Here is a 144,179-nt window from a genome sequence, read left to right on the forward strand (position 1 = left end):
ACCTAAAAAACTCATAGTTCGTTAGAGCTGAGGCCTAAAAAATGTTGCGTGTCTCACCCATACACTATGATGAGAATAGGTTGTAGATTTTGTTCTCAATGCCACTCATACCATAAGATGTTCTTACCGAAAAAACTCATTGTTGATGAAGTGTTGTTGATCTACTCATTGCCGATACTTGGCTTTGAAAAAATGACCATAATTTTTTACTGTTTGGAAACCACAAAAAACCTAGTTTTTGTGAATCCCTAGCTTTGCTTTTATACTATTCGTATAGAATTTCACAAGAAAATAGAATTGCGCAATACAAGTGTGATTGGAATAATAAATTTCACAATATCGAACTTTCATAACTTTTCGTAATTTTGCAATTATCATACTTTTTACAAATTTTGTGATTTTCGCTGGTGATCGCACGAAACTCGTCACAAGTTTTGCAAATTGTTTGAAATTTTACAATATTTTTTCAAATTTTGTAACTCACATGCGATTTTGTTAACAAGTTTCATGGGTGTATTATTTTAGCGTCATGACGTGCAAAAATAAAAAATTTGCACATGCAAAAAGTACATTTGGTAAATTGTAGAGCATTTTTAAAAAACACATCATTTTTGCCATACACTATACAATAGTTATACACAAAACAGTAGTACAAAACAGAACCAAAATGGTTGAGTACCCCTACCCACCACCCAATCAAAATTTCTGCTCCCCACTGCCTAGTGGGATCAATAACAAAATTCCCACATCATTGGCAGGACAAAAATCTAAAACAGTCAAGTCTATTACATGTGTCATCAGATTGTGCTAAATCCCGCTTTCCTGCCTTCAGTAACTGCCCCCAACCAAGAACGCAATGCCAAGTTGTTGGAAACCACTAAGCAATTGTACTCAGCCACCAACCGGGGGGTGGCTCCGCTTGTTTGGTAGGAGTTCTTAGTGCACGTCACCTTTAAAACCCAATGGTATGATAATGTTGTGTAACTGGTGGGGGTCTGCCTAACCCTAGCTTGCCTTTGAAAAAAAAATTACACTTAGGCAATAGCAATGTACCAAAAACGCGATCCAAGAAAGCAGTCTCTATAAATGTCGTATATGACATTGAATTAAATCACTCTAGCAACAATGTAGCCCCTCTTACAGATCACATACTGCATATGATGATTGAAGATGAAACCCTATAGAAATAGTGCCTACCAGACAAGATGTGTATCATCTTGCACCCTGAGGGAGGCCATGGGCCTAGAATAAACGAAAGTCTCGTAGAAGAGCCCCTAGTTTTGACCATTTAGATGACAATGTGGGTCAGACCCAAGTTGAGGACAAACATCAAGGTTGGGTCTATCTTGTACTAGGACCAGGTCCCACTTTCCCAATTCAATAAACCTAGACCCACTTGAGAGACCAGGTCCCACTTACCCAATTCAATAAACCTAGGACCACTTGAGAGACCGGATCCCACTTACCCAATTCAATAAATCTAGACTTACTTGTGTAAAGTCCAAAAAAAAAATGATGATGACGTTGACACGTGCCAGACACACGCTAGGCGCATGTCGAACATGTGCCTCGGCTAGCCATCTGGCTCGGATACATGCCCCAATTGCCTTGTATCCGAGCCCCTGGCTTCCCCAGATCCACGCCCTCAGCTGGCTCAGATCCGAGCTCAAGTCAGACTTGAATTCGAGCATGAGCAAGACTCAGATCCGAGCCCTCGTCCGGATCGGGCTTCTCGAAGAATCGAGAAGCCCGTGCCTTATAAAAAGGCACAGGTGCCTTGGGCGAGGGGCTAATGCCCTCGCCCATTCTCTCTCTCCTCTCTGTGTTCCCCACCACCCTCCTCTCGCTTTTCGTGGCCGTGGTTGTCTGTGAGCGACATCGCCGACCACCTCTCACTTCTCGTGTCTACAGTTGCCAGTGAGCAACGCCGCTGTCCTCCTCTTGCTGCCTGTGGCCGTGCCTGCCAGCGAGCGACGCCAACGACCACCTATTTTTCCCTTGCTCCATGGGTGCCAGTGACCCACCATCATCCTTTTTTATTTCAATCGACACCTCCGGCGTCTCCACGCCTTTGTCTCTCTACATCCGCCGGCGACATCGAGATCTTCGCAGATGGCCTCCCTGGTAAGACCCTCCTCCTTTCTCTGTCGTCTGCCGTGTCGACAGGGGAGCTTCGCCCCCCTATTTCCCTGTGTTTTCGGTAAGGGGCAGAGCCCCCTGCCATTGTTGTTCTGACAGGAAGGCTTTGTCTCTATGAACACCCCAAAATTTTCAAAATGTTGTAAATATTCTCCTTTTGCCCCTAACCCCGCTTTCTGAGTAAATCGAGTCATTCTCACTCAAAATTCCAGTTTATTTCTCGAATTTACTGGAATCAAATCAATTTTCTATATTTAACTCAATTTCGGATCCGGATCCAGTTAAAATAAAAAATCTAAGCCTCGCTATCCAAATTTTGATCAAAAATTATAAAAATCCAAAAATAAATTTCTGAAAGTCTCAGACGATCCATCCAACATTTGTTTGGATCCATTGCCCCATATTCCTTGATTTGAGACCCAAAACTCGAATACTTTCTCAAATATCTTGGATCCAAACCCATTTTTTGAAGAAATTTCCCGAAAATAACCCTGATTTCTCAGAAAACCCTTCTTTTGTAAATATTTTTAAAATTTTGCAAAATTAGTTTAAAATTCTTAGTTTTTTAGAGTTTTATTTCAAAAACACAAAAAAATCAGAAAACACAAAGAAAATACAAAAAAAATAAGTTCTTAGAACCACCTTTTGAAAAATCGTCTTTTTAAATCTATCCTTTTTTTGAAAAAAATCTTATAAAAGAGCCTTGTTTTGGAAATTTTTATAAAAGTTGAAGGTCTTGTTTTGGAAAAAGAAGAGAAAACCCTAAACTCGATTTTTCATAAAATGGAGTGGCTCTCTCTCTCCTAGCCTTCACGAACCCTCTGGAAACCCCCTTCTCTCCATCGCCCTTCGATCCTCTTCCTCTTCATCAGTCGTTGATCCATAACCTCCTCCATTCCCGATTCTTCCACCCTCTTTCTTTAAAAACGGGCAAAGGGGAAACCCTCAGACCACCTCCTCTTCACCCCAGCACCCCTATTCTTCATCTCCACGATCGCCTTCTCCCCCTTTGCTTCTCCTTCAGTGATTCTTCTTCTTCTTACCTGACAAAGGGGAGTCGACCATTGAAGCTTCTGCAACTATGAAGAAAGATCAGTTACCTCTGTAATCACAGGTAAGTAATCCTTCCCTTTCAATTTTTGGTAAAACCCTCTTCTCCATCTACTGCATTTCCTTGTATGGATCGCTTATGCTTTATTCTATTTACTTTTTGAATGCCTCTTTCCCTTTGCTGACACGATGGGGAACTGCTGGTGCTTTGTCATAGCATCATCGATTCATTTGGGTTTCGAAAATCTAAATTTATTTTGATTCCTATCTTCAATACCGATTTCCCTTAATTTTGTTTTTCCTGTTTTAGCACCATTGATGCATCCCCGAGTTGTGTTGGGTTGCTTATAGCAACACCAATTCTTCTCTTGTGCTACAACGAACGAAATCCCCATTCCGACATATTTTGTTTTGTTGCTCTCCCCTCTGCAACATACTTCAATGTACAATTTATTTTTATTTCATTTCTAATATTATTTTTTTTCTCCTTGTGATTCTGATTAACGGTTTCCTGCTTGCACCTATCTATTTGCCCTATTAACAGATGTTTGAATTTGCAGACTCACTTGTTGGTTCATGTGTTGGGTTATTAACAATCGTTTACATTTGTTGATTTGCCTGTTGGTTCATGTACATGGCTTGCTGGTTACAGGATCATTTGTTGAGACACATCCCCTGCGCCTTCCATTTTCACGAACACAGATGTTGATGCCATCTTTCCATGGTTTGGTTCAGGCATTAAACTCTTGTTCAGTTAGAATTCCCCTAAATTTTGGATTTATTCCTGTTAATCCATTTCACTCTCACACAACACCACACTGGTTATACTAGCATAAATTTCTTATGAATCTCTGGTCCTGATCTTATATTTTCTGTGGATGCATCGCATAGTCTGCTCAGATTTCACCAATAGTGTTGGATCCATCCCTTTTATCAGAACTTGAATCAGGAAACACAACCATCCACCTTGCCCTGATGTGATACCTCAGTCAATCATTGAAAGCTCTCATAAGAGCAGATGGGCTCATTACCTCAGTGAATTTGTGAGACGTGCCAATAAGCTTTGCCCAAAATTCTGTGTAGGAAGTAGTGTTGGTTACCCTTGGGTGACCCTTCTTCTTTGCCTCGGTGATCTTCAAACTTTTGATAATAATTTTGATCTTTATCTGGGGTGATTATATAAGCTTCTCAAAGACAGAATCCACCGTTCAATGGCTTTGGACTCTCTTCATCGAGTTAAAGGAATGCTCAGTCTGGATGTTCAACATGATAAATTTGTGGAGTTTTTTTTTGGGACAATAGTAGAAAGTAATCTTGGCTTTTCCATGAGTCATATGATCCTTGAGTTGTTGAAGCCAGATAGTTTAAATGAAGCAAAAGTCAGTTGGTTTATGTGCATTACTTGCCATTGTAATGTCTCCATCTAATCGACGTGTTGAATTAGATGTATTTTGAGAACAGGATATTAGCCAATACGTTCCCAAGATCAAGTATGCCACTGAGACCACCCTGAGGTTTTGTTATAAGCCTTATGGCCAAGCTCTGCTCACTTCACCCAAAGTCGCAACAAGTGCCATCACAAGAGATAGATTTCAAAGTTGGCTTATTTCCCGACCAATCTTGAAATGCATTCATTACTTGATAGAGGAAGTTAGTTGCGGCGATACAGTCATTGAGATAATTCCAGAAGATGAGATTAGCATTGAAACAAATGTTCGTAATGAGAAAGTACAGATGTTGTTTCGAACTGTACGGAGTGTTGCTGCCAAGCCTTAAGGATACTCCCAAAAGATCTCAGACTCATTGCTGAATGATGAATATGGTGGTGGTTGTTTCAACTAGTAGCTGTTGCACTGTTACCACGAATTCCTCTGCTACCTGATAACCCTTCCATTGAAAGGTATTTCAAATTTTGCAATTTTCTGAAATTGTAGGTCTGAATAACCATCCTCTGTTCTGTGCATTTTTTTTTTGAGGATTAAAAAGTCTGGTTCCTCCCAGATTAGTTTCTTTACAGCCATATGTAATCCCCAGCTGCCCACTTTTCTGTGCTATCACTGTATCCATACCCTTGTTGCATCCCTTTGTCTTATGTAATTTTTTTTTTATGTTTAGTCTCTCTAATTTAGTTGCTTAATCTTGTGTCATGGTATTTTGCTCATGTTACTCGTTTTCTTTCTCAAATGTGCGTTATTTTTTTTTTTAGCTTTGGACTTATTTTCCTTTGTTGCAGTTTGCTTGTATCATTGAATTACAGTGTTTTGTGTGTTAACTTGTAACTATTCTTCCATCATTTTGGCTTCTTTAATTGGTCGCTCTGATGTGATCCTTTTGCAAGACCTGTAAATTGTTATAGGAAGCTACATATTAGGAGCAATTGTCTAACTCATACTTATTAAATTGGACATGATAATGCTTCTTTGTACCAGACAACCCTCTTGTTTGCTAATACTATCTGTTGGTTCCCTTGGCCTTTGGCCAACTATTCACCATATAAAAGTGACCATGTGACCTTGAAAAGTTGGTTCTGATATGTGCCACATGTACTTACAATACACTGGAGCTATTGATTTGAGTGTACATTGTTAGGGACTGACGTTCAAATTTCAAAAGGATCCCTAGTGCATTCGGGTTACTTAGGAATTGGTGCTGGAATATTTGAAGTTTGTACATTACCTTTTGATGCTCAGGTTTGAAACTTCGTATTTATATGAATCTAACTTTTTTTATTTATTTAAAAAGGTGAGTAGCTGTCATAAGATGACTCTTTAGATTTAACTTTCAAAAACCATTTCTTCACTCCAATATCAAATTCATCTCAGAAACACTTGGAAATTTTCAAATCATTTTCTCAAAAGAGCATACATCTTTGCATTCACACAAGCATGATTCTTTGTGCATTTTAAACTTAAGATAAATTCTTAGATAATATTTAGGCAAAGCAAAATGACATAAATTAGATCCTTGGTTCGATTACCCCTGGTAAAGGCGCCAGGAATGGTCGAACCTCGTACCGACGAGCATATCCCGTTTCTCCATTTTTTCCGCAATATTTCAAAACAGAGGCGAGTAATTTTCTAAATATTTTCAAAATTAAGGTCAGGTGAGACCTTCGCAAAAGAGTTTCTCTCTCTCTTCTTTCTTTCTCTTCTCTCTTCTTTTCTGTCTTTTATTTTCCTCTTAAAAAAGGGAAAATAGAGGTTAGAAAAGGAAAAAAGAAGAAAGAGAAAAGGAATACAAAAGAAGAAAAATTTTGCGATGATCATAGCCCCCCTGTCCCTCGTTGTCCGCCAGGGGGCGGAGCCCCCTGCCATTGCTGTTTTGACAGGGGGCACCGTCCCTTTGTCCCTCTTTTTCTGGCAGGGGGCGGAGCCCCGTGCCATCGTTGTTTTGACAGGGGGCTCCGTCCCCCCTGTCCCTCGCTTTCCGGCAGGGGGGCGGAGCCCCCTGCCATTGTTGTTGTTGTTTTGACAGGGGGCTCCGTCCCCCCTGTCCCTCACTTTCCGGCAGGAGGCAGAGCCCCCTGCCATTGTTGTTGTTGTTTTGACAAGGGGCTCCGTCCCCCCCGTCCCTCGCTTTCCGACGGGGGGTGGAGCTCCCTGCCATCGTTGTTGCTATTTTGACAGGGGGCTCCGTCCCCCTGTCTCTCATTTTTTTTCGGCAGGGGGCGGAGCCCCTGCCATTGCTGTTGTTTCGACAGGGGTCTCTGTCCCTCTGTCCCTCATTTTCCGGCAGCGGGTGGAGCCCCCTGCCACTGTTGTTTCGACAGGGGGCTCTACCTTCCGTCCCTTGTTTTCCAACAGGGGGCGGAGCCCCTTGCCACTATTGTTTCCACAGGGGGCTCCGCCCCCTGTCCCTTGTTTTCCGGCAGGGGGCGGAGCCCCTTGCCACTGATGTTTCGACAGGGGGCTCCGTCCCCCTATCCCTAATTTTTCTGCAAGGGGCGGAGCCCCTGCCACCTGCTTTGTTGTTCGATAGGGACTGTTTTCCTGTCCCTCTTTTGTAGATAGGCATTTGCCTCATCTTTGTTCTTGCACACTAACTCTTAACGCTTGCAGGTTGCACGATGAAGCACATACGTGTCTCGTGGCTTGAGACCGTTCATAAATACGCCCACAGGTGTTTGGGAGACCGCAACCCCCCAAGGTAGGGGAAAGTTGCGTGGAAGGACTTTTGAATGAACAAAACTAAAACTAAAGAAAAGATAATCAAACAAGAGGACAATTATATACGTATATACATAAGTTATATATTGTGTTCTTTTTAACTCAAGGACGCGGTTTCGCGATCCTTGTCCTCTTTATCTTTTTAGCACTTTACTTTCTGTTGTCGTCGCGCTTTATGTGCCTAGGCTTTACTTTCTGTCTTTTAATTCAAGGACGCAGTTTCACGATCCTTGTCCTGACACTTTATTTTCTATCTTTTAATTTAAGGACGCAGTTTTGCGATCCTTGTCCTGACACTTTACTTTATCCTTTAATTCTTGGACGCAGTTTTGCCATCCTTGTTCTGTTTACGTTTCTGTACTTTAATTTTGTTGCCCTGCGCTCTATGCGCCTTGGCCTTGTGTTTGACCTGCTTGTTGTTTATACTCTTACTGCTTTACTTCTTGCATGCATTATATAAATTGCGATCATTCTATTGTTCTATTTCGCAAGTATCTTTAGGGATTGCTGGTAGTTTTTGAGATTGTTTTGAGTGCTTCCTTGTGGTCCGTGGCTATCAGCCTGGTCGTATCTCTTGGCAATAATATGTGATGCTACGATGAGTAGCACAAAGTGGATAGGCCTCATGGTGTGCGAGAAAACATAATTGTGGACATTACATCAAATGATAACCATGCGTCTTCACAAGCAGGATGCTCGAGTGGGTTGAATCGATCAGAGTGTGTAGAGCAAGGCGATGATGAAGAAAAACTCCTTATCGTGCTTGTTCAGGATGGTTCATCAAGAGAGAGGATGGATGGTACAAAACCTATGATGGACAACCATTAACGGCTATTACGGGAAAAGGTCTGACCTCTCCAATCATCAGAGTTAGGGGAAATGGCGTTACCATTAGTATACTAGGTGGTAGTCGCCCGACACTTCTGCAGAAGTTGGATGCATCCTTGGGCCATGTTTTGCCTTTGGGAACTTACTCTCTTGGCCACTGGTCCTTCCCTTAGGAGCGGACTCAGTCAGTCCTTCGGGGTATGATAAAAGACAGCATAATGAACCCCTGAATGAATTTTGAATGTTTCTACGTTTTATACATTGTGCGTACCCACAATGATCAGATAATAATCAGAACACAATATGACATGCTCACAATTGTTTTTCGTTCTTGCTTTTGACTGCCTGTTTTACCTTGCCACTAGTTTGCTACTTGCGATAGCTAGAAGGTATGCATGATAAGTCTTGTTGTGATTGCTTACAGTTGAATTGTTATGACTGTAATACTAGCTTGCTTGAGCTCATAAGGATATGCTGGTTGGTTTTGCTATTCACCTGTTTACTGCTTGTTGTATCAGTTTCTATCTACTTAGATTTGAGCATGCTTTAGCTTAGTTGTTGTTCATTTTATTCTTTTTGCGCACCTACCAGTTTTCAGGACTGACCTCATTTTTTATGGGTGTAGGTGATAGGTAGGCTCTCCTGACAGGCGGCGGTGCAATGCTACATGATCCAAGCTTCACCTCTCTTGACGTTTTGGCTGCTTTTCTTTTGGGGGTTTTTGTACTTATGTTGATAAGGGTGGATGACTCCCCCTGTTTTGTACAAACTACACCTTTTTGTAGATAAAATCTTTTCTATCTTTTGTTAATTGCTTGGCTCAGTTAGGGAATGGGTTTTATTGGGTTCTTTGCTAACGTGCTCAAAAGAATTGACTTCTGCATGTAACTAAAAACAATTGGTATCCTTAAAAATATTTGCTGCAAACTCTGACTTTCAAAGGAAAATATTATGTAAATCTTCATTTTCCAAGTCAAACTTTTAAGGCGTTACAACTTTGGTATGAGAGTCAGAACGAGAAAGGTTGAACTTCGATCATCAAGCGCTTCATCGCACTGTAAATAGACCTTTGTTATCTTTTAATTTTTGAAGTTGATAAAGTAATGTATTGCTTTTTCTTAATCAGTGTTGTTGTGTGATGGACCCGTCAGCTGGTCCTAGTGGCTGCCATAGCAGAGGTGCACGTAGAATGTGTGCTCATTCGGTTAGAGGTAGTGGCCTCTTTATAGGAAAAGGACGACGCAGGGGGTCCTGGGAAGATTGTTGGGCTAACCTCCCACCCCACCGACCTTCACAGACGAGGCTCGTTGTCCGTTGTCGCTAGACTTTCAGATACCATTAACAACAACATGGTCTTCGGTTTATGTTCGGATGGGTGGGTGTATACCTACGCAAGTTCGAGTGAATTGTCAGGCTACGCCAGAAGCATCCGAGAGCGATAGTCCTATTGAGGTCTCGATAGAGTGTGTCTTCTATGGGGATTTGGGGCACACTTTAGACTCCTGTCTCCTTAAGGTGGAGCACGATGTGGTTTTTGCGGCTCAGGTTTCTTCTAAGGCTGCTATTCCAGACTTGAATGCGCCAGATCTACCCTTGGCGGTCCCTGAGCAACATTTGCCTCTGATAATCTCAGAGGGTCCGTTTCTCCCCATTCAGGCTGCTGATTCTCCAATCATCATTTCAGATTCATCTACCAGTGGCTCAGGCTCGTTAGACTATACGCCGTCGACACCAATGTACGAAGTAGAGGTTCCCTCCGATGAGTCACTCCCTTTCACACCTCGACGCAGGTTTAGGCGCACAGTCAATAAGGGGGAATACCTTCGACAATTCGATCGTCCCAAGAGGGCGGTGATGTTTGCATAATTTTGTTAAATCTTGTAAGGGAGTCTGCGAACTCCCAGTGCGGATAGGTTCTTTTTGTCTTGTACACCAGCATCGCTGGGATTTTGTATATGTAATGACGTGCAAATTTATAAAGTATTCTGTTTTTCTTAATAGTCTTGGTGCATTCTGACTCGTACTTTTTGTTTATTGTTAAGGATGGCGCGACAACCGAGCGAGGATCCGATTGGAGATGGGCTTGAGCGCAGGGGATTCATTATAGATTCCCTCAATGCGTTAGCAGATGCAATCCGAAGTCAGGGTACTGCGCAGCGGGAGCAGGCTCCTCCTTCGGAGCAGAGGGTTACCTTTGAGAAATTCTTGAAGTTGGATCCTCCGACTTTCTCCAGTGGTGTAGACCCCGACGCAGCGGAGTACCGGGTCAGCGAGATAGAGCGAGTTTTTGAGGTCCTTTCAGTCCCCAATGAGAAGAAGACTTTGTTCGGGTCTTTTCGACTGAAGGATGAAGCGCGTATTTGGTGGGACACCACTAGAAAGATGTGATTCCTAAGTTTAGGTGTAGTGCCTTGGGAGACTTTCAAGAAGGCATTTCTCGATAACTATTTTCCCCCACATGTGAGGGAGAAAAAAAAGATTGAGTTCTTAGAGCTTTGTCAAGGCAACCTAACCTTGAGCGAGTACGTGGTGAAATTTCAGCAGTTGGAGCGTCACTGCCCCAACCTGTTTGAAGATAAGCGTGAGCGTGCACAGAAGATCATTAGAGGTCTGAAGGAAGGGCTCAGACCTAAGGTTCTCATCAATATGCCTGCAACCTTCTCTGTGGCTATAGAAATAGCCGCCTTTCTCAATAAGGACTGGGAGCGTACAAGGAACACTCAACCCAAGAAGCCACCTGCGGCAGGTGTCGATCGGAGGAAGGTTCAACCCCGTACTCAATTTAAGCAACCGTTCTTACCTGTCAAGATCGAAGAAAGTAAGCAACTGGTTTTGCCCGTTAAGATTGAGGAGGCAAAGCAGTCGGGCCCTCCAACCAAGAGGCAGCGAAACCAGTATCATCCACTGCCACACAGCTCCCAAAGGTACCTGCATAAGGTGTGGCAGATCGCATGTTGGTCAGCCATGTCCCCGCGAGACAGGTGGCTGTTTATATTGTGGCATGATAGGGCACTATATCCGAGATTGTCGCAAGAAAGCGACAGACGACTTTAGGTAGGCCAGTAGTGCACCCTAACTTCCCCAATTGCAGCAACAGACACCGCAATTGATGCAATCAGAGCAACCATAAACTAGTGGTGCAAAGAAAGCACCAGAACGAGTCTATGCTGCCATCGTGGAGCAATTGATGAAGGGAGATCTCGTGCAAGGTATGATTATAGTTGTTGATCGCGTAACTTTTGTTCTTTTTTATTGTGGTGCCAATCATACGTTTATATCTACAAGTTTTGCTGCATAATTGCGATTATCCGTGTCTTGGTTAAACTCTACCTTAGACGTATACAATCTCATTGGGAAAAGTACGGTTTGTGCCACCTACTTGCCAGAATTAGACATGATTGTTGCAGAGCAACACTTACCTGCTTGTGTTATTTTACTCGAGATATCTGAGTTCGACGTTGTCTTGGGCATGAATTGGTTGCACAAGTACCATGCCAAGGTTTTGTGTTGCAAAGGCAGAATTGTTTTGTCTCCTCCAGGAATTCCAAAGGTGGAATTTCGGATTCCGCGGTGGATACGCGAGACCAAAATGATTTCAACGCTTAAGGCACAAAGTTTCCTACGAAAGAGATGTTCTGCTTTTCTAGTAAGTCTTATGCAATCTGTTAAGGCACCAACTTCCCTTGGCGAGTTGGATGTGGTATGTGACTACCCAGACATTTTTCCCCAGGAGTTGCCTGGTCTTCCTCCGCCTCGAGAGGTGGAGTTTTGTATTGATCTATTGCCTGGTACTGCACCTATCTCGAAGGCTCCATATCGTATGGCACCAGCGGAACTCGAGGAGCTCAAGAAGCAACTTCAGAAGCTTACGATTCAGGGGTTCATTCGCCCTAGTGTGTCACCTTGGAGAGCTCTTGTCTTATTTGTCAAGAAGAAGGATGGGTCCTTGCGGTTGTCCATCGATTATCAGTTGCTCAACCAGGTTACTATCAAGAATAAATATCCGCTACCACGTATTGAAGATCTATTTGACCAACTGCAGAAAGCTAGGGTCTTCTCAAAGATCGATCTTAGATCCGGATATCATCAGCTCCGAATCAAGGAGGGCGATGTTTCAAAAATGACTTTTCGTACTCGGTACGAGCATTATGAGTTCACTGTTATGCCTTTTGGACTCACTTATGCCCCCAACGACTTTTATGGACCTTATGAATAGGGTGTTCAGACCTTTCTTGGACACTTTTGTGATTGTGTTCATTGACGACATCCTGGTGTACTCGGAGAGTTGGGAGCAACATCGGGAGCATATGAGCATTGTCTTAGAAACCTTGTGAAGGGAGCACTTGTTTGCCAAGTACTCCAAATGTGAGTTTTGGCTCAAGGAAGTGATGTTTCTGGGGCACGTCATTTCGAAGAAAGGGGTGTTCGTAGATCCTGCGAAGGTTGATGCTGTGTTGAACTGACAACAACCGAAAAATATGCGCGCCATTCGAAGTTTTCTTGGGTTAGTTGAGTATTACCGGAGGTTTATCCAAGATTTCTCCAAGATTGCTCAACCTATGACCAAGTTGTTCAAGAAGGAGACCAAGTTCGTTTGGGACGATAGTTGCGAGACAAGTTTTCGGTCCTTGAAGGAGCAACTTACTACTGCTCCTATCTTGGCCTTGCCTTCTGGTCAAGAAGGATTGGTGATTTATACTAATGCCTTAGGTACGGGCCTCAGTGGTGTCCTTATGCAAAATGGTCGGGTGATTGCGTATGCCTCTCGTCAGCTAAAACCGCACGAGAAAAATTATCCGACTCATGATTTAGAATTAGCTGTCGTAGCCTTTGCATTGAAAATATGGCGACATTACCTATATGGTGTGCAGTTCAAGGCTTTCACTAACCATCAGAGCCTCAAATACCTTTTCTCTCAAAAGGAGCTAAATATGCGTCAACGACGATGACTCGAATTTCTTAAGGACTACGATTTCTCTCTCTCCTACCATCCGGAAAAGGCGAATATTGTGGCAGATGCTCTCAGCCACAAGTCTTCAGGGGCCTTGGTCAACACGTTAGCTGTTTTTTGGAGGATGATCGAGGCCTTTGTCTCGTGGAAACCTTTCGTTTCCTTTGCAGGTTCGTTATGTCTGTCTAATCTCGTGGTTCAATCGATTTTGTCCGCCAGGATTATTGCCAGACAGAGGGATGATCGACTCTACGAAAGGCTGAAAGCAAAAGCAACTAAGAATGATACTCCTTTTCGTCTGAGGGAAGATGGTAGTATTTGGTTCAAAAACCATCTTTGGGTCCCTAGTGACCCTGTTTTGAAGAAAGAGATCTTGACCGAAGCACATGGGTCTAGGTATACCATCCATCCAGGTGGTACAAAAATGTTCAAGGATTTGAAGCGGAATTACTGGTGGAGTGACATGAAGTGGGAGGTAGCGGAGTTTGTTTCCAGATGTTTGACTAGCCAGTAGGTCAAGATCGAGCACCAACGGCCAGGTGGGGTCATGCAGCAGATCAAGATCCCGCTATGGAAGTGGAAAGATATTACTATGGATTTCATTGTCGGTCTACCGAGGATCAGGAGAAATCACGACGCGATTTGGGTGATTGTGGACCGACTCACCAAATCAGTGCATTTTTTGCCTTATCATTTAGATCAGTCGGTGGACAACCTAGCGGATTTGTATATCTGCGAGATCATACGATTGCATGGTGTGTCCGTCTCTATTATATCCGATCGTGATCCAAGGTTCACCTCGAGATTTTGGGGACAACTTCAGCAAGCTTTGGGCACCAAGCTAAAGTTTAGCATTGCCTTTCATCCTCAGACTGATGGACAATCTGAGCACACGATCGAGACTCTAGAAGACATGCTGCGAGCCTGTATGATAGACTGGAAAGGGGAATGGGATTCCCACGGCAGTTTAGCAGAATTTGCGTATAACAATAGCTTCCACACCAGTATCGGCATGGCTCCTTACAAAGCCTTGTATGGAAGGCCTTGTCGAGCACCAGTGTACTGGGATGAGGTGGGTGAGCGAAGGCTTGATTCACCCATCGTGCTTCAGCACAATACGCAGCAGATACATCGAATTCAGGAACAATTTCACACAGCGTAGAGTTGACAGAAGAGTTATGGTGATTGTCGTCGTCGCAAACTTTCTTTCGTTGTTGAAGATATGGTGTTTGTTAAAGTATCTTCGACAAAGAGTGTTTTTCGATTCGGGAAGAAGGGAAAGTTAAGTCCAAGATATGTTGGGCCTTTTAAGATTTTGGGACGGGTTGGTGAGGCAACCTATTGTGTGGTGTTACCTCTTCAATATGCACAGATTCACAACGTTTTTCATGTGTCCATGCTGAGGAAGTATGTCCATGATCCATCTCACATCATTTGTTTTGACGACGTTGATATTCACAATGACCTGACCTTCGAGGAAAAGCCGATAGAGATTGTTGATCGTCGTGAGCGAGTGACGAGATCAAGGATGATAACTTTTGTTAATGTTCGATGGCAACACCATGGCATTGAGGAATGTACTTGAGAACCTGAGGCTGATATCAGGGAGCGATACCGTGAATTGTATTTCTAGTTTGATCGCAATAAAATTTCAAGGATGAACTTCTTTTAAGGTGGGAAGGATGTAAAGTTCAAAAAAAAATGATGATGACGTTGACACGTGTCAGACATACGCTAGGCGCGTGTCAGACACGTGCCTCGGCTAGCCAACTGGTCCGGATCCAAGCCCCAGTTGCCTCAGATCTGGCTGCCCCAGATCCGCGCCCTCAGCTGACCCAGATCCGAGCTCGAGTCGGACCCGGATCCGAGCCTGAGCAGCACTCGGATCCAAGCCCTCGCCCGGATCGGGCTTCTCGAAGAATGGAGAAGCCCGTGCCTTATAAAAAGGCACAGGTGCCTTGGGCGAGGGGCTAATGCCCTCGCCCATTCTCTCTCATCACTATGTTCCCCACCACCCTCCTCTCGCTTTTCGTGGCCGTGGTTGCCGGCGAGGGACGTCGTCGACCACCTCTCACCTCTCATGTCTGCGGTTGCCGGTGAGCGATGCCGCCGACCTCCTCTTGTTGCTTGTGGTCGTGGCTGCCAGCGAGCGACGCTAACTATCACCTATTTTTCCCTTGTTGCGTGGGTGCCAGCAACCCACCACCGTCCTTTTTTATTTCGGTCGACACCTCCAGCGTCTCCACGCCTTTGTCTATCTGCATCCGCCGGCGACACCGGGATCATCGCCGATGGACTCCCTGGTAAGACCCTCCTCCTTTCTCTCTCGTCTGTCATGTCGACAGGGGAGCTTCGCCCCCCTGTTTCCCTGTGTTTTCGGCAGGGGGCGGAGCCCCCTGCCATTGCTGTTCTGACAGGGAGCTTCGTCCCCCTGTCCCTCGTTGTCCAGCAGGGGGCGGAGCCCCTTGCCATTGCTGTTTTGACAAGGGGCTCCGACCCCCTGTCCCTTGTTTTCCGGTAGAGAGCGGAGCCCCCTGCCATCGATGTTTTAACAGGGGGCTCCGTCCCCCCTATCCCTCGCTTTTCGGTAGGAGGCGGAGCCCCTTGCCATCGCTGTTGCTGTTTTGACAGGGGACTCTGTCCCCTTGTCTTTCATTTTTTGGCAAGGGGCAGAGCCCCCTGCCATTGTTGTTTTGACAGGGGCTTCATCCCCCTGTCTCTCATTTTTTTTCGACAAGAGGCAGAGCCCCTGCCATTGTTGTTGTTTCAACAGGGGGCTTCACCCCCCTGTCCCTCATTTTCCGGCAAGGGGTCCGACAGGGGGCAGAGCCCCTTGCCACAGTTGTTTCGACAGGGGGTTCTGCCCCTTGTCCCTTGTTTTCCGGTAATGGGCGGAGCCCGTTGCCCCTGTTATTTCGATAGGGGGCGGAGCCCCTTGCCACTATTGTTTAGACATAGAGCTTCGTCCCCCTGTCCCTCATTTTTCGGCAAGGGGCAGAGCCCCTGCCATCTGCCTGGCCGACAGGGAGCGGAGCCCCTGCCACCTGCTTTGTTGTTCGAGAGGGACTATTTTCCTGTCCCTCTTTTGTAGCTAGACATTTTCCTCATCTTTGTTCTTGCACGCTAACTCTTAACGCTTGCAGGTTGCACGACGGAGCGCACACGTGTCTCATGGCCTAAGACCGTTCATAAATACTCTCGCAGACGTTAGGGAGACCGCAACCTCCCAGGGTAGGGGAAAGTTGCGTGGAAGGACTTTTGAATGAACAAAACTAAAACTAAAGAAAAGATAATCAAACAAGAGGACAATTATATACATATACACATAAGTTATATATGTATGTTCTTTTTAACTCAAGGACGCGGTTTCACGATCCTTGTCTTCTTTATCTTTTCAGTACTTTACTTTCTATTGCCGGCACGCTTTATTTGCCTAGGCTTTACTTTCTGTCTTTTAATTTAAGGACACGGTTTCGTGATCCTTGTCCTGACACTCTATTTTTTGTCTTTTAATTCAAGGACGCAGTTTCGCTATCCTTGTCCTGACACTTTACTTTATCCTTTAATTCAAGGATGCGGTTTTGCGATCCTTATCCTGTTTACGTTTCTGCACTTTATTTTTGTTGCTCCGCGCTCTATGCGCCTTGGCCTTGTGTTTGACCTGCTTGTTGTTTATACTTTTATTGCTTTACTTCTTGCCTGCATTATATAAATTGCGATCATGCTATTGTTCTATTTCGCAGGTATCTTTAGAGATTGCTGGCAGTTTTTGAGCTTGTTTTGAGTGCTTCCTTGTGGTTCGTGGCTATCAGCCTGGCCGCATCTCTTGGCAATAATATGTGATGCTACGATGAGTAGCACAAGGTGGATAGGCCTCATGGTGTGCAAGAAAGCATAATTGTGGACATTGCATTGAATGATAATCATGCGCCTTCACAGACAAGATGCTCGAGTGGGTCGAATCGATCAGAGCATGTAGAGCAAGGCAATAATGAAGAAAAACTCCTCATCGTGTTTTTTTGGGATGGTGCATCAAGAAAGAAGATGGATGGTACAAAACCTCCGATGGACATGCCATTAATGGCTATTACGGGCAAAGGTCTGATCTCCTCAGTCATCGGAGTTAGGGGAAATGGCATTACCATAAGTATCCTAGGTGGTAGTCGCCCGATACTTCTGCAGAAGTTGGATGCATCATTGGGCCCTGTTTTGCCTTTGGGAACTTACTCTCTTGGCCACTGGTCGTTCCCTTAGGAGCGGATCCAGTTAGTCCTTCGAGGTATGATAAAAGACATAGCATAATGAACCCCCGAATGAATTTTGACTATTTCTACGTTTTATACATTATGTGTATCCACAATTATCAGATAATAATCAGAACATAATATGGCATGCTCACAATTGTTCTTCGTTCTTGCTTTTGACTGTCTGTTTTACCTTGCCACTAGTTTGCTACTTGCGATAGCTAGAAGGTATGCATGATAAGTCTTGCTGCGATTGCTTACAGTTGAAATGTTATCACTGTAATACTAGCTTGCTTGAGCTCATGATGATATGCTGGTTGGTTTTGCTATTCACCTGTTTATTGCATGTTGTATCAGTTTCTATCTGCTTAGATTTGAGCATGCATTAGCTTAGATGCTGTTCATTTTATTCTTTCTGCGCACCTACCAATTTTCAGGACTGACCCCATTTTTTATGGGTGTAGGTGACAGGTAGGCTCTCCTGACAGACGACGGTGCAATGCTATATGATCCAAGCTTCACCTCTCTCGGTGTTCTGGTTGCTTCTCTTTTGGAGGTTTTTGTACTTATGTTGATAAGGATGGATGACTCCTGTTTTGTACAAACTAAACCCGTTTGTAGATAAAATCTTTTCTATCTTTTGTTAATTGCTTAGCTCAGTTAGAGAATAGGTTTTATTGGGTTCTTTGCTAACCTGCTCAAAAGAATTGACTTACAATTGGTATCCTTAAAAATATTTGCTGCAAACTCTGACTTTCAAAGGAAAATATTATGTAAATCTTCGTTTTCCAAGTCGAATTGGGGCGTTACAACTTGAGTGACCAGGTCCCACTTACCCAATTCAATAAGCCTGGACCCACTTTAGTGAGACCAGTTTTTGCATGAAAATTGTGGGCTTTTTCAACTTTGAGAAATGGATTTTATTAACCTTTTTTTTTGAAGTTTTTTATTTTTTGAGGGACATTAATCTTTTCCAAAAGCCCTAATAAAAGGTTGTGAAGGGCAAAACTTGGACTCAGATTTGGATTTAAATTTGAAATCTGCACCTTATATTTTTTATTTCCAAAGATTATTCATCATGGAAGAAGCCACAGAGAAAAGCTCAGTGTTCACTTCAAACATTTAGGTCCCACAACAAACGTCAAGATCATCCATGTATGCTTCAGTCATGTGTAAAGGGGTGTGTGTGTTTATGATGGACAGAAAAGGACAACCTGAAACACTGAAAGTCAATGCTGGGTTTTTTTCAGGATTTAGATCCTAAAGATATAAATCATATATTCCTAGTTATAATCTGAACCCAGGGGCCGCACAAGTGACCAACGCATGACGCATCATTTTGTTTTCCCTTGTACATATTCTCTTTTATTGTTCAAGAATTCCATAAACAAAGTACTATCTCACTTTACAAATCATATTCATAGATTCCACAAGTGATACAAAATACGTGTAGAATTCAAAACTTTGCCTACGTTAGTCCAATCAAGAAGTCTGCTCTAATGCCAACGGCAGCTCTAACCTCTCATCACCTCTTTGTATCTTTAATACCACCCTATCCCCAACACTGTAGTCATCGTCCAAAACTTTGGACAACTCCGCTTTACTTTTGACCTGTCAAAATACCAGCAAATTCTTAAAGATGGTTTTCTATTTCAGAAGTGTGTATAAACATGAGAGAGAGAGAGAGAGATGACATACACGATGGTTGTCAACACCGATGACAATGTCTCCAAGGATCAAGTTACCAGCAAATCCTCTCCTGGTTGGTAGCAATCCTGCCTTTGCAGCAAGACTATTTTCAGGGACCTACAACATTTGCAGAACAATAGGCCCATGTGACAGGGAGTCTTAATTGTGAATGGACCTATAATCGGCTTATTCTTGATGGTTAAGCATGGATACCTAGCAATCCATAATGCTAGGAAAAGTATTGTCTTCTTGAATTTAGTACTAAATTATCACAATCAAATTGGAAATTCCCTCAACTCAGGAAATGTTGGTAACCATTTTTGCTAGCCTGGAAAGATGGCACCAGATTGCTTTGGATTAAATACAGGCTGAGGGCCATAAGGCGGTTATTGCCAATTCGCAGTTCAACAAAAGGCCTTTAACAAATCCCCACGCTCTTCATGGTGATGAACAAACTCATTTCTAAGGAAAGAGAATTCCTAGGTTTCAGTCACAAAATACAATTATTCTTAAACCTCATGGTAACTCATTGGTAGCCTCATAAGACATGACCCAAGCTGTTCAAGTCTTCGGCAATAGACTTGAACTGGACCACCAAAATCCTTCAAATTTCCTACATTCAGCAATTCCCTACTCAGACTTGAATGGAGATGGCCTGAAACCCGAGACAAGTTGTCATGACTTGACACTTTCCCAGCACCCACAAACGACAGCCCTAAGTATGTCACACAGTGACATGAACTTCAAGTGCTTACCTGCAGAACAAGGGCGCCATTTCGAACGTTCAACTGATTTGCAACTAGATCTGGAGCTATCTCCACATTCAAACCTGCCCGAATAACCTGCATATGAGGAGATAGTAACACATAACACAGATTTGTGGTGTATCTTCCAAAAACCAAAGTTCCGAGCAACTTATGCCACATATCACTAATATCTTGAAAATATCATGGTTTTAAAATATTACTAATTTTGAAACTATTGCATTTTATTGTGATACTAACACAAAAAAAGTTTCTCTGGTGTTTCTTATATCATTATTGTATTTCTTTTATGAAAAGGTACCTCCCTAGGGATGCGAGTCACTTAATAGGCCCACCTCCCTATAAAGTAAACCCCGGGTACTCCACCAACCCCCATGCCTTAGGGGGGACTGGCCAGAGAAAGCAGTGGGATACAATATAGAAGCGATGGGGTTTGATTCAGCATCCTCTTCATCTTGAGTGTCTTCACACACACCCTGCTAGCCAGGTGTGTGCAACCCACGTCTTTTATATTAAAACATATGCTAATGTTATTCCAATATTTTCTGGAGAAAACCAAAATTTCCAAAATACCACAAACTTTTTTCTTCGCTATGATTTCCCTTTCAGATAGTTCTTTGGGGCATATGGGAATTAAGGAACAAGATCATTTTTAAGATTCAAATAAGCTGCGGAATATGATGGCTGTGAATTTACTGAACATGGCCAGAGAGCATATTCGGACCATCCCCATAGGAATCGCCACCATGTTTCACTTATCTGGACTTATGCTGGACGCTGCATCCCCCACCCCATGACTAGATCAAGGTATCTGTTTACAGATTGGTGCCTCACAAAGTGGAAGGCTGATTCTGCTATTTGTGATTACAAAGGATGCTTCACCTCAGTTGGTTGCTTCTCTTGACAAAAGCAGGACCCAAATCATGAATGGACATGGCGGTTTGATGTTATCAAAGACATTAATCCCAACAACCAGCTCGCCATAGAGTCATCCAGGTCGGATATGATAAAAGGTATGCATGATGCCTTGGAAGGGAGGGGACATGTGGCACAGACTGAAGCCAGTTTGGTTAGGAAACTGACAGTTTTCGTAGTGATATGCAACTGGTTGCCCAAATTGAATAATTATGTTGCTAGGAATTTAGCTAAGTTAGGCTCTTGGGGTTAGATCAGGTCTGGAAAGATAAACCACCATACTGATCTCCTTATTTCGATGTGTTGATGATGTAATTTGCTTGTGTTTACTTTTCTGATAGGGATCTGCCTAACCCCAGCTTGATTGTCCAAAAGAAAAAAAGAACTGAAGGAAAACTGAAAAAGTGAGACCCAAACCCAGCTCCTGTATATGATATTATAAAGAGAAAACAAGTTGCCAAGTATCAAGAACCACAAGAAGTTGAAGTTACTTGTCAAATAACTCACTTTGCCAAATTGAATCAGCTGTGGAACAATCTTAAGTACTGTTGAAGATGGAATTGCAAAGCCTACACCAGCTGAAGTACCTGTAGTATATGATGGTCCTTAGTCAAAGCAAAGACTTGGAACTAGAATGTCAATGTTGCAAAACCACACAAACATACACATGGATGTATTGATCATGCTTGGGAAAAAGTGCATTTCAAGAATTAGATCTACAGTTTTTTCTTTTCCCCAATACCCCCCAGCTATAAGGAAGTTCTTATCAGCAATTACTTGATGATAGTTGTTGCTTGCAGGTTCCTGTGCCCAATATACTTTCATCCTTTTTCGCCCGTAGAATGGGGAAATACCCAACTTGGCAGTTATTGTCACAACATTTTAACGGCAATAACTTAGGTGATGCTGAAAGAATAACTGATCTACAATTGCATTATAAAGCATAGTCACAGATATCGGCTATATTTTCAAAATATCCTGATATTACCGCTCTATTTTCAACAAACGATATTATAGGTAAAATATCGTGATATTTTGAAAATATCACCAATTTGATAATATCGCCTTAAATATGTTTTTCTTCTTTATTTTGCATTTTTTACTTATGTCATTTATTATATATGTATTTTATTATCTAAACGTGATATTTTATTTCTTAATTTTGTTGTTTTTATATATTTTTCATTTTTTAAGCCTCGAGATTTTCTAGAGACTTTTCCGAGATTTAACACCAAACCTACAATATTGCAAGAAATAGCTTCACCGAGATATAGCCGATACCGATATTTGTGACCATGTTATAAAGTTACATAAACAAAAAACATGCCATGACATGATCCTAGCAACATCAAGCAAGATTTTGTGTGACAGATAACAAGCTCGCTATGAGACACTTATCATTAGGTTTAAGATGGTAAAGAAAGGCATTCATTATCTCTTCATCCATGGAGGCCACCAGCTTCAGAAAGCCTATATTGATGCATTAATCTGGTTAACCTGACCTTAATTTGTTGTCTACCATGAGATCATGAAAGGTCTAGATACTCATTTGATATTTTGACCTTTAGAGTCAATGATCCATTTGTGATAGATGATGTAACGACCCCAATCCATACCCTTTGAAAATGCGGAATATTTTTTTTCTATGCGGAAACCTTCCCAGAGATCTGGGGTCCTCACAGTTCCACTTTCCATTGGATAGCCCAACCACCACGAACGAAGTTGCAATCTTCATCCATAACAATCAACTAAAACTCTTTTATTAATGAGTAAGAAAAAATTTCAAAGACAAGGTTTTATTCAACTGAAAATAAAGCGACAACTGGCAAGAAGTAAGAAGAATTTAAGAAAGAGCTACTATGTCCTCTGCTGAAGCTGACAAGCCCAAGTATGACTCTCATCCATCCCCAGTAGCCAGTCCAGCTTCACTGTTCACCATGTCCTGTGAAAAACCAACAAAGTAGGGTGTCAGAACCGAAATTCTGAGCACAACTACTTTTAAAGAAACCAGGTGAGATGAAGAACATGGATAAGATTTCATGCAGTGATTTGAGTGAGTGCAGATGTAAAATTTACAACATTCAAATATCCATACCTACCAACAATTACATATGCTCACCAATCAAGAACAGTAAATCAGTACCATATATCAAGAACTAAATTTCCAAACCTTGCAGCATGATTTCAATAAGTAAATCATAGGCTACCACCACATCATGTCATGATATCAAGAATGATTCAAACATGCATGATCTAATGCATAAAAGAAAAATGCATGATTATGTGCAATGCATGATTTCTTCTGTTATCTTTTATTTAAGTTTCATCTTTCCATATGCATGCTCTATTAAATGCACCAATCTTTAAGTTCCTCTTTTTAATTACCGTGGCCCGCGGATACACCAAACGGGTACAATCCCCGAGGTCAAGTAGGTTCCCAGGGTAGCTTAACACACAATTTGTATTTTATTACTGGGTTCCAACTTAGCCCTCGACCGAATTACCTTCAGAACATTAGACCTCCACATCTAATGTCGGGGACACAAGACCCCACGCCCACAAGTGTCACTTCCTTGGTACCATAAACAACAGTTGTATCAAATACACCACTCCCGGGTAAAGTGGCGGACTCTCCCTAAAACCGTGGCCAGGAGAAAGAACCTCAATATCGGGTTCAGGGGACCAAAATACAGCACACAGAGTTTTTGTATCCTCACAGTCTCCCCAAGACCGGATATCCAAGATTCTCATACTTCATATGAGATATCCCAGAATGTATATTACACTGTTCTTATTCATTATATTTTATTAAAGTTTATTCTTTAAGTTCGCAACACCATATGCAAAAGTAAAGTGAAAACCCGCATCCTCCCTTGCGGGGACCCATTCGGGACTCCAGCCCGTATAAACCACTAGAACAGTGTAGTAATGTGCCAAACCATCTTATGTGGTTCAAGTGATGCAATTAAAAACATATGTGAAAGAAAACCAAACCCACGGCTCTCCAGGCCGATAATGGTCCATTTAGGCCATCGGTGCATCACATAACAAAACCAAAATAGTGTTTCATTTATAACACCAAGCCAAGTACCAAAAAGCATATATATTCATGCAAATATAAACCCAAACATATGCATGTCATAATTCATTCATATGCATTTTCAATATATGTGTGTTACCTACATCACATATGGGTATTAACCAAATCCATGTCTTCTTTTGAGTGTGTGAGTGTACATGTACCATTTCACATAATAATCAAGCGTACATGTTCAAGAAGAATTACTAATGATTGAATCATGCTCACACTCATGCGTACCATAATCATAACAGTCAAATGAAAGCATAAACCTCCACGGCAAGTGTTTCCATACAATCCAATACACAAGCTTTTAAATAACGCATGGACTCTAGACAAAAATATAATGTTCAGCTAGAGACATCCAAGCAAGATACATTACATATACAAATTTCATTTTCATGTATTCATCCTCCCTAAACAGTGTAACATGAGCACCATTATACACAACTGAAAATTTTCAAGTTATGTTTCAATGATCCCACGCTGCATCTTACAAATTTTGAGTTTAACCACACTCAAGAACCAGCATGAGATACTTTAAAGCAATTTCGTGATTCAAATAATAATATGTTTAACCAAACCAGCTATATTCATGTGCTGCAAGAACAGAACAAAGAGGAAATCTCCAGCATAAGCAATAATTCCAGCTATTACCCATGAATAGATTTAGTGTCATGACCACCATATTTAGCTTAATGCGCAGCACACATTCAAGTTGTTTACCTTCACAAATTCCACGTCAAAATAGCCCACATACACAAGAGTTTTATTTTATGGTTAGCACTGGAATAGCCCACAGAAGGTAGGTACCTAACAAGTATTTGTTTTCTTTCAGTCAGCCATAGACTAACCACTATACAGATTCCTCCAAACCAAACTATTCAGGAAATACCTAAATCAAGAGTCTACTAAACACCCTAAAGCTTCAATTTACCATAACATGTAGATTTTAAACTATCTGTCTTCAATCTTTATATAAAAATGACAGTGAACATTTCTACTGAACTTCAGCAACATCACATAAGAAAATAAATCTTTCCATAAGGGAAACAACCTAACGTATCAATGTACTGGGCTAGTACAAATATTTCCAGAAACCTGTAATTTCATCTATTATTCTTCATCTCACAGAAAATAGATTACAAAAGTTATATTTCACAGCACAAGACTTTAACTTAAATACACCAATCTCACTAATATCATGCATAAAATGACAGAAATCAACAATACAGATCGATTATCATAAGGTCTGTCAAACAAAACAAAAAGAGAAACCTTCATTCCAATCCAATCGCTCAGGGTGACCAAAACAGGGAAAACCCCTGTTTCACGATTTCAGGGTATTTGTCCCCATCAGAAATCCGTAAGCCCTCTTAGTAAAAATCCAAAAACAAATACATTAACCGAGGTCTTAAGCCCTTTAACATACATCAAACCCCCCCTTCTATCAGGAAAACTGAAAATCCCCAAATCGAAAACCCTTAACCGAAAAATATTAAACCCCCAACAAATCAACTAGGGTTCCGAAATCCCCAAACTCTGAGGGTTAGAGATTTCCGACAGCATGAACCCCTCCTCTCAAATCACTACCCGAAATCGAACTCAGGTTCGATCCCTCACCCAAAATCCAAGAAGCACCGTACCTTTTGAAGAATTTTCCGGCGATCTCTTCGGCGATCGAAGGCTGCAGTCGCGTGGGTTGGGCCGGCTGATGTTGCTCCACCCACTGCCGTGACCGATGAAGCCCCGTTTGGTTGCGGATGGCCGGAGCCTTGCCGGTGACAAACCCTTACTCTGGCGTGCCCTTCTTCTCCGATGTACTCACAGACAGAGAGAGACGAGGGAGAGAGAGATCGAGTGAAAAAAAGAGAGAGATGAGGGAGGGAAAACCCCTAACTCCACTCCTCCTTTTATCGGCCCCCCTCCATGCCGAGATGGGGGGAGGTCGGTTACGCCCTACGTAACCCCCCCTTCCCCCCTTTCTTGTTATGTTACCACATTAACGGGCAACCCTTATCGGGTTGCCCTTTCTTTCTTTAAAGAGCATGTTACACAGGGTGGGGCTCGGGTCCGGACCCGAGACCCGTAACCCGACTCCAAACTATATGGATCCACAAGTTGGATCCGAATGGATCCAACTGTGGATCCTCAGATAAGTTTTTTTAAAAAAATTAAAATATTATTTATTTATAATTATACATATATATAGATATATTAATATATATATATATATGTATATGGATCCGGTATATGGATCCCATACCCATCTACGCACCCCTATTAAATAATTATTCTCCGAATTATTTAATTAATTAAAAATTATTGTACTTATACGTACATATCAAATTTACGAGGTAAATTTATTCGGAAAACCCCTTTATGGGTCCTGGATCTGCAATTTGGATCTAGGCCCAATTTGCATATTTTAAAATACTTTGTAACAAAATTTTTCGGGTTTTACAGATGAAGCTCTACAACTAGCAAAATATGTCAAACGAGCATTCTACAACTAGAAAAATGTCAAACGAGCATCCATCTCAAAGGAAAATTTACAAGTATACTACAAGCACTTTATCTTGCCACCAGAATACACTACGATGGATCAAAGAAGAAAATTAAATGGTTGCAACCAAGGTTGCCAGACTACGAAGCGGAAATGAGAAACGTTACGGGAGCAGAAGCGAGAAGCAATGCATTTTAAAATGTATAGGAAGCGAAAAACGAGAAATAAAAAAAGAAATACAAAAATTGAATGGGAATCGAAATGAAACACAAATAAAAACTAAAATAAATGTGACTAGTATTAAATTTCATGATTTTTTTAGTTTAAGAATTAATTTTTTAACAAAAATCTAAAAATGATCACTACCAATTTAGAGAAAGCACATGGAAGTGAGTGAAAAGAGTGAGAGAAAACACAACATGAAAAGTTGAGTGAGAGAACATATAAGAAGAATAGATGAAGTGTATGACGAGCATAGGAGAAGTGTGGGGGAATCGAGGTTCTCATCAAGTTTCAGAAGCGAGGAGCATCGCGCTTTTGAAGCGAGTTTCCGGGAAGCAAGCTTCCCACCTATCTAAGAAGCTTCCGGTAACTTTGGTTGCAACCAACCATGCCCATCTAGCATGACAAGCTGCGGAAAGTCAACCTGCATATCGAGAAATCCATCAGCCAAGGTCAAAACAAGATGCAAAGCAAGAAGACCCAAACTATCTTGAACAATTGGAGACCGTGGACGTGGATTATAAGGAAACTACTCAAACTCCATGTACAATGAAAAAGTCACGGTTAACCTGGTTGCAATTTACCCCATTGAAGAAGTTAAAAATTATTGGCTATAACCAATACATGATTATTTGCATATTATCCAGCTTCCTCCAAAGCAAGAAGCATGTATTGAACCAAGGCTAGCGTTTCAATTCTTATTGCTCAACAGTACCAGACATTCAAGATCTTTTAATGGGGTACCCTTGATGGGTTAACACTTGTCCGCCACGATCTTAGCAGCAAATAAAATGCATGAAGATCTCATAATTAACACCTAGATTACTTGGATACCATGACTTTGCAGACATTTGTATCTTGGAGTCTAATTATGATAGGCCTTATTGCTTCATCTATAAATCATCAATACATTCGCTGCCACTGAATTAGGAACATAAACACCCAAAAGTTTAGGTAAGAAGAAAGGAGAAAAGAAGAGAAAGTCTATATGCAGCTGATTGAGTTAATCTCATTCAAATATATCAAAAGAGTACATAAGAATACCCTTTATTAGGGTTACAATAAGAAGAGTAAGACAAAAGACCAATACACACACTTTTGATAAATTACAACTATGTACATAACAAATAGAAAAAAGACAACTATTCATACTCTTAAAACTCAAGACGGTGATATAGGAACTTACACGAGTTTGGAAACAAGAATGTGAAATTACGTTGGGCCTTAATAGACAAGACATCACACTGATGAACATATTGAACATAAGGTCACGCGACAATCCCTTCAAGGTACTCTTGGCCAGAGTTACCGGAAGCGCCTAGCCTAGTGGGGATGCGCGCTTCCCCAAAATGCGTTTCGGAAGTGCAAAACGTCGCGCTTCTGAAATGTGCTGGGAAGCGATGATTTTTTTATGGGAAGCGTGCTTCCCTTTTATGGAAAACACACTTCCAATTTATGGCAAGTGCACTTCCCCCTCGCTTCCCCCACGCTTTCCCCTTTTTTCATTTTATTTTTGCTTCCCCCTCGCTTCCTAGGTCGCTTCCGAGATGATTCTAGATTCGCTTTTAAATCGTCCCACGCTTCTCGCTTCCTAAAATTTTGAAAGTGCCACGCTTCCTCGACTGGTAACCATGCTTTTGGTTGACATAATGACAATCATTGTGCTTTTTTGTGCTTTAAAAAATAAGGATTTTCAGCAATATGAATGGCACTCTTATTGTCACAATATGGTGCTAGCGGAGATGAAAAAACTGCTCTTATGTCTCTGAGAGTCAATGTAGCCAAAAAAATCTCTGCTATGGTCTAAAACACTATTTTGTATTGTGCTTTTATAGTCAACAAAGCAATCATCAGTTACTTCTGCTATGTCATGATTAATGTTGTAAGCTAAATCACACTCAAGGTTATAAGTGTCTAGAAATGGACTCGGTCAACTATGACTGAGTCCATTTCGCTAAAAAAAATTTAAAACGTGTTTTAGGGGGGGGGGGGAGGGGGTTAGGGAACATTTGGGTAACGTCCCCACCCCCCTTCTAGACCCTTCCTTCGTGCCTCCCGTCCCCACTCCTACCTACGGCAACGCAACAGCCACCTCCTCTTCCTATGGCAGAGGTGGTCCTCCTACGCCAATGGCGGCAACAAGTAAGCTTCCTCCATCTTCTTCTTTCTTCTTTTCCTCCCTCCATCGCCTCCTCCTCTCTCTCTCTTCTTCTTCCTTCTCCTCATCCACTTCCTCTCTCTCTCCTTCGTCCTTCTCCTCCTTCCCTCATTGCCGCAAGGGCCGAACCCAAGGTTGGGTCCGGCTCCTAGGTTAAGTTTTGTTGGGTTCAGAAGAACCTAAACCCAGGTTTGGGTTTAGCATCATAACTGAACCCAAGGTTGCTAGGTTTGGCTCTGTTGAACCCATGGTTGCTGGGTTCAGCTCTAGGTTCAATAGAGTTGAACCGATGGTTGCTTTGTTGGGTTCAGCAGAACTGAACCTAGGGTTGTTGGGTTCAGCTATGCTAAACCCATGGTTGGGTACGGCAGAACCTGAACCCATACCTGGGTTCAAAAGAACCGAACCCATGGTTGTTGGGTTTAGCTTTGTTGAACCCAAGCTTGAGTCCAGCTCTATCGCGGTTCGGCAGAACTTAAACTGAAACCTGGGTTTAGCAGAACCGAACTCAAGCTTTGTTGAATCCAAGAGTTTTGCTCTGCCGAACCCAACCCTTTTGGGTTTGGCTCTGCTATAAACATAGACTTATCTGAGCCTACTTTTCCTTCTTATGATGAATTTGATGATAAAGCAGAAAATTATTAGGATCATTACCTCATCATCATATGCATTACGTAGGATATACTTTTGGTATGCAATTATACATTGTTTGTTTCTTTTATTAGTATAATTTATTTCTTTTTTGCTTGACTTGTTTGATTGTTTTTTATTTTCGTAATAATATATTTAGGCTGATTTAATTGTGGTGTTATTTTTTATTTGTGAGGAATAACAATTGTCGATTATTAATTTGATTTATTGCATGAATTTATGAATGATGAATTGATGATATGATAATTGTTTTTATTTCATTAGTGTTATTGTTAACAATTAAAAATTATATATATATATATATATATATATATATATATATATATATATATATATATATATATATATATATATATATATATATATATACACCCATCCACACCCCTGCACCCAAGTTTTTTTAAAGTGCCGCATCGCTGCACCCACACCTATGTAACATAGGTTGTATCATAGTGCATCATACAATACACATCATAATGATAGCAAGGTATGACACGATATACACTTGTATCACAATACGACTGTGTATCATAGATATATCAGGTTGTATCGTACAATACACCCTAATACAGGATGCATCGTGCAATATGCAACCGATGCAATTTAAGTTGTGCCAACTTTTTTCCTTTAGAACATAAAAACACCTCTTAGGTCAATTTCCTACATTTTATGAGAACTTTTAAGAGAGGAATCCGTACACCCTATGGGGCCCTCGGACGATTTTGAGGTCATTTCTTGTGCAAGAAAGAGGGTGTTTGTATATTTCAACCAAGAGAGAATCTTTTCACCATTTTTTACTAAAGAAGCATATTTCTACATAATTTCTACATATTTCTTACATTCTTAATGGCTTAGAGATAAAATAATTTTCTTACATTGGGTTTTTCCCAGGGTTACTCGAAGCGCGAAACGTAGCACTTCCAGAACGTGTTGGGAAGCGTCAAAATTAATTGGGAAGCATGCTTCCCCTTCTTTTTTCCTTTTATTTGTTTTTTCCTTTTTCTCCTTTTTTCATTTTTTTTGCTTTCACCTCGCTTCCTAGGTCACTTATGATTCGCTTAATTTTCGCTTTCGAGAATATTCTTAGTTCGCTTCCAAGTCATCTTGTGTTTCCCGCTTCCTAAAATTTTAGAAGTGGCTCGCTTCCCGCTTCCTCTTCTCGAATCGCTTCTCACTCCCGCTTCCCTCACTAGCAACTCTGGTTTTTCCTTTATTACTTAGGAAAATAGTAGATACCATAGTCACAAATATCAGTCACGACTATATCTCGGCAAGGCAATTTCTCATGATAATATAGGTTTAGTAGATAAATCTCGAGAAAACTTGGCACTTCAAAAATTAAAAATATAAAAATAGCAAAAAAATTAAGAAATAACATGTTTAGATAATGAAATATACATATAATAAAAGAAATCAGTAAAAAAATATAAAAGGAAGAAGAAAAAACATATTTAAGATATGGAAAAGAAGTATTAAAAAAGAAAAAGTAATTGGTAAGATCATGATATTATCGCGATAATAATGCAAAATATATAAATTTTTCATATTTTTGAAATATTGTGAGATTTCGCCTTTAACATCGTTTTTCAAATTTCTAATGATATTCAAAATATTGCCTACATTTATGACTATCGTAGAGATCCAGAAAGAAATGGTAGAGTAATTGATGGAAAAAACAAAATGTACAATGTATCTATTCTAGGCTCAAAACCAGCAGTGACATCAACAATTTCAAACACCAATTCACATGATCACGTCCCTCTTCACATACCCCAAGGAGTGTTAAGGATGAAATAGGGAAGAATATACCAGTACATAGATGAAAATAAAATAATCATCCCCGATTCTGAGGATGAAAATATTGAAAATAACACAATAAACTCATATTTTGAGGATGAAATGACATAATCATCCCAAATTCTGAGGATGAAAATGAAATAATCATTTGGAATTCCAAATCCAAGGATTAAAAAAATATCAATGAAAATAAATCAACATCATCACGCCCGTTGCAAGAGGACAATTTGAATGCCACAAATGAACTATTGGAGATCTACCTTCTTCAACTGAAATATTTGAAATAGTTTAGTCATTAGTAACTAGTCTTAGGTTTATGTGTAGAAGAAAGAACAGCTTTGTAAAACTTTAAATATTGAAATTTGAAAAGTATTGTGATTTTGTTTTTGTTTGTGTACGAATCTTGTGATATGCTAACTTAATTTCATTGTTTAATATGCATATTATTTCATCATTTGCATTTTCATGTGAGATATGAATGCATTCATAGCATATTATTTTTAATATTGGATGTTCAATGTCTTATGCAGTTTATAATTGTCCCATATGTGATAGTATGGACTTCTCTTATGCAATTCATTATTGTTTCTTATGTTATGAATTTCTTTTATAATTTTCCCTATATTTTTTAGATTTTTCTGAATTTTGGATTTTTAACATTTTTAATTAAAACTATGATTTTTTACAATATGTATCCTATTTTGGGCCCGATAGATATGGACACCAATAAGTTTTTCACAACATTGGGCATGACATCAAAGAGCTCCTCAATAAAATACAAAACTATGCGGTAGAGCATCGACAACTAGTGCATCCCCTAAAGTCTGAACCACACTAGTTGTGAGCTCAAGAGAAGAAATCGATAAAAAAAAATAGAGCATAATATGTGGTATCTAGTTCATATCAAATAATCCTCAATACTAATGCCATACATACTGAAAGTGCACTCATATAACTTACAAGAAGCCATTCTTAAATGGTGTCCTAAATGTGGTTAAATATTACATCACTGCCACTACCTAATATAAATCAAGAATTACAGTTTTGCCACTTAAAAGTGGCATGATATATGGCTGTGAAATTACAATACCACCATTAAGTATAACATAAAAGGCTTTTATGACCTTTAGCCTAAAGATCATTCTCTTCACCTAAATGACCGGCTGCTGAGATGCTCGTGAAAAGGAAGCAAGATGACATTTAAGTGGACAATGGACATGGATTAAACACATCAAGGTGCACACAATTTCCTAGCCATATGTGTGTAAGCAAGCAGGTTCTACACAATATTCAGGCATGTTTGACAGTTTAACCATCACAGTGAAAAAGCAAAAGATGCACCAGCTCTTAAGAGTGCATACAAAATTAAATGCCAAGTTCAGGGAAAAAGGAATATAAAGGGGAAGTAGTTCATTCTAGGAGCAGCCTACTGGTGACAATACATTTTTTTCAGTTTTTAAATGCAAGTGCTAAGCAGTGTTCATCTCATGCTAAGACGTCATGAATGACTAGGACTTCTCGAAGCTTTCAATTATGAGTGATTCTTGACAAACCGGAAAGTTGACCTCATTTAGCTTAGCCATAGACTAGCCATCACGGCTCATGGCCCACTACAAGTGATTGGTGTATCCTCGCAAGATTCAAAGCAACTATGTCAAATGGATATGATTACTGCCACAGGTATGATATGGATTTGACGCAAATATATGATTTTGATGAAAAGTAGGAATCAAGGATATCTTTTTCCAAATATTTAATATGTAAGAAAATATTTTTAATAGTTTTAATATATAAAAATCTATTTATTAATAGGGCAGGGCCACAAATAATGTGTCCCTGTGACATGGGTGGGCACCGACAGAGATCAAGTGCCCGAGTAAACCATGTTTGTGTTGTCAAGCATCAACTAGTACCTACATTATAAGTAGTGATTCATATCCATACAATAAGGGATCAGATATGTTCATCATATGTATATGGTCCAAACAAAAATTCTCATCATGTCTGATTAGAACCTTATTAAAAAGAAAAAAAAAGATTGGCTCTGTATTATAAAGAAAACAGGATTTGAACCATGGTAGCCAGTTGAGGAAGCGGGAAGCGAGGCACTTTCAAAATTTTAGGAAGCGGGAAGCGTGAGACCACTTAGGAGCGAATCAGGAATCGTCTCGGAAGCGAACCAGAAGCGAGGGGGAAGCAAAAAAAAATAAAAATAAAAATAAAAATAAAAAATACAAAAATACAAAAAAATTGAAAAAAATGGGGGAAGCGAGGGGAAAGCATGATGGGAAGAGCGCTTCACATAAAAGGGAAGTGTGTTTCCCATTAAAGGGAAGCGCGCTTCCCATTAAAAAATAGTGCTTCACAGCGCGTTTCGAAACCGCGACGTTTCGCGCTTCCGAAGCGCACTTCCCCACTTACCTAGGCGCTTTTGGTAACTTTGATCTGAACCATTGAAATACTGGAGCTAGGATATCATAAGAAAGTTTGATAGGATAAACTAGATCCAAATGTTAGCTAATTGTCATAAACCAGAGATGAACTGCTCGAACTTCCTATCTAAAGGCCAGGCTTGGGAGGACACCAGGCAATGTAACCGCGACACACCATTTGGGTGGCTGTACCCATGTTGACACAGGTCGACATGGGTATGGGTACCGGATGCAGTGCGGGTACGCCGCAGGTCGGGTCCCGCACTGCACCGAGTAGGGTCAGGTCGGGTCTAATTCAGACCCAAAACTCAAAAAAAAATGCCCCCACTGAAACCCTTGACTCTCTCTCCATGGTCACTCCCCAAACCCTCATCTTCCCCCTTCTCTCTCTTGTACTCTCTCTTGTCTTCCCTATCTCTATGTCGTCTTGTCCCCTCTTGATTTCCCTTTCTCTCGGTTCCCCTCTTCCCCCTTTCTCTGGTTCGGAAAATAAGAGGGAAACCCAAGGGAAATAGGGATAGGGAGGAGAAACGAAACCAGAGAGGGAAGAAGAAGGACGAGAGAGAGAGACAGAAGGAAGAAGAAGAGAAGAAACAAAGGAAGAAGAAAGTCATGGAGAGAGAGAGGAGGATGCGTATCTGGCTTCCACCCTTCCTCTTCTTTTTTCTTTTGTCGATGTTGGAGGGCTCTTCCTCCTTTACCGGCAACGGGGTACCCAGCGGGTCAGGACATCTCTCTCTCTCTCTCATGCCTTTCATAACACTTGGCGCAAACCAGGTGTTATGATAAGGTTTGAATCAGAGTTGTCAGTCGGGGAAGCGGGAGCGGGAAGCGATGTACTTCCAAATTTTAGGAAGCAGGAAGCGCAAGACGACTTAGAAGTGAACCAGGAATAGTCTCGAAAGCAAACTGAAAGCGAGGAAGCGAAAAAAGAGAAAAAAGTAAGAAAAAAAAAACACAAAAAAATAAAAAAAAATAAAGGGAAGCGAGCGTGCTTCCCTTTTTTTTTTGGCGCTTCCCTGCACGTTTTGAAAGTGTCACGTTTAGCGCTTCCTCATATTGTATGGCGCTTCCGGTAACTTTGGTCTGAATAGATCCAAGTCTTATTTGGGTCCATTCATATCTGGGCCAAATTTGGAACCTGATCTGTTTCTCTCTTTCTCTCTCATGGTTTTTCTTTTTTTCTAATGTCTTTCATAACACCCAGCACAAGCTAGGTGTTATGATAAGACTTGGGTAAAGTCAGGTCTGAATTATTCAAACCTGGGTCAAATCAAATCCGGATCAGTTTCAACCTAGGTCTGAATCAGACCTATATCAAAGCTGACCCAGATCAGAACTAGACTTGTGTCAAAGTCCAAACCCAAGTCTTATTCAGACCAGATCTGGATCTGTTTCAACCTAGGTCTGAATCAAACCTGTGTTAAAGCTGACCTAGATCGGAACTAGACTTGTGTCAGTCCAAACAATATATATAGTTGTGTCCCTGTACCCACATTTTTTGGAATTGTCGTGCCATACCCCCCTGTACCCGTACCTGTACCCACACTCATACCCATACTCAGGTGACATAGATACCAGGGGAAGAACATAGAGGATTAGAAGTGCAAGGAGGACCCTCTGTTTCCAAGATTGGTGAGTACTGCCACCAACTTCCACTAATCTTCACCCAGACACAAAACTCTATAGGTTGCTACTGGATGAGACCGCTATTAGTTCAGAAGCAGGACCAAAAAAGAGAAGTGCATACCTGTGGAGTCAAGTGTAGACCACTTAATAGTCCCCACCAAATTCCCATCAGAAAACGCCAACATGAACACAAAAAAAAAATGGAATTGCGTATAGAAACAAATTGAATCACTTCAATTCTCGAAGCCGATGTTTGTTATATGAAGAATAGGTTTTTGGTCTCTTTCGTCCAGTGGTTAGGACATTGTCTTTTCATGTCGAAGACACGGGTTCAATTCCCATAGGGGATAGGTACTCAGTCCCGACCCGGTCGGCACATTCATTGCAGAGTGATGACTCGTTGTTATCATCGCAAAATTTTACTTTTGCAAGTCAAACTGACCTTTGAAAAAGATTTTGAAAATAACTCACCTCTGTTTTAAAATGCGGGATAATTCCGAGGAATGGGACTCGCCTGTCGGTACGAGGTTCAACCGTTCCTGGCGCCTTTACCAGGGGTAATTGAACCAAGGATAAAAAATGTGCTTAACTTTGCTCAACTTGTCTAAATCGTGTTCTATTTCCTAAATGCACGAAGAATCAGACATGTGCTATGAATTTCTGAAAATGCATATTTGAAAACAAGATGTTTGCTTCAAAGATTGAGAAATACTTGGAAAAGATAACACTTGGAAAATCGTGAATCATGGTGAGAGAATATTTTTGAGGAAAATGAAAATCGATTTATGAAGAAATACAAGTGCTTTTTGAAAATCGATTTCTGAGGAATTTCAAGTAACTTTGGAAAAACTTGATTTCTCTGAATTCAAACTTGGAATTTGAATATATAACTTGGAAAATCGAATTTTGAACTTTAAATATAATATACTTGAAATATCCTTTGAAATCTCAGAGTTTTGAGAAAATCATTTTCTGAGAAAACTTAGAACATTTTGAGAAAATCGATTTCTCTGGGTTGGAATTGAAATTTGCAAATGAATGAATATGGATTTGGAAGACTTGATTTTCAGGAATTGAGAAAATTCTTTTGTATTTTTGAGAAATGCAATGCATTTTAAAGTTAGCCTAAGAGTGTAGGCTGAATGTGGCTAATACGAAGATCACAAATCTGGGTCTCATTCGTATTCTGACTATGGCCATAAATACGAATTCCACCGAGTTTGTCAACTCCCTAAGAGCTTATGCACGTGCCATTCGTGTAGACCATAGTGAATTTGCACAAATATATGCATGAATGATACATTCATCAGATATTAAAAATTGCATAATCAAACTATATGCAATGCTCCCTATTCTAAGCAGAAATTGAAATTCTCATTCCAAAGTTTACATTTAATTTATATCACTAATTGAATTTAAATACAAGAAATAAAGTCTTCAATGTCCCTGCAAAACTAGAAAACTTGTTAGTGAAGATATGTTGGCTTTTCTAGATTTATCCAGTAATATCTAGAAATTACTGAATTTTGCTAGATATAAGCATTTTTCTATGATTCCCTTAAATCAAAATGATAAAATATGAAATAAAGTTGAATAAATAATAAAGATGGAATTTAGAAATTCGAAATTAGGGTCAAAATGACCAAAATACCCCTGATAGCAAGACTATGGCATTGAAATAAGGGTTTTCAGAAAGATATTTTGTAAAATGCAAGTTTTGGAATTCAAATGAAAATAAATTAAACTAAATATGACATGACATGCTTAAAAATCTGAATATTAGGATTTAGAATTTCGAAATTTAGGTCAAATGACCAAAATGCCCCTGATAGCAAGACTATGGCCTTGAAACCAGGGTTTTCTGAAATAGATTTTGGTAAAAACTTGGGATTTATGATTGAAATAAATATAAAATCAAACACGAAACATTCTAATATGATTCTAAACATGAAAAAACCCTAAAAATATGAACTTATACATGAAAATCAAGAAATATCACAAATATCACGATTTTGGCAGTGCTTTGGGATCATGCGGGTACCCTGTTTTGCAATTTGATTAATTCAAGCATCAAACGGATTCAAAAATCCATAAAAATTAGTACATGCACTTGTTGTAACCCTAAAATCAGATTGGAATCATAAAAACTTGTTTTTGATATTATTTTAATTCAAAAATTGCATCAAAACCCTAAAATAAGCTATTTTTAACCTAGGTCACACACCAGTTTCGGTGTTAGACCCGAATCAGAGGTCAATCCACCATGAAAATTTTTGAAATTTCTCAGAGACAAACTAGACAGATAAACAAAAATTTTTCCTTTTACAGATCAGAAAAATCATCTCCGGTTAGGGAGAAACCCTTCCGGCAATCCGGGCTTAGTTATGACAAATCAAACATTGGTTAAAACAGACACTTCTAATTGAAAATACATGAATAAATAGCAATATTCATCAAAAATATCTGAAATTTTAGCAGTGAACAGTAGACAAAAAAATAATGAAACTCTTTTTTTACAGATCATGAATCGGATCTGTGGTTTGAGATCTATGAGCAACACAAGTCTGACTAAGGTTTTGGTAAACCCTAACGAGTTTTAAACTTTAAATCTGATTCTCTAACAGAGGAAAAATACCAAACAGATACCAAAAATTATCAAAATTTTACAGTAAATAGATCACCTCAACATGAATCTACAACACTTTACGGATCTCAAATCGGATATCGGATGAGAAAAATAACACAACTGCAAGTTACCTCTTGAATTTAAATATCGATTTTAAAGATTGAAAATCACGGTTTGATGTCTGATTTTTCTTACAAGGTTCCCGAATCCCAAAACCTCTGATTTTTTTACAGTAGTTCACTGACACATCCGTGAACAACATATAAAAAATTCAAAAATTTACAGTGAATATTTCAATACGAAATAGCATGCTCTTTACTGTTCTAAGCTTAAAACACACAGAAATTTAGGAAAAACTAATAAATCATGCTTTAACTAATGAAAATAATAGAAAAAAATACTAAACAGCAAAAAGAAATTAATTTATATGCTAAAACACATGTAATAAACATAAATAAGTAAAAAAAATAAATAAACACAGGGAATCCATGACTGAAATTCATTTTCACCATTGAAATCATGGATTTAATCCATTTAACGGATAAATCTCATGTTTTCTTCGTTAAGAACATAAAAAATAATGTAATAAACGATTCTAATGGATTATAATCCCTGGAAAAACAATAAAATAAGGTTAGATCATATTCTTGGACGGAGCTTGAGGTTCTTGAAGTTGAATCCATGGTTTAATCCATGAAAGGGATGATACCAATGGTTAAATCCATATTAAAAACATGGAAAATATTAAATAAAGTAAAAAAATTATAAAAAACCTTACCTTGAGGTTGCAGCTGCAATGGAGGAAGGGCTGGAGAGGAGAGAGAGACCACAGAAATTTGAGAGAAAAATAGCCTCCTTTAACCCCTCTAAAGACCCCTTTTTATAGTTTTTTCAAAACCCATGTAATTAGGACTAATTAATATCTAACTTTGACTTTTTCAAACTCTATCTAAAACCACCAAGGGAGGACGATTTTTTGTGGTTTCCTAACCCTAAATGGACCCTAACTAACCCCAATTAAACTTCTAAATGTTTTAGGGAACTTCCCAAATGTGGCGCCACTTGGCATTTTTCAAAAACCCTAATTTAAAACTTTAAAATCAAGGTTAAAATCTAAAGTAAAAAAATATGATTTTTAAAATCAAGTTTGGACTCTTATAGATTCATAACCTCTAAACTAACTAGAACTATGACTAACCCTAGTCTAACCCTGGCTTTTGCAAATGTGGCGCCACCTAGAGTGGGCCCCACTTGAATTTTCAAAAACGATTTTAAAACTTGAAATTGAGAGAATTTTCAAAAGATATTCAAAAGTAAACTTGGAATTAAAAGTTTTGAAATGGCACAAAGTTTCAACTGGGTCAGAACTCCTTCGGATATGACGCCAATTGAGTGGACCCCATATCGAGGTTTTGAAAATTTGAAATAAAGACTGAAAATAGAGTCCTAGTCGAACTGGAACTCTGGGCTAGAGTCCTAAATTTCTAGGACTATGAGATTTTAGATTTTAAAAGCCAAATGAAGAAGTTTTTGAAAGATTTTATCAAACAAAATTGTAAAATAAGTCAGAAATTAAAGTCAGGGTTAGACTCCTAACTCAATCAGAACTCTGAAATAGAGTTCTGAATCAACTGGGACTCTACAAAATGACTTAATTTTTGGAAAAACAAATGAAAAGAAATAAAAATGGAAGTAAAAATAGACTCCTGACTGGATTAGGACTCTGGGACAGAGTCCTGATCGGACTGAAACTCTAGATTTTTTTTTTGTATTTTCTGAAAAACAGATGAAAGAACTTGTGAAAACAGTGAAAACAACAACAAATACTGAAATAAAACAGAGTTCTGATTCAACTGAGACTCTGGGGACAGAGTCCTAATTGTACTAGGACTCTCAGATTTTGGATTTTTTGAGAATACAAATGAATGAATTTTAAAAACAGGGTAAAATTGGAGTTTTGGTTCGGAGTCCTAATCTGATGAGGACTCAGAGAAAGAGTCTTGATTCGATCAGAACTCTAGAAATTTTTGGTTTTCTGATAAGTAAATGATGAAATTTAGGCAAAGTTTTTGAAAACCAATGAAAATAAAGTGAGAACACTAATTTTGGATAGAGTCCTGATTCGATCAGGACTCTGGGGTAGAGTCCTGATTCTATCAGGACTCTAGGATAAAATCCCAAAATTTTGAAATTCTTTGATAAAAGTGTAACAGTTTTGATAGATGGAAAGATTTTTGAAAGATTCTCTCAAAATTGAAATCAGGATCAGAGTTTTGATCCAACTAGGACTCTTTAAACAGAGTCCTGTTTTGACTGAAACTCTGAGTTTTTGACTCATTTTGAAAGATTTGGTTAAAAACAAGTAAAAATAGTGACAAAAGACACAGTCCTAGTCCGACTGGAACTCTAAAAAAGAGTCCTAATCCGACTGGGATTCTTGAAGAAGAGTCCTAATCCAACTAGGACTCTAGGATTTTGGCCAAAACAGAAGATTTTGAAAGGTTTCCTCCAAAAACAGGTAGAAAAGGTAGTAAAAGTAGAGTTCTGACCCGACTAGAACTCTGAAAAAAGAGTCCTGATCCAACTAAAATTCTGGAAAAAGAGTCCTGATTGGACTGAGATTCTGTAATTTTGGCCAAAAATGACGAGAATGGGCAAGGATATGACCACAGCTGGTTTAAAATCAGAATGGAGTTTTGAAAAGGTTCAAAAAGATGAAAATACGGAGTCCTGATCCAACTAAGACTCTAAATTTTTTGAGATTTTTTGATAAATAAAGGAATCTAGAAACGACACCACCTAAATGGGCCTCATCTGAGAATTAAAATCAATTGAAATTAAGTTTAAAATGAATCCATATTGTTTTCTGAGGAAAATATTTCAAAATATAAGATCCTGGGGGTTCGCAAATGACAGAATGTTGATTAAAGACCCGTGTTTTAAAATTAATTTTAAAAGAAAAGTTTTTTAAAAAACTCAAATCTGGATTAATATTTTGAAAACAAGAGTGCTGGATCTCGAAAATGAGATGTAATGACATGCAATGATATGTAATGACATATGAAATATATAAACACTGGATGAGGGTGAAAATTTGGGGTGTTTACACTCGCTCCGTCAGATCGAGCTTGCTCCATCTCTTCGATCACTCAGCTGGATAGAAAAGGGAGTCCGTTCATCTCTCCATGCAAGCAAGACGAGATGAGATCACCACTTATCCGTAATGGACTTTCATTCATTCTTCCTTAGATGTGACTGTCTTTTCATTCAATCTCAAACCTCCTGTAAGAAGTCAAAAAAAATATTTTGTTTGGATCCGGGCAGGATCCGACCCGGGTAAATCATTCGGCTGCGTGCTTTTAAAAGCACGCAGCGATTGAGGGAGGAGGTTCTCGAAACCTACTTCCCCCTATCGTCTCTCGGTCTCCCCCCCCCCCCGACTCGTCTCTACGCCCTCTCTCTCGCTAGAGACCCCGGTCGACCTGCCGCCACCTGCGACCTCCTTCCGCCGCCGCCGCTGCCGTCGTCGATGACTTCCAGGTACGCCCCTTCTCTCTCTTTCTCCTGTTTTCTCTCCTCTCCCCCTTTCTTCTCCTTTTCAGTCGGCAGGCCGGCAAGGGGCGACACCCCCTACCGTCTGTGTTTCGACTGGTTGGCAGGGGCTTTTGCCCCTGCCTCTCACCTTTCAAAGAGTCGACAAGGGGGGGGGGGGGGGGGCGACGCCCCCCCTGTCACATGTTTTTGCCGGGTCGGCAGGGGTTTCCAACCCCTGCCCCTCTCTTCTCGCCTTCTTTTCCTCTCAGAAACGACAGGGGCCTTTGGCCCCTGTCTTGTTTCGTTGTTAGGCAAGCCGACAGGGGCCTTTGGCCCCTGCCTCCTCTTCCAAAAGCCGCAGGGGGGGGGGGGGGGGCTCCTGCGTCTCTCTCCCTCTCTGCTAATTTTCCTAGCAAGGGCCATCGGCCCCTGCCCCTTTTATTGTTCCAGCAGGGGCTGAAGGCCCCTGCCCTTTTTTCGGTTCCCCTATTTAGGTGCGTAGGGGAGGGTTCGACCCTCCCTGCCTTCGATCTTTGCAGGGGAGGGCTCGACCCTCCCTGCCTTCGTACCATGCAGGAGGGGCCTGCTACCTGTTGCGGCAAGGGAGGGGGCGAGCCCCTCCCTGCTCCCTCTTCTCGGGCGTCAGGTAGGGGCTTTGCCCCCTGCTTGTTTGCGTGTTCGACCGGCAGGGGCCAAACCCCTGCCTCTTTGTATATTCGGCAGGCAGGGGCAAAGCCTCCTGCCTCCTCCTTTGTGCTAATGGGTGGGGGCTTGACCCCCTGTCTGTTTGCTCTTCTGGCAAGCAGGGCGACGCTTCGGCCTCCCTCGTTGCCTTCGTAAGGCAGGGGCGCAACCCTGCCTACCCTTGCTTTCGGAAGGCAGAGGAGCACCCCCCCTGCCTCCCCGTTGTTTGCTGACAGCATGTCGGCAGGGGCTCGTGGCCTTGCCCCTGCTCCTTGCGCTTATAGCAAGTGCGCATGTGCACGATGCCTCTGCTTTCCTTACGTCAGGACGGCGATAGTGCCCCCGACTTTCCATTTTGGTATTAGCTTGCTAAGATTGTTACTTTTGCAGCTCGTACGACGGATTCCGCTCGCGCTCCGCGACACGAGCCGCCAATCGCGTATATCCGCGGACGACAACAAGCTTGCAACTCTCAAAGGTAGGGGAAGATGGCATAGAAGACTTGGACAATTGAATTGAGTTCAATTAACTAAAAAGGACACTTAAATAAATATATATGCATATATATATCATATATATTTATATGAGTATGCATTTAACTTAAGGACAGTTTCGCGATCCTTATCCTTTACTTTGCCGTCGTGCATCACGCAAAGGTTCTGCATTGCACTTCTGCTTACCGTCTTTACTTTGCCGTCGCGCTTTGCGCCAGGCTCTTGCTTTTGCATATGTGTTGTTACTGCCTTGCTATTGCAGATGACGCTCAGGTTCTCGCTCATTGCATACGCGTTTGAGGCATCCTCGTGGAGGATGCAAGAGACATCTATCACGCCCTTTTGCGACAAGAGTTCAGTCGGGAGCTAGCGATACACCTTCGTCTAAGGAGAGGGATACCTCGCAAGGATTCTGACTCTTCGTGTGCGCAGTCCTGCAGAGTCGACTTGAGATTTTAGGGAGCTGCGCAAAAGCATCAAAGACTACTCCAAATCGAAGCATTTGGAAGGATGTGACTGGCTGTCTTTGCTCGCCTTCTTGGCTTATCTCGGGTGATCCCGAATTGGGGGTTCGAGCGAACTTCTTAGCGGGTGTTCTGTTGAGAAACTCGTATCCCGTCTATCGAGGCCGGTATCGAGTCATGCGAGACATGTAGATACCCCGATAGCGGATGTGATTCAAGATAATCACATGCATAATGTTGGCACAAGGTACTGTTGTTTCAAAAGATAAAGTAAAGTAGATAAATTTTACATCTTTGTGAAACACTCCTGTTGAGGCTTCTATTGAGGAGCTATACCCCCTTCATCCTAGAGTACTTGTAGTCGTGCACGACACGTCTAGTACTGCGATGATCGGATGAGACGGTCGTGCGACCTCGAACAACGCTAAATACAAAATGCTGTAATCACATAAATGGCCTCACATTCGCCTTCACAGGCAAGATGCTCGAGTGGTTTAAAGACCACAGCATAGAATGAGTCGTTAGTTAAGCAACCCCTAACGCACCCGTTCGCTTCTGGTTGTCTGTCAAGGGAGAGGACAGATCGGTACAAAAACTCCAATGGACAGGTTGTTAACAACCACCCTAGGGGCAAAGATTCGGCCTCCCCAGTCATTGGAGTTAGGGGATAGGGGCTACACAAGTTAGCTCAACACTTCTGCAGAAGTTGGATGCATCTGTGGCACTGCTTTTCAGCCTCTGGGGAATCCTCTCTCGGCTAATGCCGTCCCCTTTGGAGCGGACTCAACTAGCTGTTCCGGTTATTGAAAATACATAGAATAACATACGCCCGAACTAGTCTCAGTTGTTTCTATGTTTTGCCTGCGCGTACCCGCAGGCCAGTAATTATCGAAACATAAGGTCTGTTCACACTGGTCGTGGGTCGTGAGATTCGCTTGCACTACTGCTTCACTTACACTACTGCTTCGCTTGCACTACTAATTCGCTTGCTTGCTCGATAGTTCTGTTTGCTACTCGTTGAACTGTGCACGCCTATCAAGGCGTTACTCTAGTTGGTTAAACTGCTTACGCAGTTCTTTGCGGAGTAATAAGGAGTTTTTCATACTAGTTAAATGCTTATAATAATAGCATTATACCAGTTGCTACATATTAGCATGTGACTCGCTTTATCCTTTGGTCGAACTGTTTGGTGCTTAATGTAGCGTAGCACTTGTTGGCTTGCATCTCTTATGATTGATGTGATTGCATACAGCTCGTAATCTACGAACTGGTGGCAACTAGGATTGATGTGGCCGCTTGTCTTATAAGCTGCTTACATATTGTGATATAACTGTCGCCGTATGATTGCTGTTAAAATGTATCTCCCAAAATCGTTGATGTAAATATATATACTTATATAAATAGATATACATATACATATAATATATATATGTATATGTATCTCTATATATATATTTATATATATTTTATTTTTACCCGATAAGGGTATTATTGTAATTTCCCCTCTTGTGCATATTCCATTTGGAATATGTTGTATTTTTTTTCTTTTTATTTTTGTATTTTTTTATTCTTTTTATTTTTTGCTTTTTCATAAAAGGCGCATTGGGGGTCCCCCAATAGAGTCGTTGGGGGCCCCCAACGGTCACAAATGTGACCGTTGGGGGCCCCCAACAGTCACAAATGTGACCGTTGGGGGCTCCCCAACGACTCCTTGGGAGCCCCCTTACACCTCCTCTTTCTTGTATAAATAGGGGTGTTCCCCCCTTGTTTTCCCTAAGCTTGAGAGTCTCAAGCATTTGGTTCTTTCTATAAAATACATGCCATTGTGCATGTTTATTATTTTTACGCTTTTGCGTACTTTGTTCAAGTGTTGTGAGAGTGCCTTCGTGCACATCTTTTCTATATTATTTGTGCTCGTTTGCGTATCGTCTTTTCATAGACAATTTTACATGGTATCAGAACAAGGTTGATTATTGAAGATCGTGGGATTCTCCATTTTCGAGTGCCTCGAAAAACGTGCCTTTCGATCTTTGAAGTTTAATGTGGTGGATCTTTCTTCTCAAATATTTTAGAAGAATCTTGTGCAAAGTTGGTGTTGGAAATATTGTGTTGGTACGCTTTTTTCTCTACCTCTTTAATCTCTAATGGGCGAAAAAGAGTCCCATTTTGCTCTTGGTTTCAAATTAAATGGGTCCAACTATCATGTTTGGGCCGGAAATATGGAGGCTCATATAAAAGGGAAAGGCCTATGGGGATATGTACTTGGCACCATTCCGGAACCAGAACCCAAGATTACCGTAGTAAATGGAGGCGAAATCAAGATTCTTGAGGGAGAAGAAAGAACCAAAGCCCTTGAAGAATATTCCAAGAAACACGATGAATGGGAAATGAAGAATTTCAAGATTCTTTCATGGTTTTTCTCATCCGTGGAAACCAAGATTAATGCCAATATTATTAAATTCAAAAAGGCATCGGAAGCTTGGCATTATCTTGAAAAAATGTACACCTCAAGGGATCTCTCTCATAAGTATTACCTTCAAAAGAAGGCTATCTCCCTTACTCAAGGTGAAATGACGATTAGGGAATACTTTGCCGATCTTTCCTCTATTTGGGATGAGCTTGCAATGCTTGAACCAAAATGGAGCGGAGAGGCAATTGAGCTCCGTCACAAGCAACTTGAAGAAGATCGGTTCTTCAACTTTTTGAATGGGCTAAGGCCCGAATTTGAGCAAATAAGGTCATCTCTTCTCTCCTCTTTTTCTCCCTCTTCTCTTGAAGATGTTCTCACCAAATTAAGTGGTGAAGAGACTCGTATGAATTTATGTAAACAAGGACCAAATGTTCTTGCGGTCCCTTGTAATATTGAAGAAAATAGTGAGGTCAATGCCGTATCCAGACCTAGAAACAATGTAAGGACCTATCGTCCCCCTCACTTTAAATTTCAAAATCAAGGTGAAAATGGTGGTCAAAGAGGAAGAAGGGACTATAGTAAAACTATTTGTCATTTTTGTAAAGAACCGGGGCATATCAAACCCGTATGTCCCAAATGGAAGAAACTTCTGGCCATGGCTACCACTGGTGTACCACAGAAGGATGAGGCATCTTCGGGTGGGACCCTTTCTATAAATCAAATAGTGGAAGCTCTTCAACCTCTCCTCAAGGGATCTACCTCCGGTGCGGCCGTATCCACTTCTTCCTCTCCAGGTAAAATCTCTTGGCTTTTGGACTCCGGTGCATTCTTTCATATGTCCCCAAACATTTTTTCACTTTCTGATTACTCGAAAAATGGTTCTCCATCTTATGTCTCCACTGCTGATGGAACCTCTCTTGAAATTAAAGGAATAGGTAATTTTGAAACTCAAGAATTTTCTATTAAAAAAATCAGATTTATACCTAAACTTAACTTAAATCTCCTCTCTGTTTCTCAACTCACGGACCATGGCTGCGATATTAAATTCTCTTGTGATAAATGCTTAATACAGGATCGCCAGTCCGGGAAATTGATTGGGGAAGGCTTTAGAAGAGGAGATTTATACTATATGGAATCTCTTCAAGTTCCAAAAGTTTTGTGTAATGTTGCCCGACATAAAGATATAAATGTGTGGCACAAAAGACTTGGTCATCCTAATATCACCAAGTTATCATATTTACATTTTGCAAAAGACCTATGTAAAAGCTTTTTTCTTGTAATGACTGCATTCTCGGAAAAATGCGAAGTTTACCTTTTGAGCAAAGAACTATGTTCTCTTCTAAAACTTTCGAAATTGTTCATTCGGATGTTTGGGGACCTGCACCTGTTGTTTCAAAAGAAGGTTTTTCTTATTACGTAATATTTGTGGAGGATTTTTCCAGATATTCGTGGATATATTTTCTTAAGTTTAAACATGAAGTGTTTTCATGTTTTAAAAATTTTCATTCAATGATTAAAAATCAATTCAACAGCAACATAAAGATTTTTAGAAGTGACTCTGGAGGAGAATATCTCTCCAATCAATTTAAGGTTTATCTTGAGGATCACAGAATTATTCACCAAAGGTCTTGCCCAAAAACACCTCAACAGAATGGGTTGGCTGAAAGAAAACATAGACACATTATTGAGACCACTAGGACCCTTTTTATATCTCAAAATATTCCTAAAAACTTTTGGGCCGAAGCAGCTTTTGCTTCTGTTTATTTGATAAATCGCTTACCATCTAGGATATTAGGAAAAATATCTCCCTTTGAGGTATTACATAAGCTTGAACCTGATTATAATAGGTTAAGAGTCTTTGGATGTAAGTGTTTTATACTTACAGATAAGAATGACAAGCTCTCTCCCAAGGCTATCCCTTGTGCCTTTCTTGGTTATTCCGAAACTCAAAAAGTTTTTCGTTGTTATGACCTTAGAGATGATAAGCTATATGTCTCTAAAAATGTAACTTTTTTAGAAAATGAGAGTGGTTTTGAAAAAAATGTTTCTCAACAAGAAAATTTTGATTACTCCTTATTTGATTTATTATCTAGTAATGATGATATATCTAGTGATGATGAGGTATCATTAAACCATGATGAGGAAAATGATGCAGATATTAGTGAACATAACTCACCCAATGAACAAGAAAGTAGAGTTCCAAGTGAGCCAATAACCTACTCTCGTAGAAACCAAGACACCTTTAGAAGTGCTATTGATCAATATAGTGAGCTTTCTCATATTCTTGACCATAGAAGATCTGAAAGGAATAGAAGACCCCCAACTCGTTTTGTATCTTTTGACTCTTTTTCACCCCGATATAGGGCTTGTCTTAGTGCCATTCACTCCTATTTTGAACCAAGAAATTTTGAAGAAGCTAAAAAATGTATAGAATGGCAAGAAGCCATGCAAAGTGAACTTAATGCTCTTAAAAGGGCAGAAACTTGGGATTTCCAAACTCTACCTATAGGAAAGAAAACTATAGGCTGTCGATGGGTATTTAAAGTTAAAACCAAGAGCGATGGTTCTCTAGAAAGGTATAAAGCTCGCTTAGTTGCAAAAGGGTATGGGCAAGAATATGGAATTGATTACGAAGAAACCTTTGCCCCTGTAGCTCGAATGGTTACCGTTAGGTGTCTTATTACTATTGCATCTATTAAAAATTGGAACATTTTTCAAATGGATTTAAAAATGCCTTCCTAAATGGTGATCTTAACGAAGAAGTGTATATGGATGCCCCACCAGGCATGATAATTCCTAAAGATAAAGTTCTTTGTCTTCGTAAATCTCTCTATGGTTTAAAGCAGGCCCCCAAAGCCTGGTATGATAGATTTACCAGTGTGATGTTGGAAAATGGTTTTTCCTCATGTTATACTGACACTGCTTTGTTTACTAGAAAATCTAATGCAGGGATTGTAATTTTGTTACTCTACGTTGATGACATGTTAATTACAGGTGATGATGTTCAAGGAGTCAAGGGTATTAAGTCCGTCTTGACTTCAAAATTTGAGATGTCAGACTTAGGTTTTCTGACATATTTTCTTGGAATTGAGGTTGCATATTCGCAACGTGGTTATTTTCTGTCTCAGTCCAAACTTGCCTGCGAGATTATTGACAGGTCAAGTATTTCTGATGTCAAAATATGCGAAACTCCTGAAGTTGTTGGAGCAAAAATGAAGATTGACGACGGTGTTCCTCTAACCGATCTTACTCCTTACAGGCAGTTGGTAGGTTCTTTAATGTATCTTAGCATTACTCGACCCGATTTGTCACATGCTATACACATCGCCAGTCAGTTTCAGCATGCTCCTACAACCGTTCATATGAGTGTTGTGCTTCGCATCATCAGATATTTGAAGGGAACGATAAATAAGGGAGTATTCCTATCCTCTTCCTCTGAATTGAAATTGCTTGCTTATACTGACTCAGATTGGGGAGGTGACCCTAGTAACCGTCACTCCACCACTGGTTTCTGTGTTTTCTTAGGTGAGTCCTTGATCTCATAGCGATGTAAAAAGCAACAGAAGGTCTCCCTGTCATCCACTGAAGCCGAATATAGAGCCATGGCGTCTACCACCATGGAAATTGTATGGATTCGAAGTCTTTTGGAAGACATGGGAGTGTTTATCAGAGAACCAACAAAGTTGTGCTGTGACAATAAAAATGCAATTTATATTGCCAAGAATCACACCTTTCACGAGCGAACAAAGCATATAGAGATGGATTGCCATTATGTCACAGAAGAATACTTGAAGAAGGTTATTGACCTACCATATGTAACGTCTGAGTATCAGCTTGCTGACTTCTTCACCAAAGCTCTATGTTCGCCCAGATTTCATTTCCTCCTTGGCAAACTTGTGGTTATCACACCGTAAGTTTGAGGGAGGGTGTTAAAATGTATCTCCCAAAATCGTTGATGTAAATATAAATATATATACTTATATATAATAGAGATACTACTGCTTCACTTACACTACCGCTTCGCTTGCACTACTAATTCGCTTGCTTGCTCGATAGTTCTGTTTGCTACTCGTTGAACTGTGCACGCCTGTCAAGGCGTTACTCTAGTTGGTTAAACTGCTTACGCAGTTCTTTGCGGAGTAATAAGGAGTTTTTCATACTAGTTAAATGCTTATAATAATAGCATTATACCAGTTGCTACATATTAGCATGTGACTCGCTTTATCCTTTGGTCGAACTGTTTGGTGCTTAATGTAGCGTAGCACTTGTTGGCTTGCATCTCTTATGATTGATGTGATTGCATACAGCTCGTAATCTACGAACTGGTGGCAACTAGGATTGATGTGGCCGCTTGTCTTATAAGCTGCTTACATATTGTGATATAACTGTCGCCGTATGATTGCTGTTAAAATGTATCTCCCAAAATCGTTGATGTAAATATATATACTTATATAAATAGATATACATATACATATAATATATATATGTATATGTATCTCTATATATATATTTATATATATTTTATTTTTACCCGATAAGGGTATTATTGTAATTTCCCCTCTTGTGCATATTCCATTTGGAATATGCTGTATTTTTCTTTCTTTTTATTTTTGTATTTTTTTATTCTTTTTATTTTTTGCTTTTTCATAAAGGCGCATTGGGGGTCCCCCAATAGAGTCGTTGGGGGCCCCCAACGGTCACAAATGTGACCGTTGGGGGCTCCCCAACGACTCCTTTGGGAGCCCCCTTGCACCTCCTCTTTCTTGTATAAATAGGGGTGTTCCCCCCTTGTTTTCCCTAAGCTTGAGAGTCTCAAGCATTTGGTTCTTTCTATAAAATACATGCCATTGTGCATGTTTATTATTTTTACGCTTTTGCGTACTTTGTTCAAGTGTTGTGAGAGTGCCTTCGTGCACATCTCTTCTATATTATTTGTGCTCGTTTGCGTATTGTCTTTTCATAGACAATTTTAGAATTGCTTATGAATGACTTGTGATGTAATGGTTTATGCCTTACAATTAATTTAATTATTTGTCGATGGACTGAGCCATTTTATGGTAATTATATGTTTTACGAGCATTGTTATGAGTGCTTGTCTTATTCAGTTGTTTTGTTTGGCTGACGGGTAGAGTTAGTTACCCTTTGCCCATAGAATGAACTGAATTGCCATATCTGCGCGTTCTTATATGTCGTTTACACATGCTTTGAGGGCCTATTTGAGGATTGCAATATTCCTTGTGGCAATCATACGATGTGTAGGATTATATGCTTCTGCGTGGAGTGATACCATGCATATTGCTGATATACATGCTTGTGCCCATATTGTGGTTACTGGCATCGAGAGCAGTCAACTGTTCGGAGCAGTCGATTGTATAGATGCGTGTATCACCGAGTAGGGTGTTTGTCGACCACCTGATCTCCAAAGGATTATCTGCGAGGGCGTGTATGATCAAGACCAGGTACCCGGCTAGAGTGGTAGATTCTCTGTGAGGATGTACACTGTCCACGAACGAGTAGCCGCGAAGACGGTGAACTCCTGTGAGGAAGTGTATGGTCCAAGACCAGGTATACCATCTAGGGCGGAATTCCTTGTGAGGTTATACATTTCCCAGACCAAGTGATCCGGCGTTGATCTTGTTGTTTGTATTAGTGGCTATTGACCCTGAGAGCGGTCATTTATGTTGATGCGTGTATCGCAATGAATTTCATTGGATATGGCATTTGTTGGGGACTCGCTTCCCAAAGGGTTCGCTGTGGGGGTATGTATGATCAAGATCAGGTGACCCGGCTAGAGCGGTAAAATCTTCGTGAGGATGTACACTGTCCACGAACGGGTAGCCGTAAAGTCGGTGAACTCCTGTGAGGAAGTGTATGGTCCAAGACCGAGTATACCCTCTAGGGCGGTAATTCCTTGTCAGGTCGTGTATCTCCCGGACCGAGCGATCTGATGTGGATCTTGTGTTTTTGCTTACCACAGAAAGTTATGGTGAGCTGTGACGATCTCCTGAGATTGTTTGTGATAGCCAACTATGAATTCATAGTTTCGGCTTTCTGTTTTAGCATGATTACATGCAGGACTCATATGTGAGAATCAGATCGTTAGCGATTTGAGTTGGTGATTATGTTTTGGACCTTCTACGGAAGGGTGGGCTTTTCTGAGGAAGTATGACGTCTTAGTGCGTCATAACTGGTGACGATTAACCGCGTAAGACTTTGAGAGATGAGGATAGATTAAGATCGTTCAGGACAAAGCGTTGGTTAGAAGTAGTGAGTGACAAACGATGTCCTGATGGTGATTAGAGGAGAAGCTTGTTGCGTAGTAGTTCACTGCTTACGATCAAATGGATCGTATGCTGCGTTGGTCAGTTGCACAACTTACTTGCTTTGAACTGCTTACTTGCGTTGAACTGCTTACTGTTTGCACTACTTACGCATTTGCACTGCTTACGCGCTTGCACTGCTGACTCGCCCGCATTGATGATTCGCTTGTACTACTTACGTTTTTGCACTATTCACCTGCTTGCATTGCTTACCTGTTTAACTGCATATCTGCTTTAAATTGCGTAGCCTACTGAATTAATTATACTTAATTCAGTTTCCTGTTAGTCTCTCTTGTGCACCTACTAGTTTTTCGCGAAACTAACTCATTCTATGGGTACAGGTGATGATTAGGTACACTACGGGCGATGGCGCGATTGCAAGATGGCTTCAAGACTTCTTCTTCCTGCTCTTAGCTCGCGTCCTGGACGCTTGGGTTTGTATCGGATTTCCTTTAGGATATCCGAATCTTGTGAATTTTGGTTCTTTTAGCTAACGTGCCCAAAGTTATGAGCTTGCCTTCTGATTTATCAAAGAAAAGTCTTCCGCTGATTTCATAAACAAACTCTAAAGGAAAGAGATATTTCTAGTCTCTTGCCTGTTTTTCTGAAAAGATTCGCAAGTTTGAAATTTTGGGTGTTACAACTTGGTATCAGAGCTAAGGGAAGTAAGGATTCTTGACCATTGAGCATCCGCATCACGCTGTAAGTATCCAATTTTTCTTATTTTATAGATGTTTTTAGCGTTGTTAAGCTAAATGGCTTGACATGCTATGCTTATGTATCAGCATTGCTGGGTTTTGGTGAACTACTCATGTTACGCATGAATAGTACGGATGTTTTTGGCTTCTTTTCGAGCTTCCTGAGATTTTTGATCCTTGGTATCCCTTGTTTACTTCAAGGATGGTAAGGAACTCGAACGAAGATTCGGCTAACGAATGGTCAAATATTAGGAAAAAATGCCCTGACTTGTATTTTGACCAATGAATGCAATAGAAATTTCGCGGACGAAATTATTTTTAAGGAGGGTAGGATGTAAGAACTTAAAAAAAAAATTGTTTGGATCCGGGCCGGATCCGGATCTGACCCGGGTAAATCAGTCGGCTGCGTGCTTTTAAAAGCACGCAGCGACTGAGGGAGGAGATTCTCGAAACCTCCTTCCCCCTCTCGTCTCTCGGTCTCCCCCCCCCCCCCCCCCCCCGACTCGTCTCTACGCCCTCTCTCTCGCTGAAGACCCCGGTCGACCTGCCGCCACCTGCAACCTCCTTCCGACGTCGCTGTTGCTGCCGTCAATGACTTCCAGGTACGCCCCTTCTCTCTCTTTCTCCTGTTTTCTCTCATCTCCCCCTTTCTTCTCCTTTTCAGTCGGCAGGCCGGCAAGGGGCGACACCCCCTACCGCCTGTGTTTCGACTGGTTGGCAGGGACTTTTGCCCCTGCCTGTCACCTTTCAAAGAGTCGGCAGGGGGGGGGGGGGGGGGCGACGCCCCCCCTGTCACATGTTTTTGCCGGGTCGGCAGGGGTTTCCAACCCCTGCCCCTCTCTCCTCGTCTTCTTTTCCTCTCAGAAACGACAGGGGCCTTTGGCCCCTGTCTTGTTTCGTTGTTAGGCAAGCCGACAGGGGCCTTTGGCCCCTGCCTCCTCTTCCAAAAGTCGTAGGGGGGGGGGGGGGGGGCTCCTACGTCTCTCTCCCTCTCTGCTAATTTTCCTAGAAGGGGCCATCGGCCCCGGCCCCTTTTATTGTTCCAACAGGGGCTGAAGGCCCCTGCCCTTATTTCGGTTCCCCTATTTAGGTGCGCAGGGGAGGGTTCGACCCTCCCGGCCTTTGTCTATCGTAGGGAGGGGCTCGAACCCTCCCTGCCTTCGATCTTCGCAAGGGAGGGCTTGACCCTCCCTGCCTTCGTACCATGCAGGAGGGGTCGAGCCCCTCCCTGCTTACTGTTACGATAGGGGAGGGGGTCGACCCTCTCCCTGCTACCTATTGCGGTAGGGGAGGGGGCCGACCCTCTCCCTGCTACCTGTTGCGGCAGGGGAGGGGGCGAGCTCCTCCCTGCTCCCTCTTCTCGGGCGTCAGGCAGGGGCTTTGCCCCCAGCTTGTTTGCGTGTTCGACCGGCAGGGGCCAAACCCTTGCCTCTTTGTATATTCGGCAGGCAGGGGCAAAGCCTCCTGCCTCCTCCTTTGTGCTAACGGGTGGGGGCTTGTGTAACGACCCCAACTCATACCTTTGAAAAATCAAATTTTTTTTTCTATGGGAAACCTTTCCAGAGATCTGGGGTCCTCACAGTTCCACTTTCCATTGGATAGCCCAACCAGCACAAACGAAGTTGCAATCATCATCCATATCAACCAACTAAAACTCTTTTATTAATGAGTAAGAGAAAATTTCAAAGACAAGGTTTTATTCAACTGAAAATAAAGCGACAACTGGAAACAAGCAAGAAAAATTTAAGAAAAAGCCCCTCTGTCCTCTGTTGAAGCCGTCAGGCTCAAGTATGACTCTCATCCATCCCAAGATGCATGTCCAACTTCACTGTTCACCATTTCTTGTGAAAAACCAACAAAATAGGGTGTCATAACCGAAATTCTGAGCACAGCTACTTCTAAAGAAACAAGGTGAGACAAAAAACATGAATAAGATTTCATGCAGTGATTTGAGTGAGTGCAGATATAAAGTTTGCAACATTCAAATATTCATGACTACCAACAATTGCATATGCTCACCAGTCAAGAATAGTAAAACAGTACCATATATTAGGAACTAAATAGCCAAATCTTGCAGCATAATTTCAAGAAGTAAATCATATGCTACCACCAAATCATGTCATGATATCAAGAATAATTCAAACATGCATGATCTAATGCATAATAGAAAAATGCATGATTATGTGCAATGCATGATTTCTTCTGTTATCTTTCATTTAAGAGTCATCTTTCTATATGCATGCCCTATTAGATGCACACAACCTTAAGTTCCTCTTTTTAATTACAGTTGCCCGCGGATACACCAAACGGGTACAAACCCCGAGGTCGAGTAGGTTCCCAGGGTAGCTTAACATACAATTTATATTTTATTATTGGGTTCCAACTTAGCCCTTGACCGATATCAGGAAACAACATCATCCATCGGAACATTAGACCTCCACATCTAATGTCGGGGACACAAGGGACACCCCACGCCCACAAGTGTCACTTCCTTGGTACCATAAACAACAACTGTGTCAAAACACACCACGCCCGGGTAAAGCGGCGGACTCTCCCTAAAACCGTGGGCAAGAGAAAGAACCTCAATATCGGGTTCAGGGGACCAAATTACAGCACACGGAGTTTTTGTATCCTCACAGTCTCCCCAAGACCGGATATCTAAGATTCTCATACTCCAGATGAGATATCCCAGAATGTACATTACACTGTTCTTATTATATCTTTATTAAAGTTGATTCTTTAAGTTCGCAACACCATATGCAAAAGTAAAGTGAAAAACCCGCATCCTCCCTTGCAGGGACCCATTCGGGACTCCAGCCCGTATAAACCACTAGAACAGTGTAATAATGTGCCAAACCATCTTATTTGGTTCAAGTGATGCAGTTAAAAACATATGTGAAAACAAACCAAACCCACGGCTCTCTAGGCTGATGATGGTCCATTTAGGCCATAGAATGCATCGTATGCAAAAATCATAACTTGCAATGTATGCAATCATACCAACATAATTCCACATGCACATTCATTCATACCATTTTAACAATGTGCATGAGCTTTCGCAGTCATATGCATGTGTAACCATTCATGTGTAAGTGCTTTCATGAAATCACTTAACACACATGCATTCATCCATAGTTTCATAAGTATATGAGAATATTTATGCATGATTTATACATGCCAATAGACTTCGATCCCATATATGCACATGCACATAGATATTCAAGCTTCCTATGAGTGGTCCGCACACACAATCACTATACAATTTAATAAGATATTGCAAAATTTCAGTGAACATAAGGCACACATAGATATTCAAGTTTTGTGTTCACCATGTCACATTTCATAGCAAATAAAGGAATGCACATTGAACTAAGCATATCAATTTTACAATGACAACTGAAAACACAACTTTTATAATCATTCAAATTCAACATCTACTATCCTTAGATTTAGTTGACTGTCCAAGAAAGATCGGTTTTACCACTCTCTAAACAAAGTTAGAGGCAACAAAAATTCAGATTCCAATTGGGTTTCCAAACAGATTTTTTTTTTACATACCAGAAATTTAATTTCCTTTTAGAATCAGATTGAATTAAATATCTACAACAAAACAAATTGCAACAATCATTCAGTTTAGTGTTGGTTGATTATTCAAGACTGGTAAATTTTGTGGTTCCAAAAGAAGTCATCATTTGGGACATCATAAATAAATTTCAATATGTTCAAACCTCCTTCGAAATCTGATCCAGTGTTTATACTCATATGTTTATATACTGATATATATATATATATATTGGCTGATTCAAGAATCTATCTCGAATCTGTCAGCCCCAACATTGGTCAGTATTACTGTTAAAACTTATCAAACTCTAGGTCAAGGAATCAAAACCATATTTTTTTAACTAATCACATGCATCTGAACTTGTGCATCTACATATTTCTCAAAACAACACGCGCTAAACCTAATTTTCTTTTGACAATCTCGCGCACAGAAAAATACAGATTTATGTGTGGTTCCTGTTCACACAGAAAAAGATGACAGGTTTGAGTGTGGTATATGTCGACACACACACACAGGAAAACATATGCGTGTTCCAGCTCTCAACAACACATTTAATCAATACTTAAGCAAATCAGCAATTTAAAATCAAGTTTATGCTAACAAAAATATTTCGCCTTTGTTACATATCAGATTCTCATTAACTATTTGATTCACATGAACATTAGATTCATGTAAATCTTGAATAAGTGGAGACCCAACATATCAGATTTAAGTAGAAACCCAAAAATTACCCAGGCTTGATACATAACAGAACTCGTGTGAATATTATTTACTTTTTTTTTCTTCAATAGCCTAACCGAGAAACCTTTGGATACAGAATTTTTCCAAGAGATAGAGATTTTAGCATAACAACATGCTGAAAATAAAAGTTACATAGAAATCCCAACAGATCCTACATTATAATTGAAAATCCCCAAAAAGGAATTTCGAACAACAACACAAGGCATACTTGAAATCGATATTTATGTAAAAGCACAAACACCTTACTACCAAAGGTTCACGGTTTGGGGCTCCCCAAGCACCTAAACCCCAGATCCTCCCCTCACGGTGGATTTCCAGCAACCATGCAGCCGAAATAACAAAATCAAACCCCCAAAACAAAATTTTTGTTTTGCTACTCACGGTAACCCCCCCCCCCCACACACACACACACGTGTTCGAACCACTCATCAGGAAAAATCCGAAACCCCCAAATCATAGATTTGGGGTTTTAGTTTTAGGGTTGACATAAACCCCAAATCCTACCCTCAAACCCCCACATGGAATCGAACCCATGTTCGATCCCTCACCCCGAATTCGTTAGAAGCACCGTACCTGTTTCTCGACGACTTTTCCGGTGATCAGAGACAATCGTGGTGGGAGCACCGAGCTGGCTGGAGTCGCCCCTCACTGCTGTCGTGACAGGGATGCTCGAGGAGGGCTTCGATGGCAGCAGGTAGCCGGAGCTTTGCCGACGACTGAGCTCCCTCCGGTGAGCACGAAAACGAGAGGGAGAGAGATAAGGGAATCGAGAAAAGAGACCCCCTTGGGACCCCCTTTTTTGAAGAGGAAGGCCCGGCGAAATCGGAACCCCCTTCCCTCCAGCGGTTGCCCTTCAAGCCTCCCTCTCTTTCCTTCCGACGATTTCGGTTAGGGTTTTCTCTCAGAACCCTAACCCCCCCCCCCCTCCCTTTCTTCTTTTGTTTCAAACTTATCGGGCAACCCTTATCGGGTTGCCCCTTTTCTATTAAGCCTTGTTACGCAGGGCGCGGCTCGGGTCTGAACCCGAGACCCGTAACCCGACCCTAAATGATATGGATCCACAGGTTGGATCCGAATGGATCCAACTGTGGATCCTCGGATAAGCTTTAAAAAAATTAAAATATTATTTATTTATGATTATACATATATATATAGATATATTAAAATATATATATGTATATGGATCCGGTATATGGATCCCATACCCATCTACGCACCCCTATTAAATAATTATTCTCTTAATTATTTAATTAATTAAAATTTATTGTACTTATACGTACATATCAAATTTACGAGGTAAATTTATTTGGAAAACCCCTTTATGGGTCCTGGATCTGCAATTTGGATCTAGGCCCAATTTGCATATTTTAAAATATTTTGTAACAAAATTTTTCGGGTTTTACATCCCTACCCCCTTAAAAGAATTTCGTCCGCGAAATTAGAATGTACTAAATGTGAGTAGTACCAAAATCAATTATCACACAAGTCCTAACGATTGACAACTAAGAAGATACCTTAGACCAGATCAGTCTGATCGTCCTGAGTAGAAGTCGTAACGGCATAAACCCTCCCGTTAGTCCTCCACTGACCTTGTTTCAGCTGAGGTATCTGTTGCGGCTGCTGCAGTGGTTGTTGTCCTTCCTGAGCCGCTGGCTTGTTCGGACAAAAAGGAACAATGTGCCCTGGTTGTTGGCACTGATAGCAATTTCCCTTGAACAACGAGCGAAAACCGAGTGGATGGTTCTTGCCGCACCTACGACATGTTGGCGGGGCCTTTCCTTGTTGTTTCCCATTATAGGTCCGCTGCTTCTTGCCACCCTGAGTCTTTCCGCCTGTAGGTGTATCCTTTCTCTTTCCGCCCGAAGCATCCCCTCCATTTGTGCTTCCCTTTTGCGATACATTCCTAGACCTTTCCCAGTCCTTAATCAGAACAGTGGCTGACTCGATAGCATCGGCCAAGGTAGGAGGCCGACCTGTCAGGACACGAGTTCGCAACCCATCCTTTAATCCGTGCACATACTTCGCCGCCCTAGCCTTCTCATTCTTGAAGAGGTTCGGGCAATACCTCTCGAGACTCCAAAACTTGGTAGTGTAATCTACCAGACTCATGGTTCCCTGAGTTAGATCAAGGAACTCCCGTTGCATCTGTTCTTCGGCGTATGCGGGGAAATATGTGTCCAGAAACTCTTCCCTGAATGTCTTCCAAGGGATCTCGTCCCAATCGGCGAACCTCACCCTTCGTAGGGTGTCCCACCACTTCTTGGCATCGCCCTTCAGACGGTATGTGCCAAAAGATGTCTTTCTGTCCTCAGGAACAGACAGGACGTCGAACACCCGTTCCAACTCCTCAACCCAGTTCTCCGCTGCCTCTGGGTTTGCCTCTCCTGAAAAAGTTGGCGGATCCAACTTCAGGAACTTTTCGAAGGAAACGCCGTTCGCGTTTGAACAACATTGACAGGAGGATCACGCGTTGTTGCCTGCGCCGCCTGCGCTGCTTGTGCTGCTTGAGCAACCTGTGCCGCCTGCAAAGCTTGCGCAGCCTGCAGAGCCTGAGCAGTTTGAGTTGCCTGAGCCGTCATAGTCTCGGTCAGAGTGTGAATGGCCTCCATTATAAAGTCTTTGTTCCTGCCAGTTCGCGGGAGCAGCAGTAGAAGACGAAGCACCTCTGCGGGTATAATGCGACATCTACAACGCACATGCTTTCTACAAATTAGACTCTTACTTATCCTACCCCCTTAGGGTTGATCACGAACAATAATCATTCACATAATCACACCAAGACTTATTAAACTATAATTGCAATCAATCACACAAAATTCACCTACTTTAAATAAAAGTATTAAATAATCATACCAGTGAAGAAGACTGCTCTGTAGGACGAGTCACACTTGTCGACGCTTCAGGGCAGGGCTCACATACCAAAGTAAAAATTTTAATACTTAAAAGATGATCAAAATTGCAAGTCTTTGTGGTGGGCACTGATACCAAATCTGTAACGACCCCAACTCATACCTTTGAAAAATCAAGAATTTTTTTTTTCTATGCGGAAACCTTCCCAGAGATCTGGGGTCCTCACAGTTCCACTTTCCATTGAATAGTCCAACCACCACAAACGAAGTTGTGGTCATCATCCATATAAACCAACTAAAACTCTTTTATTAATGAGTAAGAGAAAATTTCAAAGACAAGGTTTTATTCAACTGAAAATAAAGCGATAACTGGAAACAAGCAAGAAAAATTTAAGAAAGAGCCCCTCTGTCCTCTGTTGAAGCCGTCAGGGTCAAGTATGACTCTCATCCATCCCAAGATGCATGTCCAACTTCACTGTTCACCATTTCTTGTGAAAAACCAACAAAATAGGGTGTCATAACCGAAATTCTGAGCACAGCTACTTCTAAAGAAACAAGGTGAGACAAAGAACATGAATAAGATTTCATGCAGTGATTTGAGTGAGTGCAGATATAAAGTTTGCAACATTCAAATATTCATGACTACCAACAATTGCATATGCTCACCAGTCAAGAATAGTAAAACAGTACCATATATCAGGAACTAAATAGCCAAACCTTGCAGCATAATTTCAAGAAGTAAATCATATGCTACCACCAAATCATGTCATGATATCAAGAATAATTCAAACATGCATGATCTAATGCATAATAGAAAAATGCATGATTATGTGCAATGCATGATTTCTTCTGTTATCTTTCATTTAAAAGTCATCTTTCTATATGCATGCCCTATTAGATGCACACAACCTTAAGTTCCTCTTTTTAATTACAGTTGCCCGCGGATACACCAAACGGGTACAAACCCCGAGGTCGAGTAGGTTCCCAGGGTAGCTTAACACACAATTTATATTTTATTATTGGGTTCCAACTTAGCCCTCGACCGATATCAGGAAACAACATCATCCATCGGAACATTAGACCTCCACATCTAATGTCGGGGACACAAGGGACACCCCACGCCCACAAGTGTCACTTCCTTGGTACCATAAACAACAATTGTGTCAAAACACACCACGCCCGGGTAAAGCGGCGGACTCTCCCTAAAATCGTGGGCAAGAGAAGGAACCTCAATATCGGGTTCAGGGGACCAAATTACAGCACACGGAGTTTTTGTATCCTCACAGTCTCCCCAAGACCGGATATCTAAGATTCTCATACTCCAGATGAGATATCCCAGAATGTACATTACACTGTTCTTATTATATCTTTATTAAAGTTGATTCTTTAAGTTCGCAACACCATATGCAAAAGTAAAGTGAAAAACCCGCATCCTCCCTTGCAGGGACCCATTCGGGACTCTAGCCCGTATAAACCACTAGAACAGTGTAGTAATGTGCCAAACCATCTTATGTGGTTCAAGTGATGCAGTTAAAAACATATGTGAAAACAAACCAAACCCACGGCTCTCTAGGTCGATGATGGTCCATTTAGGCCATAGAATGCATCGTATGCAAAAATCATAACTTGCAATGTATGCAATCATACCAACATAATTCCATATGCACATTCATTCATACCATTTTAACAATGTGCATGAGCTTTCGCAGTCATATGCATGTGTAACCATTCATGTGTAAGTGCTTTTATAAAATCACTTAACACACATGCATTCATCCATAGTTTCATAAGTATATGAGAATATTTATGCATGATTTATACATGCCAATAGACTTTGATCCCATATATGCACATGCACTTACAATTTGCTATTTCATGAGCAACACATGCTTCCTATGAGTGGTCCGCACACACAATCACTATACAATTTAATAAGATATTGCAAAATTTAAGTGAACATAAGGTACACAGATATTCAAGTTTTGTGTTCACCATGCCACATTTCATAGCAAATAAAGGAATGCACATTGAACTAAGCATATCAATTTTACCATGACAACTGAAAACACAAAACTTTTATAATCATTCAAATTCAACATCTACTATCCTTAGATTTAGTTGACTGTCCAAGACAGATCGGTTTTACCACTCTCAAAACAAAAATTCAGATTCCAATTGGGTTTCCAAACAGATTTTTTTTTTACATACAAAAAAATTAATTTCCTTTTAGAATCAGATTGAATTAAATATCTACAACAAAACAAATTGCAACAATCATTCAGTTTAGTGTTAGTTGATTATTCAAGACTGGTAAATTTTGTGGTTCTAAAAGAAGTTAACATTTGGGACATCATAAATAAATTTCAATATGTTCAAACCTCCTTTGAAATCTGATCCAGTGTTTATACTCATATGTTTATATACTGATATATATATATATATATATATATATATATATATATTGGCTGATTCAAGAATCTATCTCGAATCTGTCAGCCCCAACATCGGTCAGTATTACTGTTAAAATTTATCAAACTCTAGGTCAAGGAATCAAAACCATATTTTTTTAACTAATCACATGCATCTGAACTTGTGCATCTACATATTTCTCAAAACAACACGCGCTAAACCTAATTTTCTTTTGACAATCTCGTGCACAGAAAAATACAGATTTATGTGTGGTTCCTGTTCACACAGAAAAAGATGACAGGTTTGAGTGTGGTATATGTCGACACACACACAGGAAAACATATGCGTGTTCCAGCTCTCAACAACACATTTAATCAATACTTAAGCAAATCAGCAATTTAAAATCAAGTTTATGCTAACAAAAATATTTCGCCTTTGTTACATATCAGATTCTCATTAACTATTTGATTCACATGAACATTAGATTCATGTAAATCTTGAATAAGTGGAGACCCAACATATCACATTTAAGTAGAAACCCAAAAATTACCCAGGCTTGATACATAACAGAACTCGTGTGAATATTATTTACTTTTTTTTTCTTCAATAGCCTAACCGAGAAACCTTTGGATACAGAATTTTTCCAAGAGATAGAGATTTTAGCATAACAACATGCTGAAAATAAAAGTTACATAGAAATCCCAACAGATCCTACATTATAATCGAAAATCCCCAAAAAGGAATTTCGAACAACAACACAAGGCATACTTGAAATCGATATTTATGTAAAAGCACAAACACCTTACTACCAAAGGTTCACGGTTTGGGGCTCCCCAAGCACCTAAACCCCAGATCCTCCCCTCACGGTGGATTTCCAGCAACCATGCAGCCGAAATAACAAAATCAAACCCCCAAAACAAATTTTTTGTTTTGCTACTCACGGTAACCGCCCCCCCCCCCCCACACACACACGTGTTCGAACCACTCATCAGGAAAAATCCGAAACCCCCAAATCATAGATTTGGGGTTTTAGTTTTAGGGTTGACATAAACCCCAAATCCTACCCTCAAACCCCCACATGGAATCGAACCCATGTTCGATCCCTCACCCCGAATTCGTTAGAAGCACCGTACCTGTTTCTCGACGACTTTTCCGGCGATCAGAGACAATCGTGGCGGGAGCACCGAGCTGGCTGGAGTCGCCCCTCACTGCTGTCGTGACAGGGATGCTCGAGGAGGGCTTCGATGGCAGCAGGTAGCCGGAGCTTTGCCGACGACTGAGCTCCCTCCGGTGAGCACGAAAACGAGAGGGAGAGAGATAAGGGAATCGAGAAAAGAGACCCCCTTTTTTAAAGAGGAAGGCCCGGCGAAATCGGAACCCCCTTCCCTCCAGCGGTTGCCCTTCAAGCCTCCCTCTCTTTCCTTCCGACGATTTCGGTTAGGGTTCTCTCTCAGAACCCTAACCCCCCCCCCTCCCTTTCTTCTTTTGTTTCAAACTTATCGGGCAACCCTTATCGGGTTGCCCCTTTTCTATTAAGCCCTGTTACGCAGGGCGCGGCTCGGGTCCGAACCCGAGACTCGTAACCCAACCCTAAATGATATGGATCCACAGGTTGGATCCGAATGGATCCAACTGTGGATCCTCGGATAAGCTTTAAAAAAATTAAAATATTATTTATTTATGATTATACATATATATATAGAGATATATTAAAATATATATATGTATATGGATCCGGTATATGGATCCCATACCCATCTACGCACCCCTATTAAATAATTATTCTCTGAATTATTTAATTAATTAAAATTTATTGTACTTATACGTACATATCAAATTTACGAGGTAAATTTATTTGGAAAACCCCTTTATGGGTCCTGGATCTGCAATTTGGATCTAGGCCCAATTTGCATATTTTAAAATATTTTGTAACAAAATTTTTCGGGTTTTACAGCTTGAACCCCTGTCTGTTTGCTCTTCTGGCAAGCAGGGCGACGCTTCGGCCTCCCTCGTTGCCTTCGTAAGGCAGGGGCGCAACCCTGCCTACCCTTGCTTTCGGAAGGCAGGGGAGCACCCCCCCTGCCTCCCCGTTGTTTGCTGACACCATGTCAGCAGGGGCTCGTGGCCTTGCCCCTGCTCCTTGCACTTATAGCAGATGCGCATGTGCACGATGCCTCTGCCTCTGCTTTCCTTACGTCAGGACGGCGATAGTGCCCCTGACTTTTCATTTTGGTATTAGCTTGCTAAGATTGTTACTTTTGCAGCTCGTACGACGGATTCCGCTCGCGCTCCGCGACACGAGCCGTCAATCGCGTATATCCGCAGACGATATCAAACTTGCAACTCTCAAAGGTAGGGGAAGATTGCACAGAAGACTTGGACAATTGAATTGAGTTCAATTAACTAAAAAGGACACTTAAATAAATATATATGCATATATATATATATCATATATATTTATATGAGTAGCATTTAACTCAAGGACGCGATTTCGCGATCCTTGTCCTTTACTTTGCCGTCGTGCATCACGCAAAGGTTCTGCGTTGCACTTCTGCTTACCGTCTTTACTTTGCTGTCGCGCTTTGCGCCAGACTCTTGCTTTTGCATATGTGTTGTTACTGCCGTGCTATTGCAGATGACGCTCAGGTTCTCGCTCATTGCATACGCGTTTGAGGCATCCTCGTGGAGGATGCAAGAGACATCTATCACGCCCTTTTGCGACAAGAGTTCAGTCGGGAGCTAGCGATACACCTTCGTCTAAGGAGAGGGATACCTCGCAAGGATCCTGGCTCTTCGTGTGCGCAGTCCTGCAGAGTCGACTTGAGATTTTAGGGAGCTGCGCAAAAGCATCAAAGACTACTCCAAATCGAAGCATTTGGAAGGATATGACTGGCTGGCTTTGCTCGCCTTCTTGGCTTATCTCGGGTGATCCCGAATTGGGGGTTCGAGCGAACTTCTTAGCGGGTGTTCTGTTAAGAAACTCGTATCCCGTCTATCGAGGCCGGTGCCGAGTCATGCGAGACATGTAGATACCCCGATAGCGGATGTGATTCAAGATAATCACATGCATAATGTTGGCACAAGGTACTGTTGCTTCAAAAGATAAAGTAAAGTAGATAAACTTTACATCTTTGTGAAACACTCCTGTTGAGGCTTCTATTAAGGAGCTATACCCCCTTCATCCTAGAGTACTTGTAGTCGTGCACGACACGTCTAGTACTGCGATGATCGGATGAGACGGTCGTGCGACCTCGAACAACACTAAATACAAAATGTTGTAATCACAAGCAAGATGCTCGAGTGGTTTAAAGACCACAACATAGAATGAGTCGTTAGTTAAGCAACCCCTAACGCACCCGTTCGCTTCTGGTTGTCTGTCAAGGGAGAGGACAGATCGGTACAAAAACTCCAATGGACAGGTTGTTAACAACCACCCTACGGGCAAAGATCCAGCCTCCCCAGTCATTGGAGTTAGGGGATAGGGGCTACACAAGTTAGCTCAACACTTCTGCAGAAGTTGGATGCATTCATGGCACTGCTTTTCAGCCTCTGGGGAATCCTCTCTTGGCTAATGCCGTCTCCTTTGGAGCGGACTCAACTAGCTATTCGGGTTATTGAAAATACATAGAATAACATACGCCCGAACTAGTCTCAGTTGTTTCTATGTTTTTCCTGCGCGTACCCACAGGCCTGTAATTATCGAAACATAAGGTCTGTTCACACTGGTCGTGGGTCGTGAGATTCGCTTGCACTACTGATTTGCTTGCACTACTGATTTGCTTGCACTACTGATTCGCTTGCACTACTGCTTCACTTACACTACTAATTCGTTTGCACTACTAATTCGCTTGCTTGCTCGATAGTTCTGTTTGCTACTCGTTGAACTGTGCACGCCTGTCAAGGCGTTACTCTAGTTGGTTAAACTGCTTACGCAGTTCTTTGCGGAGTAATAAGGAGTTTCTCATACTAGTTAAATGCTTATAATAATAGCATTATACCAGTTGCTACATATTAGCATGTGACTCGCTTTATCCTTTGGTCGAACTGTTTGGTGCTTAATGTAGCGTAGCACTTGTTGGCTTGCATCTCTTATGATTGATGTGATTGCATACAGCTCGTAATCTACGAACTGGTGGCAACTAGGATTGATGTGGCCGCTTGTTTTATAAGCTGCTTATATATTGTGATATAACTGTCGTCGTATGATTGCTTATGAATGACTTGTGATGTAATGGTTTATGCCTTACAATTAATTTAATTACTTGTCGATGGACTAAGCCATTTTATGTTCAGTTGTTTTGTTTGGCTGACGGGTAGAGTTAGTTACCCTTCGCCCATAGAATGAACTGAATTGCCATATCTGCACGTTCTTATGTGTCGTTTACATATGCTTTGAGGGCTTATTTGAGGATTGCAATATTCCTTGTGGCAATCATACGATGTGTAGGATTATATGCTTCTGCGTGGAGTGATACCATGCATATTGCTGATATACATGCTTGTGCCCATATTGTGGTTACTGACATCGAGAGCAGTCAACTGTTCGAAGCAGTCGATTGTATAGATGCGTGTATCACCGAGTAGGGTGTTTGTCGAGCACCTGATCTCCAAAGGATTATCTGCGAGGGCGTGTATGATCAAGACCAGGTACCGGCTAGAGTGGTAGATTCTCTGTGAGGATGTACACTGTCCACAAACGGGTAGCCGCGAAGACGGTGAACTCCTGTGAGGAAGTGTATGGTCCAAGACCAGGTATACCATCTAGGGCAGAATTCCTTGTGAGGTTATACATTTCCCAGACCAAGTGATCCGGCGTTGATCTTGTTGTTTGTATTAGTGGCTATTGACCCTGAGAGCGGTCATTTGTGTTGATGCGTGTATCGCAATGAATTTCATTGGATATGGCATTTGTTGGGGACCCGCTTCCCAAAGGCTTCGCTATGGGGGTATGTATGATCAAGATCAGGTGACCCGGTTAGAGCGGTAAAATCTTTGTGAGGATGTACACTGTCCACGAACGGGTAGCCGTAAAGTCGGTGAACTCCTGTGAGGAAGTGTATGGTCCAAGACCGAGTATACCCTCTAGGGCGGTAATTCCTTGTCAGGTCGTATATCTCCCAGACCGAGCGATCTGATGTGGATCTTGTGTTTTTGCTTACCACAGAAAGTTATGGTGAGCTGTGACGATCTCCTGAGATTGTTTGTGATAGCCAACTATGAATTCATAGTTTCGGCTTTCTGTTTTAGCATGATTACATGCAGGACTCATATGTGAGAATCAGATCGTTAGCGATTTGAGTTGGTGATTATGTTTTGGACCTTCTACGGAAGGGTGGGCTTTTCTGAGGAAGTATGACGCCTTAGTGCGTCATAACCGGTGACGGTTAGCCGCGTAAGACTTTGAGAGATGAGGATAGGTTAAGATCGTTCAGGACAAAGCGTTGGTTAGAAGTAGTGAGTGACAAACGATGTCCTGTGTAATGAAAAGAGGCGGAAGCACCAATAGAGCAAAAGTCACTCTTTAAGAGTGACTACAAGAGCCAAGAACACAAACACCAAATGTGCACACACAAAACCTCACAAATATAGGAAATGACTTAAAGTCATAAGTTGGATTTATTGAAGAAAGAGAGAGAGGGGTGTAAAAACCCATACATTTAAGAGGGGAAGACCTCCTCTATTTATAGAGGAGGGAAGCACTAAAAGGAACCACAAGGGGGGCTCCCTTGTAGTCGTTGGGAGCCCCAACGGTCAGAAATCTGACTGTTGGAGCCCCAACAACTACAAGTGTGGGGCCCCCTTGTGGTCATTACAAAAAGGAAAAAAATAAAGAAAAAAGAAAAAGGAAAAAGGGAAAAAAGAAAAAATAAAAAAGAAAAAAGGTACATATGTGGTTTTACAAGAATACCCCTATTGGGTATTTATCTAAATGAGAAATAGTATATATATATACATATATGTATATATATATATACTTATATATATACGAATGTATATATATATAAGTATATATATATATATATATATATATATATATATATATATTTTAACACGCCCCCTCAAACTTTACGGGGAGAAGACCGAAAGTTTGCTAAGGAGGAACATAAATCGTGGAGTTGGAAGCGCTTTGGTGAAGAAGTCAGCCAGCTGATATTCTGAAGTAACATATGGTAATGAGATAGTCCCTCTGAGATATTCGTCTCGAACATAATGGCAATCCATCTCGATATGCTTTGTCCGTTCATGAAAGGTGTGATTGCTGGCAATGTATATCGCACTTTTGTTATCACAGCAGAGCTTGGTAGGAGTGGAAATGAGGACGCCCATGTCAGCGAGGAGACTTCTGAGCCATACGATTTCCATAGTTGTCATCGCCATAGCCCGATACTCAGCTTAAGTAGATGATAAGGAGACTTTCTGCTGCTTCTTGCATCTCCACGAGATGAGAGATTCACCTAAAAAGATACAAAGACCCGTAATTGAGATACGATCATTAGGATTGCCTCCCCAGTCAGCATCAGTAAAAGCAGTTAATTCAAGAGATGAGGAAGAGGATAAGAAGAGTCCCTTTGAGATGGTGTTTTTAATATATCGCACAATTCTCATTACGGCCGCCATATGAACCGTGGTAGGTGCGTGCTGGAACTGGCTTGCTGCATGAACCGCATGAGCTATGTCAGGACGGGTGATGGATAGATAAGTGAGGGATCCAATTAATTGACGGTAGGGAGTTGGATCTTCAAGAAGAACACCATCTTCAAGTCTAAGTTTTGCATTGATAACTTCGAGAGTCTCAACTTTCTTTTCATCAGATATTCCTGATTTGGTACAAATTTCAGCAGCTAACTTCATCTGAGATAAGATGTATCCACGTTCGGAATAAGCCACTTCAATACCTAAAAAATATCGCAAATAACCAAGGTCAGACATATCAAAAGTATCTTTTAGCATAGACTTAACATCATTTACTCCCTTTTTGTCATTCCCAGTGATGATCATATCATCAACATACAGCAGAAGCATAATAATGGAGTCACCTGTTCTTTTCACAAAAAGAGCAGTGTCAGTATAACAAGAAGAAAATCCTAAATTTATTAATACGTTACTAAACCTATCATACCAAGCTTTAGGTGCTTGCTTAAGACCATATAAAGCCTTTTTTAATTTCAAAATTTTTCCATTTAAATCCATACCTGGAGGTGGTTTCATATACACTTCTTCATTTAAATTACCATTCAAAAAGGCATTTTTAACATCAAGTTGAAAAATTGGTCATTTTTTAACTGCGGCTATAGCAATAAGAGCTCGAACACTAGTCATTCGAGCAACGGGGGCAAAGGTTTCATCATAATCTACCCCATACTCTTGGGCATATCCTTTGGCTACCAACCTAGCCTTATACCTTTCCAATGAACCATCACTCTTAGTTTTTACTTTAAAAACCCATCTACATCCGATGGGTTTCTTGCCATTGGGAGGATCAATGATTTCCCAAGTTTGTGCCTTTTTAAGAGCATTAAGTTCAAGTTGCATAGCTTCATTCCAATGAGCATATTGTTTAGCATCATTGTAATGAGATGGTTCATGAAAAGAGTGAAGAGCAAGAAGGCATGCTCGAAAATTAGGCGAAAAAGAATCATAAGAAACAAATCTATTTGGTATTTTGGAAATCCGATTTGATCTTCTTTGAGAAGTCTCTTCGGTGAACTCATTTTGGGAAAAAATTTCAAGGGCACAAGGAGGATTCCTTTCATTTCTTCTAGAGTAGACTTGAATTTGTCTTGAAACATTTTCTTCAAGGTTTTGATCATCGTTTGGATGTTCAACAAGATCTTCACTAAGAGATTCATTAGAATCAATATGATCATCTATGATGTTTTCGTTAGGCAATAAGTCAAATAAGAATGAATAATCAATATTTTCATTCGGTTGGTGCGAAAAACCACTTTCCTCTTCAAGGAATGTGACATCTTTAGAGATATAAAGCTTATTTTTAAGTATGTCAAAACATCTATACCCTTTTTGTTTTTCGCCATATCCCAAAAAAATGCATTCAATAGCCCTAGGGGAAAGTTTATCATTCTTGTGAGTTAAAACAAAACATTTACATCCAAAAAATCTTAGTCTTTTGTAATCGGGAGACATATTGTAAAGTTTTTCAAATGGAGAAAGATTTTTTAAAGAGGACGAAGGGGTCCTATTGATAAGATATGTAGAGGTTAGAACCGCTTCGGCCCAAAAGGATTTTGGAATGTTTCTTGAGATTAATAACGTTCTTGTAGTCTCTATTATGTGCCTATGCTTTCTTTCCGCAAGTCCATTTTGTTGTGGAGTGTTGGGACAAGAACGTTGGTGAAAAATTCCATTTTCTTTTAAATATTTTTGAAAATCATTGGACATATATTCGCCTTCCGAATCGGATCTAAGAATAGATAAATTTCCCAAAAATTGGTTTTTGACCATTGCATGAAATTCTTTGAAGAAGGAGAAAACTTCGGATTTGCGACTTAGGAAGTAAATCCACGTGAATCGAGTAAAATCATCAATAAATACCACATAATACGAAAAACCTCCTTTAGATAAAATAGGGGAAGGTCCCCACACATCGGAATGAATAAGTTCAAATGGCCGAGTGGTAAAGTAACTTCTTTGTGGAAATGGAATAGCTTTAGATTTCCCAAAAATGCAATCTTTACAAGTCATGTGATTGTCTTTACAAGTATTGTTCAAAAACGGAAAAAGAGACATTTTTACAAAATTTGGATAGCCAAGTCTCTCATGCCATATTCCAATACTTTTGTCTTTTACAAGATTGCATGATGCCTTAGATGGGAGAGTCAAAAAATCCATAAAGTAGAGGTCACCCCTTCTATGGCCTTGCCCAATCAGCTTCCCTGACTGGAGATCCTGCACGGTGCAATCCTTAGGTGAGAAAGAGACTTGGCATCCATGATCGGTGATTTGAGATACGGAAAAAAGATTTAGATTTATTTTAGGAACAATTCTTACTTTAGGAACAAAGAAGTTTTTGAAATCAAGAGATCCAATACTTTCAATTTTTAGTGATGTACCATCGACCGTTGAAACACAAGAAGATATAGGTTCGGAAAAAATATTTGAAAGAGAATTTTTATGAGATGTCATATGAAAAGAAGCAGCGGAGTCTAGTATCCACATACCTGGAGGAGATGAAGAGTAGGCAATGGCGGCCCCGGATGTTGAAGGAGAAGTCTTGAGAAGATGTTGAAGAACTTCGGAGATGTGATTTAGAGTTTCTTTGATATCTCCTTCTTTGGTACTTTCTTCCTTCTTTGGAGAAGTTTCCCCAACCACGGCAACTTTACCTTTGAGTTTTGGACAAGCCGGTCTAATGTGACCCGGTTCATTACAATAATGGCATATTATTCCCCTTCTAGGCCCATTGATATTTTTGTTAAAGTGGAGAGGTCTATATGCTTTAACATTTGATCCGGGCCTATTAACGGCCAAAACTTCATCATTCCTAATGCTCAAGCCAAGTCGAGTTTCTTCTTGACATACCTCGGCAAGAGCGTCTTCAATAGGTAGGGCTTTGCTTCTATGGAGAAGAGATGCCCTCACTTGTTCAAATTCCGGGCGAAGTCCATGAAGGAATTGAAAAAAGTGCTCCTTTTCAATTTGTTCCCTTCTTAGTTCAATGTCTTGTGGAGCAACCCATTTGGGTTCAAGAAGGGCAAGCTCATCCCAAAGAGGAGTTAGAGAGCTAAAGTAGTCCCGGACATTCATATCCATTTGTTTGGTGGAACGAATTTTTTCTTGGCAAAAGAATTGCCGAGCAAGATCCTTTTGGGTATACATACCCTTAAGAAAAAACCAAGCCTCATTGGCTCTTCTAAACTTGGCAATATTGGCACAATTTTTAAGATCTACGTTGTTCATAAACCATGCCAAGATTTTGGCATGGTTGCTTTCCCAATCCTCGATTTTGGATTGATGTTCATTAATGGCTTTGATGCGCTCATCGCCATCTAAAGCCTTTTCAACTTCATTTTCAATTTTGGTAAGAACAAGAGAGGGTTCGGGAGTAGTCCCCATAACAAAACCCCAAAGTTTCTTACCTCTTAGATGATTTTCCATAGCGGAGGCCCACATGAGATAGTTGGACCCATTTAGCTTGAAAGAGAGCTCCACTTTAGAGTCACGTTCCATCGGCACCAAATATACTTCCTTTCTTCAAAATTTTGAGAGGCACGCTTTCCAAGATGTCAAAAGAGAAGCCCAATCACCAACCGAGCTCTGATACCATGTAATGAAAAGAGGCGGAAGCACCAATAGAGCAAAAGTCACTCTTTAAGAGTGACTACAAGAGCCAAGAACACAAACACCAAATGTGCACACACAAAACCTCACAAATATAGGAAATGACTTAAAGTCATAAGTTGGATTTATTGAAGAAAGAGAGAGAGGGGTGTAAAAACCCATACATTTAAGAGGGGAAGACCTCCTCTATTTATAGAGGAGGGAAGCACTAAAAGGAACCACAAGGGGGGCTCCCTTGTAGTCGTTGGGAGCCCCAACGGTCAGAAATCTGACCGTTGGAGCCCCAACGACTACAAGTGTGGGGCCCCCTTGTGGTCATTACAAAAAGGAAAAAAATAAAGAAAAAAGAAAAAGGAAAAAGGGAAAAAAGAAAAAAGAAAAAAGGTACATATGTGGTTTTACAAGAATACCCCTATCGGGTATTTATCTAAATGAGAAATAGTATATATATATACATATATGTATATATATATACGAATGTATATATATATAAGTATATATATATATATATATATATATATTTTTTAACAGTCCTGATGGTGATTAGAGGACAAGCTTGTTGCGTAGTAGTTCACTGCTTACGATCAAATGGATCGTATGCTGCGTTGGTCAGTTGCACTGCTTACTTGCGTTGAACTGCTTACTTGCATTGAACTGCTTACTGTTTGCACTACTTACGCATTTGCACTGCTTACGCGCTTGCATTGCTGACTCGCTTGCACTACTTACTCGCTCGCATTGATGATTCGCTTGTACTACTTACGTTTTTGCACTATTCACCTGCTTGCATTGCTTACCTGTTTAACTGCATATCTGTTTTAAACTGCGTAGCCTACTGAATTAATTATACTTAATTCAGTTTTCTGTTAGTCTCTCTTGTGCACCTACTAGTTTTTCGCGAAACTAACTCATTTTATGGGTACAGGTGATGATTAGGTACACTACGGGCGATGGCGCGATTGCAATATGGCTTCAAGACTTCTTCTTCCTGCTCTTAGCTCGCGTCCTAGACGCTTGGGTTTGTATCAGATTTCCTTTAGGATATCCGAATCTTGTGAATTTTGGTTCTTTTAGCTAACGTGCCCAAAGTTGTGAGCTTGCCTTCTGATTTATCAAAGAAAAGTCTTCCGCTGATTTCATAAACAAACTCTGAAGGAAAGAGATATTTCTAGTCTCTTGCCTGTTTTTCTGAAAAGGTTCGCAAGTTTGAAATTTGGGGCGTTACACCTCCGATAGAAAGAATCTCCATGCATGCATTCTTTATCTAAATCTATTTATTAATAGGGCCGGACCCCAAATAATGTGTCCCTACACAAATCAAGTGCCCAAGTAAACCACGTTTGTTTCGTCAAGCATTAAACTAGTACCTACATTATAAGTAGTGACTCTATCCATACAATAATGGATCAGATGTGTTCATTATATGGATGTGGTACAAACAAAAAACTCAGTGTCTGATTAGAACCTTATTAAAAAAAAAGATTGGCTTTGGATTACAAAGAAAACATGATCTGAACCATTGACACACTGGAGCCAGGTTATCATAAGAAAGTTGGACATATGGATTAGAATCAAGTAGATCCAAATGTTAGACAATTGTCATAAACCAGAGATTAGCAGTATTGAGGTTTGAAGTTTTATAAATCAATCCAATCTCAAGTTTTCCCATGTGAGATCCACAAGGTTCTGCTTACCAGCTCTACAAACCTCCAGCATTTTTAGGTTTTATATACAAATCCACTTTCCAATGCTCTTGAATGGGATGTAAGTTTCCACTTGTGGGTTTTACCGACTCCTTTGACTTTTCAGTTTATAAAGTCATCGGTGGCATCCACAGTCCCACTTTCCAGTTTAACTAATAATCCTTCATTGGCATACTTCCCTCTCTTTTTTTAAGTGAGGTTAAACACATAAGTTGAAAGTCTCTCTCTCTCTCTCTCTCTCTCTCTCTCTCTCTCTCTCTCTCTCTCTCTATATATATATATATATATATATATATATATATAACTTGCAAACCATGATTACAGGCTGATAGAAACCATAATCACATCTAAAACCATAAAAGAGAACAAAATGTCACAACACCAGATTCGATATGAGAATCTTTTAACTATCAAGAAAAATATTATGTTCTTCTTGAATGTGAATTAGCACTTAACAGATCACATTTTTTTCAAACAGTAGTCCCACCATTAGATGAAAACCATGACTACAAGCTGATAGAAACCACAATCACATCTAAGATAAACCATAAAAGAGAACAAAATGTCACAATACCAGATTCGACATGAGAATCTTTTAACTATCAAGAAAAATAAGCTCATCACATTATGTTGTTATTGAATGTCAATTAGCATTTTACCAATGACATTTCTGTTCAAACAGTAGTCCCACCATTCTTAGATGAAAAGCATGTTCAGAAGTTTTTTTAATTCTATTATCCTTGAAATCCATATCATTGGCTACATGTTTCATAGTGGATACAGATTATGAGGTAGCACAAGATAGCAATAAAGGATGTCAGTGAACACTTCCACATATTAAAAATACCTCACCTGCTATCATAACACTCAAGGAGCAAAGCAATTTATGCCTTACCTGTCTGTGTAAATATGGCCGTGTTGATCCCAATCAAATTTCCCTTAGAGTCAAGCAAAGGACCACCGCTGCCAAATGTGCACCAATTTCATCAGGTTATATGGATGTAGAAACAAATAAACTATGCACACTTTCATATCTTTCTTGATACAAGCAAGTCAACACTCAAAAGGAATGAAACTAATTTCTGCATTATAAATGTTTTAGATACTTTTCAGTTAGAACAAACTGCACAAAGTGCATTGAAATTCAAAGAGGATTTAGAAGTTAAAAAGTGGAATCCAGGTCTTACCATCTCTATAGAAACTACTTATATGAACCTTTTTCTTCCTTTGCCAGAAGAATTTCTTATCCCTATTAGCATCAATAGATAGTTATCCGCAATGGACCAATATTCACAAAAACAGCATACCTGTTTCCTGGATTAATGGCTGCATCAGTCTGAATTCCGCCACCTATTGTCACTCCAGTTTGACTAAAAATTTCTCGATTTAAACCACTAATAACTCCAACTGTCAATGTGTGATCAAAACCAAACGGATTTCCAATGGCTAAACATTTCTGTCCCACTCTCAGATCAGATGAGGCTCCAACTTTGATTGGTCTAAGAAGATCCACTGGGGCATCCACCTAGCTCAATTGTTGGAAAGAGTAAGTAGGTAAGGTAATTGGTCAAAATAATGAAACAGCTATTTACTTACACTAGAACAAACAACCACTTGTACAGTAAAAAACTAAGCTGCAAAAAATCATGTGTTCTGTATGCTACTTGATAAAATTTTCAGTTAAACCTATAAGGGGTTTCTTCACTTCTCCATATGTCTCTATGCTTATGTTTTTTAACATTAAGAACGTTGAACATATTATGCAGCTTGATGGATGTAAAAATGAAAACAAAGCAATCTTCATTACAACAACAACTACGCCTTCATCCCAAAATAATTGGGGTCGGCGATATGAACCAAAAAAGAAAATCATTATGGGTCTTCCACATGAATCCTTCTCCTCCAATCATTTCTATCCAATCCCATGTCCTTGGTGAGGTTCAAAGCATTCATATCCTTTCCTATCACCTCCATCCATGTCTTCCTAGGCCTACCCCGACCTCTTTTAACTAATATATTTTCCCATTTCTCCATCCTTCTAACTGGAGCATCATTAGGCCTTCGCCGAATATGTCCAAACCACCGTAAACGATTCTCTCTCATCTTATTTTCAATGAGTGCAACGCCTACCTTCTTACGTATCTCATCGTTCTAAATCTTATCTTTTATTGTATTTCCACACATCCATCTCAGCATACGCATCTCAGCTACACTCATTTTTTGAATATGATGTCTCTTGGCAGCCCAACATTCCGCACCATATAGTAAAGCAGGCCTAATAGTCGTCCTATAAAACTTTCCCTTCAACCGCAATGGCATTCTACGATCGCACAACACTCCAGTTGCACTTTTACATTTCATTCACCCAACCTTTATCCTATGATTTACATCTCCATCAATTTCTCCATACTTTTGAATGATAGATCCCAAATATTTGAAACGATCATCCACCGGTATTTCTTGCTCACCAAGCTTCAGTACACTCTCATCATTACTTTGTTGCTTACTAAACTGACATTTCATGTATTATGTCTTACTCTTACTCAACTTAAAACCTCTTGCTTCCAATGTCTGTCTCCATAATTCTAACTTAGCATTAACCCCAGCTCTAGACTCATCAATCAAAACAATATCATCAGCAAACAACATACACCACGGCACATTTTCTTGAATTGATCTCGTAAGCCCATCCATCACTATAGCAAATAGGAAAGGGCTTAAAGCAGATCCTTGATGTAACCCAACCGTTATAGGAAAATTGGTTGTCACCCCTCCACAAGTGCGGACATTGGTTACTACTCCTTCATACATATCTTTAATGTACTTGAGAGAAACACCTTTCTTCATCATTGTCCACCAGAGAACGTCCCTAGGTACTCTATCGTATGCCTTCTCTAAATCAATAAAAACCATATGCAAATCTTTATTCCTCTCTCTATTTCTCTCGATAAGTTGTCTAAGAAGATGTATAGCTTCCATAGTTGATCTTCCAGGCATAAAACCAAATTGATTCTCCGATATCATGACAACCTTCCTCAACCTAGACTCAATCACCATCTCCCAAAGTTTCATAGTATGACTCATGAGTTTTATACCACGATAGTTTGTGCAATCTTGTATATCACCCTTATTTTTATATAGAGGCACCAAAGTACTCTTCCTCCACTCATTAGGCATCTTATTTGTCCGCCAAATCTTGTTAAAAAGATTTGTCAATCATTCTAAACCTTTCTCTCCCAAGCATTTCCAAGCCTCGATAGGAATACCATCTGGGCCAACTGCCCTTCTTGATTTCATTTTCTTCAAAGCCTCTGCAATTTCTTTCTTTTGAATCTTGCGCATGAAGTCACGATTCATCTCGTGAAAAGGAATAGAGAAGTCTCCAAGATCCTGAGCATGACTTTCATTAAATAGCTTATCAAAATAATTTTTCCATCTCTCCTTAATCTCCTGATCTTTGACTAAAACCTTTTGTGTTTCATCTTTGATACATCTAACCATACTCAGATCCCTCGATTTCCTATCTCTCATCTTTGCAAGCCTATAAATATCTTTCTCGCCTTCTTTGGTATCCAACTTGTCATAAACCTCCTTATATACCTTATCCCTCGCGTTCCGAACTACTTTTTTAGCTTCCTTCTTTGCTATCATATACTTCTCCAAATTCTCCTTATCACGACTCTTACTTAGATTTCTATAACACTCTCTTTTAACCTTAATAGCTAATTTGACATCCTCGTTCCACCACGATGTATCCTTACCTAGCAGTGCACCGCCTTTAGACTCACCCAATACCTCCTTAGCCACCTTTCTCATGCCACCCGCTATCTTATTCCACATTGATTCTGAATCCTCCTTGAGGCACCAATCAGCTTCCTTAACTACTTGCTCTACAAACATTTCTTGTTTAGCTCCTTTCAGTGCCCACCACTTAATTCTAGGATCTATCCTATGTCTATCCCTTTTACGGCATTGTCTAATTCTAAGATCTAAAATTAAGACTCTATGTTGTGTAGCTACACTTTCTCCCGGTATAACTTTACAATCGATGCAACAACCCCTATCTCTCTTTCTAAGTAGGAAAAAATTTATCTGACTCGTATTAACCCCACTTTTAAATGTTACTATGTGAGACTCCCTCTTCCTAAACCAAGTGTTTGCTAAGATCATATCATAGGACAAACCAAAATCTAAAATCCTTTCTCCACTTTCGTTTCTTTCTCCTATACCATAGCCTCCATGGATACTCTCAAAACCATCCCTACTAATGCCTACATGCCCATTAAGGTCACCGCTGATAAAAAGCCGTTCTTCATAAGATATCCCTTGTACTACTTCATCTAAATCTTACCAAAATTGATGCTTAATGGAATCATCTAAACCTACTTGAGGAGCATAAACACTAATAATATTAATAATATATGTACCTAATACTAATTTAATAAGTAAAATCCTATTATCCTTCCTACGGACCTCAACTACATTATCTATAAACTCACGACTCATAACAATCCCTACTCCATTCATATTCCTATTTATTCCTGTATACCAAATCTTAGATCCCCAAGGTTCTATCACTTTTGGTTTCTCACCTACCCATTTGGTCTCTTGTAGACATAAAATATCAATCTTTCTCCTACACATAACATCTACTAACTCTACCAACTTACCAGTTAAAGACCCTATGTTCCAAGAGGCTAACCTAAGTTTATGGTCTTGGACTAACTTCTTTACCCCCACCCGTCCAACAAAGTGAGGGAACCCTTGTCTATTTGACACCACACCCGGGCGCCGGTGTGACGCGTCGCTTCCGGGCGACGACCTAGCAACCCTTGCCCATTTATCACTGCCTCCGGGCCTATAGAGTACAGCGCGTCGCTCAGTAGGGAACGCCCCAACAAAATTCTCATATTGGTTCATATTCATAGGGTATGACTAAGTTTTTATGCTGGCTGTCACAGGCCTACCGCAACCCTCCTCCTTTATCCGGGCTTGGGACCGGCAGTGTATAACTAAACAGTTATACACACGCGAAGTTCAAAGCAATCTTCATTAATATTAAGAAAAGCATAGTACTTCTTCATGCCAATGTGGTAATAGAACTGTTGTTCAAACATAGATAATTGGCTAGTTATTTTTACTTAATGTTAAAAGACCTCAAGCTAAACTAAGGAAATATAAATTTTTCTGGCGATGGATGTTGAGATTAAGAGGTTTTAAATTTAAGTTTTCTTAGATTAGAGGTTATTTGATATTTTAATTTAATGAGGGACTTATCTGTAATTTCTCCTTTTGGCCTCTCTCTATTTAACATAGAGATTAGCCCTAATAACAGTTAACGTGTTCTCTCATTTTGGCAACCATCTCTCTCTCTCTCTCTCTCTTCCTAGGTATCTGCGCATCTAATCTACCTTTTACATGGTATCAAAGCCATTGATCTCGAGAGCGTGATCAATAGTAATTGATCTACACCAATGAAAAAAAAATATCGAAATCAGGTTTGCTGTTTTTTTTTTGTGTAAGATCTGATAACAGATCTGGGATTTGACCAAGGTCATGACCCAGATCTGTCATCAGATCTAAGGGAGCAGATGTGGATGTGTGTCTGTGGACTGGTAGCCGTAACCCTTGAGCTCCTCAGTTTTTGGATTTTTTTTTCTGCCATGATTTCCTGCTGTTTGGGAGCAACGACAATCTCATTTCCTGTGTTGTTGCTCGTGATCGAGATATGACTGATTTGTTTAACCGTGCCCTGAAGAACTGATATTTTTGTTGGCTGTCGAGCTTTATATGTCTGGGAGCAGCAGCTGTCGTGATTCCTTTTCTGCGGCTGCATATTATCGTTGGTCGTGATTCATATTATCGTTGGTCGTGATTCCCTGGATTTTAGTTGGTTGTTTTATTTCAGTTGGTTGTTTTATTTCAGAATATGGATTTCAGCAGTCGTGATTCCTGTTAGATTTTAATCCACTCGTGAGAGCTGAGAGACAGGGAAAGAGAGAGAGAGCAGAGAATGAATTAAGCCAATACCCCCCAATACGCAGAGTCGACTGCTGTATGATCTCATTTATAATAACATACAAAGTATATGACTAGGGTACAAAAGTGACATTTTTACAATAAGATAAATTACACACAGTGCCATTAATGACACGTTAATGATCACGGGTCTTGATCTCCAGACCCGTGACCCGTAATAGGAGAATACACTTCTTTTCACCCTCCCTCAAGTTGTGCATGATCTTGGACCATGAACAACTTGTCTTTTAACATCCAAAATCTGTCTTTCGTCAATCCTTTTGTAAATATATCCGCCACCTAATCTGTGGTTCGTACAAATTCAGGCTCAATCTCTTTCTCTTCTACCTTTTGTCTCACAAAATGCTGATCTATTTCAATATGTTTGGCACGACTGTGATGGATTGGATTAAAAGACATACTAATGGTACTCTAGTTGTCACACAAAAGAAGTGATTGAGAGATCGATTCCCCTACTTCTGTCAGTAAATGTCTAATCCAAGTAGCTTCAGCAGTGGTGGCTGCCACTGACCTATATTCAGCCTCTGTACTGGATCTGGCAACAACCTTTTGTTTCTTACTACTCCAAGAAACTAAATTCATCCCAACAAACACAACAGCCGGATACCGATCTGCGTTCATCTGGATCTCCTGCCCAGTCCGCATCAGAATAAACAGTGATCTCATGTGCATTTTGCCCATTTGTCTTTCTCTGATATATGAAGTCATCCCCAACAGTTCCCTTTAGGTATCGAAGTATCCGTTTAACTGCTTCCATATGCCCTTCACATGGTGCATGCATAAACTGAGAGACCTGATTCACCGAGTAGACTATATCTGGACGAGTAAAGGTGAGATATTGTAACATACCTACTATGCTACGATACTGTGTGGGATTATCAAATGGATCCCCATCTTGAGACCTAAGCTTTTGATGAAGGACACTAGGAGTGCCCAAGGGCTTGCAGTCTTTCATACCCGCTTTATTTAGAACATCAATGGTATACTTATGTTGGGTGAGTCATCTCTTCAAAAGTACTGTCGACTTCAACTCCAAGAAAGTATCGTAGTTTGCCAAGGTCCTTCATTTTGAACCTTTGATTCAAGAGATGTTTCACTTCTTTAATGTGCTCATTGGAATTACCAGTGATGATGATATCATCTACATATATCAACAACAGAGTAATTGTGTCTTGGTTCTTAAAGATAAATAAGGAGTGGTCAAGAAGGGATTTCTTAAAACCATATTTTTGAATTTCAACAGAGAAACTGTCGAACCAAGATCGAGATGCCTGCTTCAATCCATATATCGCCCTTTTTAGTCTGCATACATATTTTGTAGGATCACCTTCTGCGTAGCCAGTGGGTTGTTCCATGTATACTTCTTCTCTCAAATTTTCATGAAGAAAGGCATTCTTCACATCAAGTTGGCTAATAGTCCATTGATGTTCAATAGTTAAAGAAAGTATAATCCTGATTGTTCCCATCTTCACCACTGGACTAAAAGTTTCATCATAGTCCTGTCCTTGCTCCTGTGTAAAACCTTTGGCTACAAGTCTCGCCTTGTATCGCTTTATAGACCCATCTGGTTTATACTTTATTTTGTACACCCATTTCGAACCAACAACATTTCTGTCAGGTGGTCTTGATACGACATCCCACGTACCACATTCATGTAGAGCTTCCATCTCCTCATTCATTGCTTCAATCCATCTTCTGGAATTCGATGCTTGAGAGAACGTTGTGGGTTCATCTTCTTTATTCAATGCTGTTAGAAAGAGTTGAAAATCCAACGAGAAATTTTCATAACTGACCCATCTTTCAATTGGATGACGAGTACGTGTGGATCTTCTATTATCAGCAATATTGGATGTAGAGGATGTGACCATGTCTGAATTAACTATGGTGGGCGGCTCTCTTTCTCGTCGAGTGTAGACAAGACCTTTATACCTTTGTGGATTCGAAGTTGGGTCTGTATTTTCATGAGCAACCACTTCATTAGCAGATATAGATTCCTTATTCTTTTGAGTACAGTTCGAGCAAACCTCACTAGTTCCGGGGAGAAGTTCATAATTCAACCAAGGATGATAAGCCTCAACTTCAGGTTTTGATTCTGAAGAACTAGTATATCGATAATCAAAATTCAATTCATCGAAAATGACATTTCTTGATATTTTGATGCGCTTGCTCACTGGATCATAGCACATGTACCCTTTATAGTCATCGGCATAACCCACAAACCTGCACTTCAGAGCCTTGTCCTGAAACTTATGTCTCATTGAACTATCAACATGAACATAGCATAAACAACCAAACACATGCAAATCATGATAGTTGGGATGTACACCAAAAAGACACAAGGAGACTTGTTTTCCAAAATAGTCATGGGCAAACGATTTATCATGTGAACTGCAGAATAAAAAGCCTCTGTCCATAAAGTGATCGGGAGACTGTTGTCATGCATCATGCTCATCGCACTCTCAACAATATGGCGATGCTTTCTTTCAGCAATCCCATTCTGTTGAGGTGTGTGTGGGCAAGACACCTTTTTCCTTATCCCGTTACTTTGGAGAAAGTTAGTAAAGTCAATAGAAGAAAATTCACCTCCTCCGTCACATTGGAAACTAAGGATGTTTTCAGAAATTTGGTTTTTGACAAAGGAATGGAAGTTTCGGAACAACTTGAAGGTCTCGGATTTGTGTTTCATGAAAAATATCCAAGAATAACGAGAATAACTGTCAACAAACAAAAGGTAATATTTTGTTCCAGATATGGAAACAACTGGAGCAGACCCCCAAACATCAGAACAAATAGTCTCAAAAGGTCTTGAAGCTCTTTTATTAATAGAATGAAACGGTAAGACATGACTCTTACATAAGAGACAACTAGAACATTTGTTGTCATCGACATTTATTCTTAAACTTGACTTGGGAATGAGGTTATTTGAAACAAGATTTTCAATGAAACTACTACTGCAATGACCTAGACGACCATGCCAAAGATTTGGCTTATTGATTTCAGAGACACTGAAGACACAAGTAGAATTTTCAGAAGGCAACGATGATTGGAGCTTCAAGTTTGGATCTGCAGAGCGAATATGTGCTGAAGGATCTTCTTGAAAGACATACATATTGCCTTGTCGTTTTCCTCAAACGAACGTCTCCTTCGTGCAGAGATCCTTGACAAGAACAGAAGAGGGAGTAAATTCAACTGAGGCTTCAATATCATCAACAAGTTTAGAAACTGAAACGATGTTTTTCTTGATTTCAGGAACATAAAGGACTTTTGAAAGATTGATAGAAGATTCGAACAAGGGTATAATGGAGTTTCCAATATGAGAGACAGAGTGGTGTGATCCATCTCCAATAACTATACTGCTTTTACCAATGTAAGGAACAAGTTTTAGGAGCTTACATGAATCACCAGTAACGTGAGTTGCCGCGCCAGAGTCCACGTACCAAGTACCTTGCTCATTTTGTTTCAGATTTAATTCTGCTAAAGCTGACAACAATAACTCATTTACTTCTCCATTGGTCCTTGTACTGTCTGTGTTTCTTTTTGCTTCAGTTTGGATTGATTTTCCTTTATTTAAAGGATTGAACCAACAGTTAGCTTTGATATGTCCCCTTTTATTACATAGAAAGCATGTAGGGATTGGCCTCTGTCTTTGTGAGTTGGTATATGTGTTGGGTGTAGGTAATAATCCACGACCTCCTTGACCATTTTTTCCTTGTCCTCCTTTTCCCTTGATATCATAGCTTTCTCGTCCTCGTGCATAAGTAACCCCTGTAGCAAGAACTTCTTGTGCCCCAGTATGCATAGATGATTCTTCAGAAAACCCCTTTAGGTTCATCTCATATTGTAACAATTTTGCACGGAGATCTTCAAAGTTGGAGAGCTCAGGTAAACATAACAATAAAGTAACAATCATATGATAGTCGTGTCCCAATCCACTGAGAGTTTGTTGTACCAAATCTTTATCAGTTACTGTACTTCCAACAACTGCATGTTGATCTGTGATAACCTTCATTTTGTTCAAGTATTCCATGATGGCCATGGAATCCTTTCTTAATATTTGAAATTCTCTTTTAAGAAACATAATTCTGGCCTGAGAAACCTGTGAGTATGTCTGAACAAGTGTGTTCCAAAGTTGCATGGCAGTACAGTCATCTGGAATTGCTACAAGTACCTCTTGTGACAGTGTAGATGTGATATAAGCAACAAGCGCTTGGTCTCTTTTCATCCAAGTCACAAATTCAGGATTTCTAACATATATTGTAGTAGGTTCCCCTTTATTGTCCCTTTCTTCTTATGATATGAATTCAGGAGGAACTGGAATAGATTCATCCAGATGTCCAGAAAGATCCTGACTCCTAATAAAAGGTATGATTTGTCTCTTCCAAGTCAAGAAGTTACCATTGTTTAATTTTTCAGACACGAGTTGACTGAGGAAACTTGAAGAAAGAACCGACTGACTAGGAAACGAATCCATGGTTTACAATGTTAAGAATGTGTTTAGCACAGTCTGTCTACAGTTTCTGTAACCCTTTTTTTTTTTTGCAGAAACTAATTCAGATCAATGGCCGACGACAGTGGCTGAATTTGAAGCAGAAATTAAAAATCTGTCAGATTTCTGATTTTCATAAGTGATTGAATATTGAATTGTGAAACGAAAAGCAAAAATAAAAATAAAAAAACGTGAATATGAATTCACACTATGAAACGAGAAGCAGTGTGGCTGAATCAAAATAAAACCCGATTGTGTGATTAGGTCACGTTGTGATCAAAGACAACTAGCAAAATATAGGAAAGGCAGAATGAAGAGATATTCAACTGGGTAACTCAGACAAGAAGGAGAATAAATGAAGTTTCTTCTGTGGCACAACAAGCAATATCCAGTCAACCTTGTACTCTTGCACAAATAGAGGCAACAGAAGCTGATATAAGGGCACTTACTGAACTAACACGTGCTCTCGATAAAAAGGAAGCCTTGTTGATGGAGATGGAAAACAAGTGCATACGGTATTGGGGGAAACAAAAGATTGTGGAAACCACGAGATTAAGAAACCAGAAAACCACGAGATTGAGAAATACAAGATTGGGGAAACCACGAGATTGGGAAATGGGCAAACCACGAGATTGGGAAAGACGAGATTGGGGAAACCACGAGATTGGGGAAACCAGAAAAGAGATGCAGACGAGATTGGGGAAAACAAAAGTATTTTTCTTGACTTAAGAAGAAAAAAAAATATCAAGGAGAAAGGGATCTTTCAGACGTACCTTTTGTTAAAATGTAAAACTGTACATATATGTATATATAATAATATTATATTATTATTATATATATATAAATACATTTTTCATTTCTTTCTTTTTTGTAATTTTTTTCCTTTATTTTTGTTTTTTGTCTTTATGTCATCTAGTTCAGTTTAAACTAGAATGACTCAATAGAGCTGTTGGACAGACACAGTCCAACAGCTCTTATTAGAGCTGTTGGACTGACACATTCCAACAGCTCTAAATAGAGCTGTTGGACTGTGCCCAACAGCTCTATTGAGTCCTCTTTCAGCTGTGTATATAAAGGGGTGCAGCCCCTCTTGTATTTGACTCCAATGCATCTTAAGCAATTGGTTTTTCACATCAATAAAGAATACATTTTTATTTTTATTTTGTTTTCAGTTATACCCTTTTTAAGGGTTATGCTTTAGTGTCATTCTTGACACTTGCTCTTATTAATCTAAGCTCGTGTTTCGAAGATCCCCATTTCATTTCATGGTATCAGAGCCGCGGAAGTACTAAATCTTGAGGAAAAGCTGCCTTGGTTTCCGTGCCCGTTTGCAAAAGTGTTCGCCACTTAAAGAGAAGTGTTTTATCACTTCATTGGAGAAGATTTCACATCTTGTTGTATTGTTTTTTTTCTTTCTTTTTCATTTTCCTTCTTGTTTCTCTTTTATCCCTATTCTTTCTCTCCTTGTAATCGATGGATGACAATGATAAAGTCACCATCATGCCTATGAAACTAAGCGATACGAACTATGTAACATGGGCTTCAATCATGAAGCACCATATATGGGAAAAAGGCTTATGGGGGATTGTGGATGGTTCCGATTCGGAACCTAAGCTATCTCTTACTAAAAAGGAGGGAGATAAAGAGGTCCCTCTATCGGGAGAAGAGAAAATCAAGGTTATTGCCTCATACGAGAAGAAATGGAAAGAATGGAGAATATCTCATGCGAAGATAATGTCATGGCTTATCAATAGCGTTGACATTAAAAAATGCTCAAGTCTTGCCAAATTTGATCATGCTGATAAGGCATGGAAATACCTTAAGAATATGTATTCCCTTAAAGATATTGCACACGTGTGCAACCTCCAAGAAAAAGTTCGAATGATGACACAAGGAGACAAAACTATTCGTGAATATTACAATGGGTTGTCCGAACTTTGGGAAGAACTTTCCCTTTTAGAACCAAAGTGGCATTGTGCCGAAGACATCGAGCTTCGTCAGAAACAACTCGATGTTGAACATTTTTACCAGTTTATCACTGGATTAAGGCCGAAATTTGAAACCACTAAATCGGCCCTACTTCACCGGGGAAAAATTCCTTCTATTGTTGAAACTATTGAAGAGTTAACAATGGAAGAAAATCGTCTCCGAAAAGGTTCTTTAAAAATTGAAGATGATTCAGTTTTAGCCGTGTCTAGACCAGGGAATCATGTTCGATCATATAGGCCTCCTCACTTTAACCGACAAAATGGTGACTATGATAAGAAGAAAGTTATTTGTCATCACTGTCATGAACCGAGACACTACAGGCCACAATGTCCCAAACTTAAGGAGCTGAGAGAAAAAAGAGTTGCAATTGCTGGATCGGAGCCTAAAGATCAGGATGCACCAGTTTCCCTGACCCAACTAATGGAGATTCTTCAGTCTCTCATCAAAGGTGCCTCTTCCTCATCTGAAGCTTCAACCGGCGCAGCAGCCTCATCTTTTTCTGATCTAGGTAAAATTTCTTGGCTTCTTGACTCTGGTGCATCTTTTCATATGACCCCAAATAATCAAACTCTATCCAAATGTGTTAAAAATAAAACAAGTGTGTCAAAGGTCTTTACTGCTTATGGGACTTCTCTTGAAATAGAAGGAATAGGAAATTTTGAAAAAATCTATAAAAAAAAAAAATTTATTCCAGAAATTAGACATGTTCCCAAATTAAATTTAAATCTTTTATCTGTATCTCAAATTTCTGATTATGGGTGTAATATTTCTTTTTCTTCTCATGGTTGTTGGGTACATGATCGTCAGTCAGGCAAGCTGATTGGGGAAGGCCATAGAGAAGGAGGACTCTATTAAATGGATTTTTTGGAAATGCCGAAGAAAGCTTTTTGTTATAATATTCAAAAAATAGAGTTTGAACTGTGGCATAAGAGACTTGGTCACCCACATATAGCCAAAATCCAACATTTTCCAAATCTAGGGAAATTTTGTAACTCTTAATCATTTGATTGTAAAGATTATATTCTCGGCAAAATGAAAAGATTACCATTTCAGAACAGAACCTTTTTCTCTTCAAGACCACTTAAATTAATACACTCGGATGTTTGGGGTCCTGCACCAGTAATTTCTAAAGGAGGATTTGTTTACTATGTTATTTTTGTCGATGATTTCTCCCGACATACGTGGATGTACTTTCTCAAACATAAGTCTGAAGTATTTTCATACTTTCAAACTTTTCATAATATGGTTAAAAACAAGTTTCAAAATGATATTACTATTTTTCGCACAAATTCAGGGGGAGAGTTTTTATCCACAGATTTTCAAAATTATCTTAAATTACATGGCATCACACATCAAAGATCTTGTCCTTATACACCTCAACAAAATGGACTGGCAGAACGAAAACATCGCCATATTATAGAAACCACTAGGACTTTATTAATAGCAAATCAAGTCCCGAAAGACTTTTGGGCAGAAACTGCCTTAACTGTCACCTATCTCATTAATAGGATGCCATCTTCTTCGTTACAAAATATCACTCCCATTGAAAAACTTATGAACATTTCTCCAGACTACTCTAGACTAAGAATATTTGGGTGCAAATGTTTCATATTTACTGACAAAAATGATAAACTTTCCCCTCGTGCGATTCCCTGTGCCTTTTTAGGATATGCTGAAAACCAGAAAGGTTATAGATGTTTTGACTTCAAAAATAATAAACTATATGTGTCTAGAAATGTTTCTTTTCTTGAAAAGGAGAGCTTCTTTGATTTTAGAAAATTAAAAGACGTCACTGAGTACTCCTTTTTGCTAGATCTAACATCAACATCTGATGAATATGACCTTGACTGTAACTTTGATGATGATCAAAGAATTATTGATCTTAATGTTGAAAATAAAGAAGTTCATAGAGATACTAGTATTCAATATTCCAGGCGACAAGAGTCTAATCCTCCATGTGCACTTGAGAAATATTCTAACATTCCAACTAGACAATCATCCCGAATCTCGAGGCCTCCAGGAAAGTTTGTATCATACGAGTCTTTCTCACCCACATATAGGGCAGTTATTGCATTAATTCACTCATATGAAGAACCATCCACATATTTTCAAGCAAAAAATGATATCAAATGGATAGAAGCCATGAAAGTTGAATTAGATGCACTTGAAAAGGCTTCTACATGAAATATTCAAGATCTTCCTCCAGGGAAGAAAACTATAGGATGTCGATGGGTTTATAAAATTAAAACCAAGAGTGATGGTACTCTTGAAAGATATAAAGCCCGTTTAGTAGCCAAAGGTTATGCCCAAGAATATGGGATTGATTATGAAGAAACCTTTGCTCCGGTGGCTCGTATGACTACTGTCTGAACCTTAATTGCCTTAGCTTCTATCAAAAAATGGTCTATTTTTCAAATGGATGTCAAAAATGCCTTTTTAAATGGAAAGCTAGTTGAAGAAGTATATATGAAACCCCCTCCTGGTCTAAGTATTCCTAAGGGTAAAGTCCTTCGCTTAGAAAAAGCTCTTTATGGACTTAAACAAGCACCAAAAGCTTGGTATGATAGGTTTAGTCGTGTTATAATTGATATTGGTTTTCAATTCTGTTTAACTGACACTGCTTTGTTTATTAAGAATTTTGATGCAGGGATCATTGTGTTTCTTCTCTATGTGGATGATATGATCATCACCGGAAGCGATAAACAGGGAGTTGAAACAATCAAAACACTTCTTAAATCTCATTTTGAAATGACTGATTTGGGCTTGTTGAGATATTTTTTAGGCATTGAAGTTGCTTATTCTCCTAGAGGATATTTATTATCTCAGACTAAATTTGTTTTTTATATTGTTTTCAGGTCTGGTATTACTGATGATAAGAAAGTTGACACTCCAGAAGTTGTTAATGTTAAAATGAAGATTGATGATGGAGAACTTCTTGCAGACCCTACTTCTTATAGACAGCTTGTCGGGGCACTTTCCTATCTATCCATTACCAGACCAGATATAGCACATGTTGTTCATACAGCAAGTCAATTTCAACATGCTCCTACTTCTGTTCATATGGGAGCAGTCATGCGTATTATCAGATACATCAAGTCCTCTCTTTCACGATGACTTTTCTTATCTTCCTCATCTTCTCTTGATTTAATTGCATATACTGATGCTGATTGGGGAGGTGATCCCAATAACAGACACTCAACCACTGGCTTTTGTGTCTTTTTAGGGGAATCATTAATCTCGTGGAGGTGTAAAAAGCAGCAGAAGGTATCTCTCTCATCCACCGAAGTTGAATACAGAGCCATGGCAACTACGACCATGGAAGTAGTTTGGCTCCGACGACTGCTTGCTGACATGGGAGTTAAAGCAACAAAGGCTTCACAAATGTGTTGTGACAACAAAAGTGCGATCTACATTGCCAGTAACAGAACATTCCACGAACGCACCAAACACATCGAAATGGATTGTCACTACGTCAGAGAGGAATATCTACACGGGATAATTCATCTGCCATATGTCACTTCAGAATATCAGTTAGCAGACTTCTTTACAAAGCCTCTCGCTGCTCCCCGATTTCACTTTCTCTTAGACAAACTTTAGCTCATTGTACCGTAAGTTTGAGGGGGAGTTTAAAATGTAAAACTGTACATATATGTATATATAATAATATTATATTATTATATATATATAAATACATTTTTCATTTCTTTCTTTTCTGTAATTTTTTTCCTTTATTTTTATTTTTTGTCTTTATGTCATCTAGTTCAGTTTGAACTAGAATGACTGTTGCTTGACTAGCAATAGAGCTGCACAGTCCAACAGCTCTATTAAGAGTTGTTGGACTGACACATTCCAACAGCTCTAAATAGAGTTGTTGGACTGTGCCCAACAGCTCTATTGAGTCCTCTTTCAGCTGTGTATATAAAGGGGTGCAGCCCCTCTTGTATTTGACTCCAATGCTTCTTAAGCAATTGGTTTTTCATATCAATAAAGAATACATTTTTATTTTTATTTTGTTTCCAGTTATACCCTTTTTAAGGGTTATGCTTTAGTGTCATTCTTGACACTTGCTCTTGTTAATCTAAGCTCGTGTTTCGAAGATCCCCATTTCATTTCACCTTTTTGGATCGATTCTGTTAAAACATATATAATAATACCATAATACCCGATAGGGGTATTATGGTCATTTCACAAAGTACCCCATAGGGGTACTTATTTTGTTTCTCTTATTTTACTGTTTTTTATTTTTCTTTTTATTTTTTAATATGTATTTTTTGGATACCGAAAAGGGGCCCCACAATGGAGTCGTTGGGGCCCCCAACGGTCACATATATGACCGTTGGGGGCTCCCAACGACTCTATTGGGAGCCCCTTTGGTCTCCTTTTCTTATAAATAGGGGGAACCCCCCATGTATGTTGTATTGCTCTTGAGAGCTCCTCTTCAATAATAGTGATATTATTTTTCATGTGTGTAGCCTTTTTATAAGGCCCTTTGTATATCCCTTAGTGGATTTCCTCTCTTCTGCTTGTTGCACTTGTCCGTGTGGGACATAGTGAATGCTTTAGCATTCTTGGCTTCTTCCGCTTATTTCATTACATGGTATCAGAGCCATACGATCTTCTAAAGGTAAAATCTTGTCTCTCTCTACTTCCTTTCTTTCTCACATCTTCATTGTGTAGCAATGGAAGTCAAGATCGATCTATCATTCAAACTCAATGGAAAAAATTACATGATGTGGGCATCCGCAATGGAGAATAATCTCAAAGGCAAGAAGCTTTGGGGTTATGTAATGGGAACCATTCTGGAACCCCAACTTAAGCTCACAAAGATGGAAGGAGATCAAGAGAAAGCACTTGAAGGCGATGCTCGTCTCAAGGCCATTGAAGATTATAATCATCAAATGGAAGATTGGGAGAGCAACCATGCAAAAATCCTAGCATGGTTTATGAATAATGTCGAACTCAAGGTATGTGCAAATATTGCAAAATTCCGCCGGGCAAATGAAGCTTGGTTTTTTATGAAGGGTATGTTTATCCAAAAGGATCTTGCAAGAGCTTATTTCTTGCAAGAAAAAGTAAGAACCACAAAACAAGGTGACATGAGCATACAAGATTACTATAGTGCTCTAAATCCTTTGTGGGATGAATTGGCTCTTTTAGAGCCTAAATGGGTATCTATGGAGGATGTGGTTCTAAGACAAAAACAAATGGAACAAGATAGATTGTTTCAATTTTTATTTGGGCTTCGTCCCGAATTTGAACAAGTGAGATCCTCACTTCTCCATAGATCCACGTTTCCTCCCTTAGAAGAGGCTATTGCCGAGATTACTCAAGAAGAGACTAGGCATAGCATGGGTAAAAGCATAGAGGAAGTTCTTGTCGTATCTAAACCCGGCAATCATGTTAAAACATACAAACCACCTCATTTTGGTAAGCAAGGGAGTGGTGGATGAAAAATGATTATATGTCACCATTGTTATGAGCCGGGACATATTAAACCCGTTTGCCCAAAGCTAAATGGGGCATTCAAGCCAAAGGTGGCTTCCGTTGAAGAATCCACCACCAAAGAAGATGACGGCAAGAACGGGGATCTCAAAGATACTCTTGGACAAATCTCCTTGGCTCTTCAACAAATTCTAAAGGTCACTTCTTCCACCTCCGGTGCCGCCATTGCCTCATCATCACCTCCCGGTACGTACTCTTGGATTTTAGATTCCGGAGCCTCTTTTCACATGACTCCTCATGAAAATGCATTAACCAATGTGCACGCCAATTCAAAATTATCTTGTGTCTCTACGGCCGATGGAACTTTTCTCAAAATAAATGGTATTGGAACTCTTGATTCTAAAAATATTCAAAATTTTCTTGTTCCAAAAGTTAGAATAGTTCCTAAATTAAATCTTAACCTCTTTTCCGTTTCTCAAATAGCCGACCATGGATGTGAAATATCTTTCTCATCCCAAGGGTGCTTTGTGCAGGATCTCCGGTCCGGGAAGCGGATTGGGCAAGGCCATAGGAAGGGAGACCTTTATTTTATGGATAACTTAACACTTCCAAATACCTCATTTTGTACTTATGTCCAAGACAAAAATATTGAAACTTGGCATAAAAGACTTGGACATCCAAGTTACTCTAAAATGTATCTTTTTCCTTTTGGAAACAAGTTTTGTAAAGAAAAATATATCAATTGCAAAGATTGCATTTTTGGAAAAATGAAGTCTACTCCTTTTCCTATTAGAACTTTTGTGACAACAAGACCTTTTGAATTGGTGCATTCCGATGTATGGGGGCCATCTCCGGTTTTATCCAAAGGTGGTTATTCGTATTATGTTACGTTTATTGATGATTATACTAGATACGTATGGATTTATTTTCTTAATGCTAAATCGGAAGTTTTTAACTTCTTCAAAGAATTTCATGCAAAAGTTCAAAATCAATTTCAAAGTCAAATATCCATTCTTAGATCCGATTTGGGTGGAGAGTACTTATCAAATGATTTTCAATCATATCTAAAACAACATGGCATTTGTCATCAAAAATCTTGCCCAAGGATTCCTCAACAAAACGGTCTAGCGGAGAGAAAACATAGAAATATTTTAGAAACCACTAGATCCTTACTCATTTCTAAAAATATTCCTAAAAATTTTTGGGCCGAAGCCGTGTTGACCTCCACCTATTTAATCAATAGGATGCCATCTTCAAAATTGAATAATATCTCTCCTTATGAAAAACTTTTCAATATGACATCCGACTACAATCGTCTTCGTATTTTCGGGTGTAAATGCTTTGTTCTTTTGCATAAAAGAGATAAATTGTCACCTGAAGCAATAGAATGCGTATTTTTAGGATATGGTGAAAATCAAAAGGGCTATAGATGCTTTGACTATAAGAACAATAAATTATTTGTTTCCAAAGATGTGACGTTTTTAGAAGATGAAAATGGATTTGAAATTTTGGAAAAACCAAATGAAATTGATTATATGTTTATCAATGATCTTTTAGAAGACTCAAATGATGATCTTTTGAGTCATCGGAATCTTTAGAAAATACTCATGATAATGATGTATCACCAACTAATGGTGACAATCTCCAAGTATACACTCGGCGTGAGGAAGCACAACCTATTAGTGCTTTAGAAAAATTCTTGCGGCTTAATGAACCCCTAGAAGAAACCTCTCTTAGGCGTTCTTCTAGAGAATCCATTCCACCAAATAGGTTTGTCTCATATGAAACTCTCTCACCTAAATATAGAGCTTGTCTAATTGCCTTGCATTCTTACTATGAACCTTCCCACTATAATCAAGCAAAAAATATTCCTCATTGGGTTGAAGCAATGAAAGTTGAACTAGATGCTTTAAATAAGGCTAAAACTTGGGAAATAGTTCATCTTCCTCCAAATAAAAAAGCTATAGGATGTCGATGGGTCTACAAAGTCAAAACAAAAAGTGATGGTTCCCTAGAACGTTATAAAGCTAGATTAGTTGCTAAGGGATATTAACAAGAATATGACATCGATTATGAGGAGACTTTTGCCCCCGTGGCTCGCATGACAAGTGTTAGAACTCTAATAGCAGTAGCATCATCTAAGAAATGGCCTATATTTCAATTAGATGTTAAAAATGCCTTTCTTAATGGTCAGTTGAATGAAGAAGTATATATGGACCCTCCGCCGGGAATTAATGTTAACCAAGGTCAAACTCTTTGGTTATTAAAAGCTTTATATGGTCTTAAACAAGCCCCTAAGGCTTGGTATGATAGATTTAGTGCTATCATGTTAAAATTGGGATTTCGTTCATGTTATACTGACACTGCTCTCTTTGTTAAACGTGCAGGTAATAGTATCATCATCCTTCTGCTTTATGTTGATGATATGATCATCACTGGCAATGATGAAAGTGGTATTCTTAATGTTAAAAATATGTTAAAACATAATTTTGATATGTCTGATCTGGGTTTTCTCAGGTACTTTCTTGGTATAGAAGTAGCATACTCTCCTCGAGGGTATATACTGTCACAGATGAAGCTTGCTGCAGACATATGTTCCAAATCTGGGATTTCAGATGACAAAAAGGTGGAGACTCCCGATGTTATCAATGCTAAACTACGACTGGAGGATGGAGTTCTGCTGGATGATCCTACGCCCTACAGGCAACTCATAGGCTCCCTCACCTATCTGACTATCACCAGGCCGGATATTGCTCATGTTGTGCACTCTGCAAGTCAATTTCAGCATGCTCCTACATCTGTGCATATGAGTGTTGTGCTCCGGATCATTCGATACATCAAAAATACTTTGACTAAAGGGCTATTCCTATCCTCAATCTCTTCCTTAGACTTACTGGCTTATACTGATGCTGACTGGGGAGGAAACCCAAATGATCGAATCTCAACTACTGGCTTTTGTGTTTTTCTAGGAGATTCGCTAATTGCTTGGAGGTGCAAGAAACAGCAGAAAGTCTCGTTGTCTTCTACTGAAGCAGAATACAGGGCTATGGCAACCACTACAATGGAGCTTGTGTGGCTTCGAAGTCTTCTTCAAGATATGGGAGTCAAAATTACCGGTGCTTCGAAGCTTTGTTGCGACAACAAAAGTGTCATCTATATTGCCAGCAACCACACCTTTCATGAAAGGACTAAACATATTGAGATGGACTGTCATTATGTACGTGATGAATATCTTCGTGGGACAGTTACACTGCCATATGTCACTTCAGAATATCAACTTGCAGATTTTTTTACCAAAGCCTTGCCTGCTCCTCGCTTCTTGTTCCTTCTTGGCAAACTTTTGGTCATTCCCCCGTAAAGTTTGAGGGGGGGTGTTAAAACATATGTAATAATACCATAATACCCGATAGGGGTATTATGGTCATTTCACAAAGTACCCGATAGGGGTACTTATTTTGTTTCTCTTATTTTACTGTTTTTTATTTTTCTTTTTATTTTTTAATATGTATTTTTTGGATACCGAAAAGGGGCCCCACAATGGAGTCGTTGGGGCCCCCAACGGTCACATATGTGACCGTTGGGGGCTCCCAACGACTCTATTGGGAGCCCCTTTGGTCTCCTTTTCTTATAAATAGGGGGAACCCCCCATGTATGTTGTATTGCTCTTGAGAGCTCCTCTTCAATAATAGTGATATTATTTTTCATGTGTGTAGCCTTTTTATAAGGCCCTTTGTATATCCCTTAGTGGATTTCCTCTCTTGTGCTTGTTGCACTTGTCCGTGTGGGACATAGTGAATGCTTTAGCATTCTTGGCTTCTTCCGCTTATTTCATTACAGATTCCAGCTTCAGCTGCAGCGTAGCTTTGATACCATGTTAGATTTTAATCCACTCGTGAGAGCTGAGAGAAGGGGAAAGAGAGAGAGAGAGAGCATAGAATGAATTAAGCCAATAACCCCCAATACACAGAGTCGGTTGCTATATGATCTCATTTATAATAACATACAAAGTATATGACTAGGGTACAAAAGTGCCCTTTTTACAATAACATAAATTACAGAGTGCCATTAATGACACGTTAATGATCATGGGTCTGGATCTCCAGACCCGTGACCCGTAATAGGAGAATACACTTCTTTTCAATTCCCTGATGTGTCGTGGGTTTTTTTTACATGCGTGTTGTGAAAGAAGCATGCTAGTATCAGTTGTCTTTCTGTCGTGGAAACAACAAGCGTGATTCCCTGCTGTGTTGGAAAATATCCCTGTTTGTGGGTTGTTGTTCTTTACTGTCGTGGGATTCTCTGTTGGGTACAGCTGTTGGTTGTCATATTGACTAATGCGTGATGGTAACACACGCTATGATTCTATCTCTGGTGTGGAAAACTGTGTAGTCGTGGACTTGCCTGACGCGTGGTTATAAAAGCTTGTTCAAGTGATTGAATCTGATTTTTTTTTGCATCTGCAATAGAATTAAATCTTCAGTATGGCTGAAACTTCGAAATGTGATTCCAAAATTGAACATATTGGGGAGTATAAGGGGCTTTTGCCAATCCCTTCTCGTACGGCTCTTCTGTAAGGTTGAATGAAACTAATTATGCCAGGTGGTCCAGAACTTTTATGATGTCGGTATCTGGACATCGTAGAAAACATATTTTGTTGGAAGCCGAACCCACTGAAAAAATGGGAAAATATGTTACTTGGGATGAAGATAATGACATAATTATGTCATGGATCATGAATAGTGTCGAACCCCATATTGCAGATGATTTAATTTACTATAATACAGCCAAACAGATGTGAGACAATCTTCGAGATATGTACTCACAAGAGACTAATGTGAGTCGTATCCTGCAAGTCGAACAAGAGATATATAATTTACAACAGGGAGATCAGACCTTGGCCCAGTACTATGCCTCTGTCAAAGCTGCGTTTGAAAGACTCAATGCTTAGAGGCTTCTTTGTTGCTCGAAGCAAAAAAATCATCAAGAACAGACTATGGTTGCTCGGTTTCTTACAGGTCTATCTTCAGAATTCTCTGTTGCAAAAGTCCAAATGTTGACTGGATTAGATGTACCTACTCTTGTTGATGCATACAATCGTCTGAGTAGGCTTGTGATCTCTCTTCCACAATCTCAGCCTGTGACTCAGTCATCTGCTCTAGTTGTTTCATCTGGTTATGGGCGTGGAAATATTTAGAATATCAGAGGACGAGGTCGCGGACGAGGTATGGGAGGCAGAGGAAAGCTTCAATGTACATTCTGTGGAAAATCTGGACATTTAGAAGATTGTTGTTGGGATAAACATGGTCGGTCAACCACTTCTTCATCCAAGCCATATGCTCCTAAAGCAAATGTTACTACACTAGAGGCAACAAATGTACATGATAATATCTCTGCAAGTGACAGTATCACCCTCAGTCGAGCTTAATATGATGAGCTAATAGCTCTTCGCCCCTTGAGTTTCGCCCCTCCTGTAGCCGGTGTTGCCTACTCAACAGGGAATCATTTTCATCCGAATGACAGTAAGTGGATTATTGACTCTGGTGCATCCAGATACTTGTGTGGGAATTTGCTTGTTTTTTCAGATCTAAAGGATATTATTGTTCATCGTGGAGTCTCATTAGCCGATGGGAGTTCCTCACTGGTTGTTGGTCAAGGAAACATTTCTATATCCTCCTCCTTACAGTTAAAAAATGTTCTTCATGCTCCCAATTTTTCTCAAAGTTTACTCTCTGTTAGTTGCCTTACAAAAGAATTAAATTGTAGAGTGATATTTGATCCGATGTGTTGTCATTTTCAGGATTTGCTGACGGGGAAGAAGATTGGTGGAGGCTATGAAGAAAATGGAGTCTACTACCTACATCATCCAGTGGGGATTGTTCATGCTGCAGTGGAACACTCATCCAGTCCTATTCAGTGGCATCGACGTCTTGGTCATCCTTCATTGTCAAAGCTTCGGTCTGTCTTTCCTCAAATTCCTTCAACTACATAATTTCAATGTGAAGCATGTCAGTTGGGCAAGCATCATCGAAGTTCGTTCCCTTTAAGTCAGAGTCAGTCTAGTCATAAAGTCTTTGAACTTCTTCATGCAGATGTATGGGGTCCTAGTAAGATTCCTACTAGGACTCAGTGTCGATATTATCTTGTTATTGTTGATGACTTCTCTAAGTTGTCATGGGTGTTTTTAATAAAAGAACGATCTGAAGTTCCAAGTATTATCAAATCCTTGATTCTTGAAATAAAAACTCAGTTTGAATCTATTGTCAAGATTGTTCGCAATGATAATGCTCTTGAGTTCAAATCAAAACTTCTGTTACAATTTTACCAAGATCATGGCATTCAACCCCAAATTTCCTGTGCCTATTCATCTCAACAAAATGGGGTGGCTGAGCGAAAACATCGGCACCTGCTTGATGTTGCCAGGACCATTATGATTCAATCCAACGTTCATGCGTTATATTGGGGTGATGCGATTATCACTGCTTGTTATCTGATCAACCGCATGCCTTCATCTTATGTGGGTGATCAAATTCCATTACATATCCTAAAACCTAATGCCCCACTCTTCTCTTTCTCACCAAAAATATTTGGATGTGTTTGTTTTGTACACAAACTTGGTCCTGACCGTTATAAATTATCTGCTCAAGCTACAAAATGCATATTTATAGGTTATCCAAAAAATCAAAAGGGATATCGATGTTATAATCCTATTTCTCGCCGAGAGTATGTCAGTGCGGATGTATCTTTCTTGGAATCCACCCCATATTTCTCTAGTACCGGTTTCCCGCTGCAGATTGGTCCAGCTGACTCTTTTCCCTTACCTATACCTCATTTTCCTTTGGAATCTCTGCCCTTGGTATCGAACCAAACTTCATCATCTTCACGATTTATTAATCCACCATTGGTATATGTACGTAGAGCTCCACCTATGCTCGTGCCTCCATCCTCTTCTTCTCCTGAGGTAAGTACTAGTGACAATAGTGATTTTCATGATGATGATAACAGGCCTATTGCTCTACGTAAGGGGACACGACAATGTACCTTATATCCCATATCTCATTTTGTCTCTGATGTCAGAATTGGAAATCAGATGAAAATTTTCATTTCAACCTTGTCTGCTGAAACGATTCCTCTGAACTATCAACAGGCAGAGCTAGATAACCGCTGGAAGCTGGCTATGCAAGAAGAAATGGATGCTTTAGTGTCTCAGCATACATGGGATTTAGTTGATTCCCCAGTAGATGCTGACATTGTTGGATGCAAATGGGTATATACAATAAAGTACAAATCAGATGGATCTTTTAAACGGTACAAGGCAAGATTAGTAGCAAAAGGATATACTCAGACATATGGTATTGATTTCTTTGAAACATTTTCTCCTGTTGCACGGATGGGCACCATTCGTCTTGTTCTCTCAGTAGCAATTCATCATGGTTGGAGCTTATGTCAATTAGATGTGAAGAATGCGTTTCTATACGGGGATCTATCTGAGACAGTTTACATGCAACAACCTCTAGGTTTCGAGGTTGAGGGGGAGTGTCAGAAGGTGTGTAGATTGAAAAAGGCGATTTATGGCTTGAAACAAAGTCCTCGTGCATGGTTTCAAAAGTTGTTTGAAGTGATGTCATGCTTTGGCTTCAACAGGTCAGCTGCAGATCATACACTATTTATCAAGAAAACTAACTCAGGCATAGTTGTTATGGTGGTATATGTGGATGACATCATTCTTACAGGAGACGATGTGAAAAATATTGAAGCCACAAAGGCTCATCTTCAAAAACACTTTGTTACAAAAGACCTTGGTTCACTTAGATATTTTCTGGGTATAGAAGTTGCCAGAAACTGTGAAGGGTTTTGTCTCAACCGAAGTATGTTCTTGACTTATTAAAGGAAACAGGAATGTTGGGAGCTAAACCAGCAAATATTCCCATGGACCATAAAGTTCAGTTGTTTGAAGAAGGGTCAAAATCGATCGATAGCAAAAGCTATCGCTCACTAGTAGGGAAGCTATTGTATGTAATTGTTACTAGACCGGATATTGCTTTAGCAGTAAGCAAAGTTAGTGAGTTTATGGACAAACCAACTGAAGTACACTGTAATGCAGCTATAATGATTCTCAGGTATTTAAAATCTTCTCCTGGAAAAGGGTTATTGTTCAAAAAAGGTGGAAATCTGGAGATAGTGGCTTATTCTGATGCTGACTATGCAGGATCTATAGTAGATAGAAAATCTACCACAGGATTCTGTGTGTTTCTGGGAGACAACCTGATTTCATGGAGAAGTAAGAAGCAAAATGTGGTTTCTAGATCGAGTGCAGAATCAGAATATAGGGCTATGGCCCAAACAACTGCTGAATTGATGTGGGTCCGTACTGTTCTTCATGACCTTCAGGTGAAGGTTTCCTCTCCTATGACCATGATGTGTGATAACAAGGTTGCCACATATATAGCGAACAATCTTGTCTTTCATGAGAGAACAAAGCATATTGAGGTGGATTGTCACTATGTAAGAGATATGGTTCAAGCTGGTTATATCTCTACCAAATATCTAAAGTCGGAGGACCAAGTTGCAGATATGTTTACAAAGCCTCTTGCTAGACCAAATTTCTCAAAATGTTGTGACAAGCTGAGCATGATTGATATTTATGCTCCAGCTTGAGGGGGAGTGTTGAGATTAAGAGGTTTTAAGTTTAAGTTTTCTTAGATTAGAGGTTATTTGATATTTTAATTTAATGAGGGACTTATCTGTAATTTCTCCTTTTGGCCTCTCTCTATTTAACATAGAGATTAGCCCTAATAACAGTTAACATGTTCTCTCATTTTGGTAGTCGTCTCTCTCTCTCTCTCTCTCTTCCTAGGTATCTGCGCATCTAATCTACCTTCTACAATGGATAATCTTGCAAAGAACCACAACAAGATGACATTGTAATTATTCATCCAAAAATGTAGAAAATTTGGTCACCAGTGCTCCAATTGATAGTTCAAGCTGGACAAGAACAATGAATGGGTTTCAACTCAAATAAGTTGTTGGAAGTCTACTGTTCTAAAGCCATTCTACGTGGCAGTTTCTTTTATGTCTGTCTCTGCTGATGGAAGCCTGATGAGAAAATCCCTAAAGAAGGGTTCATTCCTGTGCCTCCAGAAGATAGTCTGCACATGCATATACACATGGGATTTCTAAAGCAAACAAAGTATTCACATAAATATAAAACAACATTTGGCCCCACTTCTACTGCAATATTCACTTCAACAGAAATAGTTACAGAAAGGTTTGAACACCAGATGATGAACAAGTTTCTTGTTTTGTGAATAAATTAATAAGTAATATTTAGACAAAGCCCATAACACTAAGTCTGAAGTATAACAGTATGATCGGCTATGTCACATAGACACATGCAGACACAAACACGATCTGGATATGGGGCACAGATATGTAAATTTTGTGAAAATTACACTGATAGAAAAAGATATAATCAAATTTCTATATAAAAATATATTTATGACTAAGTGAAAACTTGAATTCTTCATGAATGTCCAAATGAATGTTTATACTCAGAAGTATTAAGAACACAAATAAAATCATAAGAATTGGCAAAATAGAAATACTTCAAAAGATACATTTGCAGTGACCAAGATGAATCATAGGGTCGCATCCTGTCGTCGGGTTGTATCACGTCACTAGACACATGGCTCAAATCCATGTGTCACTGTGACACAGATGCTTGGTTTGAGGAATCGAAATCTGATTTCATTGAAGCAAGAACTTTGATTTTAAAATGTGCATCAAATATAAAGTAACTTAAGCATTAGCTCAAAAAAGAAAACCTTTTCGCTTTTCTTATTTTGGTTAGTTATGGTGGGGTTGCATCCCTGGAAAGGAAAACAAAAAAAAAGATAACTAAATTCCCACCTTCAAGACAGCAAGATCCTTTGCACGATCTGCACCAACCAACTTACCGTCAAAATTCTTTTGGAGCCTGTTGAAAAACAGATATAGCGAAACTGGACATCAATGATGAAAACTTTTTAAAAAAATTGTTAAAAATATAAATAGACATTGCAGTTCTAATCTTTTCTATTATGGAATATGAGCCAGGAATAAGAACTTCACCCTTTGGATGCAAGGATGTTAACACGTGCAACTACCTGCCCAGGGCTAGGATTCCTAGAAAGAGCATTTCCAACCACTGCATGAAACACAAGCGATGAGTCATTCACTTAAAAACCATAACTGCCACAAAATACCTAACAAAAAAAAACAAGACCAAAACTACATTTTCCCAGCATACAAAAATCTGAAAAAGCTAAAAGTATGCCCGTAGGAAACCCCACATGCAAATTTACGGAAGGCATTGTAATTCATCCCCTGCTTCAGAGCTACCTATTTGTAAAAGCTCCCCTCTGACATAATCTATTTGCAAAGAAACAGGCTTTGGAATAGAAAGATAAACGAAAGATGCTTATGCTGAAGATCATGGTCTGTCATTGCTTTAACATGAGAAGAAGTTTCTTATACCATGATAGTTTGTAACAATATGTCCCAGTCCATCCCACACAACTCCTGAACCATTTCCTTCAGGAACCTGTATTGTGCAAGTTTCGTTAAGCAAATATTTTGAGCTGGCAACATAATATAAAGGAACTTATAAATTTTTGGAGATTATCCAATTATTGCTCGAGTTAAGTTACTGAGCTCACACATGAGTAAATAATGTGTAAATCCAACCTCAATGACACCTGAAATATTCAGTTGAGGACGCAATGTAACATCAAATATGTTGACAACAGAATAGGTGTTCTTATCAAACAGATCAACAGTGCGTTCCTGGAATGGAAAAGTTAGTAACAGCAGTTAGCAAAAATCGAGGGGAATTTTGAGAAACAAAGATGAAAAAGAGAAAAGACCTCTGAAGGGAACAGTTTCCCAGAAAAGAAAACAGGTGGAGTTACTTCTTCCATTGTGACAGTAGGATCACCCAAAGCATGAGCTATGAAAGCAAACAAACAAAGACCAATTAGAGGTATGATAAAAACTACTCAAAAGCCTAGTACAATGTCATTGGTTTCCCACATTTATACAGGTCCTTTCAAATTTGTGTGACAAAATGATTGAGTGGCACAAAAACATTTGCTATATTGTCAGGGATGTAATCTTCAGCCATGATTATATGAACCACTACAAAAGCATATGCTGCATACTACATGTATCTTGATATGTTTATTTCATCAAGGTGTTTTACTCTTTTCCACATTGAGGTTAAAGCTGCATTGCAGGAGCATGTCTGTGCACTGGTACAGGCGGCTGCAATGGAGATGCTGCACATGGGGGAGATTGCTCGACATATGCAAAAGAGGGCATTCTGTGCTCGCCCTCTGCCTGGTGCCACAGTGGCAGTGCCTGCACTGGGGTCGGCACTGGTGGCATGTGGAATGGAGACAGGGGCGCTTGCGTGAGACGTGCAAGCGCTTGCTGCTGCGCGGTGTGTTGGGCACAATGCAGCCTGTGCACAAGGTCATGCACATAGGTGGAAGCGACTGAGTCGTGAGCTATGTCACAGGGATTCGGCTAGCAGGGTGCCGCACCCGCGTCGACACGACTCAACGCGGGTGCGGGTGCGGCACCGGGTGCGATCAACCCGATCCCGGGTGCGTTGACAGCACCCAGGGTCATTTTGGTCCATTTTTGTTTGGATTTAAAAAAAAAAAAAAAATCCCTACGAAATGGGCTGCAGAATTTTAAAAAAATTTCTGGACAGTTGCTTGTTGCTGCTGCTCTTGTTTTATAAAGGGGCACTTGTGTCCACAACATCTGACGAACTTTGTTGGCATCCCATGCTATTCCTGCCTCCAAACAATTAATTCACAGCGTTGGAAAACATACTGTTAACTTGGAAATGATGATCCATCTTCCTCAAAAATTAAAACCAAAATTCAAGAGCCTTTTGAAGTCTTTATGCTTCAACCAACCAGATCCTTTTTAGTCAAGGATTCTCTCTCCATAATAAATGATAATGGTGGTGGTAGAGCCTTGGTGACTATTAGTATTCACTTTTCTCCTGACGAGATGGGTGCTCTAGCCGTAGACTTGTGTAGACCTCTCTTTTCCACATGTCAAATCAAATAAATTTCTTTTAGCTGTCATCTGTGTGCAACTGTATATAAAATGAAATTTGAAGAACCCTAGGCAGTGGCGTGGCAATGGCGCCGTAGGCCTCGTGAAGACTCTCTCTCCAACAAACCATGTCAAACCTTTCGCTTATATTTTTTTTCGTGAAGACCAGGGAGTTTCAGACATGATTGAATCATGACAGTCAGCAGAACGCAGCAGGCTGGGTCGATCAGATTGCCAATCCTTTCGGTTCATCAATTTTGTCCCGTTGAACTAAAGTACACAACAAGCAGAACGTGGGTAACAAATCTTCAAACAAACACACCAGCAAAAAAAACTGAACCCCAACCCGCGTCGGGGGAACCCCCGACCCCCCTTCTATATATATATATATATATGTCACATGGGTGCGGGTGCGACAGGGTGCGGCAGGGGCAAAAATGTATATATATATAAAGGGGAGAGAGAATCCTTTACGAAAAAAGGATTTGAAAAGGCAGGAGTTGTCAGCAGCTGACAGGAGCTGTCAGCAGAGAAAATCCTTTACGAAAAAAAGGATTTGAAAAGGCAGGAACTGTCAGCAGAATTTTTTTTAAAAAAAATTTGCAGCCCATTTCATAGGGCAAATTTAAAAAAAAAAATCCAAAAAAAAAATGGACCTAAATGATCCTGGGTGCGGTCAACACACCCAGGATCGGGTTGACCGCACATGCACCCGCGTCGAGTCGCGTCGACGCGGGTGCGGCACCCTGCTAGCCGAATCCCTGTGACATAGATATATATATATATATATATATATATATATATATACATTTTTGCCCCTGTCACACCCCCGCACCCGGGTTTTTTGGAAGTGCCAAATCCCCGCACCCGCTCCCGCACCCATGTGACATAGGTCGTGAGAGATAGGGTGGTTGATGATGAGGGCAGGGTGTTGAGGCACCCCGTGTGCAAAAAAGAAGAGAGTGAGGGTGGAGTGAGGAGAGGGTGGCGCTCAAGGGAAAACACAAGGAGGATTATCATTCACTAAGGATCAAAAGGGCTTATTACATACTAAAGCCCACAAGGACCGAAAAACTAAGACCACTAAGTAACTAAACCATCCCTCCCCTCTTGTGAAACACCTTGTCCTCAAGGTGTAAGCTCGGGGGAGCTTCAGCACATTTCGGCCTCATCCTCCTAAGTCATTTCAGTCATCATTGGGCCCTGCCATTCGATGCTTCCACACACACCGGGAAGCCACAATGAGTAATGGTTGGTGTGTTGTGTATGCAGTTGGCTCATTACTCGGTGTTCGGCAGGGGCTGGTTGGTGGCTCCCCTGCGGTGGGGCTTCAAGTGCAAGGTGTGAAATACTAGATGGATCTAAGCATCAACAGGTAGCTTCAGGTTCTAAGATACAAGCCCGATCCGCTGCACTATCTGAAATAGGTTGTGATACCGTACCTTGGCCCTAGTTTGTAGGCAGCCTCCTTACAAAGAGATTTCTGTCATTTCAACCTGGCTGGTACCGCCTTCAACCAAACCCAATCACCAACATTGTATTGTCACACAGCCCTTCCACAATCATATAAATGTTTCATCCTGTTTTAGGCACGATGGAGGTTGTGCCAAATCATATTGTCTCGTTCTTATAGTTGAGCATCGAGATCGGCCAAAGCTGTTGAACCGGGCACATGTCGAAGGATTGATGGGGTGGACAGCATAGAGCACGAGTGGGACTGCAGTGTACCACCCTTCACAACAAAGGGAGCCTCCATCCCCAACCACATCACCTTGAAGGGTGCTTGTGCTTGAATCTCGTACCCCGGTGAGTTAGCAAGCTGAGACCATACAAAATTATGGGTCAAACTTGTGTCGACCAGAATGTTGATGGGTTTGCCAAGCAGCTTCCCATTGATTTGCATGGAGTGTGGTGTTGCTCCACTTGCTAGAGCATGCATCGATATTTCAAGAGACTGCATGTCCACCTCTCATTTATCATGCAACTCAGCTATATCTTCCTCTCGGTCTGAGTCCTCAGTCACATACATGTCTAGGTGCTTACAGTGGTGCCAGGGCACCCACCACTCATCGCAATTGTAGCACAAGTCTTGCTTGCATTTTTCAGCCATCTGCTCACCTGTTAACTGCTTCACAAACACTTGGCGAGCGCAGCCAACCTCTCTTGTTTTGGCTGCAATAGTTCTCCCACATTTGAGTCACGCCATGGCGGGGCATTGGGAATCCAGTCTTCCCTACTCATCCACCCAAGCCTCCTATGCTTCTCTTTGGCCACATGGGCCATCTCAAAGCACTCCAAGAGGGTGCTCGGTTTACCTGACTGCAATTTCACTCTCAAATCATCTCGTAGGCCTCCGATAAAAAACCTCAGTAGTGGCTCCTGAGACCATCGAGTTGAGGTTTTTGAACTCAGCTTGATAGTCTGTGACTGACCCTTTTACTTCACTTTAGATAGCTTAACATTGAAATTCACGTAAGCCGAAGTATAATGCCCCAAAATTTCAAACTTGCGAACATTTCAGAAAACAGGCAAGAGACTGGAAGAAATCTCTTTCCTTCAGAGTTTATTTATGAAATCAGCGGAATACTATACTTCCGTTAATTCAGAAGGCAAGCTGACAACTTTGGGCACGTTAACTAAAAGAACCAAAACTCACAAAATTCGGGTATCCTAAGGAAAATCCGTTACAAACCCAAAGCGTCCAGGACGTGAGCTAAGAGCAGAAAGAAGAAGTCTTGAAGCCATCTTGCAATCGCGCCAGCGCCCGTAGTGTACCTAATCATCACCTGTACCCATAGAATGGGTTAGTTTCGCGAAAAACTAGTAGGTGCACAAGAGAGACTATAGGAAACTGAATTAAGTACATTTAATTCAGTATGTTGAGGAGTTTAAAGTAGATATGCAGTTAAACAGGTAAGCAGTACAAGGTAAGCAGTTTAAAGCGGGTAAGCGGTGCAAGCAGGTAAGTAAGCAGTCAAGCCCATGTGGGCATTTTCTTTTTTTTCAAATGGGCAAAAATGTCACTTTATAAAAAATTTGACACATGGCACGCCTTTTGCAAGTGGGTTCCCATGTGGGTCCTTTTCATCTTTTATAAATGGGTAGAATGGGTACTTGGCTAAAATTTTGACACATGGCATCACCTTGGGGGGTGATGTTCATGTGGGTTTTTTAAAAGTGAAGGGGTTTTTTAAAGGTTTATTAAAAACCGATTTTGATTTTAAATCTTGAAAATGCCAAGTGGTGCCCGATCTTTGAAAATAATATTTTTGAGATTGAGGTAAAAAGGTAAATAAAACATGAGAATAAAAGGGAATTTGGAAATAATTGGATTTCAAAAATTCCAATTTTGATTTACAAAATTCAAATTGGGCAAAAATCGGATCCAAATTGAATTTTGAGAGATTTTGCAAAAAATACCGATTTTGGTTTCTGAAATTTCAAAGATTATTTTGAAATTGGGGATAAATTTTGGATTTTGAATTTGAAATCCACAAATTGATTTTGAATAAAAATTGAATTTTGAAATTCGATCTGGATCCATTTTGACATTTCAAAATCCAAACTGAATTTTGAATTGGATCCAAGGTATTTTTCAAAAGAATTTTGAAATTCAAAGGTTGTTTTTGGATTTTGGGATAAAAATCGGATTTTGATTTTAAATATGAAATCCCCAAATTGATTTTCAATAAAATTTGGATTTTGAAATTGGATCTGGATCCATTTTAACATTTCGAAATCCAAACTAAATTTTAAATTGGATCTAGGGTATTTTTCAAATGATTTTTACAAACTGGTGGTTTTGAATTTGAAAATCCAAAGATTGATTTTGAAATTAGAATAAAAAGTTGAGTTTTGAAAAGGATCTAGATCTGAAGTTTTTGAAAAAGATTGGATCTGGATCTCGATCTGATAAAAATTTGGTTCGAAATGGGAATCGAGCCCTAAATTATGGATTGTAAATGGAGAAAGCTCTGAATTCATAATAAAATTGGGACTTTGGATCTGGATCCAGTTCAAATAATGAAGTTGGGTCTAGATTTGAATCAAAATCTCATAAGTGAAATTGAATCTCAGATGTTAGATTAATCTAAGTTCAGAATTTGATTGAACTGAACTTCTGAATGGATCAGAAGGTAGATCCAGACCGAACTGGATCTGAAATGGTTTGATTGGATCCTAGATATCTGATGAGATAATCCAGGTGCAAATAATGAATTGGACTCTGGATATGGATTTCTAAATAAATCAGATGAAAAATCTAGGTCCGGGCATGAAGGTGACTTTATCATTGTCATCCATCGATTACAAGGAGAGAAAGAATAGGGATAGAAGAGAAACAAAAAGGAAAATGAAAAAGAAAGAAGGAAAAAAAATAATACAACAAGATGTGAAATCTTCCCCAATGAAGTGATAAAATACTTCTCTTCAAGTGGCAAACACTTTTGCAAATGGGCACGGAAACCGAGGCAGCTTTTCCTCAAGATTTAGTACTTTCGCAGCTCTGATACCATGAAATAAAATGGGGATCTTCGAAACACGAGCTTAGATTCATAAGGGCAAGTGTCAAGAATGATACTAAAGCATAACCCTTAAAAAGGGTATAACTGGAAACAAAATAAAAATAAAAATGTATTCTTTATTGATATAAAAAACCAAATGCTTAAGAAGCATTGGGATTAAATACAAGAGGGGTTGCACCCCTTTATATACACAGCAGAAAGAGGACTCAATAGAGTTGTTGGACTGTGTCAGTCCAACAGCGCTATTGCTAGTCAAGTCTGGACAGGACTTGATTAGCAACCGTCATTCTAGTTCAAACTGAACTAGATGACATAAAGACAAAATAAAAATAAAGGAAAAAATTACAAAAAAGAAAGAAATGAAAATATATTTATATATATAATAATATAATATTATATATATGTACAGTTTTACATTTTAACAAAGGTGACATCATGTCAGCCAAGGAAAAAACATGCATGTCAGTGAGTCATTTTCTGTAGCCAGTGAATTTGATTGGTCAAGCACATTTTCTTGGCTCAATATATTCAACTTATCATGATTGTATGCCCTTTTTGTTTTTAAAAGAAAAAAACTTTACATTTTCTCTCATGTTTCACTTTTCTCTACACTTTCTAGTGTCTACTCCTTTGCAATGAGACTCATTACCAATATAGTTAAAAGCGTATTTGAACCCCTATGAGAAAGACTAGGAATACGGGTGTATCGTATCATAAGGTACAGGAAAAAAGAACTCATTTAAAAATCATAAAAAATACAAAAAATATAGAAAAATCATGAAATGCAATTAAAATTTTCAAATTTAAGCATTACGATCAATTAAACATAAATATGCACTATTAAAACAGGTGTAACGATATGTAACAACTATCAAAACAAAATATTTACTATTACAACAATATTTAACATTTTTGTGTCATACAAGGTGTACCATATGATACAATGTGATACATCATTGTATAGCACAATACAGGCCGATACAACTCAGATAATCGCAATCTACCAATATTATCTGCAGTATCGCATCGGCCTAAGGACCAGTACTACTACGGCATATCGTATTGTATGATACAATAAGATACTGCTAACACAACTCACCACCATCTTTTGAACTCCGTTTCAAAATTCAAAAAACTCCAAAAAGTAAATGCACCGACAATTCTCATAAGCATTTGGGCATCACCACGTGATTATGAAACATTACATATTTTTCAGCTTTTGTTTAAAGTTTAAACAATCAGTTCAATGGACCTTCTACTTGGTACTAACCTCTGTCATAGATATCAGCGATATTTTCAAAATATCACGATATTATCGTGGTATTTTCAGCGATCAATATTATAGGTAAAATATTGTGCTATTTTGAAAATATCGCCAATTTGATTTATCGCGATATTATCAATTATTTTTACTGTTTTTATTTATTTTCTACATCTTAAATGTGTTTTTCAAAATATTTGGAAGCAAGAGGTTTTAAGTTGAGTAAGAGTAAGACAGAATACATGGAATGTCGGTTTAGTAAGCAACGAAGTAGTGATGGGAGTGTAGTGAAGCTTGGTGAGCAAGAAATACCGGTGGATGATTGTTTCAAATATTTGGGATCTATCATTCAAAAGTATGGAGAAATTGATGGAGATGTAAATCATAGGATAAAAGTTGGGTGGATGAAATGGAAAAGTGCAACTGGAGTGTTGTGCGATCATAGAATGCCATTGCGGTTGAAGGGAAAGTTTTATAGGACGACTATTAGGTCTGCTTTACTATATGGTACGGAATGTTGGGCTGCCAAGAGACATCATATTCAAAAAATGAGTGTAGTCGAGATGTGTATGCTGAGATGGATGTGTGGAAATACAATAAAATATAAGATTCGGAACGAGGAGATACGTAAGAAGGTAGGCGTTGCACCCATTGAAAATAAGATGAGAGAGAATCTTTTACGGTGGTTTGGACATATTCGGCGAAGGCCTAATGATGCTCCAGTTAGAAGGATGGAGAAATGGAAAAATATATTAGTTAAAAGAGGTCGGGGTAGGCCTAGAAAGACATGGATGGAGGTGATAGGAAAGGATATGAATGCTTTGAACCTCACCGAGGACATGGCATTGGATAGAAATGATTGGAGGAGAAGGATTCATGTGAAAGACCCATAATGATTTTCTTTCGCCGACCCCAATTATTTTGGGATGAAGGCGTAGTTGTTGTTGTTGTTGTTATTTATTTTCTACATCTTAAATGTGTTTTTCTTCTTTTTGCATTTTTTACTTATTTCTTTATTATATAAGTATTCCATTATCCTATGGTACCTGGACACTCCATTTTGCCCTCTGTACCTATGTCAATATGCGTATCCCCGTGTCGACACACGTCGACACCTGGACTCCATGTTACCTTCCGTATATAAAAGTTTGTATTCAATTTATAATTTTAACATCATATTTTAAGTATATAATATATATTTTAGATATAGCATATATATTTAGATTATATTCAGTTTATTTTCAATTTGTTTTGTATTTATGTGATATTTAATATATATAGCCATGTCCCCGTACCCATATTTTTTGGAATAGCCATGTCGTACCCGTACTCGTACCCATACCCAAGTGATATAGTCATTACCTAAATATGATATTTTCTTACTTATTTTTGTTATTTTTAAATTTTAAATTTTTTTTAAGCCCTAAGATTTTTTCAAGATTTATCATCAAACCTATAATATCGGGAGAAATAGCCTCACCGAGATATAGCAGGTACTGATATTTGTGACTATATCATTAACCATGATGGGAACCAAAATCCTCCTATCATTTAGGCAGTTACAATGAACAAATAAGTTAAAGCTAAATACCTATGCCTTCAATCAGATCATTTCTGTAGTAGGATCAAGATGCAGATATTCTATTTCAATTGTATTTGATAGCAATGCATATTGCCCAGAACTAATACTTTACAAGTGTGGTTGGCACCAACAGAAGAACTACTAATCAGAATTTTTTAAAAATTAACATAAGATTAGCTGATTGCATCAGGTCATAACCCCCATTAACACAATTTCAAGTTATCTTACATCAAACTTTCGCAAATTACATTTACTTCCTAACCAATGGAAACAACAAAACTGAAATGAACACAAATAGATTGAGAATGTAAACAAGGTCATGGTGACACCAAGGCAGTTCAATCATCTAGCAATCTTAAATTTCATCCTGGAAGAAAGAAAACTATAATGCTTAAGGTAGACATGTTTCCAATGCAAAACCCTTTTGAAGCCACCGAACTTCAGCTTTAGCGCTTTACAGTCATTTAAAGTGCCAAAAACTGTTCATAGAGATCATCATCAATGTCAAATAGATAGAATCAATTGTTGGCCAAGAAATAAATCACCTGAAGAATACCATGAAGGATGATTCCAAAAATATACAGCCATGCTTGTAAACAACATACGACGTGTTATGGAAAACCCATTCTGACAAACCACTGCACCTAATTCATTGAAGCGTTTGTCAGCTGGCCTACAAGTCAAGAAAAGGTTAATAACTTAATACCCAAGAGAAAAGATGATGACAATGCAATATAAACATCAAGCTTCAAGAGGAAGACATAACTTCACAAGCCTCTGCCATGTACAATCATCAAAGGATGTTTTAGCCATGAGCAAAATACTTTTCCAATTTAAGAAAATCAAAAGTCATAAGAATCCAAGCATATACATGGAACTCACTCATGACCGTGCAAAGCATGACAGGATGAAAGTAAAATTAACATGTCATGTCACTGAAATTTCAACTTTTAGAATTACAGGGAGTGCTCCTTCTCACATATTCCTCCTTGAAGCGCCAAAAGTCTATCAAGTTTGCAAACAAATTATGAATGACCACTGATACTTTTATCAAGCTATATTGCCCTCATCAACTGCATTGCGTGTCTCACAAATTTTATCATCTTATGAAGCTTTTGAACTGTGCAACATCAAAGACAAGGTGTTTTTTTACAGGTGAAAAAGGATGATCAGGTGGGTGATCAGGTGCAGCAGCACGCTAAAAGTGTGCAGTCACATTGCACCTGATTCTCCCTCCATCTGTACGGTTAAAACTAACTTTTGGGTGGCTAAATCTATGCAAACAAGAGTGGCTGCCACTGTCTAGTATCGTGGTTTAGAACCAGTATATATATATATATATATATATATATATATATATATATATATATATATATATATATATATATATATATATATATATATATATATAATGAAAGAAACAGTTTTTAGGAACAAGGCACAGTTCTTGTAAGAAGCAAAGGGTATTTTCAACCTTGAGAAAACTTGATTGCACTATTGGCCAAAATTACGATCATCTAGAAGCGAGCTTTTCATGAAGTTTCAGAAGTATGAAAGGAGTGTATCATTTCATGCTTCTTGTGCGAGCATCGGAGGTTTTTAGAAGCTTCCAGTAAATAAGCTTCGTCCCATCCCTCCTAGCACCGACCCTACTAAAATCAAACAACCATTTCCATTAACGTAGATGGATAACGTGCAAATTTACTCTCTATATTGAAAATAGTCACTCTTTCACTTGAAAATACCAAGACTTTCAAGAGTAAGAAGGTCAAAATATGTTTGCACACATTCAGATTTTATTAGCTTGGAGATTTATAAGTAAAATATGCAAAACTAAACCTACTCAACACATTTAGCCGTAAAACCGCAACAACACCATTCAAAATCAGAACCAAAAATGAAAAAAAAAAAAACAGAAAAGAAACTACGAGGCTCACTTCGAACGCAATACGGAATTCGGCTGCCCTTCTTGAGAGAAATCCTTTCCCAAGTTCTTCAAAGAAGAGGGAGAAGAAGAAGAGCGAGGAAATTTGGAAGCCCCGTTGAGGAACAACTCCCTCCTCCCGGACCACTTGGGAAGCACGGAACCGAGGAGTTGGAGAGACGACAAAACCTCCTGCATCCCCACCGACCCAAGCAGACAGACCCTCCTAACCTTCTCCCTCTCTTATTTGTCAGTGTGAGAGGAGCTCCCCTCTGAAATTTGTTTGATGGTGGTGATTTTTCTTATGGGGGCCTTGGAAGAAGATAGAGGCACTACACCACTTTCTTACAGCTGGGAAGGGTGGGTACAAACGAGTCGGATACGGGTCCGGCCACCATGTGGTGGTGGATAAAAAAAAGGTCTTTTTTTTGCAAATTGGTCTTGCCTTATAACCGATTTGCAAACTAACCCTTATCAGGTTTTGCAAATTGGTCCCTGACTTTCTCATGGTTATTTCAAATTCACTGTAAGCATTGCAAAATTTTACTTTTGCAAGTTAAACTGACCTTTGAAAAAAAATTTGAAAATAACTTGCCTCTTTGTTTTAAAATGCAAGATAATCCTGAAAAATAGGACTCGTTTGTTGGTACGAGGTTCAATCGTTTATGTCGCCATAACCAGGGGTAATCGAACCAAGAATCAATTATGTGTTTTACTTTGCTCAATTTGTCTAAATCGATGTTCTATTTTCTAAAATACATAAAGAATCAGGCATGTGCTGTGAAATTCTGAAAAATGCAGATTGAAAAGCATAATGTTTGCTTTGGAAATTTGAAATATATGGAAAAGAGAATGATTGAAAAATCGTGAGTCACATTGAAAAATGTTTTTTGAAGAAAAAAATGATTTCTTAAGAAAAATCAGATGTTTTAAGAAAATTGATTTTGAAAAAATTCAAGAAAACTTGGAGAAAATTGATTTTTCTAAGTTTTGAAAAACATCAAAAGATATGGGTGTGTGGCCCCGTAAAACTATGTTAATGATGCAATCTAACCTAGATGAATGTAACTTAAGAAAATATTTTTTAAAGAATTTGAGAAAAATCATTTCAAAATGGAATTTATGTGCCCTATAGAATTTTGATGAAATAGATTCTTTATATATACCTGACTATGGCCACGAATATATATTGAATATAGTTTATTTGATTTTAAAAGGAAAAAATATTTGAAAAAACTTTGAAATATGCAATAATTTATGAAGACAGCCTAAGAGTGTAGGCTGATTGTGGCTTAGAAAAAGATGATAAATCTGGGTTTTGTTTGTATTCTGACTATAGCCATAAATATGAAACCCACCGAGTTTATCAACTCTTTAGAAGCTAGTGCACGTGTCATTTGTATAGATCATTATGATTTTGAATGTGCATGAATCATCATTCATCACACAAATCATATTATAAAAAAATAAACTATATGCAATGCATCATAACCTAAGTAGGAAAAGTAAATTCTTATTCCAAATTTATAATTAATTTACATCACTAATCGAATTTAAATAAAGGAAAATAAAAAAATTACAGTCTCGAATATTCCTGCAAAACTAGAAAACTTGTTAGTGAAGATATGTTGGTTTTTCTAGATTTATCTAGTAATATTTGAATTTATCCGGATATAAGTTTTTTTTCATGTTTTCCCAAGATAACATAATAAAATATGATGTAAAATTTAAAAAATAATAAATATAAATAACTTTAAATTTTGGATTTTAGAGAAAATGATAAAAATACCCTCGAAAACAAGAATATGACTTTGAAATCAGGGTTTTCAAAAGATATTTTTGTAAAACTTTAGATTTAGGGTTCAAATATAATCAAATAACCACAAAATCGGGTATAAGATACCCTAGCATGATTATAAACATAACAAAACATTAAAAATATGAAAAACATGCATAAAAATTGAAATATCATAAAAAGAGCAATTTTTAACAGTGTTTTACTCGAACCCAGATTCCGCGGGCATCCTGTTTTTGCAATTTAATCAAATAATATATCAAATGAACTAAAAAATTAACAAAAATTGACATGGATAGTTTTGAAAACCATAAAATTAAAATAAAATAAAAAATATATTTTTGATATTATTTTAATATGAAAATTAAATAAAACCCTAAAATATGCAATTTTGCACGCAAACACATACCTGTCATAGTGTCAGACCTGAATTAGGGATCAAATCACCATAGAAATTCATAAAAATTTACAAAGAGATACTAGACAGAAAACAAAAATTTCTATTTTTATATATTGGAAAAATCATCTCTGGTTAGGGAGATATCATACCCGCAATATAGGCTCAATTCCGATGAATATATAACGAGTTGAAATAAGTACATCAAGTTTTGGTTACAGGGAAATATAGCAAATCATATTAAAAAATTATAAAATACACAGAGGAAGACTTTCCATTTTACATATCATCTATCGAATCTTCGATTAGGGAGATACGATTCGAGATACGATTGATACAAGTCGATCTAGGATTTAAATAAGGTATATCAAGCTCTGAAAAACTGATTCTACTTTCTGACAGAGGAAAAATAGTAAACCGATGCAAAAAAATATGAGACATTTTTAGTAAATACTAGACATCAAGAATAAACCACTTCAACTTACGAATTTCAATCGAATCTCTGACGAGGGAGATATTACATCTGCAAGTTGTTTTTTAATCCCAATAGCGATTTCACAGATTCAAAATTACGGTTCGGTTTCTTATTTTTTTGATAGGGCTATATAACTCAATAATCTGATTTTTTATGGGAAATCACTGACAAACTCATAAATCAACTTTTAAAAAAATCAAAATTTATTAACGAGAAATCAAACATGAAATAACTTTGTTTCCGCATACCCGAAATCCAAACCGCATATTATCCATAAAATGCATGAATAAATCTAATTTAATCATTTTAAAACCCTAAAAAAATGTAAAAAACATAATGAATCATGATTTGATGCTTGAATACATGAATTAATCATTAACATGGTAAAATAAATAAATAAAATCAGGAAAACATGGTTAGGATTTTATTTAGCCATTAAAAGAAAGATCTGACCCATTGAACGGGCGAATCGTAATCTTTTTTAGGCATTTAGCATAATAAATAAAAAAATAAATATTTTTAATGGATAAAAACGTGTAAGGTACCCTCAAACATCAGCTTAACATCATTTTGAGGTCTTTACATGATTTTTTTTAAATAAAAGAAAAGGAAAAGCATGCTAAAAGTGGCGATAATGGTGATTTTAATGAAATAAAGTAATAAAAATAATTAAAATAATAAAATAAATTAAATAAAACCTTACCTTGGGGTGCAACAATGGAGGAAGGAGAGGAGGAGCCTAATGAGAGAGGGAGCCACGAATTTGGAGAGGGAGAGAGGAGAAAAAAAGATGTATGACCCTCCCTTTAAAGACCCTATTTATAGTTTTTTCAAAACCCTAGAGTTAGGGTCTAATTAATACCTAACTTTGACTTTCCAACCTTATCTAGAATTAACCAACAAGGGGGGATGATTTTTTTGAGAATTCTAGCCTAGGTGGGACTCTATCTAACAGTAATTAACTTAATTAACTTAATTAATAAAAAGAAATTCCAAATGTGGCACCACTTAGGCGGGCCCACATTTGGTTTTTAAAACTCGAATTTAAAAACTATTAAAAAACAAAGATGAAGTTTTAAAATCACTTTTGACTTTTTTGACTTAGCTAGGACACTGACTAATCCTAAACTAACCAAAACTTTCAAATGTGGTGCCACCCAGTGTAGGCTCCACTTGATTTTTCAGAAAACGATTTTAAAATTTTTGAAAACAAAGGGTTAAAAATGTTTTTTCCTCAAAAACTTCAAAAGAACATCTAAGCTACGTAATTTTTTTGTACTTTTGAGATATGAATGATATGAGATTGAAATTTAGGGTTTTATATCCTTACAGGGTGGGTCCCGCTTAAATAAGGTTGAAAACTAATTTGGAAATCATGTTTTTTGAAACAAAGGATTTTAAAAATGAAAGTTATTGAAGGAAAGTTTGAAAATAAAATTGAGGTTCTAAACCAAATAAAGTCCTAAATGGATTGACTCTTTCAGAGGTGGCGCCAACTGTGTGGGCCTCACTTTAAGGTTTTAAAAAAGTAGAAATAAAGACTGAAAAGAGTTTTGAAACAGAGTTGATCACCAGATGAGAATCAAAGGTTTTAAAATAAAGTCTTGACCCGATTAAAACTCTGGGACAGAGTCCTAAAAATTTGAAACTCTTTATTTTGGGGGGTTTTGAAATAAAACAAAGAGGTTTTGAAAGATCTTTTCAGAAATTGGCAAAAATGAACAAAGTACGATAACAGAGTCAAAGTTCTAATCCAACTGGGACTCTAGCATAGAGTCCTAAATCAATGGGGACTCTGGGATAAAATCTTGAAACTTTAAAATTTAGTTTCTGAAAAGATAAATGAAGAAGATTTTTGAAATATTCTCTCAAAATTGAAGTCAGGGTCAGAATCCCGATCCAACTGGGACTTTTTGAATAGAGTCCTGATTAAACTAAAATTCTGAGTTTTTGACTTCTTTGAAAAAAATTTAGAAGATTTTCTCAAAAATAGGTGAAAACAACAACGAAAGATAGAGTCCTAATCCTACTGAAACTCTGAAGAAGAGTCCTAATCCGACTGAAACTCTGAAATGTTTTGCCAAAATAAAAAAATTTGAAAGTTTTTTTCAAAAACAAGTAGAAATAGCAGTAAAATATAGAGTTCGAATCCGACTGGGACTCTGAAAAAGAGTCTTGATCCGACTGGGACTCTGAAATTTTAACAAAAATGTAAGATTTTGATAAATTTTGTTGAAAACAAATAAAAATGGAGATGAGAGACAGAGTCCTAGTCAGACTGAAACTCAGTGATAGAGTCCTAGTTCGACTGAAACTCTAAGATTTTGGCTCTTTTAAAAGTCAGATGAGAAGGTTTTGAAAACAACTAAAAACATGAATAAAGGATGAAATTAGGATAGAGTCCTGATTCGATTAGGACTTTGGGAAAGAGTCCTAATTTGACTGGGACTCTAAGATTTTGGCCAAAATGAAAAGAATGGGCAAGAGATATGACTACATCTGGTTTAGAATCAAAATAAAATTTTGAAAAGGTTTAAAGAGTAAAAAGATAGAGTCCTGACCCAACTAAAACTCTGAAAAGTTGAGAAATTAGATGAATAAAGGAATCCAAAAGCGACACCATCTAGATGGGTCTCATATGAGAACTGAGATCAATTAAAAAAATTAATTGTAAAATGAATCCAGATCATTTTGTAAGGAAAATATTTTGAAATAAAAGAATATAAGATCCTAGGGGTTAACAAATGGCAAATGTCAATTTAAAAACCCAGTTTTTTGAAATTGATTTTTGAAAAAAAAGATTTAAAATCGAATCTGGATTAGATGTTTAGAAAAACGAGAGTGTTAGATCTCAAAAATGAGATGGAATACAATGAAATGATATAAAATAATGAGAAATGATAAGAAATGACATGAAATGCCATGTGAAATGCAAACTCTGGATAAAGGATTTCAGGTATTGGACCCCAATCGACAGTTGTACCAGTTTAAAAAGTGCTAAAATTGATAAAGATGAACAAAATGATTCAAGAAATGGTTTTTGTCCCTAAAGGGCCAAGAGTGACACTGAAAACTGGGATTTTAACTGGAATGAACTGAGTTCTAGGGTTTCAGAACTCAAAGACTCTGACAAGACATTGACTCAACTAAACTCCTAGACTGAACGATCGAGAAACAATATCATTTCTAAGAGAAATTGCGATGAATGATCACTGGAGTGAAGTGAGTTACGAACAAGAACTGGGTTTGAGCTAGAGCAAAGATCAGTAATATTGAGATGAACTAAAACTGAACTCAAACACTAGCTCAACTAATTGGACTTAGCTCAATTTCAGCTGAAATGAGCTAAAATGGGTTAAAATTGACTCCTAAACTGTGGGAAATGAATTTGAACTAGAATCGCTCTACTTGAACTCCTAGTGAGCTCAGGTTAGACTCAGAGGAATAAGGTCGATTGGATTTGACTGACTCAGGAATAATTGACTGGGATTCAGGTTAGAAATGAGTTCATTTCTCAAAAAATGAACCCATTTTGGCAGAAATGATCAGAAATGAACATGATTTGCTCATCGTGAGCTCATATGAGCTAAAAATGACTGACATTCTAACTGTTTTGAACTTAAAAATGAGCTTAGTTGACTCTGACTGACAGGGATCTAAAGTGACCAAGGGGTAAAATGAGAATCTTACTGATAGAATCAGGGTGAAATGACACCTAAAAGGGGACAGACCTACAGTTAGACTCCTACACTGATCTACAGGTTTGACATCTATGACAGAGGGTGTCTGGAAGTGAACGAGGAAAATTTGGGGTGTTTACATTCATCCATCAATCAACATGCATTACTTTAACCATAGTCAAACACTGACCATGGTTAACTAATGATCGAAACCGATCATGTACCCAAACTCGTTTTATACGAGAAACGACCATAACCAAACCCAAGTTTATGATACATTTTAAATTCAAAAAATAAATGTATTGCCTTTGCAAAATGACATGTTTTCCAAAATATCTAGCAATTTGACAAACTTCTTCGCATATCCAAAATCGTCAATTCTTGAATTTTTAGGATATTTTTGCCCTTTGCGCATATGAACATGTTGAGGTTCGTGTGATTAATAGGTATGTTGTAGGAAGTCCGCAATCCCTTAATAAAAGAGATTTTACAAACATCCATAAATACAGTACAAACTTCGTGAATATCACTTGTGAAACTCCTTTAAGTAAATACTCCTCGAAGAGATCTACAAATATCTATTGACCTGGTTTTCGTACTTTGATGAGACCTCCACAAATATAGTATGACTATCGCAAATACACTATGAACTTTATGAATATAGCCTGCAAAGCTCATGTAAGTAAATACTTTTCAAGAAGATCTGTAACTGTCTTTTGATAATTGTAAATAATTGTTGTAAATGTCTCCAACTTTCGCACTCTCATGAAAGTATAAACTGATTAGTAAATACTCCTTGAGGCGGTATGCAAATGTCTCCTTATGACCTTCACAATTATATGTATATGCAGATCTTGTGCCTCATTTGCGAACTTTTCGAACACTCAGACATTAGACATGAGTTTCGTCAATTTTTTGTAGACTTAAATGTAAATCTCTTTATTATTATGTGAATGTTTGTACTAGCATTACATGTGACACTATGATATTAAAAAAGTGATGATTCATATTTTAGGTTTTTTTTTCTCATTTTAGGGCTTTGTTTGTAGTCTCAAACCCCTTTTTCCCTATCGACATCACTTCATCAACAACTTCTTTAGCATTTGGGACATCGTCGATGGCAAGATATTTTGATAAACACATATTTAATGGCTGAAACAGTTATTTTTTGACATTTCTAGCGTGAATCCATTATTTTAACTAAACATTAGCGTGGATTAATTATTTTGCCATTCTCTTTTCACGTTAAATAAATAGATAAATATACAACTCTAAAAATTATCTCATATTTTATCTTTTTATGTTATTTTGGCATTCTTTTTTCTTTTAAACACATATTTTTTGCATTCTCTTTTTCTACATGGTTTTTTACTTTTAGGCATGCCTCTTTATCATATGTATTGCATTTTATTTCATGGTGCTACTTGATTCCACTCTTGATTATAAATTTATGTATGATTACATGTGTCTCATTTAATATTTGACACCAAATCTTTTATTTAAGGTTTACTATTTCTAGGGTTTATATATATATATATATATATATATATATATATATATATATATATATATATTGGTGTTGTAGATAATTTATGTTTGTTTTCTTTCTTTTATTTAATATTTGGTGGTTTTCTCTTGGGTAATGGGGCTAGAGCTTTTGTTGTTAATTGAATGTATGAAAGATATATGGACGGTTTTTTTTATCACACATTACTTTTATTAGATAAATAATATATTGTGTGATTGGTGTAGGCAGTCAATGATGGCCTCTAAAAGGATTAAAGTACATTGTCGTAGTATTAATCATACTAATGGAAGATCTATAGTGGTCTTAAAAAATACTAGCTTTAAAGATTTTTTTATTTTAAATTTTTCGTAAAACCATATATGAGGAATTGTTATTAAGCTTTTGATATAGTTATTCTACAAATATAGACATCCAATAAATATGAATAGATGTTTTTGACGATGATGATGTGAAATTAATGTTATTTAATCATGATAATTACTTGGATGTTAGCAAAGTTAACAATAAGCAATTGTTGATAAGAATGGTGAAAACCTTGCAGAGAATATCCATCTATTTCGAAAACCATCTATTGAGCACATTCCTTTGGTGAACATCTAATTGTCCCAAACAATGGGTGATATTGATATTCTTAACATCCATGCAAAGGACATGCAGTTAATTGAACCAATTTGGGATATAGAGGTTCAACATGTAGGTAATGAAGAACCTCCATGAGCAATTGATGTTCTACATAATTAGAGGATCACTGCAAATGACATAGCTAGGTACGAGATGTTGAACTTTGTAATTTATGCTTGAGATGTAGGTATAATGATGGTGTTATTTGTATGGTTAATCATGAAATATAAAAATATAGCAATGTTGCCTACATGAAAGCAAATCAAGTGATAAATACAATTACTTTCAATTTAGTTTGTGCATTCAAACAATCAACTAATCATAGCAGTGATCACATTGACAGTAAAGAATCAAATAATGATGATGATTATACCATGTTTGATGAGGATGACTTAGAAAGAATAAGATAGCATAAAGACACTAATGACATGGGACAATTAATGGTACTTGCAAATGATGCACAAATGGTAATTGAAAAGTTAAATCTTTGTATGTTGTACAAGCTATACGAGCATTTATTGGGTAGTAGAATTATTTTATGTTTTTATACTAATGAGATGTGGTTGAATATATTCTCATTTAATGGGTTCTCATATAATGAAGATCAATTAAAAATCATTGAAGCATAGACATCTCAATTGATTGACAAGTTGCAAAATAAAAAAAAATTAATGATTAAGACTGTTTCTAATGGCTAAACATTGTTTTCGTGCAAAGGTTTACTAATCTAAATCATTGTCACGAGTTTTTAAAAAACATGTGATCAAGAATAACTATAAATCAAAATTTATGAGTAACAATAGTAAAGAGTAATTATCGTATGCACAAGAAAGAACCTGCAGACTATAGATGATTGCCCTTTGAAGATCCATTACATAAAGGTATGAAAAACAATGTTCTTTCGAGTAAGTATGAAAGAAAATATATATATAGTGGATCATTGGGCGACTTTTGAGTGAAAAAAGAGTTTTTCAGGTGGATTCCAGGTGTTATCCGCAAATGCCTGTATAATAACCTAAAAATGACTCCAAGAGAAATCATCAATGACATCAGTTGCGATGAAGGTGTGTAAATTAGTTATAACAAGCATAGCATGAACATGAACACACAAAGGAAGAACTATGTGGTTCATATGAAGACTCCTTTAATAAGCTTTTTGCTTATTTGAGTCATTTGATAAAGAGAAATCGAGGAACAATAGGGTTTATTAAAACTAATAGGAAAGGTCAATTTAAATACATATTTTTATCCTTTTTTCTGAGCATCAATGACTTTCTAAAATGGTGTCCTTTAGTTCTTATGGTAGATAACATACTCCTAAAAGAAAAATACATGGGTATATTGTTGTTGGCTTATAGTATTGATCTTTGTGGTGAGAACTTTTTGGTAGCATTTACAGGTGTAGATAAGGAGTCAAAGGATTCATCGGCATATTTTTTTAGAACATCTGAAGCACAAATTGATACAGTTCAACAAGTTTAGAGAGAGAACAAAATTGACTATTATCTCATATAGGAACCAAAGGTTGTTATATGTCATCCCCCACACCTTTCCTAAATGTTATGTTAGATATTGCATGAAACAACTGACATAAAACTTTTTTTAACAAAATTTGGTTTACCACTTAGTGCACTTTGGTGGAGCACAACTCAAACAACCACAAAATCATAGTGTAACTATTATTTTAAAAAAATCTGAAAGCCAGATACAACAACATATCATTATATTGTCACTAACATGAAACCGAAGTTTTATACTACATCTCACTTTTCAAGAAAAAGATATAGGTGCTTGACATCTAATATTATTGAGTGCTTCAATTGTTTGATTCTCTCTATTATGTGACAAGCTCGTAGTGCCTCTTCTAGAGAGACTTTTGATCATGCATGCAATTTACATATGTATTCATCTTAATATATGCATGATCTATGAAAAAATTGCATTAAAAACCCATATTTATCATTAGTTTTAAGAAATCGCATCGCATTGAATTTTATCAAAAAATTGCATAGTTCAAAGCTTTTCCCAGCGTTTTTGGCATTTTTGCATTAGTTTAGGATTTTCTTAAGTTAATTAGATTAGGTTGTAATCAATTGAGTGGTAATTAGTTTAGGAATGTGTGTTTTATGAAACACATTTTTTAAAAACCCTTTTCAGAAATTATTGAAAAATGATCAAACTTGTTTTGAAAAAAGTGTTTTAACCTAATACTACATTATAAATATTCATGTTGAGAAGGGAAACACATTTTCCAGTTTTGGGAATCACACCCCCTCCATCTTGCCTCCCTCTTCTCTCTCTCCCTTGATTTCTCTCTCTGAAAGCCGATTTCTCCTTCTCCTTTTCTCTCCTCTTCTTCTTCTTCCCCCTCCTTTTCATCAAGCTTCAGATCCTCTCTTCATCAACAACTTCTTTTTCATTGGGATCATGTGCACTCAGCTGGAATCACCACCCTCTTCTTCTCAACCCCTCCATCAAAAGTGATCCGTGAGGTGAGCTTCTTTCTCCTTCTCCTTTTCACCATAGTTTAGGTTTGTATTGTATAAACCATGGCATCACATCATATTTTATTTTATTTTATTGTTATTGCATCTTGCATGGTATAGAACTTTCTTAATCGAAAACAAAAATAAAAATCAGAAAAAAAAGAAACCAAAAAGATATCATTTTTGATAGGTTAGTTGTTTTCGTGATTCACACGTAGAATAAGCTTGCTTTAGGTAGATCGTTGTTTTATTTTTTTCTCTAAAGTTTTTATAGTTTGCTTCTTGATTAGCTGCAGATTAGTTTAGGATTAAATCTGGTTTAGAATAATCAGCAACATGTTTTTTTTTTAGTGTTTTTAGATCAATTGAATAAGTTATTTTTATTAGCCTTCATTATCATTTTTTATAGAATTGTTAGTCTACTCATTTTGTTTTTTCTGAAATCACACGAATAAAACAAACGTCTGCAAGAAGAACAACACGGGTTTCATGTTGTGCACCACTTTTCAATAAACAACATCAAACACGACTGTATGTGTGTTTGACGTTGTTCAAAGAACCAACGTGAAGTCTAGGCCTGATTCGACGTGTGATGCATTTAGGTCATTTTAAGCAGTTTCAATTAATAGATTAGATTCAGAAATATTTTTCTGTAGTAAAGTAAATAGATTACATACGGTAATTTTCTTTTAGATCCAGCTTGTTAATTCTCATTCGGTTAAGCGTAACGTAGACTCTATATTTCTCGATAACAGGCTAAGCTTTTAAGCATTCAGATTGTGTTGGTTTCGTTTCAACATAAATTAGAAAAAAGTGATTGTCTATGTGGTAGGTTAATATCTCATATTGATTAATTAGACTAAGTTATGCCTACTTGTGTTTTGGTTAGTTGCTTTGTTATTTGTTGGCTTAATCGTTGGGTAGTCTAGCCATATTAAGTTAGGTTGCTATAGCTTAAGTAATTTAGCATATTGTTTTCCTTGTGTTATCTCATGTTGTTAGTCATCTAAGTTAAAGCTTTGGTTAATTGCAGAGTCAGGTTTTGGTTAGATTTAATTTAGTAATTTACATCTAGTTAATTTAGATTTATGTGTTTCTTAATTCGAGTAGTTAGTTGTCGTGAGTTTATTTCAAAGTGGTAACTTAGTTGGTTTATAATTTTTTAGGAATTTGTTAGGTGGTTTAGCTAATTTGTCTCCTAGTGGTTTGTTAGAATTAGTTTAAATATCGTTTGCTGTTTTTTTTAGTATTATATCTTGTTCGTTCGCTTCGTTTTTGTTGTGCTTTGTTTTTGTGTTTTGTAGGGAAGCGTTGGAAAGTGTGGTAGAGCCCTTTTCGTGCCCTAGAAGTACCCTCTGAGGTCCCCTCAAGCTCTCAAAAGTGCCCTCAGAAAAGCAAAAATTCAAGAAAACATACATTACCTCAAGAAGGGACACAAAGATTCAAGCACTAAAGATTTTTCTCTTTCTTTTAGATTAGGATTTTATTTCTTTATTAATTGGGTTGTAATAAAACCATTTATTATTTGTTAAGTCCTTTGCGTAGGGCAATACTCTTTTGTTTATTTTAATTAATTAATTCTTTTATTTTTGGCAATAAAGCATAGTATAGATTGTGTATTGAATACAAGTATTTCCCATTTCCTGAGTTCAACCCGGATCCCACCACTCGTGCGAGATGATTTTTATTATTTGGTGTATGAATTTCACACTTATTTTTATTAAAAATATTATTTTAAAAAGGGTTTTCATAAAACTTACACCAACTGTGTCTCATGTTGATCACATTTATTGAGAAAATAAAGAATATTAGGCAGAAAATGTCAAACGTCGTTGTACCTGAGGTAAAAAAAAGGTAGAGGCATAGAAGAAAAATACATAAGAACTATGTGTGGTTGTCGTACATTGCTATCGATGTTTGTACTATGTCTGCTACTAATCTCACAGTTGAAGTGTGATCTTGAGAAGATGCAATGCTCTTGTGAAGAGTGGTAGATGGGTGAGATCTCATAAGAACATGCGCTTGCATGTATGATAGCATGCTACTAAAGGATTATTGTGACAACTACTTTAAAGTTGAATCATATTGAGTTGTATGTCATATATTCATATTTTTTCCTATGACAGATAATGTCCCACATAATGCTTCATTGACTCCTGTAGTGGGACTTAGCCCTAAGGTGTCATATCAACAATTGTAGCATCCTCAATCAAGTATGACATTTGGTTTGAGGCATCACTTTATTATGCATATGTGACCTAGATCCAAAGAAAGTGCCTAGCGAATCAGACCTAGATCCAAGGAAGCAAACTAATCTAGACTCGAATCCACCCTAAAGGTTGGCCTTATGGTGCCCACTATGGAGGTCGACCTCCCCTCTTAAAGAAGCCTTCAAAGCACTCCAAAAATGTGCAGACCCTTGGGCTTCCCTCTTTTATAACCTTGGAGCCCAAGAGCCCCATGTATTAGTGACTCTCATTAAGGATTTGTGTAGTGCTTAGAGTAGTGAGTTTATTTCCTTCAAATTTTATATTTAAGTAAGAGCTCCTTTGGCACATGAAAGTGGCTCAATTTGTGAAAGGAGAAGGATATATAACTTGGAGCTTCTTCTCAAAATTGTCTCACACACTTTCCCTAAAAGTTGTTCCTCCCTCTCTCTCTCTCGTCCTTACCCGAGTGAGTCCCTAACTCCAACTCATTCACCTTTTCTATAAAAGCTCTTATATTAGTTACATAAGGTGGCATCAACCCTTCTTAGGTTTACAATTGCCTTAGAGCTAACTAAAACCAATTCTACTTAGTATTCGTGGACTGCACCAATATAGCGAAGGACTTGACCTAATCCTGTCGTGTATGTGGAACCAATGCCACCCTTGGATAGACCCGACTCTCTCCCAACCTTATAACATTTTTCCTAAACTGTGTAAGCCCTTTGAACTAACTTTGTCGGCCCCTCTTATGCCTAAACCTCAACCTCAAAACATTTTATTGTTGTGATTTATTGAAATTAACCCAACTTAAAAATAATGTTTCTCCCAAATTGTACCTAGTACAAACCTACAAAATTAACCTCAATTATCCCTACATGTCCTTAACCTGCCCACCAAATATTGAATCCTAATTCTTTTTCGTTTAAGAGAATTAATTTAAACACCAAAACATGTTCTGCCCAAATCTTAGTTTAAAAAGAAGACATGACCCAAAGCCATGTCTCAACTTTGTATATTTTTAAATCCCAAAACAGACTGACCAAACTCTTACATTTTAACCAAACCTTTCTATAATTTGTTCCTAGCCTAATGCTATTTTTTATGATTTTTTTAATTATATTTTGAGAGAAATTACTCACTCTCTCAAGATCTATCAGAAACTAAACAAGATCTAGTCCTTAGACAAATCTAGAATTTCTAGAAATTTTATCTCTGTAACCTTGAATCCTCTGAACCTTTTAGAATTTATTTAAGTTGAATTTAGAGAATATTTAACTTTAAAATCACTTGAAATTTCAAAAGATATTTAAAATTAAATAATTTCAAGTAAGAGAATATGTCAGCCTAAAAATCATGAAATTCTAAAAATCAAGAGATTAAGGAAACAAGAAGATTTTGGTCATGATTTTAATCTCTACATGGTAGATGAAGACTCAATGTCATTTTTAAAAGCTATGACCTCTCCATATGTCACTTCTTAGAAATAGGTTATAAAGAGTGAAACAAAATTATCCTTGAAAATAAAACTTGAATTTTAGTAGACTTATCTCTTGGTTTTAAACCTTTGAGATATAAATGGATTTTAAAGAGAAACTTTAAGTTGATGGTTAATTGAGAAATTTAAATCTAGACCTATAGCTAATGGTTTTAAATAAAATCTTGACTTGATTATTTTGACACTTATGTCCTGTTAGTAGGATTGCATCTATTTGAACCATGAATGCTTTAATATCAATTTTGAAGCTTGAAATTCACTAAATAGATGTTAAAACTATACTTTTAAATGGTGAGTTAGAGGATAAGATTTATATGGAACAACCTAAAGGCTATTTAGTGTTAGATTAAGAAAAAAAGTTTATAAATTGCTAAGGTCTTTGTACGGTTTGAAATAATCACTATACAATAATAAGAAAATTTTGATAATGTGATCATATCATACAAGTTTAAGATTCATAACTTTGATAAATGCATATACAACAAAGTAGAAAGTAGTACTATTGAAATTATTTGTTTGTATGTGGATACTATGTTAATTATGAATAATAATGTAGAATGCATAAATAATACTAAATGCTTTCTTTCATCTAAATTTGATATAAAAGACATGAGTTTCACAGATGTTATTCTTGGTATTAAGTTGATTAGGCATGAAAATAGTTATGCATTAACACAATCTCATTATATTGAAAAGAATTTAGAAAAATATAATAATTATAGTTGTAAGCATATTGCTACTCTATTTGATATAGTGTTAAACTATTTATTAACACTAAAAGAAGTACATCTCAATTAGAGTATGTGAGCATTATTGGCAATCTCATGTATGCTATGAATGGAGTTAGACCAGATATAACCTTTTACATGAGTAAGTTAAGCAGACAGACTAGTAATTCAGAACAAGAGCATTGATATGTCATCAATCGAGTCTTGAAATACATGAGATAAACTATAGACTCTAGATTATGGGATATTTTATGAGAGAGACCCCATCGTAATTGAAGGTACAATGATGAAAAATTAAAATTTAATTCTAATGTCATTATCCACAAATAGATGGGTATTTACTCTTAGATTTGAAGTAGTTGTTTGAAGATCTAAGAAACAAATTGTGATAACTCATTATATAATAATAGTTGATAGGCACTAGCTTATAAAAGTTGAATTTCTAAAAAATCTCTTAATGGAGATGCCATTAGAAGACAAGTGGGGTACTCTTGATAGTTATGCATTGCAATAGTCAAGCAGATATTTATAAAATAAAAATTAATAATTTTGAAAAAAAATAAAGACATATCATTTTAATATACTTAGCAGATCCGTTGATAAAGGGACTTTCTCAAGAAATTGTCTTTAAGACATCGAGAAGAATGTGGCTAATTCCTATAACAATGGTGACCTACAATGAGAATCCAACCACATGATATGGGTTAAATCAAGAATAGTAGTTCAATGGGAAGAACAAGTCATTGAGTGATTAGGTTGAGGACTTACAATTTTCTTATTCCTGATGTCAAATATTTGAAACCTGTGTACAAGGTTAATTTCATATTGAACTTTTAATGAGATCCATAGGCCTTATGGCTAGGGTGCTTCAAACAGGTATGCATTCTTGATGGACTCACCTATATGCGTGTGAAGGTGGGAGTTCTCTTCTACGGGCCTTAGGCTTTGTCTATAGAGCATTCATGAAATTGAAATACAATACATGTCTCTTTAATATGGCTTCTATATATTGGTAAACACACTTTGATCACTTGAAGTGAAAGTGTGTGTCACTGTATCTAGAAAGTTAATTAGGATTCTCAATTCAAAGCTAATGTTATCAAAGTCAAGACTGAGTATAATTAACACTAATATGAAGGTTCAAACCCAAAAGGTACCTTCATTTTTGCATTAGATTGATATGATCCTAGGCCAAGAGGAAGCTCAACACACTGGGGAGCTATCTATTGAAAGGAAACAACTAGGGGGTCTAGTCTTGGGTGGGTACATGAGCTACGTTGTTGGGAATGAATGCAATATCATGGGTATTTTAGAGAATTATGCTAGGCTAAGGTGGCAAGGGTTCTTAGAAGCTTGATGTGACCATTGGCCTATAAATACCCAAGTTTCTCTCATTTATAATCATCCTATTACTTATAATTACATTTGCTCTTTTAATGAGATTGACATCTAAGCCACATTAACTAGAGAACCGGGCTATAACTACTTTTGGTAAGAGAATAACCTCTCTTATCTTCTCCCTAACCACTTCAACCTCCTAACCCACTACCAACTATCTCTCTCTTAAGGATGTGTCATACTCTCTTTCTCCTTAGCTTTACTTAAGATAGTTGTTATCATTGCAAAATTTTACTTTTGCAAGTCAAATAGACCTTTGAAAAAGTTTATGAAAATAACTCACCTCCGTTTAAAAATGCAGGATAATTCCGAAGAATGAGACTCACCTGTCAGTACGAGGTTCAATCGTTCCTGGCACCTTTACCAGGGGTAATTGAACCAAGGATCAATCATGTGATTTACTTTATTCAACTTGTCTAAACCGATATTCTATTTCCTAAATGCACAAGGAATCAGGCATGTGCTATGACTTAGAGATTTTTTTTTTGATTGAAAACATGATGTATGCTTTAGAGATTTGAAATGCTTGAAATTTTTTTGGAAAAGATGACCCTTTGAAAATCGTGAATCATGGTTGGGAAAGTATTTCTAAAGAAAAGGAAAACTGATTTCTGAAGAAATCTTTAATGCTTTATGAAAATCAATTTCTGAGGAAAACTTGGATAATTCTGAGAAAAAGTTTGTTTTCTGTGAACTTGGACTTTGGAATTGGGAATACAACTTGGAAAATTGATTCTTGAGCTTTGAAAAGAATTTGAAAATCCTTTGAAAAACTAAGGGTTTTTTAGAAAATCGATTTTGAGAAAAAATAGAGCAAATTTAAGGAAAATCAATTTTTTCTGAGATGAAGTTGAGAAATAAATCAAAAAAAGGGGTGTGTGGCCGAGTGAAATATTTTTATGATGCAATCTAAACCTAGATGATGCATGAATACAATTTGTCAAAGATATTTTCTGAAGAAATTCTGAAAAATTGTTGATAAAAGAGTTTTTGTGCCTTATAGAACTTAGATGAAATAAATTCACCTCATATCCCTGACTATGACCACGGATATGGTTTAAATATATCCCATTTGATTCTAAAAGGAGAAAAACATTTATAAAAGATTGAAATATGCAATGGTTTTTGAAGATAGCCTAAGAGTGTAGGTTGATTGTGACTTAAAAGAAGATGCTAAATCTGGATTTTGTTCGTATTCTGACTATGACCATAAATACGAACTCAATCGAGTTTACCAACTCTCTAGAAGCTAGTGCGCATGCCATTAGTATAGACCATGATGTGTCTAAATATACATGAATCATTATTCATCACACATTAACATTATTATAAAATTAAATTATACGCACATGCAAACCTTAATCTAAGGAGAAATTTATATTCTTATTCCAAATTTATTTACAATTTACATCACTAATTGAATTTAAACAATGAAAAACAAAAAAAATACAGCCTTGAATGTCCCTTCAAAACTAGAAAACTTGTTAGTGAAGATATGTTGGCTTTTTCTGGATTTATCTAGTAATATCTAAAAATTACTGGATTTATCCAGATATAAGCCTTTTTCCATGATTTTGTGAGATAAACATAATAAAAGATGATATAAAATTGAATAAATAATAAAAATAAATAACTTTGAAATTTGAACTTTGAGGAAAATTGACAAAAATACCCCTAAAAACAAGACTATGGCTTTGAAATCAGGGTTTTCAGAAAATATTTTAGTAAAATCTTAGATTTAGGGTTCAAATAAAATCAAATAACCACAAAATTGAGTGTGAAGCACCCTAGCATGATTAAAGACATGAAAAATCCCTAAAACATAGACTTTTATAAAAAACAAAGCAAAAATATCACAAAAATCATGATTTTGCCAGTGTTTTGCTTGAATCGAGACTCTGCGGACCCTGTTTTTGTAATTTAATCAAACCAAGCATCAATCGAGTTTCACAATTAATAAAAATCAATACATGCACTTCTGATAACCTTAAAATTAAACTAAATTTGAAAAAAAATATTTTTGACATTATTTTAATACAAAATTTGCATAAAACCCTAAAATATGTGATTTCTGCCCACGGGCGCGTACCTATCACAGTGTCAAACCTGAATCAAGAATTAAATCACCATAGAAATTCATAAAATTTTATAGAAAGATACTAGACAGAAAAAAAAGATTTCCTTTTTTACAGATCAGAAAAATCATCTTTAGTTAGGGAGATATCGTTCCAACAATATACACTTGAATTTAACGAATATAAAACATGTTAAAACAGGTACTTTCAGTTTTGGGCACAAGGAAAAATACCAAATCTCATTCAAAATTTATGAAATTTTATCAGTGAATATCAGACACATAGCAAAAGATTTTTCTTTTTACAAATCATCGATCGAATCTCCGATTAAGGAGATATGATCAACACAATTTGACTTAGGGTTTAAACGAGAGATAACGAGTTCTAAGAAACCAATTCTACTTTCTGACATAGGGAAAATAGCAAACAGAAACAGAAAAATATGAAAAAAATACAGTAAATACTAGACACCAATACAAAGCTATTGCAATTTACGGATTATAAATCAAATCTTGAATGACAGAAATACTGCATGTGCAAGTCGTGCATGAATCTCAATAGCGATTTCGTGGGTTAGAAATCACGGTTCAAATTTCTATTTTTTGAGAGGGTTCCCGAACCCAAAACTATTTGATTTTTTTACAAGGAGTTTCTGACAAATTTGTGAACCAACTATAAAAAATTAGGTTTTTTATTGATTATTTAAGCATGAAACAATACCATTTCTATAGATTTGGGATCGAAACACATGGATATTCATTAAAACACTAAAAACCCTAATTTAAACATGAAAATTAATGAAAAAAATATGCAAATAACACAACAAAATTGGATTTGATGTTGGAATAAGTAAAATAACTATTAATATGATAAGAAAAAAAAATCTGGGAATACATGGTTGAATTTGATTTACCCTTTGAAAAGAGAGATTCGGTCCATTTAACGGGGAATCTCATCTTTCATTGGTCAAAAACATAAAAAACCTATTCTAAACCATTCTAACGGATCAAAAATAAAAAATAAACCATGAAACAACATTAAACCATGTTCTTGATTTCATTTTAGGGTTCTTAATGGTAGATCATGCATAGAACCCATAAACAAGGGGGTGCCAATGGTGGAATTCATGGTAAAAAAGCATAAAAAGTTAATAAAAGCATGAAATTCATGGTGAAATCTTACTTTGAACGGTTGCAGCTGCAAAGGAGGAAAGAGAGGATGCTGGGAGGAGACAGAAGCTCCAAGAAAATAAAGGGGAAAAAGCCTAGGGGTCGACCCCCTTTGGCTTCTTTAAATAGAAAAAATTAGGTTTAATTAGGAAGAGTTCTAGTTTAACTAGAACTCCTCTTAATTAAGCACATGGGGAAAGATTTTTTAGTAGGGTTCAAACCTAAATAGGACACTCACCTAATAGCTTAATTGACTCCTAACTAAACCCTAAAAAGTCCAAATGTGGCACCACCTAGTGTGAGCCCACATTGGGTTTTTAAAACTCTAATTTAAAAACCAATAGGTAAAAACCAAAGGAAAAAAATAAATTTTTTTTAAATCAATTTTGACTCTTCTAAACTCCTAACCTAACTAGAACATTAACTAACCCTAATCTAACTCCAACTTTTTCAAATATAGCACAACTTAGAGTGGGCCCCATTTGATTTTTCAAAAATGATTTTAAAACTTGAAAATGAGAGATTTTTAAAAGAGGTTTAAAATTAGAGTGTGAATTGAAAGTTTTTGAAACAACACAGAGTCCTGACTAGATCAGAACTCCTCCAGACATGGCACCAACTGAGTGAGACTTACATCAGAGTTTTGAAAAAGTTTAAATAAAGACAAAATAGTTTTAAAATAGAGTTAAAATCGACATATAAAATTCAGAGGTTTTGAAAATAGAGTCCTAAGCGAACAAAAACTCTGGACCAAAGTTCTAAGACACATAAAACTTTGAGATTTAGATTTTTAAAGCCAAATGAAGAAGTTTTTAAAAGATTTTATCAAAACTGGTAAAAATAAGTTGAAAAATATTGTTAGGGTTAGAGTCTTAATTCAACCGAAACTCTGAAATAGAGTTCTGAATCAACTGGGACTCTGCAAAATGGGCCAATTTTTTGAAAACAAGTGGAGAAAATGAAAATGACGGTAAAAATAGTAAATCAGAATAAAGTCCTGATTGGATCAAGTCTCCGAGACAAAGTCTTGATCGAACTGAAATTCTATCTTTTTGACATTTTTGAAAAACAAATGAAGGATTTTCCAAAAACCAATGAAAATGGCAACAAGCAGTGAAATCAGAATATAGTTTTGATCCAACTGAGACTCTGGGGACAAAGTCCTAGTTCGATTAAATATCTTAAAGTTTTGGATTTTTTGAGAAAACAAATGAGAGGATTTTGAAAAACAGATGAAAACAAAGTAGAAATTGAAGTCCAGTTCAAAGTCCTGATCAGACTAGGACTCTGAGGAAGAGTCCTAATTCGACTAGAACTCTGAGAATTTTTGGTTTTCTACGAAGCAGATGATGAGATTTTAAAAAGAACTTTTGAAAACAAGTGAAAATGAAGTTAGAAAATGAACTCAAGATAGAGTCGTGGTTTGATTAGGACTCTGGGAAGGAGTCCCAGAATTTTGAAACTTTGTGATAAAAGTGTAACATTTTTTGTTTTTGAAGAGATAAATGAAGAGATTTTTGAAAGATTATTTCAAAACTAAAATCAGAGTCAGAGTCTTGATCTATCTGGGACTCTTCGAATAGAGTTCTGGTTCAACTAAAACTCTAAGTTTTTAAGTTCTTTTGAAAGATTTTGAAAGATTTGGTTGAAAACAAGTAAAATAGTAACGAAAGATAGAGTAGTAATCCGACCGAAACTCTGAAGAAGAGTCCTAATCCGACTGAAATTCTAAAATTTTGGGCCAAAATGAAAGATTTGAAAGATTTTATTAGAAAACAGGTAAAAATAACAGTAAAACGTAGAGTCCTGATTCAACAGGGACTCTTAAAAAGAGTCCTAATCCAACTGAAACTCTAAGATTTTGTCCAAAATGAAGAGAATAGGCAAGGGATATGAATACATTTGATTTAAAATCAAAATAGAGTTTTGAAAAGGTTTAAAAAGATGAAAAGACATAGTCCTGATCCAACTAGGACTAAATTTTTTTGAGAACTTTGATAAATGAAGGAATCTAGAAGCGATACCACCTAGATGGATCTCATCTGAGAATTGAAATCAATTATAAATTATTTTTAAAACAAATCCATATTGTTTTTCAGAAGAAAATAAGATCCCGAGGGCTAACAAATGGCAAAATGTCAATTTAAAAATCCAAGTATTTGGAATTGATTTTTGAAAGAAAAGTTTTAAAATCGAATCTGGATTGAAAGATTTTGAAAAACAAGAGTGCTAGATCTCGACAATGAGATGCAATGACATGCAATGCAATGAAATGTCATGCAATATCATACAATGATACGAGATGATATGAAATGAAATACAAAAGACAAACCTTAGCTAAGAGATTTGAAGTCCCAGTCCCTTGGTAGAAGCAAAGATTGATGATTGAAATTGAGCCCTAATGGAGATTGTCTTTTAGAATATTCGAATTTGGGGCAAAAATTCGGGCTCTGAACGGCTCTGGCTTAGATATCAACCAACTGGTTCCCTAAAGGGTTTAAAGAATGGGTCATAGTGGCAGGAGACAATGTTATCATCACAAAATTTTCCGTCTTCCCTACGAGAGAGAGGGAAAAACATTTCCGCGAGTCAAACTTGACCTGAATTTGAAAATTGTTATGAAATACTCGCCTCCGTTTTTTAAAATAGCGAGAAAATCCATAAGATGGAGCTCGACCTGTCGGTACGAGGTTCGACCATTCCTGCCGCCTTTAACAGGGGTAATCGAACCAAGCACCAAAAAAATGTGTTTGACTTAGCTAAATCATCAAAATCGTGTTCTATCCTAAATGCACAGAGAATTCAGGCATGTGCTATGAAATCTTGTAAAATGCAAGTTGGAAAACATGATGTATGCTTAGAAAATGCTTTGGAGTTAAAAATTATTCTAAGACAAAAGATGGAAATCAATCTCTCAAGAAACTCTGATGAAAATGTTTGAAATCTCAAGAAAGTTTATAAAGATTTGGAAAAATCATGGAGGAATGAGAATCTTTGGGAAAATAGGGAGAATTCTTGAGAAAAAGGCAAACACTTAAAGAGAAAATGCTTGTCAGAGAAAATTCCAACTTTGAAAACTTTCTTTGGAAAGTGATTGAAAATTTATAGAAAAACTCTTTGAAAAAGAAAAATCAAAACTCAAGAAATTGAAATTCTGAAAAATCTTGGCCTTGAGATATTCGAAAATTGATGTTGATTCTTGAGAATGATGAGAAATTCTTTTTTGAAAATGAATCTCAAGAAAAGAACATTTTCCAGGGAAAATCGTGAAAAACTTGACTTGAAAAATCCAGTTTTGAAAATTTCCAGAATTTCTTGAGGAGTTGATTTCCTTAGAATGAAATTTTTCTTGAGAAAAAGCTTGAGAAAGGCAGGTGATTTCATGATGTAAATGATTTGAATGAATGAATATCCTTTTGAGAAAACATCTTTTCAGGAAAATATGCAATTTTAGAATTAAACTAAGGTAATATTACCACATATTTCGACTATGGCCGTAAATATGCTTGTAATTTACTTTGTTAATTCTAAAATATTTTGTAATCATTGAAGACATGCAGTGAATTTTGAAAGATAGCCTAAGAGTGTAGACTCGGTGTGACTAGTACAAAGATGCTGAATCTGGGTCTCGTCCATATTCTGACTAGGGCCGTAATTATGGATTCCACCAAGTTCATCAACTCCCTAAGAGTTGGTGCATGTGCCATTCGTGTTCACCCATAGTGATTTTGAAATAAAATGCATGAAACACATAATCAAGATATTGCAGGAATTCAAACTATATGATGCTCATTCTAATCTAAGCAGTAAAAGTAAATATTATTCCAAATTTTTGTTATTACATCTCTGACATAAAGCAAATAAATAAATAAATAAAATATAAATTTAAAAGAATCAGCAACCTCCAGATTTCCCTGCAAATGAGAACTGACACAAGAAATACAATATATAGAGAAGGGAAGGCCTCACATTAATAGCAAAACACCTATGACTATGTATAGGTTACAATGCACAATTTAATGCCTAAAGCCTGAGTGTAATGCCTATGAAAATGCCTATCTGCAATGCTTAAGCCAAATGGGAAATATACATGTATAGGCCAAACTGATTGGATAATGAAAATATGTAGGAGAGTACATTTACCTGGATATGTATGAGAGGAATATATGAAGACATATATATATATATATATATATATATGCAAATGTGGTGTATAACATCTAGACAAAATGACAATGGGCATATGCTAATGAGGCCTATATATATAAAAAAAATGTGCTGAAATCGCAGTAAAGAAGAGAAATAACAGCTAATATGCAGTGGTGAGGCAGTGGATTACTATGGAATGCATGGATGGTTGATGGGGAGCGGGGAGTATACTTAGGCTATGGATGAAGATGTTACAGATGAGGGAATAGGTTGGACGAGATACAGGTTATTGTACTAAAAGATGATATGTCCTAGCATACAAGTTGAAATGTGCAAATATGATAATAGATGTACTGGGCATGAATGCAAAATCTAACTAAAAAAAAAATCTCTATAGGGACGATGCTACATATGTATACAACACAAGAATCGTGTATAAGCTGAAAAAACAAGTGGGCATAAATATCAAGAACAGTCACAACTACAAAGGTGATGACAGACTAATAGCGTATAGTAAAAAAAAAACGTTGGCTACCAGGGAGTGTACAGATTGCTGATGGGTATGGCCCAAGTCAGCTGTTACTACTTATCGATTTCTTCACACTGATTGCAAGCACATATTTTTTTGTTATTGGCATCCATACATATTGGTAAGGTCTCAAATTTATGAACTCAAACTGGGTCTTTAGTTTTGTTATCATCAAACTTAGCTTTCAGTATTTCAGTAGTCTTAATATCCACAAATATATCATTATGAATACAGTAATAGTAATACAAAGACTTACCTGCAAATTTCACAACTAGCGAAAAGGGGGGTTGATTTCCCTTGTATAGTCAATAAGTTGAAAGCTGAACAAGGTAGGCTACAACCCTAATAGAGCTGAGCATGGGTTTACAAATGGGGAGCAAGTTATATATGCAAGGAAGATGGCAATATGACATACAAAAATAACTATATTGCTGGTGCTGAAAAAGCATTGATGCCAGTAATGGTATTAATGAGATTAATCTGAATGGCGTGAATGCAGTAGATTCACATTTTGCAGATAGATGCTGGAATAACTAGACACAGAGGTTATACCAAAACTGATAGCATACGCCTGCTGGATTATCTATCATCGTGGGATGGAACGAAATATAGATATTGAAACTCACACAGTGCATACACAGATATTCAATACCACCCAAGATTACATTCAGGCAACTCGTCCACTATAGAAAGGTGAATGTGTATAGGAGGCTGCCACTACGTTAGGTAACACTTATACAACAACAACAACAACAACAACAACAACAACAACAACAACAACAACAACTACGCCTTCATCCCAAAACAATTGGGATCGGCGATATGAACCAACAAAGAAAATCATTCTGGGTCTTCCACATGAATCCTTCTCCTCCATTCATTTCTATCCAATGCCATGTCCTCGGTGAGGTTCAAAGCATTCATATCCTTTCCTATCACCTCCATCCATGTCTTCCTAGGCCTACCCCGACCTCTTTTAACTAATATATTTTCCCATTTCTCCATCCTTCTAACTGGAGCATCATTAGGCCTTCGTCGAATATGTCCAAACCACCGTAAACGATTCTCTCTCATTTTATTTTCAATGGGTGCAACGCCTACCTTCTTACGTATCTCCTCGTTCCGAATCTTATCTTTTATTGTATTTCCACACATCCATCTCAGCATACACATCTAAGCTACACTCATTTTTTGAATATGATGTCTCTTGGCAGCCCAACATTCCGTACCATATAGTAAAGCGAGCCTAATAGTCATCTTATAAAACTTTCCCTTCAACCGCAATGGGATTCTACGATCGCACAACACTCCAGTTGCACTCTTCCATTTCATCCACCCAACCTTTATCCTATGATTTACATCTCCATCAATTTCTCCAAACTTTTGAATGATAGATCCCAAATATTTGAAAGAATCATCCACCGGTATTTCTTGTTCACCAAGCTTCACTACACTCCCATCTCTATTTCGTTGCTTACTAAATCAACATTCCATGTATTCTGTCTTACTCTTACTCAACTTAAAACCTCTTGCTTCTAATGTCTGTCTCCATAATTCTAACTTAGCATTAACCCCAGCTCTAAACTCATCAATCAAAACAATATCATCAGCAAACAACATACACCATGACACATTTTCTTGAATTGATGTCGTAAGCTCATCCATCACTATAGCAAATAGGAAAGGGCTTAAAGCAGATCCTTCATGTAACCCAATTGTTATAGGAAAATTGGTTGTCACCCCTCCACAAGTGCGGACATTGGTTACTACTCCTTCATACATATCTTTAATTATACTAATGTACTTGAGAGAAACACCTTTCTTCATCATTGTCCACCAGAGAACGTCCCTAGGTACTCTATCGTAAGCCTTCTCCAAATCAATAAAAACCATATGCAAATCTTTGTTCCTCTCTCTATTTCTCTTAATAAGTTGTCTAAAAAGATGTATAGCTTCCATAGTAGATCTTCCAGGCATAAAACCAAATTGATTCTCCGATATCATGACAATCTTCCTCAATCACCCTCTTCCAAAGTTTCATAGTATGACTCATGAGTTTTATACCATGATAGTTTGTGCAATCTTGTATATCACCCTTATTCTTATATAGAGGCACCAAAGTACTCTTCCTCCACTCATTAGGCATCTTATTTGTCTGCCAAATCTTGTTAAAAAGATTTGTCAACCATTCTAAACCTTTCTCTCCCAAGCATTTCCAAGCCTCGATAGGTATACCATCTGGGCCAACTGCCCTTCTTGATTTCATTTTCTTCAAAGCCTCTACAATTTCTTTCTTTTGAATCTTGCGCATGAAGTCACGATTCATCTCATGAAAAGGAATGGAAAAGTCTCCAAGATCCTGAGCATGACTTTCATTAAATAGCTTATCAAAATAATCTTTCCATCTCTCCTTAATCTCCTCATCTTTGACTAAAACCCTTTGTGTTTCATCTTTGATACATCTAACCATACCCAGATCCCTCGATTTCCTATCTCTCATTTTTGCAATCCTATAAATATCCTTCTCACCCTCTTTGGTATCCAACTTGTCGTAAACCTCCTTATATACCTTATCCCTCGCGTTCTGAACTATTTTTTTAGCTTCCTTCTTTGCTATCATATACTTCTCCAAATTCTCATTATCACGACTTTTACTTAGATTTCTATAACACTCTCTTTTAACCTTAATAGCTAATTTGACATCCTCGTTCCACCACGATGTATCCTTACCTAGCGGTGCACCGCCTTTAGACTCACCCAATACCTCCTTAGCCACCTTTCTCATGCCACCCGCTATCTTATTCCACATAAATTCTGAATCCTCCTCGAGACACCAATCAACTTCCTTAACTACCCGCTCTACAAACATTCCTTGTTTAGCTCCTTTCAGTGCCCACCACTTAATTCTAGGATCTATCCTATGTCTATCCCTTTTGCGGCATTGTCTAATTCTAAGATCTAAAATTAAGACTCTATGTTGTGTAGCTACACTTTCTCCCAGTATAACCTTACAATTGATGCAACAACCCCTATCTCTCTTTCTAAGTAGAAAAAAATCTATCTGACTCGTATTAACCCCACTTTTAAATGTTACTAGGTGAGACTCCCTCTTCCTAAACCAAGTGTTTGCTAAGATCATATCATAGGACAAACCAAAATCTAAAATCCTTTCTCCACTATCGTTTCTTTCTCCTATACCATAGCCTTCATGGATACTCTCAAATCCATCCCTACTAATGCCTACATGCCCATTAAGGTCACCGTCGATGAAAAGCCTTTCTTCATAAGATATCCCTTGTACTACTCCATCTAAATCTTCCCAAAAATGACGCTTAGTGGAATCATGTAAACCTACTTGAGGTGCATAAACACTAATAATATTAATAATATCCGTACCTAATACTAATTTAATAAGTAAAATCCTATCACCCTTCCTACGGACCTCAACTACATTATCTATAAACTCACGACTCATAACAATCCCTACTCCATTCCTATTCTTATTTATTCCTGTATACCAAATCTTATATCCCAAAGGTTCTATCACTTTTGCTTTCTCACCTACCCATTTGGTCTCTTGTAGACATAAAATATCAATCTTTCTCCTACACATAACATCTACTAACTCTACCAACTTACCAGTTAAAGACCCTATGTTCCAAGTGGCTAACCTAATTTTATGGTCTTGGACTAACTTCTTTACCCCCACCCGTCCAACAAAGTGAGGGAACCCTTGCCTATTTGACACCACACCCGGGCGCCGGTGTGACACGTCGCTTCCGGGCGACGACCTAGCAACCCTTGCTCATTTATCACTGCCTCCAGGCCTATAGAGTACAAAGCGTCGCTCAGTAGGAAACGCCCCAACGAAATTCTCATATTGGTTCATATTCATAGGGTATGACTAAGTTTTTATGCTGGCTGTCACAGGCCTACCACAACCCTCCTCCTTTATCCGAGCTTGGGACTGGCAGTGTATAACTAAACAGTTATACACATGCGGAGTTACGTTAGGTAACACTTATAAAGAAAAAAAAACAGGTAATATACACCAATGTAGCATGCTAATAACATAGTAATATTATAGGAGGCAGTAAAAGGAACAACGGTTGTTAATAAAGTATACAAGTGGGATGCAAAACATGCTAAAAGTAATATGATGAGATTTAAAACATGATAAGGTAAAGGTGTGCTGGAGGTATTGCAATGTGCTGAAGGGCGTCCATCTAATATTGACGAGAGGCATTTGCAGAGAAGCCTACAGTGGGTATTATACTAAAAAATAAACAAATCAAACATTATGATGAATAAAGTGATTGAAGTGCAGGAATTTAAATCAGAAGTTGCAGTGAATTGATGCAGAATGTTTGTGGAATAATGCAGAGTATATGCAAAACATTGCAGACTATATGCAGGAAATTTGTAGAACAGGGATAATAAATTGACACAAATTTGGAAAGCAAATACAGAGCCTATGCTAAAAAAAATGTGAGATGTATATATGCAAAATGACATATGCTACAGAGCATTCAACATAAGAATGATGCAGAACGAAATATGGAAATCCATCTACAACTAACATAGGATGGAATGAAAACACGTAGAGTGCAGAAAAAAAAGGAAAAAAATTTAGGTAAAGCGATTTCTCAATGTAACCCAGCAAAAGGAGGGAAATCGTTGTTGCAAGATGCTAATTAGTGTTGCTATAAGCAGACTGATGCTGCATATGGTGCGTTAATGAATAGGGAATCGACAATCAAAGGAAAAGAAAAAGAAGAAGAAGAAGAAGAAGAAGAAGAAGATGTGAATCGGGGGAAAAACCATGATCCTCACCCTGGCTTGACAGAAGTTGAGAGAAGGGAAGTGTTCCTTTTGGAATGCTACTATTGCGGGGGTTGTCCTCAGTCGATCAATGAAGGAGAGGAAATCAGGGAAAAGCCGAGAAAAGGGAAACTGTAAACTCTTCCAATATGCCTTGAAAGCTCTGCTGAAGAAATCGGGAGAAGGAAAAGAGGAGGGCCAGTAAAAGGAGGATATGATGGGAGGAGAAGAAGGCAAAGCTTTCCCTTTTGCAAAGTCATTGGGGTTCTTCCCTCTTTCCATTGGAGAAGGATAGAGTCAGAGGTCGTGAGAAGAGACTTGATCAAGGGGGAATAAGGAGGAAGTAATTGATCCCCTTCTTGCCATCAAAGAAGGCTTTTTAAAGATTGGAGCCCTATCCATGAAGCTCTCAAACTAACTTTTGAAATTTTTTGAAAATCTTGAAACTATTTTTTTTGAAAAGTTTTGAAAAATTGCCATTTTGAGAGGGGGACGGCTATATGTCTATTTGAGAATTCTGGTTCATTTTTACCTAAGATTTAGGTAAAGTGAACTGTTTAGGGTTTTATGGTGGCGCCATTTGGGAACTACGGGTAAAAAAAATGAAAGTAAAAAATATATATATATTTTTTAAGGTAGTGCCACCTCAATCGGATTTGAAAACTTTTTAAAATAAAAAATTAAATTTTATTTTCTTTACAGAAAGCCCTAGTGGGACGCCACCTATGCGTGGGACCACTGGTTATTTTGTAAAAATAAATAAAGACTGAAAATTAGAGAGAAGGGTTTATAAATTTGTGCCACCTCAGGGTGGGCCTCGCTCAAAATCAAGATTGAAACAAGAGACATACCTGAGAATTTGAGTGTGACGCCACTTTAGGGTGGGTCCCACATCATTTTATTTGAAATAAAAGCAAAGTAAATTCTTTTTTGGGATTTTTATAATAGTAGGCTAGTTTAGAAAATACGAAGTAAAAATTGGTTTGATTTTAAAAATTTAGAAGAAAGATGGTCCTTCAGGGCAAAATATATATAAAGAAAATGCAGAGATTTTTTAAAGAAACTCAGAGTCTTTTTGCAAAAGTTTGAAGTAAAATTTCCTACATTTAAGGTTGTGTCCCCTTCTTTCCAACTGACGAGATTTGAAAATCATTATAAAAACTATCCAGATTGTTTTCTTGAGAAAACTTTTGTAATTCGGAGTCCTGGGGGTTAAGACAAGGGAAACTGACTGTTTTGGAAAACCCAGGGATTTG

General features: G+C 38.3%; 2 protein-coding genes across 2 annotated transcripts; one reads left to right on the forward strand and one right to left on the reverse strand.

Annotated features, from left to right (window-relative positions):
* Positions 1–14,356: 14,356 nt before the first annotated feature.
* Positions 14,357–14,719, forward strand: LOC149816818 (uncharacterized). The gene has a single exon (XM_089986970.1). It carries the CDS (start codon positions 14,357–14,359, stop codon positions 14,717–14,719), a length of 363 nt encoding a protein of 120 aa, XP_089843096.1.
* Positions 14,720–18,715: 3,996 nt separating this feature from the next.
* LOC149816819 (protease Do-like 8, chloroplastic) lies at positions 18,716–113,683 on the reverse strand. Its single transcript, XM_089988180.1, has 13 exons — positions 113,381–113,683; positions 111,989–112,116; positions 102,871–102,953; positions 102,692–102,790; positions 102,482–102,548; positions 102,077–102,152; positions 101,876–101,942; positions 75,321–75,538; positions 74,909–74,976; positions 21,254–21,333; positions 19,823–19,909; positions 19,077–19,184; positions 18,716–18,989 (listed from the first exon to the last, which is right to left on the reverse strand). Exons 1-13 carry the CDS (start codon positions 113,563–113,565, stop codon positions 18,861–18,863), a joined length of 1,395 nt encoding a protein of 464 aa, XP_089844306.1. The 5' UTR covers positions 113,566–113,683; the 3' UTR covers positions 18,716–18,860.
* Between the last annotated feature and the right edge of the window lie 30,496 nt (positions 113,684–144,179).

Source organism: Nuphar pumila, chromosome 14 (genome assembly GCF_984573655.1).
Source record: "Nuphar pumila chromosome 14, dmNupPumi1.hap1.1, whole genome shotgun sequence".
Lineage (NCBI taxonomy): Eukaryota > Viridiplantae > Streptophyta > Magnoliopsida > Nymphaeales > Nymphaeaceae > Nuphar > Nuphar pumila.

Bases quoted from the DNA above. Each gene is read 5' to 3' on its own strand.
- LOC149816818 (XM_089986970.1), top strand. From the start codon at position 14,357: ATGGTGTTTGTTAAAGTATCTTCGACAAAGAGTGTTTTTCGATTCGGG.
- LOC149816819 (XM_089988180.1), bottom strand. From the start codon at position 113,565: ATGCAGGAGGTTTTGTCGTCTCTCCAACTCCTCGGTTCCGTGCTTCCC. The intron at 102,153-102,481 runs GTATAAGAAACT...TGTTTCATGCAG, and splicing joins TATTGTTACAAACTATCATG to TGGTTGGAAATGCTCTTTCT. The intron at 101,943-102,076 runs GTGAAGTTCTTA...GTTTTTCAACAG, and splicing joins AACATCCTTGCATCCAAAGG to GCTCCAAAAGAATTTTGACG.